Here is a 144,179-nt window from a genome sequence, read left to right as displayed (position 1 = left end):
GGAGGAAGGAAGTGCCCCACAGTCTCCAACTTCCTGTTCCTGTCCAGCAGGCTCCTCCCAGTGCTTTGTCCATCTCCTGGTCACTTTCATTTGGATCTGGAGCTGGAAGGATTACTTTTTGTGGGTGCTGCTGGATATTTGGATTTGAGGCCTTTTTGACTGTCTTTGGATCACTTTTGGATTAGAAATCAACTTTCACAAGTAAGTTTGTTTGGGGCATTACAGTTGCTGCAAGTACAATTTTGGAACTTTTTCAGAAAATTAAATAAATTATATTGTGGGTAGCCACAGTATCCAGTAGGACCAGGGTTGGTTATGGGTGCATGATACAACTGTTTTGTTGAATTTAAACACCATTGAGGCCATGGATGGGCTGGGATTGTGCAGATTTTATTGTTTTTTGTCGTTTTTTTGGGCCTGCTGGTGTGGCCCTTTGCCCAGGGGTGGTGAGTGTTGCATGGGCCTAGTCTTTCTGTGGGGTGTCTTCTTGAATTTAAACATAATTGAGGCCATGGATGGGCTGGGATTGTGCTTATTTTATTGTTTTTTGTCGTTTTTGGGGGGCTGCTGGTGTGGCCTTTTGCTTGCCCAGGGGTGGTGGTGGTGCATGGACTGAGTGTGCCTGTGGTGTTGTCTCACTCTCTTTGATGTAAACATCATGGATGGCATTGGATTGTGGTGATTTCTGGCTGTTTTTCTGTTTTTTGGGGGTGTACTGTTGATGTGGTCTGGCCATGTGGGTGGTGGTGGTGGCCATCTTGAGTGCTGGCTGGTACAGGCAACATGTGCTTGGGGTGTAAGGGGGCCATTTTGAGGAGAGGCAGTGTCTGAGGCCTGCACTTATTTTGCCTACTTTTCATCCCTTATGCCCAGGGGTAGTGAGTGTTGCATGGGCCTAGTGTTTCTGAGGGGTGTCTTCTTGAATTTAAACACCATTGAGGCCATGGATGGGCTGGGATTGTGCAGATTTTATTGTTTTTTGTCGTTTTTTTGGGCCTGCTGGTGTGGCCCTTTGCCCAGGGGTGGTGAGTGTTGCATGGGCCTAGTCTTTCTGTGGGGTGTCTTCTTGAATTTAAACACCATTGAGGCCATGGATGGGCTGGGATTGTGCAGATTTTATTGTTTTTTGTCGTTTTTTTGGGCCTGCTGGTGTGGCCCTTTGCCCAGGGGTGGTGAGTGTTGCATGGGCCTAGTCTTTCTGTGGGGTGTCTTCTTGAATTTAAACATAATTGAGGCCATGGATGGGCTGGGATTGTGCTTATTTTATTGTTTTTTGTCGTTTTTGGGGGGCTGCTGGTGTGGCCTTTTGCTTGTCCAGGGGTGGTGGTGGTGCATGGACTGAGTGTGCCTGTGGTGTTGTCTCACTCTCTTTGATGTAAACATCATGGATGGCATTGGATTGTGGTGATTTCTGGCTGTTTTTCTGTTTTTTGGGGGTGTACTGTTGATGTGGACTGGCCATGTGGGTGGTGGTGGTGGCCATCTTGAGTGCTGGCTGGTACAGGCAACATGTGCTTGGGGTGTAAGGGGGCCATTTTGAGGAGAGGCAGTGTCTGAGGCCTGCACTTATTTTGCCTACTTTTCATCCCTTATGCCCAGGGGTAGTGAGTGTTGCATGGGCCTAGTGTTTCTGAGGGGTGTCTTCTTGAATTTAAACACCATTGAGGCCATGGATGGGCTGGGATTGTGCAGATTTTATTGTTTTTTGTCGTTTTTTTGGGCCTGCTGGTGTGGCCCTTTGCCCAGGGGTGGTGAGTGTTGCATGGGCCTAGTCTTTCTGTGGGGTGTCTTCTTGAATTTAAACATAATTGAGGCCATGGATGGGCTGGGATTGTGCTTATTTTATTGTTTTTTGTCGTTTTTGGGGGGCTGCTGGTGTGGCCTTTTGCTTGCCCAGGGGTGGTGGTGGTGCATGGACTGAGTGTGCCTGTGGTGTTGTCTCACTCTTTTTGATGTAAACATCATGGATGGCATTGGATTGTGGTGATTTCTGGCTGTTTTTCTGTTTTTTGGGGGTGTACTGTTGATGTGGACTGGCCATGTGGGTGGTGGTGGTGGCCATCTTGAGTGCTGGCTGGTACAGGCAACATGTGCTTGGGGTGTAAGGGGGCCATTTTGAGGAGAGGCAGTGTCTGAGGCCTGCACTTATTTTGCCTACTTTTCATCCCTTATGCCCAGGGGTAGTGAGTGTTGCATGGGCCTAGTGTTTCTGAGGGGTGTCTTCTTGAATTTAAACACCATTGAGGTCATGGATGGACTGGGAATGTGCAGATTTTATTGTTTTTTGTCGTTTTTTTGGGCCTGCTGGTGTGGCCCTTTGCCCAGGGGTGGTGAGTGTTGCATGGGCCTAGTCTTTCTGTGGGGTGTCTTCTTGAATTTAAACACCATTGAGGCCATGGATGGGCTGGGATTGTGCAGATTTTATTGTTTTTTGTCGTTTTTTTGGGCCTGCTGGTGTGGCCCTTTGCCCAGGGGTGGTGAGTGTTGCATGGGCCTAGTCTTTCTGTGGGGTGTCTTCTTGAATTTAAACACCATTGAGGCCATGGATGGGCTGGGATTGTGCAGATTTTATTGTTTTTTGTCGTTTTTTTGGGCCTGCTGGTGTGGCCCTTTGCCCAGGGGTGGTGAGTGTTGCATGGGCCTAGTCTTTCTGTGGGGTGTCTTCTTGAATTTAAACACCATTGAGGCCATGGATGGGCTGGGATTGTGCAGATTTTATTGTTTTTTGTCGTTTTTTTGGGCCTGCTGGTGTGGCCCTTTGCCCAGGGGTGGTGAGTGTTGCATGGGCCTAGTCTTTCTGTGGGGTGTCTTCTTGAATTTAAACATAATTGAGGCCATGGATGGGCTGGGATTGTGCTTATTTTATTGTTTTTTGTCGTTTTTGGGGGGCTGCTGGTGTGGCCTTTTGCTTGCCCAGGGGTGGTGGTGGTGCATGGACTGAGTGTGCCTGTGGTGTTGTCTCACTCTCTTTGATGTAAACATCATGGATGGCATTGGATTGTGGTGATTTCTGGCTGTTTTTCTGTTTTTTGGGGGTGTACTGTTGATGTGGACTGGCCATGTGGGTGGTGGTGGTGGCCATCTTGAGTGCTGGCTGGTACAGGCAGCAACATGTGCTTGGGGTGTAAGGGGGCCATTTTGAGGAGAGGCAGTGTCTGAGGCCTGTACTTATTTTGCCTACTTTTCATCCCTTATGCCCAGGGGTAGTGAGTGTTGCATACTTGCATGTCCCTAGTCTTTCTGTGGGGTGTCTTCAATGTAAACATCATGGATGGCATGGGATTGTGCTCATTTTTCTGTGTTTTGTCGATTTTTGGGGGTGTATAACTGAACTGATGTTCCTCTGTCTTCCATTGCTTTTAGGTGCACAAGAAGACTCAATAGAACCACCAGTGCCAGGAAGAAGTCCTGCAGCGGTGTGTGCAGCATAACGTCACGCGACGTCACGTCTGGACACAGAACCCTCTGCAACTCGTGCAACTGCTGCCTGCTGACCTGCTCTGAAGAAGATGGCCCCAAAAAAAGTAACCCGTAGCTCCTCTAGCAAGAAAGGTGCCAGTAAGGAGCAGAAGAAGCAAGTTACCAAGGACACTGGTGTGCCGCCCGCCCCTTTTTTTGTGAGTAAAAAAAAAAGTATGCCTGCAGCAGCTGCAGCGGGATCTGCTGGGGACCAAGCTGGCAGCAGCACCCCCGCTCCATTGGGCTCAGTGCCACCACCACCACCACGCCAACTTAAGTCCAAGCCCTTGAGTGCTGCAGAGGCAGCCAGTATACTTCTTCAATCACCATCGACCAGTGATGTTGGCTCATCGCAAGAAAGCAGCAGCAATGTCCCTCAATCAACACAGGTTGTTGTAGCTCATCTGACGAGTGTTGAACAACCACAGCGGCAACAACAATCACATGTGCAAGTACAAGCCCAAGTACATGTGGAAGGAGAGGCAGCGCAAGGAGATGCGCATGCAGAGGTGCATGGAGGGTCACAACAAGTGCCCACAATAGTTGTTCCTCCCGAAGTAGGGGCACATCAGGAAATCGACAATCAAGGCGAGGTATCATTTGAGGAAGCCACTCCTCCTGATGATCCTTCATTGTCTTCCACAACCCTAGCAAGGAAGAGATCAAGGGTGGTGTCTACATCCTCTTCAAGCACACCTCCTTCTGATGATACGGATCAAACTTGGGAACCAGCACCACAGCCGTCTGAGAGTGAGGCACACCATGATCCAACAAAGGTACTTAAGCGTAAAAGGAAGCTCGTCCAAAGTCTCAGACTTATGGAGTGTGATGAGGCTCAACAAGAAGTGGCGGATACTGCTGCTGATGAAGACTCTGCCAACGACGACCCAGTCATCATAAAGGTCACTGCAGCCCCAGCGGGCATGCAGCAAACAGACATTTTGACCCTAGCCCGAAGAGCTGCTGCGCGTGATGATGATGATGATGATGTTGTCGATGAGGAGGCAGTGGAAACACCACAATCATTGGAGTTAAGTAGTACACCAACTCGTCCCGCTTCCATATTTCTTTCTGGCAAGAAGAGACCTGCGTCAACCTCAACCTTAATTAGTGGCGGTGAAAGTGGAAAACGTACAAAAGTTGGCCAATCCAGATCCTCCACTTCATCTGGCATTAGCTTCATGACCACCACCACCACCAGTATCGCCGCCTCCTCCAGGTCCCACAGACACTTCAAGTCCCCAGTTTGGGACTTCTTTACTGTTTGTCCCAAAAATCCAAGGTTTGCCATTTGTACCCTTTGTAAGCTTGCAGTTAGTCGTGGTAAGCCAGGTAGCAACTATGGTACCGGCGGCCAGAGTGGTCATCTTGACAGAAAGCACGGTGTCCAATGGTTTGCGCACCTAGCTGCGATCAAGAAAGGCCAAAATCAAGGAAACGTTGATGTTTCATCTGATGTTGACGAGCAGGAAGAAGACGTGTCAAACACTTCCCTTACACCCAGTACCCCTCTCAGCAGCACACCCAATGTGAGGCACACTAAGAGTGTTGGAGCGAGTGAGACACCAACGCACAAAAGTTCACCAGCGAGCAAAATTGGGTCAACGAAGTCATTATCAGCCCGTAAATGCTTGGTCCAGGCCAACATTAGAACAATGCTTACTTCAGACGTGCCATATGAACGCAACCACCCACTGACGCGTCTGTATAACACTAAGCTGGCTAAAATGCTAGCTGTGGACCTTCTACCTTTTTCTTTTGTAGAAGCGGTAGGTTTTCTTGAATTAGTTGCAACGCTCTGCCCTAAATGGAAGGTTCCGAGCCGGTTCTATTTTGCCAGAGTTGCGGTTCCAGCACTACATGAAGATGTGCTGCAGGCGATTGGGGCAGCTTTGCAGAAGAGTGCTGTTCACACAATACATCTGACAACAGACATGTGGACCAGTGGCCCAGGCGATGATTACATGTGCATCACTGCACACTGGGTCTCTTTTTCAGGTGTTATAGCAAAGCTAAACGCAGGTGTTGACCCGGACCAAGTTTTCAAAGCTGCTCGGAAACATGCAACACTAGCCATGTTTGCCTTGGAGAAAAGTCACACAGCAGAAAACCTTTTGGAAGAGTTTGACAAAAAGGTGTTGTCAATGCTATCCCCCCTAAAACGCAAGATTGGTTATGTTTCCACGGATAATGGCGCCAATGTAGTTAAGGCCATGTCACAGGGTCACCATGTTAGAGTGCCGTGTTTGGCGCACTGTATCAACCTGGTAGTTCAAAAATTCTTGAGTGATAAAGAGAGTCCAGCGTTCGAGGTAATGGCCACCTGCCGCAAAATGTGCAACCATTTCAGCCATTCTTTTAAGGCCCGGAAGCATCTGCGGAGACTGCTACTTCAACGTGGAATGCCAGTGAAAGCACTCATCCAGGAGGTGGCAACACGTTGGAACTCAACCTTCTACATGCTTGAGCGTCTGCATGAGCAGTATACGGTACTCGATCACTATTTCTTGACAGAGGCTACATCTCAGAAGGAGGACCTGCGGATGAGTAAGGCGCAATGGGCCATAGTTAAAAGCCTGACAGACATGCTTCGTCCTTTTGAGTTCTTCACGCGTGCAGTCAGCCAGGAGGACTGTAATTTGGGAAAAGCTATCCCATTGTTGTGCATACTGGAGCACCAACTGATGGCGGTTTCTTCTGAGTTTGAAAAAGATGAAAAAAAAAAAAACCATTTCATTTTGTCTGAGAAATTATTACATCGCCTACGTGGTGATGAACGTCTTAAAAACATCAACTCAGATCAGCATTACATTTGTGCTACTATTCTGGATCCACGCTACAAAAAGGCGCTGGCAGACAACGCATTCTTTCCTTTCGCTGATGCAGATGTTCAAAAGTACAAACATTGGTTAGCCTGGTCAGCCAAGAGGTTTGAAAAAGAACGGCAGGTTATTGAAGGAGAAGCCAGTACATCAGCATCAGCATCAGCAGGCCATCCGCAGTCACAAGAATCCACTTCTGCACCTGTGGCTGGGGCACAAGTGACCTCTCAGCCGTTAAAGACACCGGCAACTGGATCATCTGCACCACACACAATGACAACACTAACAGTGGCTGGGGAGGAGGATTGGCTAAGTTTGATGGGGTATGGTTCTCTAAAAAATGTCACAGGCACAGCAAAAAGTAAGCAAAGTGGAGGAACAGTTGATGACCTTGAGTCGATGGTGCAGGACTATCTGAATGACTCAACAGTGGTCTTTCTTAATGAGGAGCCATTGCAGTATTGGCATGGCAAAAAACAATTGTGGCCACAGCTCTACAACCTGGCTATAAACTATTTGTCTTGCCCACTCGCAAGTGTGTCTTCTGAACGTGTTTTCAGTGCTGCTGGTGGCATTGTAACTGCCAAACGGAGCCGCCTATCGCCCAAAAATGTGGAGCGGCTGACAATGATCAAGATGAATCAGCACCTCATACCACCAGATTACAAAGTGCGAGAAAGCACGCCACATGAAGACGATGAGGACAGCAACGTAGATGAGGGGATTTTTTCTCTGTTCGGTGCCACTGACCTCATCCAGCCTGAATTCGCAGAGTATGATGACGAAATCTTGTTCTTATTCCCTGACACCGAGCCCTGAAAATGAGACAATCAATCAAGAACTTTCTTTTTCGTCCTTATTCACTTTTATTCCTGTGTGCTTTGTGTCTCTCTTTCTTTGTTTTGCACAGTTAATTTAATTCAAACTTTAATCACCTAATCCCAAAAAGAAGACCATCATCAGAACTGTCTTCACTTGTTTGCTTATTGATTTGAAGGTGCCGCAGTCTACATTCCTCAGGTTCACAAGTTCTGAAGAACATGCTCCTCTATCCTCCTCCTCCAGACTGCGATTTCCCTCCAAGCAGAGTGCTGGATTACGCACAATGAAGAAAGACTCAGCACTTGTGGGGGTGTTGTACTTCTTTGCGGGTGAGTTGACGGTTTTGGGCCCATTGCTGTGAAGCTCTAATAATGGACAAAAGTGTTTTGGACCAAATATGAGGTGGAAATTTCTTGCCGTTTTTGCTGACTTGCTTGCCTTTGAGGTGCTCTTTGGCGGGGTTCCGGGGGTTTGTGTGTAATTTTTGGTGTCTGTCGAAGCACTGCTGCGACAGTCTAATCTTGATTGCATTTGCTTTTCAGGAAATCCGTGGTGGAAAACAGGAGTTATGATGATTGATGATGACCTAGCTGCACAGCGTGTTACTTTGGACCGAAGGCCGAGAGATATTGTAAGTATGAGATTTAGCTTTTTCGCTGTTTGGGGGTGTTGTCGGGTGTTTTTTTGCGGGTGGGTTGGCGCCGGCGGGTCTTGCCTGGGGCATTCCTGGGAAGGTCTAATACCGGATACAAGTGTTTTGGACAAAATCCATAAGGAACAGCCTTTTTTTTGCCATTTCTTCAGACATCTTGCTCAATGTAGCGTTTTGGGGGGCTTCCTGCTGTTCGTGGGTGGGTTGCGGCCGGGGTCTCTGTCGAAGCACTGCTGCGACAGTCTAATCTTGATTGCATTTGCTTTTCAGGAAATCCGTGGTGGAAAACAGGAGTTATGATGATTGATGATGATGACGACCTAGCTGCACAGCGCCGCGTTTGGACCGAAGGCCGAGAGACATTGTAAGTATGAGATTTAGCTTTTTCGCTGTTTGGTGGTGTTGTGTCGCGTGTTTTTTTGCGGGTGGGTTGGCGCCGGCGGGTCTTGCCTGGGGCATTCCTGGGAAGGTCTAATACCGGATACAAGTGTTTTGGACAAAATCCATAAGGAACAGCCTTTTTTTTGCCATTTCTTCAGACATCTTGCTCAATGTAGCGTTTTGGGGGGCTTCCTGCTGTTCGTGGGTGGGTTGCGGCCGGGGTCTCTGTCGAAGCACTGCTGCGACAGTCTAATCTTGATTGCATTTGCTTTTCAGGAAATCCGTGGTGGAAAACAGGAGTTATGATGATTGATGATGATGATGACGACCTAGCTGCACAGCGCCGCGTTTGGACCGAAGGCCGAGAGACATTGTAAGTATGAGATTTAGCTTTTTCGCTGTTTGGTGGTGTTGTGTCGGGTGTTTTTTTGCGGGTGGGTTGGCGGGTCTTGCCTGGGGCATTCCTGGGAAGGTCTAATACCGGCTAGAAGTTAGTTGGACAAAATCCATAAGGAAACACCAGTTTTGGCACTTTGTAAGTTAGGGTTCGTTAGGGTTAGCCCTAGCAGCAGGATTGCATGTGTTTAGGGGGGTTCTATTGCAACGCGGTTCTGTTGTTGTAGAGCACTGTTGGAGCGATGCTGGCTATGGATACTTTTGCTTGCAGGCAAGTGGTTTGAATACAATCCACGGTCTGTATTTGGGTCTACTGTTACTTTCAAAGTACGTTTTGTAACCATTTTTCTGCTAGGCATCATCAAAGTGTGACTTTTTGAACCACACAGCGTACATACCTTTTATTTATTTATCAGTGGTATTGTAATAGCACTTCCTGTTTTCCGTTCAATAATTACAGGCCGGGTTTCAGTCAACATCCGCCAGGCAGGCAGTGGACAGGGTGTCTCTTCTGTCAGTGGTCACCACCACATTGATGGACGAAGCGTCAGCTGGAATGGAGGAGTGCCGCCAATAAGAGGAATTGTTTGCTGCATGCAACTTACTTACCAATTTCAACAGGACAACTACAACAACATACGCAATACAGATACAGTATCCATTGTTGTCTTTTATTCTATGAGTGTGACTGCATGTGCTTACCTTTACTTTGTAACCAAAGATTGTCTGTAAACTCTGTATCTTCAATTATTGTTTGTCCATGCTCTGCTTTTTTTTTCTTCTCTCAACAAAACCTACCCAAAAAGAAACCCCCATTCCCATCCATTTTACAAACCCTAACCCTCTTCCCCCGGGCTGTGTTGTTTTGCTTGATGTCTGACTAAAATGACATCAATAATTCCACACACTTGCTGGGGAGGATAAGGTGATAGCAGCAACAGGCTGGTGAAGGAATACGAGGATATCTTCTAGACTTACTCAGCTTCAGTACTATATCTTCTAGTAGTAGTAGCCAATGTCAAATAAATTCAACGCAAGTACTAGTTATACTTGCAATACTTTACCATTTGTTAGGCTACATTATGGCACTGTTCTAGTGTACTGTCACCTGCTATTTTCTCGATCGTACCGTAACCGTTGTAATGCTACAGTAAGGAGTACAAACAAGGTTTCGTTTTCTTTTTTTCCATAGGCATGCAACTGCCACTGTGTCACACCACTAGTAACACCGCAATGAGGAAATGTCACCCGCCCAGGAATGACAACGTTAATCCCCATTTCACCTGGAGCCAGCCCTGGGCCTAGCCCTAATTTCTAACACAAATTACAGGTAAGATAAGCGTTTGGTGGGAGGTAGTATAATGGAGTATTATTTCGGAGTAGACAAGAGTTTGACGGTTGTACTACTAAAGTCCTACGACTGTTCAGGAAAACAAAGTTACTGTTACACCCCCGCCCCCCACCCACCAGACTGAAAAGCAGTAAAAAACAGGTATGGTCAGATAAAGTAGTTGAAAAATATATTTATTTATCCCTAACAAAATAATCTCACTCACCCACCCTAACCCCAACGATTGTCTCTGAAACGTCCCAAAACGATCCCAACTCCCAAATCCCACCCCCCAAAAGTCTATAAAAAAAGGGCAAGGGACACTCCACTACTGGAGGGTGCTGGTGCTGGTGCATGATGCGGCATGGGCATCATACTCCTTGCGGAGGGTGGCAAGCTCGGAGCGGAGGCCCTTAACCAAGGTCTTATACCTCAGGACCTCCTGCTCCAGGTTGGACATGCGGACTCGTAGGCGGTGTTGGCGTTCCTTGCAGCTCCTGTGGGGGGCAGCTGGTGTTTCGGGTGCTTGGCGGTGGCGGTCGGCTTTCTTAGCCCGGCTCGGTCCCGCTGGTTTAGTCACGGAGGAGGATGCAGTCGAAGATGTTGCCCCGCTCGACTGCGTGTCCTCCTCCTCCTCCAGGGCCACCAGCCGCCGATACTCGGCGACTGTGGCCTCCAGCCTCCGTTGCCGGGCCAATCTAGCCTGCTCCCTCCTTGTTGTTGATTTGGAAGAAGGAGCAACTATATGAAGAAAGAAAGACATAGTCTGTAACCAATGCTCCTTATTAATAACACAAAGTGATTGAGCCGAAAGTTGGGTCACAGAGTACAAGTAGCAAATTGAAAGCACAGTACATAACTATTGAGGACAGTATCTATGTAACCCTCCCACTTCTGCATCCTTGCTCTAACAGTAGTGGTAGTTTAATGAACTAATTCTACGACCACTATGGACTTCCATTACAGTCGACTATGACAGTACACCAGTCTTATTCTTCTTCTTCTCTCTTGTTTAGGGAAATGGGTACGTTATCTTATGCAAGCCGGCAGAATGACATGGACACAGCACAGTGAAGTTGCACCCGAGAAAAAAAGTTGCACACCATGATGATGGAGACAGACTTGCGTTACTGTACCGGTCCAGTACATGCAGGTGGTGAAGCTATTACTTTTCTATTACGGGTGGCACTGAGAATACTCTGTTACAAGGGCTACTGCTTAATTAATTTACCTTTCACCCTACAGTGCAAATGAGTACTAGAAAAGGAAACTGAAGAAGCTAACTAATTTGATTATCTATCACTTCACATGGGACGTATTTAATGACAGATGAGATGACTTTAGGTGCTTTGCTTAATATTGAGTGAACACAGTGATACACCCACACATGAATGACGTACTACAAGTAAACTAAAGTTATTAAGAGAGGTACGGAGTGTCCACCGTAATAACCAGATATATGCTGTGAATGCAAACGCAATACAAAGTACTGCTACTATTCATGGTAGTATTGGACACATTTACAATTTCTTTTCCTTGCCTTCCCTGCACTGGGACGGACGTGCGGGTGCGGTGGTACATGCTCTTCAAGGTAACACTTACTTCACCTGGCGACCATCTACTCTCTCTAGATACACATTTGCTATGTAAGAGTCAGAGAATACCATGCTCCAGGCATCCATTCATTCAAAGTATACGCACACATACAGTTTCTGTTTCACCCACCCAGGCTGCTGTCCTTCCACCCATCCTTGCTTCATCATTGACCCAGCCATGCACCATACCATTCTTTCCTTCCCAGCCACCTCTGGGTCCAAGCAAACACATATCGTTCTTCTTTGCCAGCCATCATACAAGTTCGCGTCCCACTTACTTACACCCTTCTTTCGCTTTTCGTTCATCCCATCCATCACGTTCGTCTAAGAACTTATTGGGATTCTTCTCACCAAAAACTTCACAGCTAAGTCGAAGTACATTTCGAGGAGGCTACTACCTGGTTGATTTGTAATTGTAATACACCCGTGCAGAAAGCACACTATGCAGTCTTCAATCTCAATAAGTAAGGAATATATAGCTTACCTGTTTCCGCCACCACCGTTTGATCCCCCACAGGAACGGCCACCAGCTCTTCTACCGCCGCATCCTCCCCAGAGGCCTCCGAGTCCAAGTCCAACACATCAGCCACCTCCGCGCTGGCCCCGTCACCAGATGTTACACCTACAAAGTACATTTAAGAAAGTTAGAATACACCACTCACTACTATATAATATTTGGTCTAGGAGAAATGTTAAAAACACAGAATACAATGTAATAATTTGTGACTGTCTACTCCATAGTAAAAATGTCCCATTTTCCAGGGAAGGCTGTTGTCTTGCTGCACTTTTATGCACAACTGATGAATGCTTGCTTTTGATTTTTAACACGCACCACTTTTTCTCCTAACAGACAGAAGCTTGACTCCTGAGTCCTAAGAACACGACCAGGATCAAGTTCAAAGTAGGTGAGAGTTCGGCTCGACCACAAGAAATGTGTCCAATTAATCGTCAGCACTAACCACTTTTCCGTTTACAGTTAAATAGTTTTATGACAAAGTAGATTTCAATAAATGTGTTTACTTTTAATAAAGCTTTTACACTTAAATAGACTCTGTGGTTTTTGTTCCTCTAGACTAGAGTGGATGAGCTAAAGGTTTTGGAATTTTTGCAAGCATGAGTGCCTCTGACACTTCTTGACTGTGCTGTGACTCCGTACTACTCTCTTGTCCTGCGTACGATAATCTAGAGATCATTGGGGATCTATAATCGGTGACTTCGGGAGCTGAATGACTCTGCCACACTATCTAGTCAGTAAGGAGACAGTGCATAGAGGTATTGCTGAATATAATGGGAGTCCAATGGAATTGCCAAATGTCCAATCTTAGTTAGCTACACAGACAGACTAATAAGAATAGTCTAGTAATACCACAGGGAGTCATCATATTCGAGGCAGGATAAGAATTTATATCCAGTCTACAAGAAGATCAAAGACGATTTAGAAAAAATCGAATGAGGAACGCTAGGAAAAAATAGGTACTGTTTAGTAAAATGTAAACTTACTGGGGCCAGCAAAGGAGCCCTCGCCTGCCCGATCCTGGCCTGCATCCTCAGCACCCTCCTCCTGTGTCCTCTTGCCCTTGGGGGGAGCTGATGTACAACATGAAAGAAAGAAAAACCATAAAACATGGATGAGATTTTTCAACCAAATCAAACATTTCAAAAGAACAATAACAACATATTTTGGAAAAATAGCAAATAGATAGACAACTATTCCACGGGATCTATCTCATGTGGTATACTACGTTATTCGTATTGCCTGATTTGCGGAACGTTGACTTAGAAAGTTCCTATGTAACTCAATAAACAGACTACTAAAGAGGTTTGCCTAGGCCTGGCACTGCAGGCAGTAGTGCACAACACGTGACAGACAAAGTCCATCCTGCTTGCAGATCAGTGAATACTCAAACTATCAATCCACCCGCCACCACCGCCACTATTTCTTCTGATAGCCATGTGACTGTCTAAAGGAAGGACACTGGACTTCAGTCTGTTGGGGCTGATTTATAAGTCCCTTGCGGAAGTTGCGGCTGATTTTCCTCCATTGTTGCGTGCCTTTTCTGACGCAGCGGCAGAACAAAAGACTCGCCATGGTGTTGGTGCGGCGTATATATTAAAAAAAAAACCACATATGGGCATATGGGCGATGCATCACGTTGTAAAGCCCTGCGCCATCAGGGGGCGTTCCGGCGCAAGGGAGGGCGTACCTGCGCAGGAACGAATCCTAAAAGTGGCTGAGGGAAATCTACAAGATGTCAATCAGTCATTTTTATGACAATGATGCATGACTCAAACCCTGCGCGCTTGAAGCCGACGTACGGCTTGATGCAGCATTGGGGAGATAGGGTACCCCAGAGCATTGCTGGAGCTGCGCCATCGTTGGCACGCAACTCCAGCAATGCGCTGCCTTTACGGCACAGATGCGTAAGGCTTCTGTGACGTTTTGGGCCAATGGGTGGTGGTGGCATGGCACACAATTACTGCCGCATCCCTGCTACTTTGCAGGGATGCGCCGGTAATTGAAAATATGACCCTTACTGTCTAGCATTACGCAGTTCTTTTCTTTACAGTACACTGATACATAATTTCTCAGGCCAATGAAATGCTTCTGAACACAACATACAAAACAAAGAAGCATAGTAGCAAGCAAGGCTACTGAGAAGGAGAGCAGTGCACCTGAAAATGAAATGCATAGAAGATTTTGAAATATAATTTACCTCAATGTAATCGGCAGCATTATTGCTCTTGGTAAAGAACAAAGATTTGCAAATAACAGAGCAGGATAAAACAGAGTAGTAAATGTACTACTACTACTACTCACCAAGCCCGGGGACCTCTACGCCGAGCGCGTCCAGCAAGTCCCGCTCCCGGTCCATGACATCGGTCCAGCGGTGGGTGGCCTGGTTATATGTGCGCCGGACCCCAGAGATCTTGTACATGGCCCGGCACACCTTCTCCCACCGCTGGCGGCGCTCCCGGATGCCATAGCCGGTCGCGATCTTGCCGCCTCCCAGGATCGTCTTGGGGAGGCGGCGCTGGACATGGAAGATCAGTGCCGCCACTTCCTCCGCGCTAAAGATCTCCCTCGGGACCACTTGCTCCCCCCTTAAACGCCCGCACGGGAGCCGGGCACGGGGTGCGGGACCCTTCCCCTTCTCAGGGTGCTTCCCGGCTCCCTTTACCATGGTCTGGGCAGAAATAAACTTAAATGATAAAGAAGAAATAGAATAGTGAAGAAGAAAATAAAAGAGTTTAAAAAAGTAGTTTAAAAGTAACTAAAAGCTGCAGAAAACACAAAAATATAGAGCTAGAAAAATAGAGGGTTAGATAATAAGTAAAATTAGATCAAAAAAACTTCAAACAAGCAAAGGATGGCAGAGATTGAGAGAGGATAGAGAAAGCATGCCCAGAACCATAGCAATGAATGAGAAACAAGATGGCCGCGCCCGTTCACGACCGCGTGGGTAAGTTCGCGCGAGATTTTCCTTGCGAGTACGCGCGAACTTGTACTCGCGAGCAGCACACTTTGCGAGATTACACATAGCGGGCGGAAACGGAATTACGTCACGCCAACAAGATGGCCGCGCCCGTGTACGACCGATAGGGTAACTTGGCAAACGAATAGCTAGAAGCGCCTCGCGAACACGCGCAAGATCACGCGAACATACACGTCGCAACAAAAACAATTTTGTATTCGCACGTATTCGCGGCTTCCGAAATCGATCTCGCACGGATTCGCGCCCCAAATAACGCGCGAAATTGCAAAAAAAACGATTTTAGCTAAAATGAAAGCAATGAGCAGGTGCAAAAGTTCAAACTTAACATTAGTAACATTCAAGGTAGTGCTTCCTGATGGGCCCCTCCAGAGTTTGCAACAATTCTATGACCCTGCTATGACCCAAACAGCAGGCTCATAGAATAGCACCATAAAGGTCCTGTAAAAAAAAAATTTCACTGCAACAAAAAGCAAATTACAGATAAGGAAGGAAGCAGGTGCCAGCCAGACTGGAACTTTCAAAATTACTGACACATTAATGAAACACAAATTAATTGATGGCAGTTGAAGAAGGGCAGGTGTGCTAGCTTTTTTCAACCACCATAATCTACAGTAATAAATAAACCTAATAGGTGCCTGTGAGGATGTACTAGAGGGTGGCATGGGTGTCCCAGAGGGTGGCAGTGGTGAAACAGAGGGTGCTGTGAACCTGTGATGATAAACCAGACGTAGAAACAACATAGTCGCGGCCGTTGCAAGCCGAAAAGTAAGTTCGCAATTGCGAACTTGTCCCAAAATCGGCGCGAACACGCGCCAACACAAAAAACGGAAAAATCCGCAAGTCCGCTAGAGTTCGCGGATCTTCGCGGATTGCGAATCCGTAAATACGCAAGTTCGCGGATTGCCAATCCGCAAAATCCGCCCATGCTTATTCATGATGTTGGCATGCACCATGTAATAACAACCAGTATTGCTTGTAACAAGAATACAAAAGTTTTCTCAATTGTGTCGTGTACAGACAGCAGATGGCATGCAGCCAACACAATCCCTGCACATCACCCAACACTGACCATTTTCCAGAGAATCCACAGGTGATGAAGATCTAGCTGCTGCGGACTACATCAACCGGCAGAGCCAGTCTCCACCCCCGGTACATGGACTCTCGGATGTAGACTCCCAGAACAGTTTGGACGATGAGCTCCAGGCTGGCCCATCTGGTGTGCCAAGGCCCAACCGGGCCCAGGACCCCATCTTCCCCACCACCACGTCTGCAGCAATAACATCTGCACAGCAGACCCCTGCAGTCACAGCCTGTGCCTCCACCGCTGCCACCTCGGGTACCACCACCACAACCACCACCAGCACACTCCCTATCCCAGGGGATGACCAGGACACACCACTAACTGTGGAGGGCAGTGAGAGTGTGCGAGGACTAAGCATGGGCGTAAAATCCGTTCCGCTCGCGGATTTTGCGGATTTTCGGCAAATACGCAATCCGCGAACTCTCGCGAACTTGCCGAAAATTCGTAAAATCCGTGCGAAGCGGATTTTTTGCTTGGTCGCACTTGCCAACTAGAATACTATACAATTTCGTGGGAGTAAACACTTGGGAACACGTAGATGCGGCGGGCAGCGACAATCTCGCAATTGCGAGATTGCAAATTTTGCAATTTCGCACAAGAAATCCACCAGCAGGCAGCATAAACCTTGAAAATTATGATTTTTATCAGAATAACTCCTCAGGTTGACATTTGCCTGCACTTTTTCTTTGCAAGGAGTCCATTTTGGGGGGGGGTGGGAGGAAGGAAGTGCCCCACAGTCTCCAACTTCCTGTTCCTGTCCAGCAGGCTCCTCCCAGTGCTTTCTTCATGTGCTGGTCACTTTGATTTGGATCTTGACCTGGAAGGATTACTTTTTGTGGATGCTGCTGGATATTTGGATTTTTGCAAAACTGAAAGCACTCAGCAGGTGCAAAAGTTAAATCTTATCATTAGTAACCATTCCCTGTAGTGCTTCCTGAGGGGCCCCTTCAGAGTTCAGTTGCCTACTTGCAACAATTCTATGACCCTGCTCTGACCCTCACAGCAGGCTCAGAGAATAGCTACAAGTATACAACAAAGGTCCTGTTAAAAAAATTACACTGCAACAGAAAGCAATTACAGATAAGGAAGCAGGTGCCAGCCTGGAAGTTCAAATTCAGTGACACATTAATCAGCCCCTAATTCATTCATGTCAGTTGAGGCAGGGCAGGTGTGCTTTTCCCCCCATAATCTACAGTGATGAACTAGAGGGCGGCATGGGTGAGCCAGAGGGTGGCAGGGGTGAGCCAGAGGGTGGCAGTGGTGAAACAGAGGGTGGCAGTGGTGAAACAGAGGGTGCTGTGATGAACCAGACGTAGAAACAACATGGTCGCGACCGTTGCCACCCGACAAGTAAGTTCGCGTTTGCGAACTGGTAAAAAACCCTTGCGAAAAAAAGGAATCCGCAAAATTCGCGAGAGTTCGCGGATTTTGCGGATTGCGAATCCGTAAATACGCAATTTCGCGGATTGCCAATTCGCAGAATCCGCCCATGCTTAGCGAGGATCCACCGTGGCGAGGCAACAGGTCCGTGGCAGCAGGGCAGGTGGGAGGGCCAGCGTTCCCCCAGACATCAGGAGGTTGGCACACCGTCCCTGGACCACTTCACCCGGGTCATCGGTGCATAAGAACAGGTCCAGTGACAAAGTGGCCGGTCGGACGAACTATTAAGTGAGCTCATCCTGCTGATGAGGTCCATCGACTGATGTATGGGTCAAATGGTGGACCTCATGGCCCAGCAAGTGGCATTGCAGAGGGACAGGCCTGTGTCCCAACCAACACCTCTGCCCCCTCCTGTTGTGCCGCAGGATGACAGTGCACCATCCTCCCCTGCGCCAACAGAGAGGGGCAAGTCCCCTGACGCCGCTGGCCAGTCAGCAGACCCCCCACTGCCAAAAAGATCAAGGGGGTGTCCAAAGAAGAGCCTGGGAGTCTCCGGAGGCAAAGCACTAGCCACACGCCAGTCATGGAGACAGCCCTGATGGCAACCCTCTTCCCCACTGCATTGACTGTTTGGACTGTCTTTCCCCACATTTCCTTGGCAATGGCACTTGTCTGTTGGACTGGGTCACCACAACCATGTGGTGTCTACTCTTGCATCCCATCGACCATGACTGTCAACTCACTGCTCATTCCCCACCTTCATGTAAATATTCACACACAAATCACATGTCCACTTTCCAAATAAAATACCTGATGCACCAGATTTTGTGCAGTATTGTCTTTAGTGCAATATTTACAGTATTGACAATGTCCATGATGTGTCCAAAATATGTACAGTATGTAGGGCTGGATTATTTTGAATCACCTAGGGAGACACAACAGAACAACAGTCACTGATGTCACTGTGGCAGCACAGACAGAACACTACACAAAACATACACAAGAGACTGGCATACAAGACAATGGGCTTCAGGTGTGAGCAAATAGAGTCCAGCATATGTCCCCATATGGAACCTCAATGTCACATGTACCACACACAGGTGACTGAACGTGTGCCTGTCTCTACATCCACAGATGGCCCTGCACAACAACTACCAACACAACAGATAATGTACAAGTTGAACATCTGTACACACCTTCAAGTGAAGTAGCGGTTGATGAGCTGTTGACGAATGTCAACTCCTTCCTCCTCTCCATTGTCCTCATCACTGGACTCAGGTCCTTGGGCAGGTGCGGGCCTTGGTTCCTCTCCATCATCCAGGAGCAGGGGAATCCTCTTGTGAATGGCCAAATTGTGCAGCATACAGCATGCCACAACGATCTTGCAGACCTTCCCAGGCGAGTATGCCAGTGCTCCTCCAGTCTGGTCAAGGCAGCGGAATCTTGACTTGAGTAGCCCAAAAGTCCGCTCAATGACACGTCGGGTCCGGCCATGTGCTTCATTGTACCCGACGTCGGCCGGGGTCCTGGGATTTCGCACTGGACTCAGCAGCCAGGGTCGACTGGGATATGCTGAGTCACCTAGGAAATAAGAACACACATTGCAATGTCGCACAGGTTGAGTGCAGCAGGTCACAAACACACCTCACGCCATATAACAGGTCATACTTACCCACAATGCAAGCACGATCGGGATGCAGGTTAGCCATCATACGGGGCACCATGCTGTTCCTCATGACGTAGGAATCATGGGCAGAACCGGGGAATTTTGCACACACCTGCGAAATTGTCATGTCCGCAAGGCACATCACCTGCACATTTATAGAATGATAATGTTTCCGATTCCTAAAAGTATTTTCATTGGCCTGTGACGCCACCAGACCTACATGGGTGCAATCGATGGCACCTACTACATGTGGTATGTGCACAAGGGCATAGAAGTCACCCTTCACCCCTGGCAATTCAGCTCCCCTGGGGAAATGTATGTATTGATTTTTAAATAACATCATCACTGCAAGAACATCCCTCAGACCATGCTGAACATGCTCCCTGTTTTTAGTAAGGTAGTTAACCACATCATTAAATTCTCTTGTGGATTACCTAACCTTTTTAATTAGCACCACTTCCCTTCACGCCTACACTTTAGCTAGAGCCCTCACACCCACATGCACCAACTGGCAGGAACAAAAGATCTCCGATAAAGAGCCCCTTGGCGGGTGCCCGTCAGACATTGCAGCGCCAGTCTGACGAGGAGCAAAACTCAGATGATGAAGTATGACACCTAGCTTGCTGGGTGTGTGAGGGTTTTAGTTCCGAAAGGAGGCTTCCCCCTCCTTTCCCACTTGTGCTTGGTTCTTCCATTCCTACTCCTTCTACCTGTTGAGGAACAGTGTATCCTTGTTGTTTGACATGTCTTGATAAGGTCAGCACAGACACACAGCACAGTGCTTGGTTACACATAATTGAGACAAGCTTAACACTGTCAGCCATCAACAACCATCAAATGCATCAGTGAGAACGCAGGAACACAGAGCAATGTGCGTCACACATACCATGCAACCACCTTTGCCTGATACCTAGAGATGCAATTGTGTGTACAATGATGGGCCATTGAACCTGTAGCTGCTGGGTACTGATGCTGAGTTCACGGTTCAAATTCACATTGCATGTGACCTAATTTGCGGAAACTACCGCCTGTCCACGGCAGTGTGAGGCCAGCACCACCCAGTCCACAAGTGCGGTAGCTATTGGCATGGCTTGCTGGTGGTGGGCAGGCTGCGCCACACATATGGCGGTTGCTACCGTCTGTCCACGGCAGAGTGAGGCCAGCACCACCCCCGTCCACAAGTGCGGTAGCTATTGGCATGGCTTGCTGGTGGTGGGCAGGCTGTGCCACACATATGGCGGTTGCTACCGCCTGTCCACGGCATTGCATCACCGCCATGGGGCATAGCCCACAGCCAATGGGAGCGACGATTGCGGTGGCATGATGCAGGTTTGAAAATAGCGGAAGGCGTGCTCCGCCACCGCGGAGCCAGGCATTGGATGGGTTTGAAAGATGCACCATCGCGGTAGCGCACCCCGGGCCCCTGCGGTGCATCACCACCATGGGACATAGCCTACAGCCAATGGGAGTGACGATTGCGGTGGCATGATGCAGGTTTGAAAATCGCGGAAGGCGTGCTCCTCCACCGCGGAGCCGGTCATTGGATGTGTTTGAATGAGGCAGACCTGGACAACCAATAATTGTAGCTTTGCACCTCACCAACATTTCTACTGCTCACAGAGCCTGCTGCCTGGGACCCTCTCCTGCTGCTGCCTGGGATTCTCTCCTGCTGCTGCCTGGGACCATCTCCTGCTGCTGCCTCAAGTGCTTGCTGCCCGGGACCCTCTCCTGCTGCTGCCTGGGACCCTCTCCTGCTGCTGCCTGGGACCCTCACCTGCTGCTGCCTGAAGTGCCTGCTGGCAGGGACCCTCTCCTGCTGCTGCCTGGGACCCTCGTCTGCTGCTGCCTGAAGTGCCTGCTGCCTGGGACTCTCTCCTGCTGCTTCCTGGGACCCTCTCCTGCTGCTGCCTGGGACCCTCTCCTGCTGCTGCCTGAAGTGCCTGCTGCCTGGGACTCTCTCCTGCTGCTGCCTGGGACTCTCTCCTGCTGCTGCCTGGGACCCTCTCCTGCTGCTGCCTGAAGTGCCTGCTGCCTGGGACCCTCTCCTGCTGCTGCCTGGGACCCTCTCCTGCTGCAGCCTGAAGTGCCTGCTGCCTGGGACTCTCTCCTGCTGCTGCCTGGGACCCTCTCCTGCTGCTGCCTGGGACCCTCTCCTGCTGCTGTCTGAAGTGCCTGCCGCCTGGGACTCATCAACACTAACTTCAAACACAGGTTTCACTTGTCCACAGGGACGGCAAGAACAGAGAAGATCCGTGCCAGCCCATTCACAAGGGAGGAGCTGGAGGTGCTAGTGGACGAGGTGCTGGCACAGCACCAAAGGCTGTATGGTGGCCCCAATGTCGTGGTAAGTATCATTGAGTGTGCTGTTGGGCAGTGGGGGGGTCATACATGCATGGTCCTGGTGATGTGTGCGACACACAGAGGGCTTTCATTGCAGTCATCCTGCATGTGTGTGTGTTTGGCATGTAGCCTGTATGCCCTCATGTTTGCATGTTGTGATGACAGAGATGTGCGAGTGTGTCTCAGAACAGGACGCTATGATGGAGCTCCACGCCTCCGCGTAGCACCTGAGATCCCTGCTCCATGCCCCTCCCCCCACGATGCTGATGGCGGCAGGTAGCTGGCTGGCGTTCTGGTGTTTTTGCAGCTCCCAGTTCCTGTGTTAAGTCCAGCGTGACTCGGGCTTTTTTGAGCCCTTTGCAGCAATAGTCTCTGGCAGAGAGGTTCGAGACAACGAGTGAGAGGTGAAGTGCGGCGTCACATCTTTTCCGGAGCCGAGCCCTCTACCTGCTCTGGGTCCCGTCCTGAGCCCCGCCTGACCCCCGCAGACCGGCTCCCTGCTGGCAGACTGCTGTTTCGGTCTTCGTTTCCGTTCAGTTCTTCACAGCAGCGGCAGCGGGTGAGTCTTTTCCAGCGGCAGCGGCAAGCTCAGGGGTTGAGCAAGGTGTTTTGAGCTGATAGTGGGAAGTGGAGTACGGTGATAAAAATTCGAGTCAGTGAAGTGAAGTGCAAGCTAAGCTAAGCCTCCCCCCGCCTAAGCCCCGTGGACCTGTTTACTGTTTCAGTACGAGCACCCTGAGGCTCTGCAGTCTCTGAATCTGCAAGCTTGAAGTGTGAAATACTTCTTAAATCGCTTGGGGAGCACACCTCGTATGTCTAAGAAGAAAGACATTTTTTCAAAAAATAAGCCTTTAGACGTTTTCAGTGGCGCTCATTTAAAGCAATAATCAGCGATATCATTGAGAAGAAGTGTGGAGCCTAGCATTGAGCACGCTGTACTTGGCACCTTTAGTGGCAAATTCTGGAAGAACGCTTTTCAGTGCTGCAGCAAATTTAAATGTCTCTTAGAGGCTGAGTTCGAAAAAACTTATACTTTTCAGAGTGGATTAGCAAGTATCTAAGAACCAGTTGAAAGGTTTGGAATGAAGATTGATTAAGACTGTGTTTACCCGCCTATAGTACGGAACACTGAACACTTCAAATCCCAGCATTCCTAGCGACCTCAGAGGTTATTGGAACTTTTTGGACCTTTTTGAATATTTTTTGACTACTTACCCTCCTACCTCTATTAGCACTGTGCTGAAATCGCTGTTTGTGCAAGGCTTCAAATAATAATTGGGACCCTGCCAGTATTAAGAAATATCGCGATATTGTGAATCACAAGTATTAACATCTCTGACACTCTGGCTTTCTCTGGTATCTAATACGCCGACTTTGTCCTGCCAAAGATTGAAGATCAGTGACTCTGAGGTGAGAGTACTTCGCCTGGTGATCTGATTATGGGCAAACAATTGACGGCTAGGACCAGAGCGATAAAAAAGCGTCAACAACTGAAATCAGAAAACGCTAAACTGGCAGGATCTGCTACAGAAAAGGAGAACTCTTCTGCTGAAAATTCGGAGAGTTCAGGAGAGGGCGAAAACAATCTTCTAAGTGACAATATAATACAGGCTCAGCAACAAGATTCCTGTAACTCTATCACTAGTAAGGGGAAGGAGCTGACGGAGGTATTAGAGCTGCCTATGGCTGGGATGGATATGGCCCTATTAAGCATAGCAGCTAATTCACCAGGTATGGTTCAAGGGGCGAACTCTATACTAGCACTAGCACATGATCCACAGGTTCCTAAAGATGCCCTGGTAATTTCTACTCCTAAGGTTTCTAAACAATTCCCGTTATTTGAGCGAAAGGGCACAGGGCACGCAACCAATGTTAACACGAATGCAGCTGGGACCAGGGCAACTTCACCAGAGGCCCCAACCCCCTTAAATCCGACAGATTCTACAACGTCAACGTCAACAACGTCAACTAGTAATGTGGTTAATTTAATAGACTCTCCATCTGTTGATATAAAAACTGCATCTTCGAGTAAGAATGAAGCCTCAACAACGTCTGTTCCCTCTGCTGTATTCTCTATTTTGCCGCAATCTAAATTAGATTTGAATGATGCTACAGCACATGCAATGACACAGAACCCGATTTTGGAAATGGACACTAAGACTACTGGGGACTTTCAGATCTCAGTAAAAGATATGCTAAATCTGATATTAGGAGAAATAAGAGAAATGAAGCAATTTCAAAAGGCCGAATTGGCAGTAATCAGTAACCGTCTGGACAAAATTGAAGACTCAATGGCTTCTTTTACAAATCGATTTCAAGAATCTGAAACTAGAATTTCAGGGCTGGAGGATAATATGACCATTATGCAGAAGGAGGTGTCTACTATTTGTAAGTCTTCAAAAGCCTTTGAAATTAAATTGAATGAGTTAGAAAACTACAATAGAAGGTCAAACCTTCGAGTGGTAGGTGTGCCAGAGAATATTGAAGGATCAGACATGATGCAATGGATTACTTCCTTCTTCTCTCGAGAGGTAATCCCTGAATTTAAGGGAGACCTAACAATTACACGCGCGCACCGAGTTCCAGCTCGTCCATTTCCTAACTCTCCTTTTCCTCGGACAATTATTGTTAACTTTGCTGATGGACGGGTCAAAGAGACAATCCTTTCACAAGCTTTCAAGCAAATTTCATGCCAATCCTACTACTAAATGCCGGATTTTCTCCGATATGTCGGCGGCTGCTGCGAGACGGAGAAAAGACTTTGTAAAGATTTTGCAATTATTTAAAGAAAAGGGTGTCCAAGCGTCCATGGCACAGCAGGCAAAGTTAAAAGTTCTGATAAAAGTCACATTTTATTTGTTTACTGATGTTGATGAGGCACGTGAGATGCTTAATCAACTGCAGAGCTAATCTGAATATGACTTTGGGGGGAAGGGTAGGGGAGGAACAGGGGGATCACAGGGTAAGAGGCGCAACAACAAGGCGCCTCCATGAGAGGGGTGAGTGTCAGGTGGCCAGCGTGGGGAGGAGGTGAAGGTGAAGGGCAGGGCCACAGGACTAGGTGCTGGAAGGGAGCACCTGAGGCGGGGTGCGGGGTGGGGGGTGGGGAAAAAAGGAAAAAATTGAAGTTCTTGTTGGATTTTGATGGAAAAATAAGTTGGCAAGATGTATGTTTTAATGCACTATCATTGAGTTATATATATGTCTATTGGGGGGCTTAGAGTGATTTCCTTCAACGTTAATGGGCTGAATAATAAACAAACAAATGCGAGCAATTGAGCTCTGGGTTAAGTCAGAACGACCAGCTGTCGTAATCCTTCAAGAAACTCATATTTCTACTGCTAAAATTAACTCTTTCTCTATGTTTAAAACCTGGTCGTTATATAGAGGGTTTTCATGTGCTCAAGAGTCTAAAAGTGGGGTTGCTATTTTTCTAAACTAGAATCTAGATGCAGAAATTGTTCAGTATGAAGATGGGGGGATCGGTAGTGTTGGGTCACGTGCTTAATTAAAGGTAGGAAAATACCAATTACATTTGTCTGCTTTTATGCCCCAGTGGAAGATCGTGCCCCAATCTATGACGAGTTATTTCAATCTTTATTGTTAGTTAAGGGGGACATAGTGGTAGGTGGTGATTTTAATATCCTTATGGATATAAAATTAGATTCCACTAGTAGGCCAAGAAAACAATCTAAACCAAAATCAAGAAGATCCATTATGCAGAATACCTCTTTATTGGATCTCTGTGACCCGTGGCGGGCTAAATTTCCGCAGAAAAAAGAATTCACGTGTTGGTCTGGGAGACATAGGTCCTCATCTCGATTAGATTTTTTTTGGCTTCAAGGCTATTAAAATTTTCCTACCAAAAATGTTTCCATAATGGTTTTTCAGACCACGCAATGTTGCTAATTGAATTTGAAGTAGGCGAAGAGATTAAGTCATCTAAAAGATGCATATTTAACAAAATGTCTTTGCAGGACAATAATTGGGTCTCTTTCTTAAAAATTGAAATTTCTGAGTTTATAGCACGTAATCTAGATACAGCCCCACTTCATATTATTTGGGACTCATTAAAAGCTTTTATTCGTGGGATCATAATCAGTAAAGATGCAGAAGAATGGCGCATTATTAAACAAACTAAGACCTCACTCTATCAAAAAGTCCATTTACTTACTTTGTTGCGCCAAGTTAATTCTCCAGGGATGTACAAAAAGAATTAAATGAGGCTAAACGTGAACTTAATACGTTTCTTTTTTCACAGAGTGAACAGCAATTCTCGATAAAATCCCAGAGGATTTACGAGGAAAGTAATTTTTCCGGGAAATTCCTCGCATGGCAGGCAAAAGAGCAAGCTGCCGCAAAGTTAATCCATTCTTTAAAGTGCCCTGTTACTGAAGTTGAAGTATCACAGACGGATGCTATTGGCGCTATTATGTTGACCCACTACAAACAGATTTACAGTCAGCAGCAAATAATAGATCACTCCAAGCTCTTAAATTTTTTATCCAGATACAATATGCCCTCCCTAGCGCAGGTAGAAAGTGATTCAATGCAGCGGTTATTCTCTAAATCAGAATTAGAATCAGTGGTCCAAAACTTACCAATGGGTAAAGCATGCGGCCCGGATGGCTTTACGGCGGAATTTTTTAAGAGTTTCTTTACCGCATTTTCTGATCTATTATTACAATTACTTAATTATATGTTAATGGGTGGTCAAGTTTCGGATTCCTTTGGGGAGGGGACTGTTGTTAGTTTTCCTAAGAAAGGTAAAGACTCAAAAGACCCTAACTCGTACAGGCCTATCACATTACTTAATACCGATTATAAGATCGGATATATGACGTTACTCCGCATACCGTTACAACTACCTACCATTACAACGCGACCATTACAACGCATACCATTACAACGCATAGCGCTTTGGGGCGCTGGATAGTGGTAAGTATAATTTACTATTCTAACTCCAGTCCCCGTGGACCCTAGGGAAGGTGTTGGATAGTAAATTATACTTATTCCCTATCCTAGAGCGCCCCCCAGCGCAATGCGTTGTAATGGTATGCGGAGTAAAAGTCGCGTTGTAATGGTAGTGCGGAGTAAAAGATCCGTTGTAACAGGTGTATACCTATAAGATCCTTACTAAATTACTTGCAATACGTTTTAATTCAATCGCAACAGATCTTATTAACTTAGATCAGAATGGTTTTGTGGCAGGCCGGCAGTTAGTAACCAATACCCATTTTCTCACGGAAGCGTTAGATTATTTTCAAATTTAAAAAATCCCGGCTTTAATTTTATTATTAGATGCAGAGAAAGATTTTGATTTAGTTGTTTGGTCAACTTTATTTGTTATTTTAAAACATTTTGGTATCCCCTCACAACTTATTAGTTTAATTCAAAATGTATACACGGGTGCCAGAGCAAATATAATTATTAACTCTGTTATGGTAGGCACAGTTTCGGTTCAACGGGGCACCAGGCAGGGTTGCCCCTTATCCCCTATCCTTTTTGCTTTTTTTATTGAACCGTTAGCCACAATCTGTAAATATCCCTCCACCGATTACTTCTATAGCAAAAATAAAACTTTATGCCGATGATATCATGTTGATAACCAAGACGGATATCCAATCTCAAACTGCTGTTCTGCAGCTTTTTGAAGAATTCGAGGCTTTAGGAGGTTACCGAATTAATAAAAAAAACCTGAAATAATAGTATGTGGTGGGGAGGAGGTGGATCTACATGCGGATTTAGCTGGTTGCATTAATTTAAGACCAAAACGGTATTTAGGGATTATGTTCTCCACCTTGGTATCCGATTTAGTTAAGTTGAATTTTGACCCACTTGTACGAAAAGTACAATCTTTATTTACTAGATGGGATTCACTACCACTCACTATTATGGGACGGGTGGCACTTATAAAGATGTCTGTACTTCCATTATTTAATTTTTTATTTTCAGCTATTCCGTGCTTCCTACCCAGTAGTTTTTTTTCAAAAGTTGAATCATTATTTTCAAGTTTTATATGAGCTAAAAAACGTCCTAGGATATCAATGAAGACACTCTACGTAAATATTGAACTGGGAGGCTTATCTCTTCCTAATCTTAGAGATTACTATAGTGGATATTTTGCCCAATATTTAGAACGATTTAAATCGGGAATGCAGAGTCCAAACTTATTTATCAATTTTTTCTTTGACCAAATTAGTCAAGAGGTTCAAACCCCAGTTCCTTTGCACATCCCTAAATCGCCAAAACTCACTCGATATAAAATAATGTATTGGTTTTTTAAACGTCGTGACGTTCTTCTAAAAAGATATTCTCTTCCGCAGTTCAATTCTAGAACTCCTCTAAGGAATGCTCTCATTTTTATAGGAATCAAAATTGGAGCAGATATTGTTTGTCAATGGGAGCGGGCTGGGTTTTGTACTCTATCTGATTTTATAAAAGAAGGGGCCTGGCTGTTACCAGTAGAAATGCAGCAATTAATCCCAGGGAAGTTTATGTTATCCAATTCATATGTTTCGATTTTTAAAGTATTGGGACAATTTGAGTTAAGAATGATCGACTCTCCTTGTCAGTTGTGGGATGATTAGTTTTTGATTTCTCAGAATAAGAAGCCAGAAGCATGGAAACGTTATTTAGCTCACTATACTGAATTAGATCTTAGTACAAGAGTCATTAAAAAATGGCAGGAACAAGAGAATCATGTTCTCACTATGAATACCTGGAAATGTATAAACAAATTGAATTTTAGTGTTCTTCGTGGCTCTAATTGGAGGAGAATGTTCTTTTTTTCTAAATGGCTCCTATATCGAACACCTGCCGTCATCTCAAAAATGTATACAAATGTCAGTGCCATCTGTTTTAGATGTAAGCAGTTCAGTCCCGCTAACTGGTCCCATACTACAGCTTACTGTGTTAAAATTGTCCCTTTTTGGAATGGGATATTCGAATACTTACAAAGGTTTTGTGGGATTCAGATTGCTTATAACGTCAGATTAATACTTTATGGATATGATACTGATCTCGGTTTGCTAGAACAGCTGGTTAAACTATTATTTGTTGCGATGACAGTAGCAAGGTCCCTGGTGCTTCAGAATTGGAAACTAACAAAAGCACCTGCCTTTAATGCCTGGCTTCAGAAAATGAGAAATGTTAGAATAAGCGAATTCCGTTATGCACAGCGAATTGGGGGGATAAGGAAATTTGATAAAATTTGGAAATCATATTTTGAGTAATGTTAGAAATTGTACTCTGTAAACTATGATTTTGTATTCTTTGGTTGTCAATATACGTATTTTCTTTTTGCCAGTTGAAACCGGATACAAGAATTTCAATAATAAAAAGTTTTTAAAAAAAAGAATGTTTGCATGTTGTGATGACTATTTGGCTCATGCAGAGTGCCCTTGTGCGGTGTCCCCCAGTTTGGGTATTTGTGGGAATCCAATAGGTCCAGACTCTGCATAATGCTACTGTAGTAATAGATGTGTGAACATAACACAGTGCAACTGGTAACTTATCCCTACTTTTCTCCCATACCTGCAGCTCAAGGTACACCAGCGTAAGGGCCTTGTGGAGGGCCATTGCTGCCAAGGTATGGGCCCTGGGGGTATCGAACCGACTTCGCAACCACTGCCACAAGAGGTGGGACGACATCAGCTGGCTGGCAAAAAACGTGGCTGAAATTACCTTGGGGCTGCTACCACACACTGGGCGTCTGGCACGGCGAAACTTAACACCACTGATGTACCGCATATTAGCAGTGACTAATCCGGATTTGGATGGACATCTGAAGGAGCATAGGCAGCAAGGCATGGGTGAGTTTTGGATGAGGGTGACTTTGCCTGGGAGCCAATGCATGTGTACAGAGCTAGTTGCAGCGGTGAGCCATTTAATGTTAGCGGTCTGGTGCAGTGATGTGTCATGTGAGTGGCTGCAGGGATGTGTGCTAGTGTCAGGCATTGTGCCTAACAGCTCATGAAAAGGTTGACCATCCATTCTGTGCTTAATCGTAGCCAGGTGTGTTGGGATACACATGGTCATTCTGCATTGTGATGGTGTTGGAAATGTATTAGGGGGTGAACAGAAGGGTCCAGTATCTGAGTGTGAACTAATGTATTCCTACTTTACATGCACCATGATTGATGAGGGTCACACGTGTGACTACAAGTTACCCCTGAGTAGCACATGTTGATTAGTATGGCCTACTTGGCATTGTGGGCTGTCATGTCCTAACAGGTGTGTGTCTCCTCCCATCCTGTTCCATGGAGGCATTTCAATGTCACGGAGTTTTGGTGCATGATACTTGTGGTCATGTGAAGTTGTATGTGGTACACTTCATCCACCGGCAAGGTATTGTGCTGTGTGGCCTGAACATGGCTCAGTCATGGTAGGTAGTCAGTGTTGCAGGCACTATTGTAGTGTATGTAGTGTGTTGCTGAAATGTTTATGCAGGTTGTGGTGGTCAGCATGTTGATTTGTGCATCCCCTGTGTGCATGGTTTAATTAGCTTGGTCCTGATGATGTCATTTATACAACCCTGCATCTGTCTCACATGCAGATTTGCCAGTGTGCACGGAGGAACCGGAGCCGGAATTCAGTGGAGGGGAGAGTAGCACTACAGCTGCACCAGAGGCCAGTGACACAGAGCTCACCAGCTCATCTGAAGGGGACAGCAGTATGCAGGAGGAATCAGTGGCAGAGTCACAGAGTACTACATCATCTGATGCGAGTGGTGATGCATCCATGTTGTCAGGCACAGGGGATGGGGAGTCTGCTACATTATCTGCCACTCAACGGCCAGTGCCCAGCCTCCCATCCACTTCCTCTGGTGCTGCCCATGTCCGTAAGAGGGGACGTGTTACATTCACACCTGGCACCGCTGAGCCTGCACCTGTCCCCCCTGCTGCCCTCAATGCTGAGTGTGTAGAGCTCCTGCGCCAGCTTTGTGTGGGCCAGACCGCCCTGCTCACTGCCTTCAGTGACCATGACAAAAAATTGGGTCAGGTGGTTGCCTACATGAAGGGCATACACTCTAATGTGGGTGGGCTCCACCGTACAGTCCAGGGTTTGTCAGCCGCAGTGACGTCTGCCCTTCAACAGGTACATCCTCACATTCCTGTTCAGGTGCCTTTGTCCACCCCCAGTCAGTGGCCACATCAGAGGACAGTGACCACTGTTCACATACATCACAGAGGCAATACAGCACAAGGAGCACAAAGCAGACGCAAGCCAAGCGGCCCGCCCACAGACACCACCCCCCCAGAAGAGCAGAGCCAGCCCAGAATGCATAGACAAGCGCCCTTCAGGGAAGAGCAAGGCAGAAAAAGCAATGAGGCAGACAACAGCCTCACAAACCTCAGAGGCATCTCCAGCAAAGGACTCTCCTGTCCATAAAATTTCACGTAGAGCTAGGCATGCAGTGTATGTGTCCACTGTGGAGGTGTTGCATAGCAAGGGTACACCTAGGAAGGGCACAGGCCCAGTTACCCCCACCACATCGACTCCAATTCAAAGCACAGTGAAACAGGTGGAGGAGGGCACTGTAGTAGCCACCCCAGGAAAAGAGGCAAAGGGGGGCACTTTAGGTGCCACCACAGGCAAAGAGGCAAAGGGGGGCACTGTAGGCAAAGGGGGGCACTGTAGGTGTCACACCAGGCAAAGCGGCAAAGGAGGGCACTGCAAGTGGGACACCAGGCAGACAAGCAAAGGAGGGCACTGTAAGTGGGACACCAGGCAGACAAGCAAAGGAGGGCGCTGCAAGTGGGACACCAGACAGACAAGCAAAGGAGGGCACTGTAAGTGGGACACCTGGCAAGCAGGGTAAGGTGGTCCAAAGGCGTAGCCAGACAAAACGTCCTGCAGGATCCAGCACATCACCAGAGGGAGTGCCAGTGTCTGAAACAGATGCGGGCCAGTCGGTGTGTGTACCTGTTGTGTCATCACCTGTTCACATTAACCCCAAGACAGGGAAGCCATTCCGTATTCCCAGAAAGTGGAAGGGCACCCCTCCAACCTCTCCCACCCTCGCTGTGTCCCAGGTCTGCATGACTCCACCTCCACGTGCTACTATACCACCTGGTCCAAACAGCCCTCCAGCTTGTCAGACGACTGATAGCCCTACATCACATGTTCCCCAGTCAGGTTTTCCTGCTGAGCCCGAAAACCGCCCACTCCAAGTCAACCTGACAGCCAGATGTGAGTGTTAGTCCCCCTCCTACACCTGTCTCTCATTGAGGTGTGCTAGTCCTGACCATCGTTTGCCACATGGTTGTGTTGCTGGCCATGAAAGGGTACCAGTCATACACACTCACTGTGCAGCTTCTCATGTCCTGACTCTGCACTTGTCCCTGGCCACTGACTCTGTTGCTCTGCTGTGTTGTACTATCACCTGTGCCATGGACACTGACCCTGTTGCTCTGCTGTGTTGTACTCTCACATGTGCCATGGATACTGACCCTGTTGCTCTGCTGTGTTGTACTCTCACATGTGCCATGGACGCTGACCCTGTTGCTCTGCTGTGTTGTACTCTCACCTGTGCCATGGACACTGACTGTTGCTCTGCTGTGTTGTACTCTCACCTGTGCCATGGACACTGACCCTGTTGCTCTGCTGTGTTGTGCTCTCACCCGTGCCATGGACACTGACCCTGTTGCTCTGCTGTGTTGGAGTCTCACCTGTGCCATGGACACTGACCCTGTTGCTTTGCTGTGTTGTACTCTCACCTGTGCCATGGACACTGACCCTGTTGCTCTGCAGTGTTGGAGTCTCACCTGTGCCATGCCCACTGACCCTGTTGCTCTGCTGTTTTGGAGTCTCACCTGTGCCATGCCCACTGACCCTTTTGCTCTGCTGTGTTGTACTCTCACCTGTTCCATGCACACTGACCCTGTTGCTCTGCTGTATTATACTCTCACCTGTGCCATGCACACTGACCCTGTTGCTCTGCTGTATTGGAGTCTCACTTGTGCCATGGACACTGACCCTGTTGCTCTACTGTGTTGGAGTCTCACCTGTGCCATAGTCACTGGCCCTGTTGCTCTGCTGTGTTGAAGTCTCACCTGTGCCATGCCCACTGGCCTTGTTGCTCTGCTGTGTTGTACTCTCACCTGTGCCATGGACACTGACCCTGTTGCTCTGCTGTGTTGGAGTCTCACCTGTGCCATGGACACTGACCCTGTTGCTCTGCTGTGTTGGAGTCTCACCTGTGCCATGGACACTGACCCTGTTGCTCTGCTGTGTTGGAGTCTCACCTGTGCCATGTCCACTGGCACTGTTGCTCTGCTGTGTTGTACTCTAACCTGTGCCATGCCCACTGACCCTGTTGCTCTGCTGTGTTGTACTCTCACCTGTGCCATACACACTGACCCTGTTGCTTTGCTGTGTTGGAGTCTCACCTGTGCCATGGACACTGACCCTGTTGCTCTGCTGTGTTGGAGTCTCACCTGTGCCATGGACACTGACCCTGTTTCTCTGCTGTGTTGGAGTCTCACCTGTGCCATGCCCACTGGCCCTGTTGCTCTGCTGTGTTGTACTCTCACCTGTGCCATGCCTGTGATGTTTGCCACTAATAAATTAAGAAACTTTTCAGATGGATTCAAGCAGATGGGTTTATAAAACCTCAGCCACAAACTGCTACTGGTCAACTGACCAGAACTTCACATGAACATTCTCACAGTGAGCATTCCACAATGGAATCAACATGGACGTACATTCCATATTCCACTAAGAACGACAGAATTACATTGATAATATAAATCATATCATTACATATCTCCCTTCTTAACAAAAAACAAAAAGATAGAGAGCTAAAATAAATGACAACAAGAAAATAAAGAATAATTCCTAGAGATAGGTGAAACAAAAGAAACTTTTAAATAAATGAAAATAAATCACACATAATCCTTCATGTAACGGGAGCCTTACGTATCCTTTGACTCCTTACACGAACATCAAGAGATGGCGTAGAACAATCTGTAGAAGCATTGACTGAATTAAATAAATGGTTATCAACATCAAAATCATTTTCTCTACACATTTTAGATTTCACAATTACTACCCGGCTCTTATTCCAAATCCTCCCATCTTGGGTTTTAACAGCACTCTTAAAAACTTTTACTACAGGTCTAACATCAGTATAATTTGACCAAGATTTGCGCCCAACAGGTGTTTTTATTTTAACTAAGTCACCTATCTTGACCTCTTGAAATTGAACACATTTCCTGTCATCAAAATACCTTTTCCTACAAACTTGCTTTCTCAACTCCCTTTCTCTCCATTCACCAATACGGTTATCTACAAGCCCTTTATTCAATTTCATCCACCCAGGACACCACATGGTATTGGGAATTCTGCCTTTAAATAACTCAAATGGAGATTTCCCAGTAGTGGAATGGGGAGAACACCGATAAGCAACTACTCTCTCCTTAAGGGCCACCTTCCAATCCAAACCATTAGCCCTTGCTAGCTGAATGCATTCTTTTAGTGTTTTATTAACTTTCTCCACAGCAACATTAGTTTCAGGATGATAGAAAGAAGATCTTTTATGAATCACCCCACATTTATTTAAGAAAATTTCAAAAACACTAGAACAAAATTGTGGTCCATTGTCAGATAAGATACTATTGGGAAAGCTTTCTCTCTTGAACACCTCCTCCAAGAACTTGATCACAGAGTCAGAAGTGATATCTCTGACTGCACACACCTCTATCCATCTGGAGTATAAATCAATGACAACTATCAAATATGGAGTATCAGACACTCCACTAAGTGGACCTAAAATATCTATAGCAATCTCATCCCAAGGATGATTAGGTAAATTCCTACAAATCATGGGCATCTGTTTAGTCTTAAGAATTTTGTCGCTGGCACAACATTCAACACACTCTCTAACCATCCTTTCTTTCTCCAAAGCCATCCCTGGCCACCAGCATTGTGTATGCATCATCTCTTTAGTTTTAACAATTCCTAAGTGACCACAGTGTGTATGCGTCAACAATCTTTTTCTAATCCCTGCAGGAGGCACTAGTTTCACGCCACGTGTTAACATACCATCAGTAATTGATAGTTCCTCACAAACAAGAGACCATGGTTTTTCCAAACGTTTGTTTTCTCTCAACAACCTCATCACCTTGATTAATTCCTCATCCTTCTCCAGTACTTTTTTCCATTCATTCTCCTCAACAGCACCTTCTGTGACCTCACACACATTGATAACATCCTCAACCTCAAACAAATCCTCATCACTTACACCTTCCCTATTTACCAATCTAGACAAACAATCAGCGGATTTATTAGTAACACCAGGAATGTATTGTACATCAAAGTCAAATTCCTGCAAAGAAATAATCCATCTCCTAATCCTAGATGATATGGCATCTAAACCTTTCTTCCAAAAAACTTCCTTTAATGGCTTGTGATCAGACATGACAGAAACCTTAGTTCCCCAAATCAAATTTTTAAACTTCCTCAGTGCCCAAAAAATCGCCAACGATTCTTTCTCTATTACAGAGTAATTTAACTCGGGCCTCTAAGGCATATTGACGCACAAGCAATCAGAGATTCCTTACCATGTTCACTTTGAACTAAAACAGCTCCAAGACCTTTGTTACTCGCATCAGTAAAAATGTACGTTGGGAAACCAGGAACAAATGCTTGAAGACACGGAGCTTTCTTCAACTCCTCCTTTATATCTACAAACTCTCTCTTACATTCACTCAACCACTCAAAAACCACACACTTCGCAGTAAGTCTCCTCAAATTTTTAGTCTTGTCAGCAAAATGCATTATAAATTTTCCATAAAATTCAACCATACCAAGGAATTAAAGAAGTTCTTCCTTATTAACTGGCTCTGCCATTTTGTCAATTGAATCAACTAATTCACCCTAAGGAAAAACACCTTCACTCTTAATACAATGCCCAAGATAATTCACTTCTTCCATTCCAAATTTACACTTTTCTTTCTTGAGTGACAAACCTGCTTTACTCAACCGTTCTAACACCGCACACACACGTCCATTGTGTTCAAGAATATCACTACCATAAATCAACAAATCATCTTGATAACATTTAACACCCAGAAGACCTTTCAGAATTCTTGACATGATGCGTTGGAACACTGAAGCTGCCGAAATAAGCCCAAAAGGCATCCTTTTAAATTTAAATGTGCCCATTGGTGTAATAAATGCAGTTAACTCCTGAGAAGCTACTTCTAATTCTACTTGATGGTAAGCAGAAGCTAAATCTAGGGTGGTAAAATACTTCGCTCCTTCCAATGTTCCCACAATTTCATCAATGTTAGGTAAGGGAAATCTGTCCACAACAACCTCCTTATTCAAAGCGCGTAAATCTATGCATAGACGAATTTCACCAGATGGCTTCTTAGCTATCACGACAGGTGCCAACCATTCTGTGGCTTCTACAGGCTCAATAATCTGATTTTCAATAAGCTTATCAATTTCCTTCTGTACATTTTCCTGTTCACCCAAAGGAATTCTCCTTACTTTTGCTACAACCGGAACTGCATTCTCTTTTAATTTAATACGGTGTTTGTAACCTTGTAAACATCCTAAACTTTCATTAAAACATTAGGAAATGTATTCGCAAACAAGGAAGACATATCATCCACTTTCTGTATTTGTACTTGAGGTGAAGCATTAGGATTAAGTTTAAACCTTAGATCACATTGATGTAAATGTAAATGTAGTATACTTGTAAAGCGCACAGCTGCCCCAGCAACGGGGCGTCCCGGCGCTGTATAACTCTGGGGAACCCGTCCTGGCTTTCCCTGTGGGTTGGTCCCTGCCGGGAGTCCCCAAGGTGGAGCCAGGCATCCCCGGAATTGGTGGGGCCGTTGTGGAGATGAGGCAAGCTAATGCCCAGAGTTGCCGAGTGGAACCCCTGATTAGAGTAAGCACCGAAGCGAGAATTATCGAGTCCGCTGACCCTGGTCCACGACCCTGCCGCGTCGGGAATCGAACCCTGGTCCCGGGCCGACTTCTGCTCTCGGGTCTACCGCCTCTAACCAGTGAGCCACACTACTCCACTGCCAACCTAGTAGTGCATCACCCTGTTTTGCCACATAAACTTTACCTGGAATAATGCGACTTCCTAACTCAATGGTTGCCACAAAGTATCCCAACATTTTGATAGGTTTTCTGCCATAACCCAAAGGAGAAATGTCACTTCTTAAAAGTTTAACTTTGTTTTGAAAATTTTGAAGATACAACTTTTCATCAATCATAGTAATTTGTGAGCAAGAGTCAAATTTGAAATCAATTAATGTATTATCAACTCTTACTAAATGTGAAGGATGTTCCAATAGATTTCCATTCACTTGAAAAGTCACAGTTTTTACCTGGGGTTGTGACCATCTTCTACCAGAACTCTCCCTTTTGTTCGTTTTGGTTCTACAACACTTCGAAAAATGTCCCCTCCTTCCACAAGTATTGCACATAGATTTTAATGCAGGACAATTAGGAGAATTAGCCAAATGACCAAAATTCCCATATCTAAAACAAGAAAACGTATTGTTTAAATTAGTAACGTTTGAACTTGAGCTATTCAACACAGTATCACTTTTATCTATTGTAACTTTGTCTTCTTTTTTTACTTGACATATAACTTCCTCAACTTTAGATACACTCTTTGTTTCTGAGTCTGTGGTCTTCTCTTTTTCTCCTTTCAGTTCATCTACACATTTAGTCATGTGCTCAACTTGTTTTGCACTAACTAATACTTCTTCCAATGGAGGCTCATCTTTTAACCAAAGTTCTTTTCTTATGCTGTCATGTGCGCATTTTAAAACAAACTGGTCTCTTATCCTTTCTTCCAAAGTTTGACCAAATTTGCATGAAGAGGCTAACTTTCTTAATGCCGAGACATAGTCCTCCACCGATTCATCTTTCTTTTGACCTCGCAATCCAAAATGATATCTTTCCATTATTGTGCTTAATCTGGGTAGATAATGTCGATCTAATTGTTCAATTGCTATTTCATATTCATTTAAGTTCCTTTGTTCTGACGCACTTAGTTCCGGCAAGTGTTCCAAAACATCCTGACCTTCTCCTCCCAGACAATGCAGCAATAAAGAATGTTTCCTCTCTGCATTTAAGTTCGTACCACACACCCTTGCATAGTTTGCAAATATTTTCTTCCATTTCTGCCACTTAACAGTAGGCTCACCTGGGCTCGTTAGAAAAAATGCAGGTTGAGTCACATTTTGCATTTTTTTTAATTTTATGTAGTTTTTATCTAAAGTAACTAAATTTGATTCTGTTATGTACTACAAGTAAATACATTTTCCTTGCTTAACTCTTTTTTTCTTATATTATTTATACACGTTTTATAGTAACAGTTTCAATATAAATGCTTATTTCACTTGTCAATTCATCATCCTGTTAAAATAAAATCGTAACCTTTTTTTTGAGCAAGAGACTTTATTTCTTGAAATGCTTGTGTGTTCTTTGTTTATTTTCCTTGTCTACTAGTTTGCCAGGCAATTACGATGCGTCACACTGCATCCCTTTAAAAAAAAAACTAAGAATGCACTTATGTTGCTGTCACAAAGACGATGATGTAGGAGTGCTCCAAGAAATCACAACGCGTGCCTTCGTATTCCTTTAAAAGCTAAGAATGCTCCTTTTATTGCGATGACAATGCTGTTTACGTTGTGAGCGTCCTACGTCAGTGAAACGCATACTAAACGTGCGTGAACATCCTCAGCATCAAGACGCACGGCAAAAAGATGGAACGCAGACGTGAGCTACTGTAACGTCACTGGCACACACTACAGTTTTTTAAACGTGCGTGAACATCCTCAGCATCAAGACGCACTGCAAACAAGCTGGAACGTAGACATGAGCTACTGTAACGTCACTACGCACTACGGTTCACGAAGATCAACCCCGATCTTAACTTCACAAACTCCCGTAATGCTCCTCATAAGCCTCCCACCATACTCCTCACCATATTTCTTTTGTTGAACTTTAAACGCCACGTCCGTTCTGCCGCTGGGAAGACAACGCTTCGCTTTCGATACATCTGCCGCTGGAGGAGTGGTAAATGAAACAAGCTAGTCCTTGTGTTGAGGTAATTCTTCTCCCGATCGTCGCCAAATAAATGTGGTGTTTGCCACTAATAAATTAAGAAAATTTTCAGATGGATTCAAGCAGATGGGTTTATTAAACCTCAGCCACAAACTGCTACTGGTCAACTGACCAGAACTTCACATGAACATTCTCACAGTGAGCATGCCACAATGGAATCAACATGGACGTACATTCCATATTCCATTAAGAATGACAGAAGTACATTGATAATATAAATCATATCATTACAATGCCCACTGGCCTTCCTGTTTGTACTTTGCCTGTGCAGGATATCTTGCTTTTGCTCTGCTTTTTGTACCTTGATGTTGTCTACAGTTGTTATAGTTTCACATCTGTGCAGTATGTGAATATAGACAGGTACTCCTGTTGTGTCTTTTGTCGGTGTCCTTGTTGATTAAAGTTCTTTTTGTGTGTGCATTTAGTTGACTGGGCTACATGTTCTATGTATCACTTAGACATTGCTAAGCTCTTTGTCCGCATCACATTTATATACAGGGGTGACAGGGGCTTCAGTCCATTCTGACACTGATACTTGTGTTACCTGTGTTGGCTCGTTTAGCTGTCATGCTGTTATGTTTTGAGTGGTTTTCTGTTGTTGGCTACGTGGTTGCCATGTCAGTTTGGGGTACACTGCCAGCACAGGGTGTGATGCTGTGCCCAGGTTAGCATGCTGGCTGCGCACTGTCATGATGTATATGTGTTATTCCTGTATATATGCCCAGCTGGATTGTGATAGACACACATGTGTCAGCCAGGAGTTGTGTGCCTGTGTTTTTGATTGTCCTGAAACGCGGATGCTGGTCTCCGGTTTACAGACGTGGATGGACCATGGACTAACGTTGGCCTCCCATTTTGGAGCGAGTATTTCAGCCTCGACCGTTGCTTTGGATTTGTATCTTAGCTTTATTGACGCCCCCAAACAATAAGTGGGAATGGCGGCTTGTCCCGTAAAGTGTTCCCCGGGCGCTGTGGCCCAGCGGACCGATATAACCCCCTTTTCCCTGGGTGACCACTACATTGATATTTCCAGTTTTCAGTACCCTTTTCCTGATGAAGCCATAAAGATTCAACTGGCGGAAACGCGATCACGACTGTGTCGACATCATTGTGATTAGGAGTCCCTTTTCAGTTTATCTGTGTTTGTATATTCAAGCGCCTTATATAAAAGAATGTTTTGAGAGAAGTTGCATCTCAGGCGCATTTGGGATCTCCATTATAGATTTATACCACTCGAAATTAGAAGTGTATAGTGTGTGATAGGTCGTTTGTTGAGATCTGTCTATGGGTACACTTTGTATATGTATTGTATATATTGTATTTGTGATTTGTATATATTGCATTGTATTGTGTATATAGTCTAATTTGCTTTCTTTATATATAGTTGTTATGCACCATCTCTTTTTTATACATGTTTATATGTCCTCAGAATTTTGCAAATGATTTGTTACATATTTAGTTGTATAGAACAGGATAATTAATCTTTTCATGTTCTTAATTAAAAGTTGAATTAATCCCTCAATACCATTTTGTTCTACTTTTTCATCTTTTTGATGCTCCTTGTCCAGGTATGGGAGGGTAATTTGGGCAGAACCCCTGTTATTGTTTCAGCATTTAGTTGACTGGGCTACAGGTTCTATGTATCACTTAGACATTGCTAAGCTCTTTGTCCGCATCACATTTATATACAGGGGTGACAGGGGCTTCAGTCCATTCTGACACTGATACTTGTGTTACCTGTGTTGGCTCGTTTAGCTGTCATGCTGTTATGTTTTGAGTGGTTTTCTGTTGTTGGCTACGTGGTTGCCATGTCAGTTTGGGGTACACTGCCAGCACAGGGTGTGATGCTGTGCCCAGGTTAGCATGCTGGCTGTGCACTGTCATGATGTATATGTGTTATTCCTTTATATATGCCCAGCTGGATTGTGATAGACACACATGTGTCAGCCAGGAGTTGTGTGCCTGTGTTTTTGATTGTCCTGCCCTGTGTAAATGATTTGATGCTTTTGTGTGAGTTGTCTGTTGTGCACTGTGCAGTGTGTTGGTGTGTCGATGCAGTTCTGTTTGACTCCTTCTTGTTGTATTTGTCACTTATGTGTGTGCAAAGTGTGTTACTTGCACATCAGTGTTGTGGTTGTTTGCTCATCATTGTGTGTTTTGTATGTTTATGTGGACTGTGTGACCCTGCTGGTCATTACTGGCATTGTCTGACTTTATCTAGCATTGCAGGCACATGGTGCCTTTTTTCTTCCTGTAAGGCATGGTGCATGGTGTGATGCCATCCCCTATGTGTGCCACTTGTGCGTCGACATTGTGGGTCTGCATTCACTCTATTTGTATATTGAACACACCTCTCATGTCTGATACTGACATGCAAATCAGTTGATTTTGATGTTAGCTGCCCCCTTTGTTTCCATGTGTATGTGCCTTCCCATCTCTTTATTTGTGAGACTGTGCCTTGTGGTGGATTTTTTGGGCCAAGTGTGCTGTTCCACTCTGGACATGGCTCCATTGTTTTATGTGTGATGTGCTTGTGGTATTCATCAGTGTTGCTTGCCCTTGTGCATTTGGGCTGTGTGTGCTACCCAGTGCTCTGGTATTGCTGGGTGTGCTGTTGTATCCCAGAGCGGTGCATCCTGTTGTCGTTGTGTTGGGTGTCTGTGTGTTGGCTGTGGTGTAGCTTCACTTCCTGGGTGTGCTGTTGTTTTTTTGCTGTCCTGCTTTGTGTGTGTGTGTTGTGGTTGTGCCAGTCATGTCTGTGTGTATCTGTTGTGCTTGTTGTGCACACACTGCCTGTTGTGCATATAGTGTTGTGTGTCTGTGTGCTTGGCATTGGCTGATGTGCATCCCCTGATGTCCTGTGGTGTTTGTGTATAGTTTTGTGCAGGCATCTGTTCAGGGTACCCTGTGTGTGTGTGTTCTGTTTGTGGTTACACCCAGGCTGTGTGAATGTGCTGGAAAGTATTGTCAGCCTTGAGTGTGTGTGGCACTGGTGTAGTGTGTTCCTTGTCAGCTACTCTTGCAGTGGCAGTCTCCCTGGTTGTCTGTTGTGCTTGCTTGTACCTGTGCTTGTTGTTGTGCATGGGGTGTACAGGATGTGCACCTGGCCTGTGACTTGATGGTGTGTGTTGATGTGTGGTTGGGGGTGGTGTGTCCCTGTGGTTTTAGTTCCCTGCCCATGCCTTGGACTGGCCCTGCCTTCTGTATTGTGCGCATGTGTCGACCGCGGCGGTGACGTGACTGGGAGCAGGACGTTGCTGCTAGTTCGCGGTCGATGTTTATCCCGGATGCAGAGGGGTGACTTGTTGGCAGGTGGGTAATATAGGGGTGCCCTTGTAGATGTGTTGTGACCCCCAGCAGGGTGGATTTGGACCCGGTGTCGGACCGTGTGTTATGTGTTGTATTGGTGTATTTGCGTACCTGCGGCGTCGTCTGCGGCGGCGATACCCTCTATAAAGACAGTGTTTCCAATGTTCACCAAAGCACTTTCTACACTTAAACCTTGAGAGTTATGAATAGTCACTGCATATGCCAGAGAAACTGGAAACTGTTTTCTACGGACATATAAATCTTTAACAAGCAAAAAGCGAACTGAAGAACGACCAATGTGTTTTACTTCTTCAATGTGATCAAATTTAATTTTTAAAAATTCAATACAATCTTTATTCGGATAATTAACAAAATCCTCAACTTTGCCCATTGCTCCATTAACTAAACCTTTTTCCACATCCAAATTACGCCTTAAAATTACCCAACAGTTTCTACATACATATAAATTCTTTTCTAAACCAGCAGTTTTAGTTATCGATTTTTCTAAAGAATCCAATTTTGTTTTCAACTTTTCTGTCAAAATAATAGTGATTCCTTCATGCTCAATTTTATCAATGGCTTCCATTTTTATTATTTCCTCATTTTCCAGCTTTAGAAGTTGTTCGTTGAATATAGAACACTCATGCAGAGTTGGCATTAAGCAGAATACAGATTTGTTTTCTGCAATTTTCATATATATTTTCTCAGGGACTACATTTTCATTTGGAAACAAATTGGAAAGTAATTGACTCTGCAAAGCTTCTCTGCCATGTTCTGTCAGTACACCAATTCTTATATCTTGAAGAATAGTTCCATAATCAATATCATTTGCCTGTCGTATATTTGTAATGAGTTCCTTGTATTCAAAATATGACCAAATGTTTACATTTCCAACACTACCCAGATACTTTCTGGTGTCTTCATGTGCAAGTGTTTTAAATACTGGTTGCCATTTTACGGGAGTAAGTTGCAGTAGATCTCCAAAAACTATGACATGTTGTCCTCCAAACAACATGTCATACTCTGTTTTAAGAATTTGCTGCATTCTTAAATGCACAAAAGCAAACATTAAGTTTGAGACAATGCTTACCTCATCAATAATCAGAAGTTTCATTTTCTTCAGCACTCTTGAAACTTCACAACAAGCTTTTCCAGATAGCTTGTGATATTCCAATTTGTTTTCATGCTCCACAGGTAGCATCAGTAAACGATGAAATGTAATTCCTTTAACGGTGTGTGCTGCTAACCCAGTTGGAGAAGTTACAATACAAGCCAAATGTGATTCTGATGTTTTCTGCAGATAACTGGTGATTACTGTAATTAAGAAACTTTTTCCTGTTCCAGCTTGTCCACTCACATACATTCGGATAGGTTGAAAAGATGAGCATGTACATTCTTTCTTTTCATGAAGAAATCCATGATCAATCTGTTGTCTCACTTGCTGATATATTTCTTTCTGTTCAACATTTAGTTATTCTTCCAAGTTTGGTAAGTTGGTTATATCTTCTTGAGCTTGATGCATTACTGTTTCCGCCTCATTCATGGCAATTGCTGCTTCATTTCCAACAATTGGTTGTCCTAGTGGATCTTGACTCAGCGCAGCAGAACTTTGACTGTCTTGAAAACTGTCTCTAGCATTCTCAGCTGCAATAGTAGCTTCTTGATCAAGTTCATTGTTCAACATTTTCACATAATTGGCAAAAGCAGTACATTGTATGTTATCTTTACAAGCATTGAAGGGATCTTCATAGCTCTGAAAATCTCCAAGTAATTCCAATTCTGAAGGCCACGGTTTGAACAGTTGCAAAAGAGCTAAATAGTAAAATTCCCTTTTATCAACAGTGTCGCAACTCCTGTGATTAATCAAATTTCCTTTTGTTTGTTTTACCAAACATCCTTCGGATCCAATCACTCCACATTTTCCATCATTGATGCTCTCAGTAGTACTCCATTTAAACGTGTAGTTTTGCAGCATTTCATAGAGACACATGTTCTCAAGATGATGACTTCTGTTTGGGTAATAGGTGTCGTTTTTAAAATATCTGTACTTTCTGGATCTTTTTCTGCTAAATATTCAATTTCTTGCGCAGATTTCAGAACCCGATTTCGAATTGCAGCAAGACCTGGACTCACCCAAATCATTCTTCTAGATTTGGAGTATAGACCTGCAGATGATAACCGATCTGAGCATTCATATGCTCCAATTTCTCGATGGTATTACATCTTCAAACTGAAACTGTATCAATTCTTACTTAGACTCTTTTCAGGAGAAATCTCTTCCCACATTTCTTTCAATTCCGTCTTTTCTGGTTTTGTAATGTAGGACGTTACATATCAAGCAACAGCAATGGAATTGTCCGCCACATATTGAATATCCATGTTAGCATTCCACATGGACAGAATAACCGGATTGTAGTCATGTATGTATTTTGACTCTGCCCTTCTTCTTAAATTGTAGGTATTTTTGGGAGACTTTCTTGTGATGACATGTCGCATAGCTGACATAAAACTGTTCACTCTTCCTTTGGATATTTCAGGACGTGGAAATCCAAACCAACATTTGGTATAAAACTTGTCCTTAGATTTGTACTTTCGCCGACAGTATTTTCCACATTGATGGCTTTGAAATCGTAAAACTTGTTGTCTTAAGTTTTTTTCTTCTGTGCTTTTGGGTACAGCACATGTGGCATATTCTTTAATAAAAGACAAAACAGTATCATCTGAATCTGTTCCAAATTTTGGGGCATCCTTGATCCATAACAGCATATGTATATGAGGAGCACCTCTTGCTTGATACTCCTTTCTTCAAAAGAAATCCACAACTTCTCCAAGAGGAGGATTTTTTTATTACAGATAAAAGACATCATAGCTTCAAATCTATGATTAAAATACCTGCATACATTAAGAGGATCCAAAGAGCACAATTCTCCGGGTGTCTTGTACTCAATATCTTTTATATTGGAATTTGCCTCTCGAAGAAATTCAAGTAAATCATCCCAAGCGTACTCAGCACAGCTTAGGGTAAGGAACCATGTAGGAGTTCCTAAGTTCTGTAGCATACATTTCAGTTCTGCATGACAACGGTACCAATATCCATTAGTACCACGCTGACATGTCATTAGATTAATCAGCTGAGATTTTAAATGATCATCCCTCTGGTGCACTTTATCCATAAAATCATTAGCAGAAACATTTTGCAGATGTACCCCTGTTTTCAATATGTGATTGACTGCATATGAAAGTCCAGACAAGTCACTTTCAAACAAAAGATGAAATATATAAGGGATACATTGTCTAAATCTTGGATCTTCTGCATACAATCTTGTTGTCCGATATTCAGATGCAGGAATTTGCACAGGTCGTTCATCATATCGTCCTCCTTTTCCTGTTGGAAACAACTGCGGAAAAGAACAAGCTTCCAAGCTCTCTTCCCATACACTCATGGGACTTCCCTTTGCTTTTTTAATTTGAAACAACTCAAAAGTGTAGGAGGCAATTTACCTGTTTTAGGCTCCATATGAACAATAGCCTGAAACGGGTGCACACATTGAATAAGAATAGACTCATAGCTATTTAAATCTATCAATTCTGGAGGAATAACAACCAACTCTAGATTATTATGGACACCTCTAGTGGGCATTTTATTCTCATCTAATTTGTTATAACAATATTTACAAATACGCTGATCAGAACCCAAATCAAAACAATTCTCTACCAACAAATAAGTTGCAAATTCCTTCCACTTATCATTATTTTCTCTTTCACTTTTTAAATACAGATCAACACAGATTTTTATAGTGAGTTCGCTGGCAACAAATACAAAAGTAATTTGGCCTTTCCACCTGAAATCACCTTAAACTTTGTAATTTCACCTTCAAACTTTTTTGTACAACTATGTTCAACATTCTCTTCAACATTTTCTTTTATTAATGTCTGAGTTTATTCACTGTCTTGTTCAGGACCAAAGTAACAAAACTCAATATCATTACAAATCTTCTTCACATCTGAAACTGACCCACGCAAAAGAGCACTGTTCAACTCATTTAACTTTAGTGCTGGACTTTTTGCATAATACAATCTTCTGACTAACTTCCGCATTTGAGTATGATGTACTGCCAACTTCCTGAAATGATGAAAAACACTTTGACATACTTTTCTAGAAAGACAAGACAGAGAAGGGCCTTGCAAACCAGTATTTTTCTCACTCTGCAAGGGTCTAGTCCTTTCAACATCTTAATCTTTTGTTTAACACTTTTTTTTTTTTTACTATATTCTTGTAAGAAATTATGTAAAAGATCAATAGATTCTTGTTGTACACTACAAATACTACGGCAATCCCACGTGTACACTGGGGTTTTAGCACGTCTACCTAGAACTTCTAGAATCTTTTATCACTTCTTCTGCATTTGTGGGAACCATTTTCTCTTTGTCAAATGGACAACCATTTCTAACCTCATAAGCTCGACCACTGGTGTCAACTGCATGCAACAAATCATTGGTCTGAAAATAACTCTCTTCATTAAAGAAAGTTTCTGAACTTGAACTGTGTTTCCATTTACCCCAAAAAAATCACAAAAATGAGTTCTGTTAATTACTCTTTTCCTCTTACGTTTGGCCTTCATTGAATGGATTAGTTTATCTAGTGATTGAATTCTGTTTAAAACTAAAATAAATAGTTTCCTTTTTACTTCAAAAGCCTTTTCAACAATGGATTCAATATGCTTCTTCTTTTTATAAAATAGTGATCTCTTTTTATATTTCTTCAAATTTTTCAGCAACGTATGTACTACTCTATTATAAAATATTTTCTTTTGAATCTCTTTATACTGATTTCCTCTTCTATTACCAAAAGTCGATTTTTTTTATTCTACATTTGATTTTTTTCCTTTACTATTATTCCTTTTTTTTTCTCGTTCAAGCGTCATCACTGCTTTCAACATTTTCAACATTATTTTTCCGTCTACAAACATTTTTAATAAAGTTCTTAGTAATCTTACCAGAAGTTTTTCTCTTTTTGGCCACATTACGTTGCTCATCGAATACTTGTTGTTGAGTTTTCTTTAAGTAAATATCCTTTAGCTCTCTTTTTCGTATTCGACCTCATTCAGGCATGAGAACGTTATTTTAATGATGATAAACAATATCTGTAAAAAATAAACATAAATAAAAGCATATTCCTAATCTTTTAAATTATACTTTTCTATTACTATGAAAACTTATTATATATAGATACTGATAAAGAAATTGTATACTTTAAATACAAATGTGAAAGTAGTTACACAACACCACATGCATAGTGCATAGAGGATTGATGCACTCTGTGCCCTAAAGCCTTGCTCACTATATGAGTACATGCATACTAACTGAATAATTAGAATAGTGCAAGAAAAGATATTAAGTGAATTTATAACTGGTTGAATTTTACTTTACTGAATGGATTAAAACATAGTACTGAAAGATTCACTATGGCATAGCAAGAGCAGTGACAAGGTGTTTGCTGTAGTGTAGATATACTGACTATAGAATTATAGGCCTGAAACACAACTGTAAAGGTGATTAGACCAGTACATGCATTGGGGCTTATTTACAAGCGTCTTGCGCTACGTTTGCGTCATTTTTAACAGGAGAAAAGTGACGCAAAAGTGGCGCAAGGGGCTTGTAAATCTGCCCCATAGTGTATAGGAGTTTAAAACAGTCCATGTCCTAAAACATGTTTTTTGTTTTTGTTTTTTTAAACGGAGAAATGTGAGCAGGGTGTATGGATCTGCTGTAAAAAATATAAAAACGAAGGGGCATATTATCCAGCACAGCGATAAAATTATCGCCGCTTTAGCGGCAGAAAACTGCTGCTAAAGCGGCGATAATGGGCTTGATAATATGCCCTTCAGAATTCCAATAGAAGTCCATGTTCTTGTGTGAACATAAGCTTCTATTAGAATTCCCCAGGGCATATTATCACGCCCATTATCGCCACTTTAGAGGTAGTTTTCTGCCGCTAAAGCGGCGATAATTTTAACGCCCGCCCGTGATAATATGCTCCGAAGTACGGGCTCCTGTGCTTGTTTAAAAATTAGCTACCTGGGGAGGGCCAAATCCCGGGGTCTAAAATATTACATTTCATTGGGGTTTAGAGGGGCCCTGTAGCCTGGGGAACGCCATTCCCCGGTGCTACAAAATAAATGGGGAAGAGGTGTGCCGCCGCAGCCAGGGCGACTGATGCTGGACGCTGGGGATCACGGTTCGATCCCCAGCTCCGGCAGCAGAAGTCTGCCCAGCACCATGCGACTTTGGGCAATAGCTCGCTTAATCTTCCCAACAGCCCCCAGTGCCGAGATACCCCTTCGGGGATAATTTGTGCGCTATACAAGTACTGAATTTACATTTACATTTACAAATGTGTGGAAGACTCAAAGGTACGCCCCTGAAAAATACTTCGGTAGGACGGCCTTAAAGACCCCGTCCAGCTCTGGGAACCACTACTCTTCGAGGCTTTGAAAAACAATAGGTCGGAGGGCTCAGAGGTCCCTCTAAGCCCCGCTGATCACCACCCTCCGTGGTGTTTTATATTGTAGGAGACAGGCCACGTGTTCCCCATTCTTCAGCAGTCAATAGCCTTGGGGAACACCACACCCCAGGAGCGGCTCCTGCTGTGTCTCGGGGTGTCTACCCCCGGGATACTGCTGTTTGGTATGGCAGGGCGGGATTCAAAGTTCCCGCTGTGTCATTGCAAACTTGAGGGCATATTAACCCCTTGTATGCTCATGATGAGCTGAGCTCGTCATGGCATACAGTCGTGCTGTGCTCATGACGAGCTCATCATGAGACCCACCCACGGGGGAAGCGCTGGCGCTCCCCCTGTGGGTGCGCGATCTTAAAGTTTTTTATGGGGAAGGCAGGGGAAGACCTTCCCCTGCCTCTCCTCGCACCCCCCCCCTTCGCATAATAAATGATGTCAGCGCGCGAGGCGCACTGACGTCATTGTAGGATTCCCTTTTATTTTCCGAGGCGCAGAAAGCCATTTGCTTTTTACGCGTCGGAGAACAAAGGTGAGTGTTGGGGCTGGGGAGGGGGGATTACACCGAAAGAGGCATCAGGGGGGAGGAAAGAGTTTTCCTTTCACTTGATGCCTCTTTTGTGCATTACTGCTGCACGATCATGCAGCAGGAATGCCCACTAGCGCCAGGGATTTTGTTTTTGTTGTTGAAATTGGCAGTGTTTGTTGGTTGTGGGGAGCGTCCCCTTGGGCAAGAGTCGCTCCCCCCTTTTGGGGGCAATACCTATGTCTTTGTCTGCCCCCCTGGGGGGGAGCAGACTCTATTTATTTATGAAAAAATTGCCGCATATTTACAGTGCAGGGCGTGTTTGCACACATGTTACCTCAGGCCCCCCCTCCCATCACCACTGTGCAAATGCGCCCAGTAGTGCATTTTAAGAGGTAGTTTTAATTCCCCTGCCCTATTATGCACTAATAATTTTTTGACTTCCAAGGAAGTTTGTTGATTTTTGACAAGACTGACTTTTCGACAAACTTCTTACTTTCTAAAACTATGACTGAAAATGATACATTCGCATATAGTGAAGATCATATAAAAAAACTATTGAGCAACCCTCCTTTGTTCAGCTCTGCTGCACTCAGCAGTTCAGCAAAAGTCAACAACGAATCAGAAAAACTAATTCGTTTGAAAAAGAAACAGATACGCACTGATCTCCATGGCCATTTTATCATTCAACACCTGAGAGCTGGCACGATCCCAGGAGGCCTGATTATAAGAAATATACCGGTTATTTTCACAGATGACCCGACTCTAAAAATGGATATAGTTTCATAGAAACTAAATGTAGCAGGGACCTCATGGTCCTAACGGTAGAAACAGCACAACGGCTATCCAAGTTCCAATTAGAGGAGATTGAAATTTTGGAATCAGAAATTAAGTCAAACCAACTTATTACGGATTCTAAAACACTCTCGGATAAAGTCGAAAAGGATATCATCGAATTCAAGGATTTTACGATCAATCAAAAAGAAACTAATTTTGAAAGAGACAAACGCAACATCTCACTGGATAAAGCATACCCCTATCTTCAACAAGACTTCTACTCTAGACCCGAGTCACGTCGATTCCTCCTGGATAACCAGGGACGGTCTCGTAATAACTTTATCACATTTTCAGATACATCTTCATCGGGTAGTAGTGATACTGAGAACACAAACTATAGAGCAGGTTTTTCATGAAGAGGATCTTTTCAACCAAATTACCAACAACAGAATTATCAACAAGGCGCCCAACAACCACAACAGCAACCTTTTTTGGGACGGGGCCAATCAAAAGCACGGGGCAAAACCGGATTTGCAGAGCAACCATGGGAAATGTCCACAAGGAGACACAATTACAAGAACTAAAATCCCCAGTTTACAATCTATCGGACAAAATATTGACCATAATGGAGATCAGTCTCCTAGAAAAGGGAATATCATTTGTACCGACTAGGCAAACAGACTTTGTGCGATTAAAATCAGAATTCATTGAGTTCTGTAGAAAATTACGCCTTATTATCTTCTTTGCAGATCAACTTCAATTAAACATTCCGGAAACGACGGGTTTTAGAAAAAAAACAAAGTTCTGTCCCCCTGCAAGTAAAGTACCAAAGGAGGTGCTCACTTTTGAGAAAACAGTTCTCTCAGCAATTGCTGCACAAGAAAAGAAGAAAACAGGGTTCATAAAACCTAACCTGTCAAAAGCACAAAAAGATGCCCTGCAGACTCTTAAGAATGACAACAATGTGGTGATTAAACAAGCTGACAAAGGCGGGTCTATAGTAGTATGGGGAATTGCACAGTACACTGCAAAAGTCAATAAACAACTTTTGGATAATGAGTGCTATAGAAAAATAGACAAAGACCCAACCCTGGAATTACAAAAAGAACTATTTGCAACTCTCAACCAAGGGTTTGAACAAGGGTTTGTAGGCAAAAATGAACTGGATTTCCTACAAAATAAACATCCACGAATACCCCTGTTCTATGTACTCCCGAAAGTACACAAGGATGATAAACAACCACCTGGAAGACCAATTAGCTCCGGTTGTGAATCTCTTTTTGAGCCAGTCTCAAAATTTGTTGACTTTTTCTTGAAACCATTTATGACAGAGGTGAAATCATTCCTACAGGATACTATGGACTTTATAAATAAATTGGATGATCTACCATTTATTGAAAATAAAGATTTCCTTGTCAGTATGGATGTGGCATCATTGTACACGCAGATACCTCAAGATGAGGGTCTGGAAGTTCTACGACTATTCCTAAACACCAGGGAAAGACCAATGAAGGTAACCAACCGAGTTCATTTTAGACTTGGCAAAAATGGCTCTAAAAAGGAATTATTTTAAATTTAAGGATGATTTCTTTTTTCAAATTAGGGGAGTCGCTATGGGCTGTCCTTTCGCCCCAGAATAAGCAATTCTCTTTATGAGCCAATTTGAAGATAAATAGGTCTATGAGAATAACCCGTTTAAACAATGGATTGGCGAATGGGTACGTTACATTGATGATATCTTCTTCACCTGGACAGGTGATGAAGAACAGTTAATAGCTTTCCATCAATGGCTCAACAACCGTACGAATGATATCAAATGCAGCCTACAACATTCAAATAATAAATTACCGTTCTTGGATGTAGAAGTGTACTGCTTTGACGGAAAGCTGTTTACTACGCTATTCAAGAAAGAAACAGATCGAAATAAAGCATTGCATTTCACTAGCAATCATCCGAGGAGCCTAAAAGAAAACCTACCGTTAGGGCAATTCCTACGGATTCGTAGGAATTGTTCCTTTAAAGACGAATATGTGGCTCATGCAAACGCTTTAAGAGAAAGGCTATTACTAAGAGGTTGTCCATCAAAATTGTTGAAATGCGCTATGAAAAGGGCGTGGTGGACACCACGAGAAACACTACTAACCAAAAAAGAGAAAAACAACCAAAATCGCATAGTATGTGTTTGAACATTCTGCCCAACAGCAAATTGGCTTAAAAAACAAATCTGTCAAAATTGGCACCTAATCAAAGAATTAGATACCAAACTAGAAGAAGCTCCCCTCTCTGCCTTTAAAAAGGACAAGAGCATAGCAAACCATATAGTGAGAGCTGCACTTCCAAAAAGGAAGAGTCCTTCATTGAGAGAATATATGAATTTACCACCTATTGTGGGTCACCACAAATGTGGGACATGTGTATGTTTCCCACTCACCATGGAGGGAGATTTGTTCCAACATAACGGCATCTCTTGGAAACACGAAAAATTTACAAATTTTAAAACCAAATAAGTAATTTACGGCATTGTTTGTCCATGCCAAAGTTGTATATAGGTAAGACCAGCCAAGAGGCTAGGCAACGGATCACTCAACATAGATCGAGGATCCGTAAAAATAATTTGACAGCTCCATTGGTTCAACATTGGAACGACTATGCCCATACTGAAAATGATGTCAAATGGACGGTCATCTCAAAGATCGAGCCAGACCCAAGAGGAGGTGACCTTGAGTCAAAATTGGCAAAAAGAGAGGCGACCCTGATCTTGAAATTTAATTCAGCCGTAAATGGACTGGATGAATCGTCTGAACTATATAATCTCTAATCCAATAGTAAGGTGAAGTAGAAGCACGCAGACAACAACACAAACTCATCATAAACTCTATTACCCAATGGGAGTACTACCATCTACTACATAGCTATCAGAGAATGCATGCAGATGTAGCCATCACAGCAATTGCCCTTATATGTTATCGCCTGACACTTTTTTAAGCCAGCTTAAAAACGTTTTTTTTTTGTTTTTTTTTTCAAAGAAAAGGTGTCAATACAACATTACCCGTAGTCACAGACAATATAAATGGTGCACATATGGATGAAGACACAGTTGACAAAAACAACCATCTAAAATGCGAGAAAAAAAAAAAAACTTTGCCAAATGGCACTTATATGGAATTTTGACAATTATTCGAGGAAGATCCCACCTGTGGTAACAGTAATATAGGCTAGGAGGGGGAAGATGGCGGCTGGGTAGGACGCTCAGTCGGAGAGCTCCCGGACAACCCAAGATTCTGACGAAAACGCAATGATTGAAAGCACCCGCAGAAGAAAGCTTATGGATTGAACGGTTTATGAGCACATGAGAGCGAAAACTAGAGAAAGTGGGTCCTCTTACCACAAATACGGAGCTTTCTGAGATGGTGTGTTCCCTTGGCTTGGTTTTTTCCCCGTCTGCTCATGGAGCACTGAAGGAAGTCCTGTGCCTGCCGCATGGTGGGTCGCTGGAAGCTGTAACAAATCCCTTGGGTGGAGAGCGCTGTCTGAGGCCCAGAGAAGCGCCCGCAGGCGTCGGTGAGAGCGGCGGATTCGGACTCGGACGTGGCTTGGAGAGTCGCATCGGGGCGGGGGAGCAGTCGGACCTTTGGAGTGCCGCCGCGGAGGCAAAGACGCGCTGCTGCCGTGCCTCCGGAAGACTAAGTTTTCAGTTCCGGGGCAACAGCGGTAGTGTCAGAGTTGACCTACACCAGTACTCTGAGGCTCACAGCAGAGCAGTGCCAGCTCCGAACAAAGCGAGTCTGGGGAGGAATATTCAGAACAGGGAGACGAATAATAAGGTACGAGTGTGCTGGGTCGATAAAAGACTTAAAACTGGAATACTCCGCAATCACAATGGCATGGACACTGGAAAAAATAGACTAATAGAGAGTATTTGGACACCTGGCGAGGCAAACAGCACAACGTTAGAGAGCAACATAAGCAGCCAGAATATTGCTCAAACCTGCCACACTGAGAACTCGAAATTTAAGACGCTTACAAACTACCAGCCTATGAGTAAGTTTACAAATTCAAGAAAGGAGGGCAAAGAGGAGGCAAATCGTAAGTCAGGGGAGAGCCTCGCCAAAATAAATCCAGTGGGAACTAAGGCACTTTCAGAGTCCCAGGGAGCACAAGATCAGGACAAACGAATAGTATCTTCCTACAGCTTGCAAAACAGAAACTTCTTAAGGCAAGAGCAATACCCTAAAGGTATATCACCAAGGGAGAGCAAAAAAAAGCAGAAAACTCTAGCAAAAGAATGCACTAAGATCACCTCAGAGAGTGGTAAACTGGCCTCCTCACTGAGATCTAAAATAAAAGTGACTCCCTCATTAAGAACCTACTTCTAAGTACAACAGCAGGGGCTGCAAACAGAGGTTCAGACTCTCGTGCGGGCACAGTCCTCTCCGGATACCCTGAGGGAAGAAAGAGAGGATATCATCAAGTTTACGGACATTTCGGACATTACGGACATTTCGCCCCCGCAAAAAGCGAATCCTCAAACGCCCCCTCCAATCGAAAAAATCTCAGGCAGCGCAAAGAAAGGGAGGAAAAACAAAAATAAGAACAAGAGTAAGACCAAACTAGAGACAAAGCGTCTAGAAGACATCTGGAAAACCAATAAGGGAAGCGGAGCAGAAGAAGGAGCTGAGGTTCAGAAAGTACATATGGCGGAGGAGGGCAGAACCGAACCTTCTGTCGAAGCAGCGCACAAGCCAACAGAGGATGAGGAGGTGGAAGAGGACGATGCAAGATTGCTAGGGAGTCATAAAGAAACCCCGAAGAACCACACAGACGAGCTCCTTGAGAAGATATGGGCGGAAATGAAAGAGAAATTCTCCATCTCAGAAGCGAAACAAGACAAAATCCAGGAAGCATGTGAAAAACTGGACAATAAGTTGAACGCTCTGGGAGACAGAGTTACGGCAGTGGAGAGTGAAGTAGTCGTCCTGGACAAAAGGGTAGAAAAGAACAGGAAGGAAATAAACTCCCTGAGGTTAGAAAATAAAGTCATGAATGAAAAGATGGAATCTTTAGAAAATCAGGCGAGAAAAAATAATATCAGGATCTTGAATGTTCCAGAGAACCAAGAGGGCCAAGACATTAAGATGTTTGTAGTAGCATTATTGGCAGAACATTTCCCATGGGCGGACAAGACAATACTGGAAGAAGACATACAGAGAGCACATAGGGATCCCTTTGGAAAGAACAAGGAGAGGAAAACCCCAAGGAAGATTTTAGTCAACTTCAAAACGTATACGCTGAAAGACAGGATCCTGGGAGAAGCATTGAAAAAGGGAACTTACAACAAAGATAGTTGGACTTTTAGAATAAGGTCCGACATGTCAAAGGCCTCCCAGACCAGGCAATGGGAACTGGGTAATCTAATGCCAGAATTGCAACAACTAGGCGCCACGGTGCAGATGAAATTTCCACCATCGCTTCGCATAATGTGGCGGAATAAAATGCGAAACATGAAAGAGCCAGAAGAGGTGAAAGCCCTCATAGATCAAATGAGAGGTCAAATGCGTTCGGAGGATACTCAAAATTAAGGGAACCCACGCAAGGATATAGATCACGAAACAAACCACAATGGGGGAAAAAATGTATAAGCTAAATACAATCAAGTGCAAAGTACAAAACATGAAGGTGCATGGCAATCAAAAATCTCTTTTTAATCATATGAAGGTAAGAATCACGGGGACGGGAAGCTAAAAGGGTTACGAAGATAACCGAAGGAAAAGAAGATGGAGGCTTCCCCGGGGAGGGCAACGTTAAAACACATTCAAGAAAACATAAAAATTACACGACAAAGGGTGGGGAGCAAAATAGGGAGAAAAACGAAAAATTCCTCATTTGCGAGAGTACAGGCAAGGACAAAATGGAGTTACATTTCGTAAATAAAAAGGCAATGAACGTGCAGAAGTGCGAAAGTGACATGAACAGAATTAATGGGAAGCGCAAGTAGAGACGTTAAAATATTATCGTGGAACGTAAATGGCCTGAGGACAAAGAGTAGGAGGAATAAAATCCTGGAATACATTAGAATTGCAGAAAGTGAAATTATAATACTGCAAGAGACTCATCTCTTAAAAGAAGAATGGGACCAAATAATCAAGAACTTATGGTGGGTAGATTCCCATGTATGCACCACACAACAATGCAATATCAAGGGAATAGCGATAATCTTTAAAAAGTCACTAAAAGCAGTTGTAATTTCTGCAGAAGTAGATAGTAAAGGCAGATGGGCTACAGCCAGCGTAAAAATTGGTAACACTCCCCTTACTATCGCAGGTTATTATGGGCCCAACCTTGACGACGCTGACCCCCTGCAAAAACTGTACTCGCAGTTACTATTAGCCACCTCTCCCATAATACTGGGAGGTGACTTTAACCTAGTGATGGATTTAAGACTAGATAGATCACCACCTGGAAGAAAGGCTAACTTGAAAAAAATGAGAGAGTGGATTGGGATCTACAAAAGAGACCTTGATCTAGTCGACATCTGGAGAAAAAAAGGAGAAAATAGGCACCCTTTCACCCTGCATAATAAAAAGCTAGGGCATAAGTCAAGGATCGATTACTTTTTGGTCAGCAGTGAATTGACAGGGAATGTGAAAAAAGTATCTCACCTACCAGCTCATTTGTCTGACCACTCGGCTGTGCAACTAATACTGCAGGTTACAACAAAAGAAATGGAAAGAAGATTCACAGTAGAGAGGGCCTTGCTACAAGATGAACAGATAATAAGGGAACTGGAAATTGAAACAAAAAACTTCTTTGAACTAAACGCCATAGGTACCACAAAACAAATAACATGGGATGCTTTTAAAGCTGTTCTAAGGGGTAAACTGCTGAGTCTAGGGGCTCGTAAAAATAAGCTATTAAAGCAAGAGATCTCAGATCTGGAAAATAATATTCATTCCTTAGACATCGCTATTTCTATGGAACGAGAAGAAGTCAGGAAACAAAAACTTCTTCAACAAAAACAGCATCAGAAATACGAGATGGAAAGCGTCTTAGAAGAAAGACTGAGAAAGAAATGGGACTCTAGCAAATTGGCAAAGCATGAATATGGCGAGGGCTGTGGAAAGTGGCTGGCATGGAAACTTAAAACCGATTTAGCCAGAAACAAAGTGAGAAGTATAATTCAGGATGATCAAACAGGGCAAAGTTCTGATGAAAATATCATCGGGCAAGAATTCTGGAAATTCTAAAAAGAACTCTATACGGAAGATACAAACCCGCATGACAAGTTGATTAATTCATACTTGGAAGATGTTCCGCTACTAAAACTTACGGAGGAAGAAAGGGAAGTTCTGAACAAAGAAGTCCTAGAAGGTGAAGTGGCTGACGCCATCAAGAGTTTGAAAAAAGGAAAGGCAGCGGGGCCTGATGCTTTACCGAACGAACTTTACCTGGCATTAAGAGATACTCTACTTCCACACATTACCGAATTAACCAATATAATTCTTAAGCAACATGAAGCCATACCAGAATCTTGGAACGACGCCATAATCACAATCATCCTAAAACCGGGAAAGGACCCTGCCAGATGCGAGTCATACCGCCCGATTTCACTGCTGAACGCAGATAAAAAAATGTTTACCAAAATCATGGCAGCACGGCTAGGGAAAGTACTGCCGAAACTGCTGCATCAGGATCAAAAAGGGTTCATCAAAGGGAGGCAATTGCATGAAGTTACACAAGAGCTTCTAACTGCAATAGACATCGCAACGCACGAGAAAACTCCTCTCACTATACTCACTGTTGATGCCGCAAAGGCTTTCGATAGAGTCAATTGGGCCTTCCTAGAGAAAGTAATGGCCAAAAACAACATTGGACTAACCTTTATACATATGGTAAAGCAAATATACAAGGCTCCAAGATCCAAGGTTCTAATAAATGGAAGCCTTACGGAAAATATAAAGATAAGTAGAGGAACGAGGCAGGGTTGTCCCCTTTCACCTTTACTCTTCAATATGTACATTGAACCGCTAGCGAATAAGTTAAGAAACAGTAAAGAAATTACTCCATTCAAACATCATACATGGAAGAAGAAAATCGCATTATATGCGGATGACTTAATGATTTTTACGGACGACTACCTGAGAGCCAAGGATACAATCGAAGAAACAATAGGAGCATTTGAGAAAGTCTCAGGGTACCTGGTAAATCAAACAAAAACAGAGATCATGATATGGAATACTCGCTTTAAAAGTCACAATATAAAGAACGAAATTAGATACCTAGTGAATCATGATAGAGGAAAGATTCCGCAACGCAACCTGACCAAGGTAGCCGGAGACGTAAGGAAACTACTCAAGGCATGGGCCTCCTTACCATTAAGTCTGATTGGGAGATCAAACATAGTCAAGATGACCATCATACCAAAGTTCACATTCTTATTTAATGCAATACCTTTAGAGTTTGGGAAAAAGGCACTAACTCAGGCACAGAGAGACATCACAAGTTTCATATGGGCTGCGAAAAGCACGAGGATTGCCTGGAAGAAAATAAGGAGGGGGAAGAAAGATGGAGGTCTGGCTAGCCCGGATTTGGTGGAGTACTACAGAGCCTTTCAATTTAAGAACATCAGAGTGCTGCTAAAGAGTCACGAAAACTACCCGAGTTACTTACAAGCGATCACAGAATCAGATGACCATGTCTTGTTTAAGTTCGGACATCCCAAGTACTTCAAAAAAATAAAACTAAAGATCCTAAGGGACGCAGCAAAGATGTGGGCACAAATCAGAGGAATTCTGAAAATTTCGTACCATAGCAAATTGGCTCCTATCTGGAATTCGCCAGGAACCCCTGAATGCTTTAAAGACACACTAGCACTCCCTCTAAAAAGAGCCAACGTAAAGTATTGGGGGCAAATACTAAACGGATCTAACCTGAAAGCATGGTCAGAGCTTCAAGAGTTGACAAACAACACACTATCTAAATTTAAATATTATCAAATCTTAAGTTGGTCTAAGACATTACCCACTAACAACAATGAAAATGAAAAATTGGAAAAAGAAATGGTTAAAACAACACCAGTACCAAAAGAAGTGGCTAAATGGTATTGGGCTCTGATTAAGGCCAATGATATAAACCTCAACATAGAAGTACAAACCTGGGGGAAAGAACTACTAATAGCAGACCTAGACCTAATCTGGGAAAAATCCGTGGGGAAATGCTGGTCCACTCTGAAATCCGCGGCTTTGAAAAGGAACCATCTGTACACCATTCACCGGGCTTACTGGACACCAAGAAAGCTTTCCAAGTTTAAGAACGCAGGAATAAAGAAATGCCCAAAATGTGGAGAAGAAAAAGCAGACGACATCCACATGTTCAAAAACTGTCCCCAATTGAGAGGATTCTGGGACGAAGTTGGTAAGACCCTGAGCATTATCCTGACCAAGCAACTAACTGTAAGTACCACTCTTACCCTTTTTGGGATTTTAGGTACAGCAAATGAAGGGGGGCTTACAAAAGGGCAAGAAAATCTTCTTTTTGTATTGATAGTACTTGCAAGGAGGGAAATTTGCATTAAATGGATTGGGTCTTCCAGCCCAACCCATGCAGACTGGTTGAACTCGGCCATAAGAATTAATAAACTTGATAGGAAGGGAAACACATGTAAGAGATTTAAGTTCTGGGAAAGCTTTGAAAATTTCTTAAACCCCAAGTAAGATCAAAACACAAGTCCTATGATTAACGCGATACATCCTCTGGTGGACAAGTATGGTACTTGTTGATTAGTCAATGCGACTAGCTCCCCTCGCTCCAAAATCAGAGGTAATGGTATGTAACGGGCAAAGGAAACTCCTCTAAAGATCATCAGGAGGATGACAAAACTCCCCAGACAAGAGAGATCGAGGGGCAGTGTCGGAAAGAAACTAGAGGCAGATACCTGATACTCCGCAATCATACAGTTATCGCAATATGAGGATAAAAAAAAAAAAACAAAAAAAAACAGTAATATAGGCTCGCCCATTAAGTCCCCATCACCAAGTCTCCTTTTAAAGAAGAAAAGCTCTGTTGAATTTTATTACCCACAAGCTTACCAGACGCCTTAAAAATATCTAGAATAATATCTGCCAAAATACGCTTAATGAAACGTTTATAACCATCGGACGGGGGAAAAGAATGGTTCACTCACGCCAAATTTGGACATCTCAAGTAAGATTAGGTGTTTGTGCATAGATTCACCACTTGCAGACAAAGCTCCTTTTGTCGATCTGCTTAAAAAAGAAACACGTTGTTAAACTACACTTCCCAGATGGTACGTTAAGTCAAACTACTTTTCCCAGAATTCAATGCGGTTTTGGAATGTCAACACAACCGCGATGTTACCAGAAGTTTGCACTAGAGCGAACGCGTCTGCCAAATGAGATGGTGCAGTGTCGAGAGAAATACTGCTGAAACAATTAAGGTACGGAATCAACCTCATAATTGTAAGCTCCATTTTGTTCGTTCAAATAATGCGCATTGAATAGATGAGTGTCAATGCATCTTCTTAAGATGAGAGAAACCGCATGCCCGGTGAACATCTGACAAGTAAAGAGAAGCTTGTGACCATTTCTCTTTTTTTAATATGAGGCTCGATCTTAATGGGTTCCACAAAAAAAACGCATATGTCCAACCACAGACCAACCGCATGTTTCGTGAATATTTAAAAGAAAAGATGAGCCTGTGTTTATTTCTCATTTTAATGGCATTATCCAAGGAAACCGCATAAGCCCAAGCATTGAACCAAAACCATCACGTGCAAACTTAGCAAGCAAGCATGATGTTGATGCATTTACTTACCACATTGTTTCCCATCTAGGCAGAGTACAAATTGAGAAGAAATTCCAACAGCATGACGATTACTGGGGGCTTCATGTAAATAAGGTAATTTGACAAAATCTTGAGCTATGTGTTATGATGAGACCTCGGGGCTCAGAATAGAGATGAACCTTTCTATTTATAATATTCACAGATATTGGATTGAGAGACTTCATAGGAGAATACCCTACTCATCATCGGAAATTAGGATTCATTTATCCTCCGAAAAAATAAGGTAAAATCACGAGTGCGGCACGCATGCGCAATAGTTGAAGGTTGCTCACTCAGACTAGATAGTAAGAATAGATGTTTTGTGTCTTTCAGGATTCAGTCCCCACGGTCCTGAGGAGAACCCCCACAACTCAGGGGCTTCGAAACGCGTCAACCTTGTTTTGTCCAGGCCAATTTGTTGTATCTTGTGTATTTAGAATTTAAAAAATTATTTTGAAGAAAAACTTTGCCAGATGGTGTAGTGTAGTTCCTGTTATCCCAATAGGCTCTGCGCATTGGAATAATACCTTCAATAGTATAGGCCTAGACCAGACGTTAACTAGGTCTACTATTGTCGATATTAGACTTAAAGTTTTGGGTTTGCCAGCTTAGCTCAGAGTTCACTAGAAACTTTCTCGAATAGGCAAGGAGGAGTTGAACCTCCCTGGATAGACAAGAAGGGATTTAGTTTCTGACAACCATAGAACATGACAACTTTGCTCTCCCCTAATCAAGAGTGTATCTCGAGAGTCGTGTGAACAAAAGGCAATTTATTTTACTCAGTCAGTACGTGCATTCTTAGTCTCATCAGATTGTAGAGAAAAGGAAGAGACGGGCGTGTTCAATAAAAGATGTTATTTATTGATCAGTCTCTTTTCTCATACAAGAGAAATGGATCGATATTATTGCAATACTTATAGTTAAGTAAAGTGCATACATTAAAAGCAGAAGTATAAAATAATACTGTAAAAACATTGATATGGTTTCTAAGCCATATGAAGGTTTAAAATGAATAAAATATATACATACACATATACATTTGACTAATCGTACTCAACTGGTGTTTCTAGCTACGCCTACCCCGTGTACCTGACCTAAGCCTAATACGTGGGCGGGAATAGAAAGTTACAGTTTAAGTTAAGTTTGTTTTGCCAAGTGACTGACTAAAGAATTCTCTGCGAGGGGTTATTCAGTTCTGTACCTGGAATGTAGGATGAATGAGGGATGGTATCTCTCGTCTCTGGTCTCGATATTCCAGGCTGCCTGTGAGGGCTACCCGGAAGCGCCGGAGCTGGATTTCTCGGCAGGAGAAATGGGCAGCTGCTCGTTCTCAGCGCGTCAAGAAGGCGGGGCTGCGCCAGCGGGGTCTGCTCTGCTCTGGGCTTCGGCAAGTCTGGCTGCTCCGTCCTCGTCACCACCGCGTGTGTTTGCATAGGGCAATATCGGTAATATTTATACCTTTAAGGTGCCGCGATTGACGTAAGGATGGACATAGATACGTCAATAAGGATGTCATACGTTCCTGTGCCGTAGTGTGGCTTTATCAGATAACGGTTCCTGCATCATGGGGGTTTTCTGCCTCATGGGCTGGCTGCTAGTTAACTTGTTAACCAGAATAGGGTCAGGAATAGGGGGATCGATACAGAACCTATAGGAATACATCACACCCACTCCACGCTAACTATGGACATATTTACTAATCTATGCATAGTAAAACATACTGTAGAGTATAGTGTATACCTTACCACCCCAAAATACATAAATGCATTTTGAAATTATCAAATATACGGAAAAATGCAGTCATATGTATAGTATGCACTCAAGCTGTAGAATATTGCTAAAGTAAGCACGCATTTGTATACATTATTGCTATTTGGTATATGAAAATTTACACATAAAATGGCTCTTAATACAGAAAAAAGGTTCGAGACCATTTCATCACAGAATAAGAATGATTATGAACATACCAGCGGGCAGCTAATGTCTATAAGCTATCTAAATTTTAGAAATTTTAGTTCTCTAAGAATAGTTCTTACTTTAAGCAGAAGATAGTGTCCCGAAAAATATGCAAAAATATTTTGGGGCTGCTGAAAAAATTGCTGTCCGTGAACTGGAGGGAAAATTGTTCATGGTATTCTGTTATTAATGTTGAAGGCCAAATTCAGGGAACGCCGTGTGCGAGCTTGCTCAAAAGTCTCTATTTCTGCTCTGGTGAGAACATCATATCATTTAGGCTTTCGAAAAAGCTGTCAACAGCTTCCTGGGAGAGTTCCACTAACTCGGAAAAAGGTGTAACCATGCATTCGGTCGCATGATTGTCTCCACTGGCGTTTTGATTTGGAATGATGACAGAAGGTCGTACCCGATCGATGCTGCTTTCATCTTGAACTTCACTACCCCTTAATCGTGATGGTGAAGCTTCCACGAATGCCGTCATCAGGATTGGTAGCCGTTGAGGGCAGCACAAAGCATGAGCCTTTATCGGACTCAACAATGTTTCTGCATCCATTGGCGCATCCGATTGTAGCGTCAGACAGGTGTCCAACACGCATTCTTCTCCGCATAGCAGGCACCTTAATACAGGTAAAACACATCGATGCCACATTGGTCGAAATGATAGAAACCAAGTCATGTTCAGGTCTCTAAGCCGGGTTAGTCCCAGGATTTTTGATATCCGGTCCCGGTATCCAATGGCTCGGATTGTTTCTTCCCTTGTCGCAGGTGTTTTGTCTGTGACATGGTTTGCCATAACGAAATATAAGGACTAGGAATAGGATTCCAGCAATTAGTCCCAAAATGAGGGGAAGTCCGCCAAAAATCGAATGGACGAAATCTGGAAAAATACCCAGTATGGCTTTGAATGGTGTTAATGCCATCGAAAATACTGTCTTAAATACTTTTGAGACTCCACTGGTATCAGAAATATTTAAGATTTCATTCAGGATTTCTGCGAAATGTATGGGGGAATTAGTTGATAACAATGAATGTATCTCTGCAGTCGTCCTTGCGACCTGGAGATTATACGTTTCTTTTGATGACGTGAGCCTGGTCGGCGTCTGGAGAAGCACTGTTTTCATTCTGCTTAAAGTGTCTATTCGAAAAGAAGTCATTTTCAAGTTGGGCCATGCCCTTGCCTCCCTGTCTGGAAAGGAGCTGGGGAACAATGAGTGTCCACAGCACTTGACCTTCGCAGTCGTAGTTACGAGATAAGGAGTCCCGGGCATAAGACTACAACATCTGCGATCTACAATTAGAATGTAACTCCCATTATAGAGTCTTTGAAAGAATGGTTCTATCTCTGTTGCAGGTGCGCCTTGCTGGTGACATGAAAGGTTATTTGAATTCCCTTCACAGGCTCCGTGCAAACTAATTCCATTACACAGAAGTGTACCGCTTAGTGACATTGCACAATTATTGCCACTAAGAAACACTTTCTGTCCTTAATTACTGACACATGCATGTGAATAGGGCAAGTTCCATGTTGTTTTAATGTACCCTTTTCCTAATTTTTCGTACATGCCAGCCTGTATATATTTTTGGCAGTATTGAAACCTGAAGGTTGATATTGGAATATTAATTATCCCATGTATTATCCATTCACTGACAGGTCGTTCTGACATTGTCACTGGTAATCTTTCGAGTTTCTCAATGCTCAGGATTGTATAATCAGCACCCTTTTGTGCCATACTGATTTGTCTATCAGTAAGGTTAAAGATATGGAATAGTGATGTTGTGTTGATTAAACGCCAAGGCACATAGCCTGAACGCAGATTTTGTAACGTCCAGCCAAGCTGTACAATAGAACGCAATTGAGACTGACCGTGTTGTAATAACAGTAAGTCTTGCGATAATATGTCGATTGCTGAAGACACAATGCTGTCCAGAGAATAAATTCTGGAGGACAGAGTCATTAACCCATTGTCCACTACAGAAAGTGATTTTTCCAAATTAATACGGTCAATTTCCCGTATCCTTTCTGCTGTCTCAATTTGAGTCACCTTCCAGGCCTCGTTGTATGCTGCATATACAGAGGCTGCTATGAAACGTTTTTGACGCTGTTTGCGTGGTCCCATAGTGAAATCACGCAAGTCAGCACCATCAGTCAGTAAAGTTAGGTGTTGCTTAATTTCTGCCAGTGTGGAAGTTTGTAGCCATTGAAGGCATAATTTGCCCACACTGTAGGTGGTTATTATCCCTGGGTGTTGTCTTTGAGGATATCTAGGGTCTGGCCTGGTCATTTTGAACCCCTGTGTTTTGTTCAGGAATCTGTCTTGACAGTTATTAGTATCTGTGGGCCAGATCAACCACTTTTCCCAATCTGGATGTGTTCTGTTTTTGTTTAATACATAGTTTACGTCTATCTCCTCATCTGTAGAGCTATTGCTGTTCATTGTTGGTTTTGGAATAGACGGTTTATTTAAGTCTTTGATTTTGGCCAGGCCAAGACAGGTGGTTTGTTGAACAGTGTCATTTAAAAATATAATTTGTTCTGGGATCATGCAGGCTCTAAACAAAGATTCTATACCCTGTACTTGCCATTCTTTTGTACCCCAAACACTTTTCACTTCAACATGTTTGTCCCAGTAATCAAAACCAAAAGTATTCATTTTTTCAAAGAATGAGTCTGAATATATCAATTTTGTGTTTGTTATCATGTTCTTTGTCCCTGTCTTATTTGACAATTTGAAATAAAATGTTTCAGCATTACTTGTGTTAAAACCTGAAAAATATGGATATTTGTCATAAAAGGTTCTTGAGCTTCCTTTTGGAGGGGTTGCACAATGTTCCCATTGATTATAATTTAAAACATTTCTAGGTTGTGCAGATCTATGTAAAAAATGGTTACCATAGTGGTTATAACAGTACATACTATCATAATTTGTTGAACCCTGCAAATAATCATGTTTGGTAAATTTAGCAGACATCACTAGGTCAGACATCATATTATTTATACTTTCGAAGTCCCAATCATCAGCAAATGAGCTTGGTTTTACAAAGTCACTCAATGAGATCTTAATTTGGTGTGGATATTTCAGGATTTCAACCGGACCATAAATTTCGTAGTCAGTGTTGTCCCATGCTACCCCACCCGGTATAGGATTGGCTGTGAAGTTCACTGAAGAAAGTTCTCTTTTCTCGACGTGTGAAGATGTGTGTGGTTTGAGGATCAAGTTGATTTTCTGACTTGCTGTGTCCATTTTGGCATATTTTCCCTCAATGAAGCGTCCCAGAGTTAGTACCATGATGAGCCAAAGTATGAGGATAAATGCACCAAAACCCACCCAGAATTCAATCCATGGAGAAATTAGATATGTTTCTTTCAGTTGTTTCAAAAGTACTTTAACTTTATCTTTAAAGGTTTTTGTTGATGGCTGTGTCTTTGATTCAGTGAAGCCTTCAGAGGAATCATCGAAGTTTATGAAGTAGCCGGATGCAGTTCTGTCAATTGTTCCAATTGCTTCAGGATCACTGTTTCTTGCATATTCGTTTGTTACTTCATTATAGGTTGGTGTGTCTCTGCTAAATGTTTTTATTTGGGTTTTCAGAGGTTTAAGTTCCATTGCATTGTTGCATAGTCCTTGTTGTTCTTGTGTAGGCGTTTCAAATGTGATTAGCCTCTTTGTTAGGACCTCTGTACTGGTAGCAAACCTTGGTGTTCTGCTACTTATTGGGAGTCCACTTGGCCTACTATTTGTTATCGGCCACATGATTGTGGTTTTACCAGGTCGATGGATACAACTCGGTTCTCTTTTTTACCAGCAAGCGGCGGTAGTACAACTGATCTTGTCCCGTTGACAGACAAGACAGGAACTGCTTTTCTGTAAGAAGGCCCAAATTCCTTCTTTACCGCGATCTTTTCTCTGACTAGATCCCCGACTTTTGGAATCCAGACAGGTCTTGCTGGGACAGGTGGTGGTTCTTCAGTGGTTGTTGGCTGTTGTTTCAACTTTATGTTGCTCAGGTCTTGTCTTGTTGCGTTTAAGTCCTGCAAAATAGCCAAACGGTCTTTGATATCAAAGCTTTTTTCCTTCACCACTGAAGTTTGACTGTCAAGGTCAGAGATTAACATCCTAGTTCCAAATAATAATTCGTACGGACTGAATCCCTTCAGAGAATTTCTTGGCAAGTTATTTAGACTATGTTGGACACTTATTAGATGTTTGACCCACCCAGCTCCCGAACCTAATACCTTTGCCGTTATAGATTGCTTTATGTCACGGTTTTTTCTTTCAACAATTCCGTTCCCCTCAGGGTGAAATGGACAAGAGTACCGCAATGTCACGCCCATGCTGACCATGGCCTCCTTATAAGCTCTAGAGCTAAAAGCAGGACCGTGGTCCGAATGCAGCATGCCAATTGCGTATCTGCCGATAAAGACTCGCAAATCTTTTATAACAGTTCTGGCGTCAGCCGTTCGCTGGGGCCACATCCATATGAATCTCGTGCATGAGTCCACTGCAACCAAGATATATTTATAGTTACCATCCCTTTGTAAGGGACCACAGTGGTCTAGGTAAACACAGGCTAATGGTTTATCCGAGATTAGAAGGGGCGTCTGCGCTGGGCGTCTCACCGTTGATACTTTCATTCTTTGACATATTTCACATTCTAAAACATAGTTCCTTGTTTGTCTTCTCATTTGTGGCCACCAGTATCTCTGTTTTAATAATGATACTGTGGCTGAGACGCCAGCATGTATAGAAGCAAGCCCTTCGTGTGCCGCTATTATCAGTCCTAACCTATGTTCCATGTTTGGAATTGCCCTATCCCCCACTCCAGGGATTCGAGCAAAAGGAACATTGTTTGCATCAGTTATGTATGAGTATTTTACCGGAAAGCCTTTCGGGATTGTTTCTATCGAATCCTTTTCTGTAGCGCTGACAGCCTGTAATATTTCGCTGTCTATTTTTGTTTTTGACCGTGTGATGGCAGCTACGGAAGCCATTTGCACAGCTGCCTTCGCGGCCTCATCAGCCAATGAATTCCCTGCAACGTGAACGCCATCACGTTGATGACTCAGTGTATGTATCACGTGAGTCTTTGGTAGTTCTTTTTGTAAAAGAACTACTTGTTCCCAGAGCATTTTATGCTTGATTGTGCCACCTTTTGCATCCTTGAAACCATTCTGAAGCCAGATCTGCAAGTATTCATTATAAGACTGAACGCAATAATACGAATCGCACACTATGAGTGTGGGGAATTCTCGATCGGTATTTTCAAGCACCATCTTGAACGCTAGTAGTTCAGCTCGCTGAGCTGTACAATCCCCTAAAGATTGTGTTTTAGTTACGGCTGGTTTAAATTTCCCCTTGTGCCAGCGACCTTTAACGATCGCGCACGCAGCACTGTATGCTTGTTTACCCCCTACTACGGGTTGTGCTGATCCGTCTGTATATATTATACAGCCGTAATGTTCTAGAGGCAGAATTTCGGTCGGCGGAGGACATTCGAATTCATATTGGAGAAATTCTTGTGTTTTTAAGTTAGGATCAAATTCGTATGCCACGTCTGTTGCAGCAAGAGAATTAGCCCATTGTATCCATCTCGGATGGAGCGCTTTAGCATTCGGAATGCTTGCTTTTGTTACAGCCTCTAGGGCTGGTATCGGTGTCACGATTATTATTCGTTTACCTTGTGCCAGGGCTCGTTCTTTTGCTATAGCTGTCTGTGTTGCAGTTAGAATTTTTTCCGTTGGGCTAAATTTCATTTCAGCCTTAGTGTACAAGTGTGATTTGAATGCAATTGGTACCTTTTCTCCCTCATTAGAGGTCAGGTATGTGAATCCGCATCTTCCTGGGATGACTCGAATCACAAGATTGCGTGTGTTGTCACGTGTTTCTAATTTTGTTTTAATTAACATGTCTGTTTGTAAGGATCTCAGAATTTCTGTGTGTATTTGAGTCCAACTGGTTCTTTTAAAATCTGGTTTTATCAGATCATAAAGGGGTTTGACCCTTTCTGCGTAATTTGCAATGTATGTTCTTCCGAAATTTAGGAAGCCTAGAATTGACTGTAGGTTTTTTAGTGTTCTAGGTGCTTGGAGTACGGCACATTTCTCTAGGAAATTGTCAGCCAGGCTTTTGCCTTCACTTGATAATTCATATCCTAAGAACAGGACTGTCAGATGGGCAATTCTGGATTTTTTAAAGTTGAATTTGTAACCCTCTGCTGCGAACCCAAGTATTATGGTGTTCACTCTCTTCAAGTGAGTATCCAAGTCATCATCTGTTAAATAAATGTCATCGACATAAGATAATGCTTCGTCGTCATATGTTTGTAGTAATTCTGTTACTCTCGCTGAGAATACTACCGGGCTGTTCTTGTACCCCTGGGCTAACCGACAGAATTGTTTTTGAGTGCCATTTATTGAGAACGCAGACAAATATCTGCTCTCTGGTGCTATGTTTTGACAAAAGAATCCATTAGAGATGTCTAATGTTGTTTTGTATTTTTTGCGCACTATGTTATTCATTAGTGCAGCACTATGCGAGTTTTGCACTGCAAAGGTTTTGCAACATGAGTTAAGGTGTCGGTAATCCAAAACTAGACGGTATGAATTGTCTGGTTTGGAGACCGGAAACAAAGGGTTGTTCATTTGTGAGGTGCAAGTTTCAATCACCCCCTGATATTCTAGCTGATCTAGGATTTCTTTTACCTGTTTTTTAGCTTCTTGCTTAATTGGGTACTGCCTTTGTGCAGTAGGTTGTGATTTTAACTGGATTTTGTGAGGAGGAGAGTCCTCATCCCATCCTACGTGATTTTTATATAAAGCAGGAGCTTGAGATACTGCCCACTTTCTAGCAAGTGTGTATTTTTTATGAATTGGGATATGATTTGAGAAGGCAGGCATAATTACTTCTTCGCCAGGAGGGCACTCCCTGACAAACTCTGGTGGCCAGTCTTTTTCAGCTAGAAGGATGTCATAGCCCTTGGAGAGATTATCCCAAAATAGTCCCCTGATTTTTCTAGTCTTATCCCCTTCTATACGTAATGTTATTTCATATATTTTGTGAGGTTTGCTAACTCTGGTGTCTGCAGTTTCCACTTGAAGATATTCACTCATGTCCACTGTCTCCAGATGATTCATCAGGACTTTGCGAGCTATGCTCACTTCTGCTGCGCTGTCTAGCATTGTCTGAGCCCATTCTCCGTTTTTCAGTTGTGTCCTCAGAATTCTCGGCATTGTTAACTATTTTAATGCTGGCTACCTTCTTTTTGGGAAATTGTAATTTCTTTTTTAGCTGAGCAGGTTCCTTGTCTTTGGACTTGGCGTGCTCTTCTCTTTGTTCTGATCGTCCTCTTCTTTCCGATTTCTGCGAGGAAGTCTGAAAAGATTGAGAGGGACGTGTATCAATGTCTTGATATCTATCAGGCTTTTTCATATTATCCCTATTTCTAAGGTTATATCTTTTCCCAGAGGGGTCACTTTGGGGTGACCTGTGTCTTTGGTTCGGAGATTTTTCTCTTCGCCTAGGAGACCTTCCTCTGGACTGGAATTTCTTTTCTTTAGGATTGGATTGTTTGTTTCCATCCCAGCTCTTTTTCTGTGATGTTGAATTATTATTAAAAAATATTTTTTCAGGACTTTCAATCAGTTGTGGTTTTACTGGTATTCCACCTAAACTATCTCTACCTAGTTCCTCATAGGACTTTTCTATGATTCTGGCAATTTCAGCTGGTTGGTCTGCTATATCTGTCTCTTTTAACCTCTGGCGGATCGCCACGTTTGCTGCTTCTCCCTTTATGTTGGCTAATAATATAGCCGAGACCTGCTTGAAGTCTTTTAGTAATTTCATACCGAGAGTTAAAGCGGGTTCTGGACCATATTCGTCTTGAATTTGTTTTAGCACATCTGGTATTACCAAAATGGATGGAACACCGTGCGTTTTTGTGTAAATGGAAGCAAAGACTGTACCCCAAGTGTCACAGTCCTCAATGTGTGGTGCGATTCCCATTGGAAGACAGATAGTCAGAATCCTGTGTTTTTCTAACGGGGTGGTGTCTGGAAACACCGCCTCTATTTGTGTGATTTTCTGTGCTAACCAGAATGGTATTTGTTCCCGTTTAGCCGGTACTTTACCTAGGCAGGATTGTATGTTCTGTGGTGTAATTTTATTTGTGTTCCCCTGGTGAGGGGTCAGCTGTGGAATTTTAATTGCTGGTTGTATTGTTGAAGTCCGCATCACATATTGGACTAATTGTCTATGTACTTTTATTAATTGTTTTAGTTGTATTAAAAGATCTGCTGCAGACATTCTTTCGATGTCTGGATGTGGTGTGTATCCGGCTAGGACCGGCCACGTTGCTCCTGGTCTACCTAAAGGACCGAGCCTGGTGATGTGATTATTATGTTTTAGGGCGCCATCAAATAAGAGCAGGTGCTCTTGAAATTTGAGTGGTACTTCCACCTCCTCGAAAGGAGTGTACATTTCAGGAGGTTCCTCTATTTTGTAATAGTGGAAGTACTTTGTTACAGCATTTGCTGCTGGAAAATTTATCCATGAATAGTATACCTCTGTCTGCCGATATTCGTGTGCCTCAATTACGAATATGACTGTACCACCTCTAGGTGTCAGTCCGTTTTCTATAAGCTTTAAGGTTATAGATTTCCTTTTGATGACCGGGATGAGTATTATATCCTGGTCTGCTTCTTGTAGCGCAGTATCAGCTGCTGCTATTTCAGCTGCTAATCTAACTGCCTCTCTTTCATCATCACTGTCTACCATTTTACCGACAGGATGGTTACTTTGTTTGTTTGCAGATCAGGTTTCTTATGGAAACAAAGATTAGATGCACAATATTTTGGAACAGTGTATCCTTCAACGTTGACTAAACCAAGAACCATACATAGGAGTTCCCTCCTGCGAGGTCTGGCGGATATGACCTTTCACCCACTCCAGACGTCTTTGGAGTATTATGGGAAAAAGGGGTCTGAGTGAGAAAGCACGACTGAGTTACTCTAAATGTCTTACGTTAGTTTTATCGCCCTTACAAACACGTTGGGCGCCATGTAGTGTAGTTCCTATTATCCCAATAGGCTCTGCGCATTGGAATAATACCTTCAATAGTATAGGCCTAGACCAGACGTTAACTAGGTCTACTATTGTCGATATTAGACTTAAAGTTTTGGGTTTGCCAGCTTAGCTCAGAGTTCACTAGAAACTTTCTCGAATAGGCAAGGAGGAGTTGAACCTCCCTGGATAGACAAGAAGGGATTTAGTTTCTGACAACCATAGAAAATGACAACTTTGCTCTCCCCTAATCAAGAGTGTATCTCGAGAGTCGTGTGAACAAAAGGCAATTTATTTTACTCAGTCAGTACGTGCATTCTTAGTCTCATCAGATTGTAGAGAAAAGGAAGAGACGGGCGTGTTCAATAAAAGATGTTATTTATTGATCAGTCTCTTTTCTCATACAAGAGAAATGGATCGATATTATTGCAATACTTATAGTTAAGTAAAGTGCATACATTAAAAGCAGAAGTATAAAATAATACTGTAAAAACATTGATATGGTTTCTAAGCCATATGAAGGTTTAAAATGAATAAAATATATACATACACATATATATTTGACTAATCGTACTCAACTGGTGTTTCTAGCTACGCCTACCCCGTGTACCTGACCTAAGCCTAATACGTGGGCGGGAATAGAAAGTTACAGTTTAAGTTAAGTTAGTTTTGCCAAGTGACTGACTAAAGAATTCTCTGCGAGGGGTTATTCAGTTCTGTACCTGGAATGTAGGATGAATGAGGGATGGTATCTCTCGTCTCTGGTCTCGATATTCCAGGCTGCCTGCGAGGGCTACCCGGAAGCGCCGGAGCTGGATTTCTCGGCAGGAGAAATGGGCAGCTGCTCGTTCTCAGCGCGTCAAGAAGGCGGGGCTGCACCAGCGGGGTCTGCTCTGCTCTGGGCTTCGGCAAGTCTGGCTGCTCCGTCCTCGTCACCACCGCGTGTGTTTGCATAGGGCAATATCGGTAATATTTATACCTTTAAGGTGCCGAGATTGACGTAAGGATGGACATAGATACGTCAATAAGGATGTCATACGACTTGGTCGTTAGCACATTCTTTTGCTGAAGTTCTCGAAGAAATCAAAACAATGGCCGCAGGGTTTTTCCCAGGTTGACATAGGTTTGATTTGTTTTGAGAACTCCGTATGCCTTATCAGGGGCTGGAGGAATATCGCTTGTCTAATTAGATGGCAAGCGTTATGACCTAATCAGATAACACGTTCCTGTGCCGTAGTGTGGCTTTATCAGATAACGGTTCCTGCATCATGGGGGTTTTCTGCCTCATGGGCTGGCTGCTAGTTAACTTGTTAACCAGAATAGGGTCAGGAATAGGGGGATCGATACAGAACCTATAGGAATACATCACAATGGCCTTTGTTTGATGATTCACACAATTGTCTGTAAAATAGGTATTCCATAGTACCCCACCACAAAAAAATATAGATTTTTGCTAAATCTAGGTGAGGTACTTTTCCCACTCACATTCATCTTTTCCCACTTTTGTCTTTTTCTTGAATGTTTTCTGAGTGAATGATTGAGGTACGTATATGAAAGTATCACAGAATGAATGTGGTAATGTGACTGTATGTTTTGAATAAGAAACTTTAACTTTGTTTCTCATTTTTTCTAAACCCTTTGGTGAAGATTCCCCACCCCTCTGTTTGAAAATAGAAAATAAAAACCTATGGTGTAAATAAATTGTATATCGAATTTTGCTCTATTGTAAATAAGAATGTTTCCAACAAAAAATCTTTCTTAAAAAAACAATTTAATTAAAAGATTTATACAGACTGATTTGGAGGTCTTTCGTGGAACATTTGTTTGATTCATTGTCCACTGATATTTGTGAAAGTTCTACGCAGTACTGGCATCTTGTTTTGTTTAAACTATTGCACTAGGGCATTACAGAGGAGGTCATGCTAATCATAGGGGTACCCCAAAGTATAGTGTTCCCTAGTGTATGTAGGTGTTTTCACTGTATTCTAAGTGTCTTTTACCATAGTACTGGCTCTAGGCCTGTTTAGTCTGAATCAGTTACCACCAGTACCTGTCTGAAAAAGTTGTGGGCACAGGATGATTTTGTAACAAGGCCTCTATCTGCTCCTCTGTTGGTTCTTTCTGCACATGTTTTGCTTCTTGCTGCACTTTTCTTCATCTTATTGGACTTCTGTTGCTTCTTTCTGCATTTCTTTTGCTTCCTTCTTTTGCGAACATAAGGATTTGCTGGGAAGTGGCCCCTTGGGCAAGGGTTACTCCCCTTGGGGGCCATTTTAGGAAGCCCACAGTTTTTTTTTTTTTTGGGAAGCGACCCCTTAGGTAAGGGTCGCTCCCCTTTTGGGGGCCATTAATTTTGCTTAGTTTGACCCCCTGGGGTCAGATTAAAGTGTTTAGAAATGTATTTGGCACACTGGGCCAATTGAGTAAATGTAGTGTGGAGTGGCCCTTGTGCAAGGGTCACTCCCCATTTCTCACTGCGAAATTGAGGTGTGACAATGTTGGTTTTTGCGCCGTTTTCTGTCGCAGGCACTGGGCCGACCCACACAAGTGGGGTACCATTTTTCTCAGAAGACTTTGGGAAACACGGGTGGGTGGAAAATTGTGGATACACGCAGATTCCAGAGCTTTCCACCACAGAAATGTGGAGAAAATGTGTTTTTTGGGACAATTGTTTAGGTTTGCAAGGGTTTCTGGGTAACAGAACCTGGTGGGAGGCAGTCAAGTCACCCCATCCAGGATTCCCCTGGGTGTCTAGTTTTCGAAAATGTATAAGTTTGCTAGGTTTCGCTAGGTGCCGGCAGAGCTAGGGTTCAAAAACTACAGCTAGGCACTTTGCCAAAAAAGGGTCATTTTTCACTGCGAAATTGAGGTGTGACCATGTTGTGTTTTGCGCTGTTTCCTGTTGCAGGCACTAGGCCCACCCACACAAGTGAGGTACCATTTTTCTCAGACGACTTTGGGGAACGCCGGGAGGATGGAAATTTGTGGATCCATGCAGGTTCCATAACTTTTCACCACAGAAATATGGGGAAAATGTGTTTTTTTTGTCAATTGTTTAGGTTTGCAAGGGATTCTGGGTGACACAACTTGGTGGGAGGCAGTCAAGTCACCCCATCCTGGATTCCCCTGGGTGTCTAATTTTCAAATATTTATAAGTTTGCTAGGTTTCCCTAGGTGCCGGCAGAGCTAGGGTTAAAAAACTACAGCTATGCACTTTGCAAAAAAGGGTCATTTTTCACTGCGAAATTGAGGTGTGACCATGTTGCGTTTTGTGCCGTTTCCTGTCGCAGGCACTAGGCCGACCCATACAAGTGGAGTACCATTTTTCTCTGAAGCCTTTGGGGAACGCAGGGTGGAAGGAAATTTGTGGATACACGCAGATTCCAGAACTTTCCACCACAGAAATGTGGAGAAAATGTTTTTTGACAATATCTTAGGTTTGCAAGGGTTTCTGGGTAACAGAACCTGGTGGGTGGCAGTCAAGTCACCCCATCCTGGATTCCCCTGGGTGTCTAGTGTTCAAAAATGTATAGGTTTGCTATGTTTCCCTAGGTGCCGGCAGAGCTAAGGTTAAAAAACTACAGCTAGGCACTTTGCCAAAAAAGGGTCATTTTTCACAGCAAAATTGAGGTGTGACCATGTTGCGTTTTGCGCCGTTTTCTGTCGCAGGCACTAGGCCGACCCACACAAGTGAGGTGCCATTTTTCTCAAAAGACTTTGGGAAACACGGGGTGGGTAGAAATTTGTGGATCCACGCAGATTCCAGAACTTTCCACCACTGAAATGTGGAGAAAATGTGTTTTTTTGACAGTTTTTTAGGTTAGCAAGGGTTTCTGGGTAACAAAACCTGGTGGGAGGCAGTCAAGTCACCCCATCCTGGATTCCCCTGGGTATCTAGTTTTTAAAATTATTTAGGTTTGCTATGTTTCCCTAGGTGCCGGCAGAGCTAGGGTTACAAAACTACAGCTAGGCACTTTGCAGAAAAAGGGTCATTTTTCACTGCGAAATTGAGGTGTGACCACGCTGCGTTTTGCACTGTTTCCTGTCGCAGGCACTAGGCCGACCCACACAAGTTAGGTACCATTTTTCTTGGAAGACTTGGGGGAACGTGGGGTGGGTAGAAATGTATGGATCTACGCATATTCCAGTACTTTCCATCACAAAAATGTAGGGAATATGTGTTTTCTTGACAATTGTTTAGGTTTGCAAGGGATTCTGGGTAACAGAACCTGGTGGGAGGCAGTCAAGTCATCCCATCCTGGATTTTCCTGGGTGTTTAGTTTTCAAAAATTAATGGGTTTGCTAGGTTTACTTAGGTACCGGCAGAGCTAGGGTTAAAAAACGACAGCTACACACTTCGCAAAAAAAGGGTACATTTTCATTGTGAAAATGTGGTATGTTCACGTTGGGTTTTGAGCCCCTTCCGGTCGTGGACACTATGCCTAACCACACAAGTGAGGTACCATTTTTATTGGGAGACTTAGGGTAATTCAGATTTGGAAAGCAACTTGTTGTAACTTGTGCATGGTTTTCTTATTCAATATGGTACGTCCCATCCCCCCTCCCTGCCCCAGCCACTTGGTATATTCCCCCCAGTCATCCCTGGAATGTTCACCTATTCCTGTCAGTGAGGAGAGCAGGGTGACAGCAATAAAGAAGAGTTTACTCACATCTGGATTGTGTCTTCATTATAACACTGGCGACGAAGGGAAGAACCTGGGATCCAGCTATGATTTCGGCGCAGGGGGCTGTACTGTCACCCCCCCTTTCAGTACTCTCTCCATTTGCAAGTGACGAGTAAAGAAAAGTTCATTGTGACCAGTACTTCGGCATGCCGAATCCAGCGTATGAGGCCAGCGTGAATCATCACGGCGACTCCTGAGGCAGTGAGGGGGACAGCGATCAATATCTCTTCAGGAACAGGTCCTGCCTCTAGCCTTTTTTGTTTTATTCTCATTGTGTCCTGGCCCTCGTTCGTTAGTGCCTTTGCGCGCAGTTCAACTTTCCCACCGAGGATTCTCCTCGGTTTGATCTGCCAGAGGTTCTGTTTCCACTGCGGCTCATGACTGAGAGTACCTCATCAATCAGGTCAACAGCGCGGGAAACCACCTTGTTGCTTGGGAGCAACCGTGTCAAAGGTGCCTCCGACTGAACACAGGTCTACGATCAGTTCACTCAGTACTTTGGTCAAATTGGTGCCTCTGCGAGCCGATCGCCATTCCTCTCAGGGTGCTCTTGCCGCACGCCGGAGGTTCCTGTCATCGGAGCGCCTCCTGTCAGTTTCCCCTCAGAGCGCCCTCGTCAGTGCACCAGTTCGCGCAAGGGAAGCCCGGCACCTCAGTGTTTCCTCGTCAGTTTCTCTTTCCCCAGCTCCACTTTTCTGTGGCGATTTCCTGTCAGCATTGAGCAGGCGCCGATCTAAGACGCTGCTTCTTTCAGTCTTGTGAGGTGCGGGGCCTGCGCAGCCTCGTTGAAGAGAAATTCTGTCAGGAAGCCCAGCTAGAGACAAAGCCCGGCGCTCCAGCCCCTTCAGGGCCGCCGTACAGGCGTCCTCAACATTTCCCGGTTTGGGCAGTAAATCCACTGCTGAGGCTATCGAGTGGTAACCGGGGATTGTAAAAGGTCAATTTGGGAGCTGGAACATCATTCCTGTGGAAGAAAGTGGTACTGGGACTGCGTGTTCAAGTAAGAGTGTGCTTGGTGATTTTGAGGAACTGCCTAATTTCGTAGCAAGACTGCCACTAGACTGTGTCCCTCATACGGATTTGGACTGCGTTTGGTGATTTTGAGGTCTGCCTACGCACCGTAAGACAGCTACGTACCTCAGTTCAAATTGGTCCTCGTGCATACAGTGTGTGGTGATTTTTGGGACAGCCTATTTCGTAGCAAGACTTCCATTAAGACTGCCTTTCCTTATCCACATTAGGTCCTCGTATTTTTTAGCCCTTGGGTATTGCCACCTCCCTGGTGCAGCCTGTGCTCTCCTGCAGCTCGATCCGGTTTCTTCTCTTTCCAGCGGCAGCAGGGCTGCTGTATTTTACCTCATTTATCATATACACCATTGTACCCATAACTCAGTGTGCCTGTGTTAGCTAGCAGGTAGTGTTACATTTGGGGTGGGGGGGTTTGTGCATCCAGTGGCATTTTACAAACCGGGTGTTAGTGATACAGTGGGTGGTGCCAAGTACAAGTACGTGGGGGCAATATATCCACTTTCCTTCACAGTTCACTCTGTACTGTGTTAATTTCTGATTTACAGGTGGGACAATATCCATGATTTGCTGTGCTTACATGTACACATTTGTTTCGTATGGTTAACTCTGTACTTTGTGATATGTTCAGATGGGCAGGGGAGGGGCAAGGAGTATGGATCTATATTGAGTACTAGGAGCATCCCTGTGGGATTCCCATCCCTTAAAGTCGTAGTTTCAGGGATGTGGGCAGTGGTTCTAATTGCACCTTTTATGAGTTGTGATAGTCAGGTAGTCCAGGTACATATCTTAGTGTATTGTGCTGAGCGTGACATTGTGTGCGTTTCTAGAGACGCTTGTGACTTTCAACAATATAGCGCAGGTGTTGGGGAATCCTCCCCTATCAGTGTCAGGTGTAAGAGGTACTCTGCTCCACGTCCTAGGTCATATAGCTGGGCTCCTCTACCATTTGTAGTGTTGTTTCACCTTGTCTGAGGAAGTTGATCGACCCCCCCCCCCTCTACATATTCTTAGTCCACTGTTTCTGGGAGCCAGAATTCAAATACCTCAACACCTGTAAGGACCTCCAAGGTTCCCTTTCCACCTCCTTCTGGTGCAAGGGTGCTTATAGCTGCTAACTTTCCACATGGCGGCTTCTTCTATGAACCACCCCCCCACCTTCCTAAATGACATCGGCGATCCAGTCATACACTGGAAGGATTGGATCAACTTATTTGACTCATATCTAATAGCCATAGGGGGGGAAAATTCTCAGCAGTGCGGAAGCAGCATGTTTTGCTTCACAATCTAGGAGTGCAAGGGAGGAAAATATATGACACCCTCCCTAACCCAGTATTAGAAGACGACGAGCTAGACTCAGATGTCTTCAAAATTACAATGATTAAACTAGAGACTCACTTTGGGGACAAGGTCAACGTGGTGCTTGAGCGTCACAAGTTCTTTTCACGAGTGCAGGCGAAGGGGGAATCCATAGCTAATTACATTGCCGCTCTCCGAGGTCTCACACAGCTGTGTGAGTTTGGGGAGTTGAATGATTCCCTCATTAGGGATCAAATGGTGAGATGCACCCACAACCCAAAGATAAAAGAAAAGCTTTTGGCTAAGAATCCCTCGTTGAGGGAAGCGGTGGCCATCGCCCACTCCATTGAGCACACAGCAAAATGCATCCAGGAGATGGACCAACCAAAAGAATCCATGGGATGTGTGAATAAAATAAAAGGGTTGGTGTTGGAAGACAAAAGAGAAGGAGAAGATAACAAGATCAAATCTAAAGAGGTAAAGAGTGATAAGCCCTTCAATGTCACAGAAGGGTTGAAATGCTTCAGGTGCGGAAGCAATAATCATCTTGCTAATAGCATGCATTGTACTGCAAGAAATTCCATGTGTATGAAGTGTAACAGAAGGGGCCACTTCGCAAGGGTGTGTAAAGAAGGGGAGAGGGGTCAAGTAAGAATGGTACAAAGCGAAGAGGGGCCGGATCCAAGTTTTGTGTTCTAACAACCTGTTCTACCGGTTCGAGGATGAGGTATCTGGCGTACAGTTCGGAATTGAGGGTGGGAAGGTCTTTGGTCCTCTACCTGGGTCATGCCCCCCTCAGCCTTTCCTCTGCCCCGTGAGGTGTGGGGCTGCCGTGTCCTCATCCCTGTGCGTTAATGTTTTTGTGTGCCAGTTATCCCCCTCCTCCTTTCCCTCTTCCCCCACCTTGTCTTTTCTTTCCCTTTCTTCCCCCATCACATCCCTCTTTCTCTTCGGTCCAGGGGAGATGTGTTGCATCTTAAGCTGATATGGTAATGCTTTGTTTGGTTCAAAGGGAGATGTGTTGTAACTTGTGCATGGTTTTCTTATTCAATATGGTACGTCCCATCCCCCCTCCCTGCCCCAGCCACTTGGTATATTCCCCCCAGTCATCCCTGGAATGTTCACCTATTCCTGTCAGTGAGGAGAGCAGGGTGACAGCAATAAAGAAGAGTTTACTCACATCTGGATTGTGTCTTCATTATAACACAACTGTTATTACCTATTAAGTTTCGATGCATTTCTGCCTTCCAAATGAAAGACATTGTGTAAAAAATAAGTCATTTTGAAAAATGACCAATAATTCTCATGCTAGTATGAGTATTCCCAATTTTGAAAATGTGAAAATATGAACAGTTTCTAAACTCCATGATTTGTACCTATTTCAGAAATACATAGGTGTCCTTCATACCAATTTTTCCATGTATACATTTTCACACAATAGTTGCTATATACCCAGTACATAATAAAAAGCCATTGATTCTGGTTTCATCGGATTCTTGGTGAGCCTACAAGTGCTATATATCCCCACAACCAGGAAGGTCCAGTGGATGTAACGGCTTTCAAAGAGCTGACATAATTACAAGAAGTTACAGGTGAAAACGTTGACACAAAAGGCTGTTTTTTTCTACTAATTTTCAATTTTTCCAATATTTAACTGTTAGTTTCTATAAAGAAACCTTGAAGGATCTACACCGGCGGTACTCAAAATACGGCCCGCGGGCCATTTGCGGCCCGCCAGACCTCTCCTTGCGGCCCCCCAGGGAAAACAACAACAGTCACGGACTTGGCCATTACTGCTGTTGTGATTCCTCGGGGGGCCGCATTTACCGAGAAACGGGCATGCGCAGACAATTAGTGTCTTGCATGCTGACCTGCGCCCCCGCCCTCACCTACTTGCATGCTGACCTGCGGCCCCCGCCCTCACCTGCCACTGTGACGTCATAGGATTGAGTCACGGCAGGTGAGGGTTTAAAAAGAAGCCACTGCAAGTTGCTCCCTTTACCTGTCCTTGTCCTCGCCCACCAACGTCACGGCGCCAACGGAAGCAGTGTGTGCCTAACTGAAGAAGATGAGACTCAGTGCCCAGTTGAAATAAATGCTGCCTCTCCGAAACAAGTAAGTGTATGCAATTGGCATCACTGTTATTGCTGGTCACCTGTTTTTTTGGTTCTATTTTTAGACCTAATTAATAATCCATAATGTAAAGATATCCTTCGGGGTTTGACATAAATTGGAAGTTATTCTTCGGGATCTTCGAGGGGCTAAAATGTTATATACATGTTTACTGCAAGGTTTTGCATATTTATGTATGTGCATGCGACAGTAGATGGTGCTGTTTTTTTAAAGTACATTTGAGAATTGTGTGTTTTTAAACTTACACGACCAGCATCAATAAACAGTGCGTAGCTGTGGTGCCACTCATGTTGCATTTTAGCGATCATGGGACGCATTTCTAAACACTATGCACAGGGTTGGTTTCCAATCTTTGGGGAGTACGCGAAGATTGAAGGGGTACATGTTACTCAAAGAGGTTTGGAAGCAGTGGAGCGTGAGGGAAGCCGTCACTGCTGCATGTGGAAGTGGCCGAGCAGGTCACTGGTTTAGAATCTACTTTCAGTGCACACTTGGGGCAAAGACGGAGCCATCCCTCTGTAAGGGAGGGCCCTTTATCATGATCTCCTCCGTGAAGCTTTTGTTTTTGTGCGTGTTTTCACAGTTCTATGCTTGACTGTGACATGGTGAGTAGGTGATGCACCCTGTGTACATACATGGGACATCGACACTGCCTGTAATGGAGCGTGGTTTCAGCTGCTAAGCACCTCAGACTGCACCAGCCCACGAAAAAAAACGTTAAAACAAATCTCTTCCTAAAATCAGTCTTTCACCTGTCCAGAGTGCCAATAACACCAAATCTAAGATATTTACGGCCTACCAGAGGCTGCAGTTGTGGCCACTGGCTATCCTCTTGCAACTCCTAACATTGCCTTAGAGATCCCTGACCCCACAAGTGGCAAATCAGTGCCAAGAACACAGCAGTGGTAAGCCTTTATGGGCATAAGGATCCATTTGTTATCACACTAATAGTGAATAATATCTTATTATTCACTGATAGCGTAATGCAAATTGAAATCAGGAGCTGGAATGGGACATTTACTGGCCTCAGGGATAAGTTAAAAAAAAAGCTCTAAAGTATGTGTTGTGTCTGTATGTGTGAATGCGTGTGTGAATGCATGTGTGTGTGTGAGTGAGAGGGAGACTTGGTGACAGGTAGTGAGCAAGAATTAATGAAACTGACTGTCAGTAAGTGAGTATGAGTATGTCGGAGCAAGTGAGGATAAAACAGTTTTTTTTTACTCTAGCTCCGCCCCCCACTGATTCCGCCCCCACTAACCCCACCCCTAACAGTGCGGCCCTCGGCCACAAAGCACACTGTAAATTTGGCCCCCGACAGAAAGTTTGTGAGTACCCATGATCTACACAAACGACTCCTTTCTGAATTTAGAATTTTGTCTATTTTTCTAAAATGTATAGCTGTCCAGGATCCACTATTGCTTTCATACTCATTTTTACCATTAACTGGAAGGAGGTTGAATGCAATAAAAATAGCAAAAATAGGCTATGTCCCAGACAAATGCCGAAACTGTGTACAAAATGTTGGTTTTCTGACAAAAGACTCTCATTCCCTAAAAGCAGGGAAAATGGTGATTTCAGCCCCACAAACCCTTTTTTGATAACATTTGCAGGGAAAAACCCAAGTGCTTTCATTTGTAGCCCGTGTTCCCATTTTTCTGAAAAAAAACAAATTTTGCTGTATTTTGGCTAATTTCTGGGACCCCTCCAAGGGAATCCACAAACCCTGGGAACCTATAGAATCTCCATGATGTTGGAAGAAAAGGACCTAAATTTGGCGTGGATACCTTATGTGATCAAAACGTTACAGGGGCCTAAGCGCGCACTACCCAAAATAACCAAAAAAAAGGCTTAGCACAGGAGGTGAAAAGGCCTAGCAGCGAAGGGGTTAACAAATGCCATTTCGCTGCAATTATTTTTTTTTAAAAACAAAAATGTGGTGAAAATTATATCACCCTATTAACTAGGCAACGCTAAGATGCATTAAAGCATGTTAGCAGCCGGTTTGGTAACGGCTCGCCTTGTATCTCTAATGAGTTGTAATGTAGGCGTTCTCAGAGACAAGGTTCATTTTCCTATGACAATAGAACATGGAAGAGGGGAGTCCGACAATAGCGTTGTATTTGCAAGGTAACCCTGCACTTGAGGAGCGATACCAAAACTCTCGCTAATTGCGGTTTATGCAGGATCCTAACAGCAGGCACACTTGTAATTCTAAACAAGCAATACTACTACCTGGATTTTACCAGGAAAAACACATTAATTATATTAAAAACAAAAACCCCACATAAAACTCTTCACAAATTACTAATTTACCTTTGAAATTAATTTGTAGATTAAGAAGAATTTCAGTAACACACCAGATTTTCTTATACAGAATCTCTGTACTGCACTTCTTAGCAAAACCAAAAAATTGCAAACTTTCCCTTTCATTCTGCACACATATACATGTAAATATCAAATCATATTGCTTCCCAAATTAATCCAAAATCTAACACACATTTCTATTGGTTACACATTTCAGCCCTTTCCAATTGACATAAGTTTGAACTCTACCCCCAATCTGCTAACTGCCTGTTACCATGGTAACAGTACATGCAACACTGAACTAAGCACACAGGTCACAAGTTCAGCACACAATGTTGCTAATGCAAACAGCAAGTGTGCTTGACTTTCCAAAAATATCACCTAATCTAATCTAACGTTCCATTCAAACAGTTTCTCATAACCAGTAAGAAATATGCTTTTAAAAAACAGAAACATGCACCCTACTTTTCAGACTACAATGTTTTTAAACAGCCAATCGTTTCTATTGTTTTTCCAAAACTGCAGCTTTTCCACCATGTAGAAAAATCTTACTTTTCAAGCTGCCATTTCTTTTACAGAGTCCATCTCAGTTCATCCAGACCTCCTTGCAAGATGGTTACAGTATGGATTTTGGGACAAAGCTATATTTTCTGGAGCCAAAGGTACGCAGAAAATGAAGCCATTGACAAAGACCTAGGTTTACCAGCTGTCTCCAACACCCTGACCTCATAATTGTGCACTGTGGTGGCAATGACCTAGGCACTTTGACTGGGGTAGGTCTGGAAATGCTTATGAAGGACACCTTTAGAGAATTAATGTCCCTTTTCCCCCAAACTGCCTTTGTCTACTCTAACATATGCCAAAGGCAGAAAGGGAACTGGTCCAATCAATGTTGTCCACAGATTGAGAAAGCTAGGAAACATATCAATAAATCTGTTTCTGCTTTCTCTGAGATTATAGAATGGGGTCCATTTACCACAACAATCTGCGTTTCAATATGGATGGCACCTATAGGACAGATAGTGTACATTTTACAGATGAGGGTAACAGAGTCTTCCTCTTGAACTTTAGACTCTGCATAGGTACTTACTTGTAAGTACCAATATATCTCAATAAACACAAGGGCTCTTTTTAGAGCCACCCAAAATCTAAACACATAAGTTTCATGTATATCTGAAAAATATTCCTTTTTTTCCCTTGGAGTCGCGCACCCGACGGGTTAGAGTCGTGCACCCAACGCGTGTATACCAGAGAGCCATAGCAAACAGAAATGGCTGTCCCTAGGACTGGAGGAGCCTTTGAGCCCCCCTCAACCATTTTTGAAAAAGCCCCAGTGGGTAGCGAGCCTTTAAGCCCCCCCACCCATCTATTTTACTGGTGGGGTGGTAGTTGAGCCACCCCCGCCACCCATTAATGTTTTAACCCCAGAGGGGGGCGATCCCCGGTGCTAGGAAGCCCCCCTGGGATCCCATAAAATGTAAAACTTTTGCCCCCGGAATTTGCCCCCCCGATAGCTAATTATTAAAACCCGTGCTTCCTTTTATTTGTCTGTTTATGCCATGATCCATGCACCCTAAGCGCACTTTGCAGTTTTTAGGCCCTGGGAGTCATTGTGGGACCCTCTAAGCAGCTATGGAGGGTCAAGATATTTCTACCCTACCCCCTTTATACGTTTTAAACACTTGTTCCACTAATTTCTAGATCCTTGCTTCTACCGAGGCACAAAATGGCTACCAACACTTCCTGGTTTCGAATGTTGATAACCACTTGACAGCCAATCAGCATTCTGTGCGTGATCGGGAAGGTGCGCTTATAATCTGTGCATCCACCGAGGCCATAGATATATATATGTCCTTTTTCTCAGGAACTACTAAACAGATTTACACCATATAAGAAAAAGGCATGAGTCTGAACCAAGGACTACAACTTTGCCAAATTTGGTGTAATTCCGTTCAGCCGTTCGGGCTGTAGACGCGATGAACGGTACATATGGAAAAAAAATTGCATGGGGAAAACACGTTTTGGGACCCCCCTTTTTTCTCAGCCCCCGCTTCACGAATCACCCCAAGACTTTCTGGGTAGGAGCGGACCGGAGCACCCCACCAGTTTTAATAATTTCGTGAAGATTCATCAACCGGCGCCAAAGTTATCCAAATAGAATTTTGCGGATTTCCTATGGAAAATAGGTCCTAACTATAACCGCCAGTAGGTAATATATATATATGTGTGTGTCCTTAACATCAGCAAAAGATTATGCTGCACTCAGGAGTTTCATATTCAAAGCTTTTTTAATCACAACACAAGCACCAACGCATTTCAACTAAAATGTCTTGATCAGGGTAGGTGAGTCCTTCTAACATTTTGCTATTTATACAGACAAGCCATGTGGGATATATCACTTTTACTGTCTCCATTAAAAACAATTTCCAAACAAATAATACCTCAAAATCTCTTGACTGCTTCATGTGCATATTGTGACATTTGATTGAGGGTAAATGTTAACACATTCTAATGCATCTGCACCAAGTTTTTCTTATTCATTATTTTTATATTTGTGTGAGTTATTATCTATTAATTCCATAATGACAAATATGTTCAAGACTTAATATTTAGTACATGTTCCTGTGCATTTAGCTGTTCATTACAAACAATTAGTTGGATGTTGGTCCAGAAAGTGTCCTCTTAAGTGATTTGGCATAAATCCGTTCAGTAGTTTCAGAGAAACTAAAGGTTAAGAAATAGAGATATCTGTGGATGCGAGTCCTTGCAGTGGACTCTCGGAATCTACTAACATTTGATTTGTTGCCAACACTTTAACCAGGAAGTGGTGGCATCAATCTTGGGACTCGGCTTGACGTCGAGTCCCAGAATTTTTTTTTTTATACATTTAAGAAAACAGGGCAAGGTAGAAATACCCTGACCACTCCACTGGGGTTTAAAAGCTTTTTTTATTTTATTTTGCAGCAGATTCGAGGCTAGATCCATGAATTGGTGGCCCTTTTTTATGTGAGTGCTCCCGCACGTCTTTTTTATATAGCCCCCAGGTGGGCCAGAACCCAGAGGCGTGCAGGTAATCAAGGAGGTAGGCTCATGGGGCCCTTCTCCTACACTTTTCTAAAGCCCTGGAGACCACCACCTCCCCGGGGCACTGAACAGGATAAATGCAGGAGGCAGCTTGCCCCCCCTTCTGCCCCGGAGACTCCCACCTCCATGGGGCATATACATTATTTAATCAAAAACAATGCAGGGGAGGCCCTGCGGCCCTCCCAGCAGCCCCAGGGACCAACACCTCCCTGGGGCAGTAATAATATTCAGGGAGCTGTACAGCCCCCAAGCTGCCCATGGGGCCACCATCTCATGGGGGCACTGTAGTACACAAATATGAGGGGCTCACTCAGCCCCGCCCACTGCCCTGGGGACTGCCACCTCACTGGGACACATAAGCATTTTATTACTTAGAATGCAGGGAGGCCCTATGGCCTCTCCCGCAGACCTTGGGACCGCCACCTCCCCTGAGTTCAAATGATAAATTTCCATGGGGCCGCACCGGCCCCTACGCTGCCCCAGGGACCATCACCTCTCCACAGTTACAATGAACTAATAAAGGGAGTCCATTGTGGATCCCCGGCCCCAGAGACTGCCATCTCCCAGGGGCAAATTCAAAGAAAAGAGGGGGGCCACACAGTCCCCTCCTGGAGCACTGGATGGCCTTGGGGAATGCAATCCCCCAGGGCTGGCTCCAGCAGAGCTCTGATTGCTAAGAGGTCTTCGGAGGCCATGCCCTCTTTCTCCACCATTTTACAAACATGGCTTGTGGTGCACTACAGGTTGGGGGATGAAGTCCACTTTACTCCTGAGGGACCTTGGGGGCCAGGAGTACCTCCTGTAAGTCCTACACAGTGGGATTCCTGAGAGCTGGTCAGAGGCCCAGTGCCCTTTCTCCACCACTCTGCAAATGTGACTACTACTTTAAAAAAATAGAAATTCAATGAAAAAAACAAAGGTTGCAGGGACGTTATAGTTAGGAATTAGCATTTTAAAAAACTTAGAAATTCACTAAAAAAACAAAGGTTACAGTGGCGTTATAGTTAGTAAATACAATTGAAAAAAATGTAGACCTTCACTGAAAAAACCCAAAGGTTATAGGGACGTTACAGTTAGTCTCAGGTTTCACTCATACAAAACCATGAAATTCAGGAGTTATAGTTCGCTGAGCTTCCTATAATTTGCACCCCTGCAATCTACTTCTTATTTGCTCACGTTTTACATCACTCATGACATGGTCAGTGACATCACTGGTGACATCACTGATGACATCTCAGATGACATCACTGATGACATCATACATAGAATCTCTGGCGTGCGCACTTGCACCCCTACAGAGCCTTTCATTCACCCACTCCAACTTCCAAACTACCATTCTCAAACCCATTCACACACCCATAGCAGTGCTTACACAGCTACTCACTGATTCATAGATCAACACACACATTAACTAATTCACCCAGACAGCCCCTCACACACCCACTTGTTCACTAATACAGCCACTGACAAATCCACCCATGCGCCCAAACAGCCACTCACACACTGTCAGTCACCATAGAGTCAGTCTCACACCTACTCACCCACACGGTCAACCACACAGCCATTTACTCACACATACAGTCACACACACACTCACTCACTTACTCATACAGATACTAATACATACTCACTCACCTATACAGTCACTGACACAAGCATGCACTCACCCATACAGCCACTCTCACATTCACTCACATACCCCGTTACTCCCCTATACTGCCTTTTACATACCCAGTTACTCACCCATATACCACTGACACATGCACTCACTCACCGACATAACCATACACAAACACACTCACCGATACAGCCCTTCACACACACACTCACTAATCCATAGAGCCACTGACTCACCTACTCACTCATCCATACAGTCACACACACCCCCACCCTCACACACAGACACTCAGATACCCATGGAGGTACTCAGACAACCAATCACTCACCCATAGAGAAATCCACATACTCACTCACACACCCATACAACCACTTAGACACCACCTGACAGATAGATATAGATTTTCACACAATCAGTCACTCACCCATACATTCACTGAGACACCTAACCACTTACTTGTACAGTCAGTCACGCACCCACTGAATCATCCAATCAGGCACTCATACGCCCACTGATTCACCAATACACCTTCATATATATATATTATACACTCATAAACTTTTTTTTAAATACTCAAAGTCACTGGATTATGTCATCAGTAATGTCATGAGTGATGTCATCAGTAATGTCACTGACCATGTGATGAGTGATGTAATATGTGAGGTCATAAACAGTGCATTGCAGGAGAGTTACAGTTAGCTCAGCTAACTATAACTGCTGAATTTCACTGGTATTTTACAAGTGGAACCTGAGCCTAACTATAACGTCCTGTAACTTTTGGGTTTTTTCAGTGAATAGATAGATAGGTAGATAGATAGAAAGATAGATAGATAGATAGATAGATAGATAGATAGATAGATAGATAGATAGATAGATAGATAGATAGATAGATAGATAGATAGATAGATAGATAGATAGATAGATAGATAGATAGATAATAGATAGATAGATGAAAACCACTCAGACGATGCGCTGTCAACCCATCTATGGCTCCAGCAGAACCAATCCATCTCATCTGCTGCACAGCACAAACCTACAATGATAACTGGTGCAAGTAAGAGCGGCGGGCGGTGGGGCGCGGACATCAACAGATGACGACGAGTGAAAATAACATTGAAAAAAAGAAAAACACTTACCTTGCGCTCGCCGCATCATTGAGTCAGCAATGTGGCAAGCCAAGGTAAGTGGTTTTCTTTTTTTTCTTTTATTTTCCCTCGTAATTGTCTGTCGAATCCCCCGCCCCACCACTCTTAGCTGCACCAGCCATCACTGCAAACCCAAGCAGAACTGATGCTTCAACTCTGCTGTGAAGATTCTCTCAGCACTAGAACTATGCCTCGTCCTCACAGCCCACATCGGAACCGCCGCTTTGCAAAGCTTCCCCAACGCAGACTCACACACTGAAAACTCTTGTCAACGGCAACCTCAACAATGACACCATTTCTTGCATCTCTGCCTCGCAGCTTTTTGGAACCAATGCATCATCTCGACTGTGCAATGCATCCTCGATGCCAGGCTTTGTAATGCAAGTTCTCCTTGATGGGATTCTCAACAACGACACAGGACCTCACATTGCTGCTTTGCTTTGCAGCTCCTCGGAGCCAACACATCGCCTTGGCTGCAAGACACATCCTCGACACAGCACCTTGCAATGTTCAGCAACCAGGATTTAAGGTACTCTTGCTCGGCGGGCATAACTGTGTCCTTGTAGCCAGCCTTCACTCCTTTGCAGTCGCACTGAACTTGTGACTTTGGCCCAGTCCGGCGCAAACAGATATCCACAGTTGCCGCTTGTGTTTTTGGCTGTTATTTTTACTTTAATCTTTTAAAATTCCACATCTCCTGTTCGACTGATTGGATTATTTTGGTCTCGTTTATTTATTAAAGGTTGATGTGGGATTTCTGTTGAAGTGTGTTTTCACCTTATTATTGTCTGAAGCGCTGCATAAATACTTGTCACATTTCCCCTAAGTTAAGCCTGACTGCTCCATGCCAAGCTATCAGAGGGTTGAGCACAGGTTATTTTGGATTTTGTTTGTGCCACACCCTGACAACAATTGTGGTGCTGCTTGATGTTTCACCCCCTCAACCAGTAACCAAATTTCTTACACAGTCCCAAGCGACTCCCGAGGCAGCTGCACAATTGTCTACAGTGCCAATGTTGGTGTACTGTTAAAATATAGTTGCATCTTAACTCCTGTTAATCTCTTAATGTCCCAATCAAAATAGTTGAAAAAGCATAGGGGTGCCTCGTATTGCTCACTTCCCCTTTAAAGGTTTTATTGTTCATTGTAGCCCAACATTGCCCTGTATTGGAGCTACAGTCAGGATAAATGGGTCAACATTAAGTAGTTTATGACATTCTTTTCACAAGGATACCATTTTTTCTGATCTGTATGTATTCTGTTGTCTTCTATGGACAGTGTCTGTGAACTTTTAACATTGGTTCTAGGCAGTAGATGAAATGTCTCTCAATAGTAAAACATGCATGTCTTTGCTATATTTTGGGCGAAAAGCAGTTCAATCTGATAATACAATGTGCATAATAGTACAATTTTATATGAGGAAGTTGCAAGCTCCCTAAGGTGGTATGAGCCCACAGTACTCTTGGTTCCAGTCTGGATTTGGTTCTACCCCATATGAACTATTTTATGTCTGAATCAGTCCATTTCAATGTGTCGCTTTTATTTGGATGGTAGCTTACTAAAACCATAATTATAGCGGGGTGCTACTGTCATTTTCACAATTTGTATTTAGCCCCACATTGACAAGTTGAGGAGGTTCCTTGCAAGAAATCATTGTTCATATGGAATATCAAGGTATTCAGGTTATCTTCTGTCATATTTTTGCAGCTATCCGGCTTACCATGGCAATATAATCTTGGCCAAGTCCAGCCCTCTCAAAATGCGTAAAAGGTAACCCCACTCCATTCTGTCAAAGGCCTCTTGGCATCCAACAAGAGGGCCAGTGCCTACGCCTGCTGGTCTCAGGCATTCTATAATAGATGTAACAGTGTTTGCATGTGATTCCTGTACATCCTTCGATGCACAAAGCCTACTTGTGATTAGTGCAAAAGGGAAGGGCGTTTCTTTCTCGGTGTGGTAGTCAGGAGTTTTGCAAGGACCTTCAGAGCTACATTAATAAGAAACATAGGTTGATAACTAGAATTTTAAAGATCGTTCTTATCTGCCTTAAGGATTAGAGAGGGTATTGCTTTATTAGGTACTGATCCCAAAGGTCCAGTTGTTTCACCCTCTTTCAATGCCTTATGCAGCAATGCAACCAGCATTGGTTTATTTATTCTTGATACAAATATATCATGCTTCTCCACCACCAAATTTTCCGAAAGTATTGATGATGGAGGAGACATACTATTTCAAGGTGGGGTCTATCATTTCAATTGACATATTTAAATCTCGGGTGCGCTCTGAATTTCCAATAGTTCAGGAAAATTGATTCCAGCTAGGCATAGTATGCCATGTAAGAAGATATTGACTTGCATCGTCTATCTCTCAGTTCAACAACTTTCTTTGTTAAGTGCCATACACCCCATATCAAATCTTTCATTAGTTTAATTTGGCCTTTAATATTGCTTCATCTATTTTCTAGAACACCCAGACATGAATTAAAATAAGAGAGATCTGGACCTGTGTATGTCTCTGTGGAGAGGTCAGTGTCTAAGATGTTACATTTAGTGATGGATTGGTGAATGGTCGCAAGTGCATTCATTTTTTTTTTTGAAGATTTTTATTTAAAGGCAAGAGATATTGAACACGGTACAGATAGCGGCTCGCGCAGGCCAGCCGGACAGCAAACAGTCAGTTTAACCAATGACTAGTTGACACAGCCATTCAGCCGACAACCCGGGGGTCCGGCGGCGAGTCTCAAGTGGATATATATGCAACCATGTGAAGTGCAGGTATTCGTGTGCGGTCTAGTTTGTTTTATCTTACGTTGTAGAGGTTTGCTTCGCAGCGACCACTTAGTATTAGAGTCATGCTCGCTATCCCCCAATTTCTTGTCCGATGTGTAATAGTGAGTCGCAGGTAATCACTAGTGGGGGGGGGGATCCACAGCTGATGTTGTACCAAATCTGTGGCCGCAGTGCTTTCTATAAAACGACAAGGTGTATAACAGTATAGCTCACTGAGGCATAGTGGTATGTCATTATGTGTGGCAGAATCTGTCTGCAGCCGTTGCAGTCACGTCTCAAGTGCCTGGTAGGGTGGTGTCTACATGACCTTCCAGTATCGGTGACGGGAGGCCGTAAGAGACGCAGTGGTAACTGATAGGCAGCGCAGCGGGTCTGTTGCCAACATGGGCGAGGGTGTGCGCTAGGTCTCATCCCTCTCAAGGTGGTAGTGTCGCTGTGGCTCAACAGGGTATGTGTAACTCGAGAGCAAGAAAGCGTCGTGTCTCGCGAGTGACATGGTGCGTCTAACGTCTTCCGTTACGTGAGAGAGGAAAAGTAAGAAAAAGGAAACGGGTCTGGCCAGAGAACACGACCAGCTAACAAACAATTCCCTACGTCAATGTCCTGGCAGGGAAAAACTGGGAGGTAGGATCTGTAAGGGAGGGGCGGGAGGGGGGTGGGGGGGGTTCGTCACTGGACCTCATGTGTGGCGTTGGTCGCGGGGCAGGGCCTAGCATGGTGGCTCGTCATGCGAAATGTGCAGGTCAGGCGTGACGGAGAGAGCGGCAGGCGCGTGGGATTGTATGGGTGTCCGGTGCAGTGTTTGGCACAGTGAGTGTCTATGTTCGGCAATGTGGATCTGTTAGTCCAGTAAGGCGGGCGAGCAGTGGAGAGGGAAGCAGGGCTCTGTCAGCTTCCGATGCCAAACGGTGACGTAATGCTACAGTGCTAGCGTGTCTCAGGTTATTCCCTGTTCTAGGCAGGCGCGACGGAACGCCCTGAGGAAGTCGTCCCAGCGCTGAGCAATAGGGAACTTACGTAGTCCCGCCGTTTCCTCGCGAAGAAGCACCGTGCCTTCCGCCCGCGTCCAGTTGGTGAATGAGGCATGCCAGTGTCGCTCGTGAGGTGGAGTCACCGCCTTCCAATGCTTGGTGAGCAGACGATTGGCTGTGATAAGCCCCATGTCCCAGAACCGCGTCCGCGCTTTGTCAAGTTTAGTGCGCTTATATAGCCCTAAGATGCACGCCTCCCACGTGTGCAGCACTCGTTCACCAGTGCTGCGTGTGAGTAGCGTCACCACCTCAGTCCAGTATGCTTGAACATCGGGACAGTGCCACATCATATGCAGGAGGTCTGCTCCGTTCTGGGAGCAGCGCGGACAAGCGGCATCAGTGGTTGCAAAGTACCTGTTTATCTTGTCGGGCGTCAGATAAGCACGGTGCAAGATGTAGAATTGTATTATTCTAAAACGGGGATTGCGCGGGATGTACGTTGGCCCGGCTAAAATCATCGCCCATTCTTTATCAGTCCATGCTCGCCCCCTATCCGCCGCCCACTTGTCTCGTAGTGGCAAGGTGGACGGTTGCGAGTGTGTTAGTAGGGCCTGCGCCAACCAATGTATAATATGCGAGCCATTTCCCATGACGTGGAGATATTGCATAAAGGTGTGCATCGGTGGTTCGTCAGTCATATCGCCCCAAGACTGTGTGAATGTGCGGAGGAGGGACGCATGTAGTAGGAACTGGCCAGCTGGGATCTCCGTGCTTGTGGCCAGGTCCGCGAAGGTGAGTAGCATTCCATCAGCGTAAAGATCTCCCAAAGTGTCTAACCCCGCTTGTGTCCAGCTAGTTAAGCGAGTCGTTGTGAGCATATCCACCGGCCCCGGAGTGCCCAGGATAGGTAGTGCCGGAGCGTATGGTGTCGTTGCTCGGGTGAGCCGTAGGCAGCGTAGGAAGCATCTGCGCGCTACCGCTAAGTGTAGTTGCAAGGGGCAGGGAGCCCGGGTTAACGGGTGGAACAGCGTGCAAATTTGTGCTTGCGACCAGGCAGCAGTGTCCGAGGCAGTATCCTCAAGGCGTTTGCCACCGAGCCATCCCGTCACCCATTGCATCTGTGCCGCAAGGTAATATAGCTCCATGTTAGGGACTGCCAGGCCTCCCTGCTCAGTTGGTATGTAGAGCTTGGTCAGCGCTACTCGGGGCCGGCCCGTATTCCAGATGAGACTGCGTAGCATAGTTTCCAGATCGCGGAATATCTTATTTGGGACGTATGTGGGCAGGTTAGCAAAATAGTACAGCAATCGGGGCAGCACTATCATCTTAGTAAGTGCTATGCAGCTCGGGACGTTTAGGGGTAAGGTGTTCCAAAACTTGATTTGTGCCCGTATCGAAGCGATGGCCCTCAGGAGGTTTCCCTCCAGAATATCCAGCGGATTCCGATATATCTGGATCCCCAGGTAGCGGAATGTGGTGGGATACCACCGCAATCTACCTCCACCCAAGTGCACGTCGCATTCAGGCGTGTCTGGGCTAAAGGAAAAAGCCCCCGATTTGGACCAGTTGACTCGCAGCCCAGACATTTCTTCAAAGGTGCTGAAGATGTCGGTCAGGGTGTCAGGGATGTTCGTTATGTCTTTGACGTACAGCAGCAGGTCATCAGCGTATAGCGACACTGCATGGAGGCCATCTATCAACGGGATCCCCCAGTCCGGTCCCTGAGTCCTGAGGATTGTGGCCAGGGGTTCCATGGCCAAGGAGAACAACAGTGGCGACAGGGGGCAGCCCTGTCTGGTTCCCCTGCGTACCCGAATAGTATCCGATAGCAGCGCGCCCGTGCGAACTCGGACTGTCGGTTTGTCGTACAGCAGGCCCACTAAGGCTTCGTAGCCTCCTCCCAGTTGGTACTTTTCCATAACCGCTCCCAGGTAGGGCCACTCGACCGAGTCAAATGCCTTTTCCAGATCTAGAACCAGGCATCCCGCTCTGGGCCACTGATGGGTAGCGTATTCTTGCACACGGAAAAGGCGGCGGATATTGTGGGAGGTGTGGCGTGTCGGAACAAAACCGTTTTGATCTTGGTGTACCAGCTGGGGTACATAGGGGGCCAATCTTCGGGCTAATGCGGAGGCCAGTAATTTATAGTCAGTGTTTAGCAGCGCCAGGGGGCGGTAAGAGCCCAGTTGCGTGCTGTCCCTGTCTGGCTTCGGGATGGAGATCAGTGTTGCTTCATTCAACGACGCAGGTAACAGCGCATCTTCCGCCGCTGCGGCGTACACAGTCAAAAGTCGCGGAATTAGTAAATCCGCGCCTGCCTTATAAAATTCAGCCGGGACACCATCCGGGCCAGGGGATTTGCCGCTAGATAGGTGAAAGATGGCTTCGCGGATCTCGTCAGGATCAAGCGAGGCTCCTAGTTCGTCCTGCTGCATGGTAGTCAAGTGTGGCATAAGCAGAGGGGTGAGGTAATCCGCTATGTCCGCGCGTGAGCGCATCAGTCGGGAGCGATACAACGCATCGTAGTGATGAGTAAATGCATCATGTATCTGTTGTTGCGTGTGTAATAGGCCCCTCCCTTCCGCCTGTATCGCCACTACCGGGGATGAGCGGGATTCCTGTGAGATCAGCCAGGCCAGCAACTTGCCAGGCCTGTCGCTTAAGTGATGTGTCCTCGCTGAATGTGCTGCGTAGTTAATGTCCCGGAGTCGCTCAAGCAAGTTTGCGTGTTCAGCGCGTGCTTCCTGCAATGAGTCTGCGCTACCGTCAACTGCCTCCCCTTCCCTGTCCAGCAGATCGGATTCTATCCGGGTCAGTTCACTCTCTAGTTGTCGTCCTATGTGTCCCTGCGTCCTCAAGCAGTGACCACGAACCACCACCTTGAAGGCGTCCCATTCCACCTGGGGGGAGGAGGCCGTGCCCGCGTTGTCCTCAAAGTACTGGGAGGTGCGTGTAAGGAGGGATTCTCGGAAAACCGCATCAAGGAGGAGCGCTGGTTGTAGTCGCCAGGTGGGAATGGGGGGGTGCGGGTGGTCCCAAGCCATGGATAAGAAGTGTGGGTTATGGTCCGAGTGTGTGCGACCCATGTATAATGTGTCAGTCACCAGTGGTAGGAGGGCAGTAGACGCCATAAACCTGTCCAGGCAGACATGTAAGTCGTGGGCGCCTGAGTGGTATGAGTAGACCCGTGTCCCCGGATTGCGCGACCTCCAAACGTCATGTAGATCCCATCTGCCAGCCCATTCCAGCAGCGCCTTCGTGGCGCTACGTGTTGGAGCTCCCATGGGGGGCGGGAATGAGCGGTCTGTCGTAATGTCTAATGTACAGTTGTAATCGCCCCCCAGTAGCCACGGGATCGTGTGCCAGGCCGCCAGCGTTGTGGAGAGGCGCACCAGGAAATCTCCCTGATCAGTATTCGGGGCATACAGTGACGCCAGCACTATCTGTTGGCCATCCAATCTTCCCTGTACCACAACAAATCTACCCTCCTGGTCCAGTGTAGTGTCTGTGACTGTCCATGGAATCCCAGGGCGAACCCATATCAATGCGCCGCGTGCATATGAGGAGTAAGCGGTAGCATAAAGCTGTCCGCGCCACTTGCGGTGTAGTGCCAGTGCCTCTGTCTTATTCAAGTGTGCTTCCTGAAGAAGCGCAATGCCTATCTTGTGTCTTTTTAGGTAGGAGTAGATCTGGTAACGCCTAGCTGGTGTGTGCATTCCCCTGATGTTCCAGGTGCATATCCGTATCTCAGCCATAGCGCTACAGTGTGCAAGCTCCTCCAGCGCCCCCTCCCGTGTGACTCCCAGGCATTACCTCCCGCCAGATCCAGTGCCCCATCTCCAGTGTTAGTCCGCTCCAGAGTCTCAGTATGGAGTGTGAAGATCTCCAGTGGTGTAGTAGGGTAGGGAAAGGGGGGGAAACATAAAGCCTCAACATGGCAACATAACCCGAAATGCCAAAAGGTCGGCTGCACAACATGTCGCCGTCCAAACTCTCAAGTGAGCTCGTAAACTATACAGTTCAAGGGGTTATCTTGTGGCGTACTATATAGTAAATGCAAATGTAATTCAGTGCAATGGGAGCGTGTCCACCCTCCCGGATAGAGTTAGGAGGTCAGCGCTGCCTGACTGGTGCCCAATCTCTGTCTCTCAGTGTGAAGCTGGCAGCGTTCTCAAATGGTAGTCAGTGGGGGCCATGCCTCCAGGAGGAGAGCTCCATCCCCAGAAGGTTCGGGGAGTGCCAGCAGCTGCGCATAGCGTCACAGAAAAGGCGACCCCTTCGCAGTAGCATGCAGTGTGATCGCTCATGTGCGGTGGTCACAGTGCCTGGGTGAAGTTCGGGGTCCCAAGGAGAGTGGGGTCCAGCTGTTTGCAGTCGTGCAGGCCCGTGTTCTCGGAGGGGGTCCGCGGTGTACTCGTGCAGCCTTGGCCGTTCCAGCGCGCATATGCGAGGGATCGCTCAGGCCAGTTCAACCAAACAGGTCGGCAGTTTGCGGGGTGACATCCGGTAGGTCGTCCGTGCGTTGGGAGTCTGGTAATCCATAAATCGCCTCATCATCGCTCTGAAGGGGCGTCGGGCTAGCGGCCTGGGCAGGGGACGGAGCCGGGGAGCTGCTGATTTCTGCCACGCTGCGGAGAGCATCCTGTTGGCCCTGCATCTTCTCTTGTGCAGTTGGGGAGCGAGCTGGTGCCTCTCGGGCTCTGGGTGGAGTGGGAGCCCTGCGTCTGCGGCGTCTCCGAGCCCCTCGTGCGCGGTCCATGGTGGCAGTCCCGTGCGCCCGTCTGGGCACCTCAGGCATGTTCTCATCCAGCCAGGTCTCAACTTCATCAGAGTTCATAAAGAAGTGCGTTTTGTCTTTCGCCACTACTCGTAGTTTGGCAGGGAAGAGCAGCGAGTATTGAAGTCCAGCCTGCCGTAGCCTCCTTTTCACCTCCAAGAAAGAGTGCCTCTGCCTTTGTACCTGCACAGTATAGTCCGGGAAGAACATAACCGTTGCATTTTCAATTCGGACCTCTCCCAGCTTCCTGGCTTCTTGTAATATCGCATCGCGGTCTCTGTAGTTCAGGACTCGGAGGATGATAGGTCTGGGGTTTGAGCCAGTTGAGAGGGGCTTTGTGGGCACTCGATGAGCACGTTCAACCACGAAGTGAGGCGATAGCATGTCCTCTGGCAGCAGGTCTCGTAGCCAGTCCTCCACTCGCTGTGTGGGGTCTCTTCCCTCGCATTTCTCCGGGATGCCCACCAGACGTATGTTGTTTCGTCTCGCCCGCCCTTCCGCATCTTCCGCGCGTTCCTCCAAGAAGTCCACTCGGTTAAGGAGATCCTGTATGTGTCTGTCCGACTGGGCCACTGTCGGCTCCAACGTTGCCACTGCACCCTCCAGCGTCGTGGTGCGTTCCTGCAGTTTCTTGTGGTCAGCTCTGAGGTGTGTCAGATCTATCGCCACACTATCTATTCTCGTTTTTAAGGAGGCGCGCGTCTGTTGGAGGGACTCCTCCATTCGTTCCATGGCAGCCAGCACCGAATCCAGTTTCGATGCCACTTGGTCGGCGTCCATTTTGGATGAGGCCTTCGGCGTTTTCCCCTTCACCGATGCGTTCCCCGTCCCGGTACGCGTCATAACCCCTCCAGACATGTGGTTGGTGGCACGGCCAGGTAGTGTCAGGGGTGTAGGTCGCGTCCTTCCGGCGGAGCACCAGGGGGCAGGTGAGCCGTTAGTCCGCGGCTGTGTTGAGGCCGGTAGTTCAGGCGTGCGTGCCCCCGTCAATAGCGTCGGGCCTGTAGCGCAGTAGATGAGGCTAGGGTGTGCATCCAGGGGCCCCAGGGGCGGGGCAAGGGGAGATGTAGTTACCCCTCCGATCGCTCAGCAGACACCCGCGTGGTCAGCAGTCAGCAGGTGCCCTCGTCGCCTCAAGCGTGGCAAGGAATGAGTGTGGGCTCCGTTCTTGCTCCAGCGCCCCCAGTGTCCGCTCAATAGTTCAGTGCGGTAGGCCCGGTAGCTCCGCTCCCGAGGGTATGTCTTGGCGCAGCTCGCGCTGCGTCTGGGCCGCCTCTGCAGGTATGGTGTCTCGCAGGGCAGAGGTGTCTGAGGCGTGAAGGGGTGCTGTTGACAGTTCCTGATATCCGCTCCCCGTTAGTGCCCCTCGCAGCCCTCAGTGCATGCGCGACCCCAGTGCAGCAGCTTACCGCGTCTCGTGGTTCCCGGGGCCTCCGGCCGATAATGGCGGCGGGAGGCAGCTGGATAGTCAGGAAGCGGGTGAGGTAAAGGAGGCTTCGCTTGTTTGCGGGCAGCTCCGCCAGCAGTCTCAGGCCAGATAGGATGATTTGGGCCGGAGAAATGTCCCGGGGTAGGGGAGCTCAGGCGAGAGCTCTACCCGGGCACGTCTGTCGCCATTGCGTGCTTAGCCACGCCCCCCGTCGCAAGTGCATTCATGATGATGTCCATATTTATCTCTGATATTTCAGCAGTCTCAAGTCTATGGGCAGTTTTTGTCCCTGAAAGTGAACAGTAGTTGTCAGACAAGCCATGAGGACATCATTCCAGGTATGAATTGTGCACCTGAGATGACAATTACTGTCCTTGCAGCAGAGGATGAGCCATCTTATGAAGTTTGGTTTAGAACCCCCAAATATTCCATTCCAGTTTCAATACCCTATGGCCATATCAGGATGCTTGGATCACTGCTCATTGAGCTCAATGCATCTCACCAGTGACCAGAAAAACATAGTTATCATGCGAAGCCAATTGCAAGAACTATATGTGTTTGAACTTCATTAAACGTGTAAAAAGGATACTCTTGCTTATCTCTTGATGCCCAGGGGGGTCGTTGCAGGGATCTCTATACCCGATCCCCAGATAACAAGCAATCCCACTCTTAGTGCCAAGGTCAGAAATTCAATATATACCAATGTGTTCATCTGAAACGTGGTAAATGCTCACAGTGGAATTCTATGTGTGCAGCTCGGTTGGCCTCCCATGGTGGGTGGAGCAAAGGGGTTGGTCTAAGTTTAATTCTTGGTGCCAATCAGCAGTGCACATGGCCAAAGGCCGCACACAGTGTCATTAGAAACCCATGTGAGGTTAGGTCCATGCCTGGCCAACAGCCAAGCCCTGCAGCCAGCCCTGCAACTCTCCACTAAAGGACACATACAGTGAGGGATCGGCCTCAATATGGATATGGTGCAGGGCTTGGCCAAAAGCCAGTCCCTGCAGCTAACACCTATAGCGCATAGCCACATGCTTTGTGCTTTGGGGTTGGCTACCCACAAGAGGTTGGGCGAAGAGCCTGGCAAACATTTTGTGCTCTGATTGCCTTTGCTAGGTTTTGTTATATTGGGCATGTGAGTAAGGGATCTCCCATGATCAACCACTATGCTAACCTAATGGTTAGATGGGCATAATACTTCTTTCTATAATTTGTATCTCAGAGTTTAACAAACTGCTATTTTTATTTTGGCTTACTACATTAAGACTATATTTCACAGCCACTGTATACACCATTATCGTACCAAGTCGAATTTGCACTTGCACTTTGCTTTCCTGAACTTCATCAATGCAGATTGTATATTGTGTTATTTTATATTTCAGTACTGCACACATTGAGTAATTCATTCTCAACACTTAACAACGCTTTACCGTGTAAATTGAAGTGTACATCAAGTCAAACGTTGCAAAGATGTTGTCTGTCAATTCTTAGCATTTGCAGCAGAAGAGTGGTTTGTTGGTTTGGTACATAGTCTTGAAGATGACATGTTCCATAAAGAAATATATCAGTAGGCACATTTCTCATAGCCCGCCTTCCTGCAATTAAAGCAATAACCTCCTTATAGATACAATTTCAAGATGGCGGTGCTTTTCTGCAGACCAGTTGCAATCAGGAAAAAAAACGACAGATCACTCCAATACGGCTCTTGGGCCCTGATTCACAAAGGTAAACTTGCACTTTTGTGTAAGTTTACGATTGTTTGAGATTCACAAGGGGATTTACGAGTAGAATCTTTACAAGTGCAGAATCTCTGCGCATATAAAGATCTATCTTATGGGCGGAGACTGCACTCGTAAATATACTACTCGTAAATACCTTTGTGAATAACAAACGATCGTAAACTTACACAAAAGTGTAAGTTTACTTTTGTGAATCAGGCCCTAGATGTGTAAAATACCGTAGGGGACTAGGGTGGTTTCACCCCCTCCTCTCCCTACACCCGCCTAAAAGTCAGGTCTTTCGCTGTCAGTCACTTGGTAGTTGTTATTTTTTTTTCTTTTGCTTCTGTCTCCTGGGCTTGTTGTTTGGGTTTTCGATGTTTACTTGTTTGCTTATGGTCTCTGGTCTGTCAGAGAAAAGCTCTGTTGGCAAAACAAAACAAGCAGTAGCGCCTCTGATCTGAGTCAGTGGGTGGGGTGGCCACTAGAGACCCCCAGTCAGATCAAAGCTGAAGCTTGGCTAAAAACATTATGTGTCTGTCGCCTGACGCACTCTTTCCACCCGTCACATCGCTGTTCCTTAATGTCATTCGTTCACATCATCCTTCCAGCGTTTCCAAATTCACCTTTTAACTCGCTTCCTCACGGGTTTAATTCTTCCTAATTTTTTTCATTTTTATTTCCTTACTTCTTTGTTTCTGTATGTTTTTCTTGTGTTGTTATTCTTTCGTTTCTCCAGTTGGGTTTCATTTTCTTTTAGATGTACAACTTTTCTCTTTGCTTTATTTTTATATCATTAACTAAACTAATGTAACTAAACAAAAACAATTCCACGGTTAATATTAAATGCGCATCTAAATCCACTAGACCACATATGTAGGTATAAACACACATATGCTGATGTCCACGTTAACAATTCAATAATAGAAGGTACCAAATATTTACACTTTTTTGCAAACGAAATATATGTATTTGACTACGATCACATATTTATTTAGGGATAATTACGGGTTGCAATAGCTGCATGTAGATTGTTGCTCGCGGTCGCTCGCTTGGTTAGTTTGGAACCTATGTGAATTGACATTTTTTTGACCAGTCTTTCGTTTTTCTGCTTTTGTTGCTTTTGGGGAAGTTGGGGACTTGATTGTTTTAACATAGAGTTTGACAAAAAGGACAGTGATCATTGCGATAATGGGACCAAAATCGCATCATATCATTTTTAATTATGTCAGTGAGGGACAGAGGTAATTTCTTAACGGCTATCACTGTGATCCTGGTCAAATCCACATTCGTTTATAGAATTAAATTAACTTTATTTCTGCATAGATTGGTGAGTTTAACAGATCTCTTGAGACTATCAGAAACATTTGTGTAAACCGTGCACTCACCCCTTATACGATGTGCACGTGTTAGTGTGTTAAAATATTATCTATGGCAGGAAGACGGTGTAGTGTTGGGAAATTATATCAATTTCGATTTAGAATTTACCCCCAAACGTCTGAGACCCGTGGCCATGTGGTTTTTGTCAATGTTGTTAAATCAGTCACATTCTTCTATTTTAAAACGTTGGGGATATATAAAACTACAACGATCGAATAAAAGGGAATGTTAGAAAAGGCACTTTTCTCAAGAGTACTCTAAAATCTGCACTGCTACAGCCGGCTTTGATTTTACATTGCCGACCACCTCGGCACCACTTTCACCACCTCGGGCCGGGTGGAGGGGTCGATATTTGGCACCAGCGGTGCTTTCTAGCTAGTCCCGTGCGTGTAGACTTCTCCTGCGAGCTAGCAGAGTGAAGAATCCTTCCTTTCTCGTACACCTCCTTTCTGTGAAGCACAGCTCCGAGGTGTACCTGGGACACCTGGGTGTACATGGCTGTAATGGCGTCACTCTTGCAAAGCTGACTGCCAGAGTCTATGCGTGCGTGCCCGCGCGTGAGAAGCTTCCCGCGCGCGTAAGGCCCTGAGGCAGCCTTCGCGGGAAGCTGCAGGGCTGCTTTTAAGGCATTAGGAGGGCACTTGACTGAGGCGCTCCTTGGGGAACACGAACCCCGCGCTCTCCAGACTGGGTGGCATTTGGGGACTTATGAGAAGACATCCTTCTTCCAGCTGTCCCCGGGAGCAAGAAGCAGTCAATTAGGCAGATTATCAATCCGCCCGTGCTGCTCGGAGCCAGAGGATGTCTGCGGCCAGTTTAACCGCTTCTTCTGTCTCGCGCTCATCGAATGCATCTCGATGCTCGGATCAGTGGCAACTGGCAAGAAAGGAAGTTACCCCGGACTTGTGGCGTCCAATAGCGAGAAACGTGCAGCGCATTCAATGACTTTTTCAAACGTTTCTCTTCACCTAAAGTTAGGAATGAGGCGCGCGCGCAGGAGCGTATGAAATGCCCAGACCTGTTCATTTGCTTACACAAGAGATATACGTTATATCGTGCGTGGGTGTTGTACGAATGTCGTATGTATCTTCTGTGTATGTATGGGGTGTGCAAGTGCACGCGAGCCTGTGTGCTGGTTGTATTTATTACTTGTTGTAGCTATGGAACAGGGTCAGCCATCGTGTCACTCACTGGTTGAACTTTGAACTGAATAAATGACTAGAATGATTTTATGTTCGATGTGCACGTTTATTGCAGCACTTTGTCAAAGTGACACAATGTATTACGGATCGTGAATCCGAAGTAATTCGGTGCTCGCGCGCGCTCTGAATGTACTGACTGTATTTAGCATCAAAGGTGCGCTTGTAACTTTTGTTTTTTCCGAGTTGTGTTTCGCATGCACACCACTGACGTTCAATGGCTCCTTTGTATTACGGCACCGTTACACGCAGCAATACAGGATGTTCTCAAAACCCGTTAGTAAGTCAATTAATCATATCACTGATGACGGTACAAGTTTATGTTTTCCACGATACAAAAGTACCTTGTGACTCTCCTATTAGCTTGCGTATACCCAGTACTAATTATAAGTAATATAGTTATGGTTTGTGTAGTTTAAGAGCTCATAGCCCCTTCCCGTACCAGTAACGTTTTCTGGTGTCACTTTCCTGTCGTGTGCGACGTCAGGCCATAAAACCACTCTTTAGCCGAATTTACGTACGTTTACTCAGAGTCGTAGAAATCCTAAAAGACCGCTCCCAACAGACGTCCCGTCACTGCTCTGCTCGAGCAGACTGAGACCTGCGTCTGATTTCTATAGCGGCGCTTGGAAAAGTCTGTGGTGTCCATTTGGAACCCGAGTCCTCTGGTTCGAATCCCGGCTCCGACACTTGACCAAAGACCAAGTGAGTTTAGACCACCTACTTTATCCCCCAAGCCGCATTTCTAAACGTGTACACGCACCCTAATTATATTCCGTTACATTTACCAATAAAGGATTTGTGTTGATATGCTGCTGTCCAGATTGGACTACTCTGGTCATTTTTAGGTCCAGGTTAGCCAAGACTTTTTCGTTTTACTAAAATTATATGTATTCCATACTTACCTAAAGAGGCTTTCTTAGAAAAAATGTCAACCACTGGCCTGTTATTGTGTTATGCACACCTGCAGCGTACTACATAGGAAAGTGGGTCAGCCCACTTCAGCCATTGGCTAACTTGACTGTGAGTGACCACACCCTTCGCTTTCACAAGGGGCACATCCACAAACAAAGTCCTTCCCTTAAGTGCGAAGGATGAGTAGGCAATGTATGCTTTTTGAGTCACAAAACATATTTTTGGTTTTAGCATTTTTTTTAATATAGAGGAAGCCCGGCAGCTTCCCCACTAATAACATTTTGTGACAACTTTTTTTTTTATGGGGGGGGGGGGGGAACAACCATTGGCAAATCTAAAAAAGGCTGCCTTCTAGCGCTAGACATAATTACTTATCATACTTGTTCAGATCTGGTATAAGCCCATATCTTTTGAATTTACCAAAGTGAAATATATGTAATATACTTACTGAGACTTTCAGCATTCTTTATCCATTGGTCTGTATTAACATTTTTCTTCCACCCACTACAGCATACAGTATGGGACAGTGGGTCAGTCCACTTCAATCAGTGGATAATTTTAGTGGGAGTCTTTCACAATGAGCACACCCACACTTAAATTAGTTGCTTTGAGTGCCAGAGCTAAAAATAGCAATGTGTGCTAATTGAGACCAAAAACAATTTTTGCAGCCTGTATTGATTTGTAAAAGAACTAGATCAGAACTGCACCACTTCAAAAAGCACAAGTCCATACAAAAAGTTATAGCTCAATCATGCGCAACTTGAAACAGTTTCTTCTTTGTTATTTCTTTCTAATGCAAAACAGCCAACGCGTTTCGTCCTGTAACGCAGGACTTCTTCAGGGCATTCCTCAATAACCACAAATATATACTGGAGGCACTGGTGCATTAGAACCAGCGTCTCTTTTTCTGAATGCCCGTGGTTCAAACTTTTGAACCACAGGTGTGAGGACCATGCTGGATAACATGCTGGGCGTAATCGCTGCTTTCAAGTGCAGCTTCTTACACTAGGAGCGGTTCCGAAAAGGGGACGCTGGTTCTAATGCACCAGTGTCTCCATTATATATTTGTGGTTATTATATCACATTAATCCACTGACTTTGGCATGATCTTAGGTATTTGGAGTGTCATTGGAATTTATTTTGACACCCATTTCGGTTCGACTCCTTGAAATACAAATTGAGATTACTGTCTCTGTTTGTTACGAGATTGGCTGATTAGCCTAAAACCTTTGGATTGTATTCAAATTCACATCATGCGTATAATAAGAACGTCGGTATGAGTTACTCGCGGAAATAACGGGGAAGAGTTTAAAAGAACGAGGCAGTTCAAGGGCAGAATTGTTTATCTTATCCGATAAGTTATCGATTGCAATGTCTAAACGCAAGATTATTTTCCAGACATGAAGAAAGGAGGGGATGCCTGAATTCGATGCCCCGGCCTCTTTTTGTGTATTTGTGTACTTTACGCATAAATAAAATAACTGCCAAACGTTCCCTCACGAACTGGCAACAAGCCGCCGACAACAGTGGCGCATAATATTGTCGAGAAAGACACAAGCCTAGAGCGCACCCCTCACAAAGAAACGTCAAAACTTGCCAAAAAGCTGCACAGGAGTAATTTAGGCTGAAATTTAATAACACGAGAGCCCGGTCATCAATCTCCCTTTCTGCGAAAAAGCGTGAAAGTGCGACAAAAACAGAGAAGGGCCCGGCACCTGACATGTCCGAGCAGCTGAAATGGCCTTTTTTCGGTCTTGTGTCTTCGGAGGGGGAGTTTCTCAGGGTGTCAGTTGTGGCGCTGCTCGCATTAATCACTGCGTCAGAGCCGAGGACAGCGCGGACGGCTCCGGGAGCTGAAGAGACAGATTTCATTTGTTGTAGGAGGGGCAGGACAGGCAGACTGCCCCGGGCAGGACCGCTGTAGCAGCACTGGGGGCCAGACTGTGCCAGTGAATGGCTGGTGGGTGCAGGGTGGGCAGCGCTCAATGGCTGGATAATTCAATCACAGTCAGCGGCGCTTCCTTTCAGGCAGGGAAAGGGCGCTGGCAGGAGACAAAGCTCGGCAGGGCAGGTGCTCGCTGAACGAGCAGGCCTTCAATATTTATTAGCATGTTTCTGGAACGCGTTTAAACTGCCCCCCCCCCCCCCCCCGCGCCCATGTGGCGCAGTCTGTCCTATCTGTAGAATCTGTTTTTCCGTCGCTTCATCCCTGGTCTCGTGCATTCCTTCCACTCTGTGCAGAATGGGCGATCAGATGTATCTGTTATTGTTCTTGCTATTCTTATTCTTATTATTAGTTGCAGTAACTGTACAATACGTAATTATAAGTAGCACAATTACTACAACAATACCATTTGCTAGTGTACTAGTGAGAGAAAGAAGAAACATTATAAACGCAAACACCAAACTGCCGTTGATGAAGATGATAATAATAAAAGCAATAATAGTACTAGTAATAATAATATGATTAATAACGTGGCATGTTTTCCCCAAATTAAAAAAAAAACATGTATACCAATTTGTGTAGAATTATTATATTCCACACATGCTTGTATGTTTGTTGCTTTAAAAATGAATTTTCCTTAAATAAAGCACTTTCTTTTCTGAAAACATTCTCAACAATAACGGGCCTCTTCAGTGGGGGACAGTCTCGGTCGTGCTCTATGATCTGGGCAGATGGTAATAACAGCATCGTCACCGCGCAGCTAGTGTTCCGACCATGTGTAGTGATAGAGAAAGGGACATGTCGAGGGCCCCAGGGCTAGGGCCATGCATAGGAAAAACAGAGACTATCTTTAGTGGTTTGAAAATACACCCGGGGCGTATTTATTACAATAATACAATATTAGCATCCCAATTCCTCATCACAAGGAATAAATAAGAAAAACACATTATGTGCAAATGACATTTACAGTGCACACTAGATATTCAACAGTCATAAATCTGTACTTTAATTTTGACATATTTACTAGACATGTTGGGTTAACAGACACGTTTACTTCGATGCGAGTAATCCAGGCACCTTGTTGAAGGTGGGACCCTGTTAACACTGAGCTCCCCCACTGAGGAGCAAGACCTGGTCAGATGCAGCTCTGAATAACTATGTCAGAAGCATCCCTGTTCGAAATCGCCTCCACCTAAAAAATGGTTGTATTCCTTACAAAACACACCCCTGCAATCTTAAATTATAACAATACATGTATGGGAAGAGGATGGTCAATGTTCAAAAACAAAATACTGTTAAATGCTAAAGCCTTTAATCCAGTTAACTGGCATTTCTTCAACCTGTGATTTGCACCGTTTATGTGAATTTTCATTAATATCTTTATTGTCCTCAACTATTGGCTCCTCTGACACCAAGTTAAATACCGCAGTCAAGTCATGCAAGTAATCCACCAACATAGGGTACTCAATGTCACTGTACTTTTTAGGCCTTGGCACACCCCAAACATTGGCCGGACGACCAAAAACAATTTCATATGGGCTAAGTCCCACACGAGAATGTACTGTCGTCCTTGTTGACAAAAGGGCTAATGGCAAGGCATCTGGCCATGTAAGACCAGTGCTCGCTTGTATCTTAGCTAACTTCAGCTTCAACATGCCGTTATAGCACTCGACCAGACCTGCTGACTGAGGGTGATTCGCAGCATGGAATTTCTGATTGATACCCAAACCCACACACACTTTCTTCATGATCTGGCCCACAAATTCACTCCCATTGTCGCTCCATACAATTCTCGGCAAACCATACCTAGGAAATACTCTTTGAGCAAAACCTTGGCTATGGACAAGGCAGTATTATCCTTTAGGGGGTAGGCCTCTATCCATCTGGAAAAGGCACAAACAACCACAAGGACATACTTTAAGTAATTGCATCTCTCCATGTGAATGTAATCTAGCTGTATCACTTCAAACGGATAAGTTGGAGGAGCAAAATGACAAGCTGGAGTTGGGGTTCCCTTGCCAGGATTATGCATCAAGCAAATCATACAATGCTTCACCAAATTCTCAGCACATTTAGGAATTCCAGCATTCTGCCATACCAGAGCCAACAACTTGCATATCCCTTTCAAACTAATGTGAGCCATTCCATGAGCCATAGTAACCACTGGGAGCACATACGCATTAGGCAACAAACCATCTCTGGTGCTCCGACAACTCCACCCAACAACCTGTCGAATCCAACATACCTGTACTTTCTCTCCACATGCTCACTTCTTTCTCAGTAGCTTCAGCCTGAATCATCTCCACACTTTCTATTGTGTCTTCACACATTCCACCAGCCATAACCCAATTAGCAGGGCCTGCAACATACATACGGCTCATCATGTCTTTCGCTGTTTCCTTTGCAACTTCATCTGCAAACGCATTTCCTTGACCTACATCATCCACAACTTTCTTATGCGCACTACACTTCACAATTGCATTCTGCTTTGGGAGAGTAAGTGATTCCAGAAGTTCATTCACTAACTGCCCATGCTGAATTTTCGTACCATGTTTAGTAAGAAATCCTCTCTCTCTCCACAAATGTCCGAAACTATGGGCAACACCAAACGCAAACTGGCTATCAGTATAAACATTCACTCGCTTTCCCTCTGATAACACACACGCTCTAGTCAATGCAATCAATTCTGCTGCTTGCGCAGAATTCTGTGCTATACGTGCTGTCTCAACAACTGTATGTAAAGTTGTGACGGCATATGCCGCAGTCGTCTCTCCATTCGAAAGCTTAAAACATGAACCATCTACCCATAGGGTACCATCAACATTCGAAAGAGGAGTATCTTTTAAATTAACTCTAGCCTTCGTTTCTTCCTCTGTCCGAAGAAAGCAATCATGCTGTTCTTGAGCATCTGTCTCTACAGAAATCGGCAACAACGTAGCTGGATTCAACACATTACATCTCTTAATGTGAACATGGCTAGCCAAAAGAGTCAGCTCATAACCTGACAGACGTGCACTAGTAAGGTGCTGAGTCTTAGTCCTATTCAATAAGGTATCCACTGCATGTGGGACCATCACAATCAACGTATTATCCATTACCAAACCAGCAGACTGTCGGATAGAAACAGCCGCTGCCGCTGTAGCTCTCAAACAGCTCGGCAACGCTTTAGCTACCGGATCTAACGTTGCTGAAAAATACGCACATGGGCGCTGCTTGTCTCCAAATTGTTGCGTCAACACTGACAATGCACAACCTTCTCTCTCGTGTACATACAGTGTGAAAGGTTTACTGTAGTCAGGAGTACCCAATACCGGAGCAGAACACAATGCATCACGTAATTCAGAAAAACTTTTCTGACAATCATCAGACCAAGGGAGAGGATACGGAGTATCTTTAAGAGTCAGTGCCAACAAAGGTTTTGCTAGCAAGGAAAAATTGGGGATCCACTGTCTACAATACGAGGTGATACCTAAAAAGGCACGCACTTCTCTCTGTGTGGATGGCACACTCATTTGGGCAATCACTTGAATTCGTTCTGGGGTTAACCTTCTTCCCTCCTTCGACAAGAGATGACCTAAGTAGGTTACTTCTTGTCGGCAATACTGTAACTTTGAAGGTGACACTTTATGATGAAGATCAGACAAATGTCGTAACATACAAAGAGTAGCTTCTTTACAAATCTCTTCGTCATCAGCAGTAATCAGCAAATCATCAACGTACTGAATAAGAGTAGCACCAGTAGGCAACACAAAACCATCAAGCTGAGTTTTCAACGCCAGACTATAGATGGAGGGACTTTCACAATAACCTTGAGGAGCTCTCTTAAACCGGAGGCTGCGGCCTCCTAAAGAGAAGCTGAAAATATCTCTACTCTCCTCGGCAATCGGAATACTGAAGAAAGCATTCTTCAAGTCGATAACAGAAAACCAGGCTGCCGAAGCAGGAATCAGAGTCAACAAAGCAGTGATATCAGGGACAACAGGAAACTGTGGCACCACAATCTTATTCACTTCTCAAAGATCGATCACAAACCGATACACAGGTGGCTGAGAAGCATCAGTACGCTTAAGGACAGGCAGAACAGGACTGTTACACACATTACCTCTCGTTTCTTCAATTACACCCTTCTCAACCAAATCATTAATGATCGCCAAAAGAGCTCTCTCGCCATCACTAGATATTTTATATTGCGGAATACGAGGTAGCCTAGCATTTGACTTAAGGGTAACAACATAGGGTGGAATCTGCAAAAGACCAACATCATTGGGACCTGTAGCCCAAAGTATAACAGGAAGAGAACGCAATTCCAGTGGAAGACAATCTTTAGACAAATACATCGGGGAAATCACTTTCTTACCCATCGTAAGATGTACTCCCGAAGGAGAGCAATGTAATGTTGCATGCAGTCTTTTCAGCAAGTCCAAACCCAACAGATTCTCACCACAACCAGTCTTTAGAATAAGGGGAGCTTCCAATTCACAAGGACCAATAAATAGACAGGGGCAAAGGATTAGAAACCGGGTTACAAACTGGGGCGCCAGAAAATCCTACTGAAACCTTGGTCAAGCCAGACAAAGGTGCGCCAGGAAGTTTAAAGTGCATAATAGAACTCTTTGTCGCACCAGTATCCAAAAGAAAAGGTTTTGCCACACCTAATGTAATCACTTCAACATAAGGTTCACTCTGGTCTACTGGAACTGACACTACTCCCTCTCTTTGCCCATGGCTGTCCTAACTATCATTATAACCAGCACTCTCACTCTCGACATAATAATCATCAACATAGTACTGTGCAGACTGACCACTCGGAACATTCTGTCTGTCAAAATAATTCGCAGAATTCTGAAGGGAAGAGGAACACTCATTCTGGGGTAACACACCACGTCCCCTACCCCAAGGAGATTGTTGGAAACCACCACGACCTCTCTGACCAGATACACCATTTGCACGCTGTAGCAAAATCGGACAACTGCTCTTGAAGTGACCTTCTTCTCTGCAATAAGCACACTGATTAGGTCCTAGCGGCAATCACGGAGCGAAATACTCAGGTTTTTGTAATAATCTCTGAAACTGTGGAGGTTGCTGAAACTGAGGTTGATTCGGACGAGGCGGATAAGCTTGCTGCAAAAGAACTTTCGTCTTTAATTCTTTAGTCTTCTTCTCTACTTTATCCTTCTCATCTTTATCCCTATTCTCATAATATTGTGCAGCAGCAGTAGCCAATATCTGGGCCGACGAAGAAACAGCCCATGAACTCTCAGTATCCTTTAACTTATTAGAAAGTTCGGGAAGTAAATTAAAGACAAATTTATCCACGAACAACCTTTGACCACCTTCCGTACTCATGTCCTGACCACTATAATCGATAAACGTCTCTTCAAACCTAGTGAAGAAATCAGACATACTCTCGTCTTTCTTTTGTTTGCATGCTGCTAACTTGTCCCAATTCACTCGCAAAGGAGGCATCATAGTTTTCATCAAATTAATAATCCTACCTGGTAATTCTGCAACTAAAGGTTCAGGTTTGGCACCTCCTACCTGCCGACCATCTGCAGCAACAATATTAGCCCACGTATCTCCTAATTTCTGCGCATGATTCTCATGACGGATCTTCGCCAACAAAGGTTGAGGGACTACATTACCCATCAACATATCTATGTCAGCTAAATTCATAATACACGCATCAACTGTCTGGGACAACTCCTTGTAATAACCGGCAGGATTCTTACGGGGGTCAGGTAAGGTCTGCTTAAGAGCCAAGGCCTCTGCTCTTTTCCAAGGAACATGTACCCATAATCGCTGAAAATGAGCCGGTGTACCCTGAATACCCTGATTAACATTAGCAACAACTTCCTCTCTCCATACAGGGGGAACCTCTCTCATAGGATACTGCTTCACTTTCCTCCTAACAGAAGAATCATGTTCGTACAATGTCTGAGGCGGTAATCTAGACCTAAAAACAAGTATCGTCTCCACGACATCTGTAACATCAGATTCCACTATCGTCCCTTTAGCAAATTCGGACTGAACATCAAGCACTTCCTGCGGAATTGGACACAACTCATTATCTTCCCATTCCTGATGGAGAAAAGTACACATTACATCAAAAACATACCTTTGCTTAGGCGGCTCCCACTGAAAGAAAACATCCATAACCGCTGGCATATTATACCTGGAAGCATTTAAAATCCATCTACGAGCCAACAAATCCAACACTGTCCGTTTCTCGGAACTAGGAAGCTGACTACGACTCTGATAACGTTCCGAAACAGGGGTCATATTCAGCGACCCAAACAATGGAGACAACAGATTAACAACAGTCTCCGTCATTTGTTTTCGAGCAGAAGGAAGGAGAAGAAGCATACATAAGAACAGGAGAATAAGTATTTGGAGGCAAAAGAGGTGTAGGGACAAGAGCAGTAGGAGTCGAAGATACAGGAATGGAAGGCAAAGGAGTTTGAGGCAAAGCTGGTAGCAAAGCTTGCGACCCTAGAGTGGGTTGCGTAGTAGGAGGCAAAACCATCTGTGGAGCACCGGGTGGCTGAACATCAGCAGGAGGTTGAACAACAAATGGTGGAACAACCAGGGGTAATGGAGGCGCAGTAGCACCCTGCACATAAGGGGGTGGCAATCTCAGTAGATGAGAGATCAAAGGATCTTTTTCAAGATCTTCAAATACTTTCGGAGGAGAAGACGGCAAGGCGGATAACATTTATCTATGGCCTTGCAACGTTGTCTATCTAAGACTTCACTCGCACGCTCTTCTCCATCTTCCCTACACTGCCTAGCAGCTTGTAGTACTGACATATTCGTATCTTTCCTATCTCTTTTTGCTTGCTTGATTTCTCGCTGTTTGGCTTCCTTACGCCAAAGGCGGAAAAAGTCAAACATTGCCGGCCGGGCTTTCTTCCTAAATAGCTCAACTTCCAGATTATCTAAAATATATAATTCGAAACTACCATGTTGGGGCCATCGTAAAACACCATCTTTCTTCGTATAGCGAACCCATACTTCATTATAAGTAATAGGACCCACTCCGTGTTTTGAATTGAGCTCATAAGTCGGAGTTCCAACCGGAGGTATCGGACACAAATCCTCAAATCGGGAATCCCTGTTGCAACCACAACTAAACCATTTCCTAATTTTGCTAAGACCAGGCATCTTATAGCTCACTAATCTAGCTTCAAACTTCAAGGGGTTATCAACTATCGATACACTCGTAAATATACGAGCACCTCAGCTTCGACTATTGCAATAACCGAATCAAAACCAAGAATCAAAACAAAGATCGTGGGAGCGACCCACTTATACTTAACCAAAGTATCTGTCACGCCACCAGAAGACCGTCTATCATCTCGCTCTACAAAGCATCAATCGAGGGTCCAAGACAGGGCGACAGTCAGGGCAGCAGTCCTTCGTAGCCGTCGGAAAGCGGGAAGCCTCGCAGAAAAAACCTTCGGTCCACGTCGACATGCAGGGGTCAATGAAGTGGCGGCCTTCCTCCAGAATTTCCTCACGTGGCTCCTCACGATCCTCGGGCTTGGACCGGTACCGCTGAAGTCGCCCCACCGTTGGGCGCCAACTGAAGTACCAGGTTTTCTTAGAACCCAGCGGTGCCAGGGACACACCCGAAGTCTTCGGATTATCCTGTCTTGGAATACAGACACGGGATACTTCTGGATGGCGTCAAAGATCAAATTTATTAGCTGCAGCTAGCAACAGTAAACCAAGCAATACAACACGGTGTACAACTCAGGAAACTGCTCAATTTTCGTAGAGCAAGACATCTCTTTTTATACATATTTTGCTCATTACAAATGCACACCCACTGCGACAAATACTGACAAATGAAATACATTTTCCCACACATTATCACATCATAAAAAGCTCACTTTACATTGTACCAACCCACAAGTTAATTATTAGGACTGTCCCAAATTCAATTTCCACAAGCCGGACAAACCCATAATTGATAGCACTACCCATGTAATGAAAAGTCGTAAGGAAAGAAACAATTCAGATGTTGAGTAGGATAAGATATGTGCAAGAAACTAAAAGTTAACGATATCCTGAACATTGATTGGCAATTTTAGACAACGATCAGCCAGAGAAATTGGCTTCGTGAAAGGGTCAGTTTCAGGTGACGGGGTCAGCATCCTACAGTTCATTCGTAAGTCGAAAAGGGCCTGTTAATGCATACATGAACAATGAGGCCCATGCAACTTTGTTCGTTCGTTCACCTCTACGGCCTACATGAGGGCAACACAAAAATGGCATCACGAACAACTCAAACAAAATGGAGTCCGATCCCGAAAACCACGGAACCTCACATGGATTGACTTGATGCCATGGTCGCAGGAGTTGGGTCGCAGCAAGCAGAAGCCACAGTTGTAGGGGTCAATGCAGGCATTGGATCAATCTTGTCTACTTCTTGCAGCACTGATACAGATGATTATAGGGGGGCTAACTCAGTCACATGCTATAGATTGGGTTTTTGGCTGGGGCTCCCTTGCTAGGTATTTTGTGAAAGGGAGGGAACCCCTGACCTCCTTTGCTTCTCACATTCCATGCTGATGGGCACTGAACCTGTAGGCCCTGTGGCACTAGGGTCCTCCCCTCTTGCAACAATGCTAACAGCTCCTGAATTGAGTCCAACCTGCCCATCACCTGGACAATATTAGCATCCCTTCCTCTTCAACTGTTTCAGGACCATTGCAGGAAACACTTGCAGGAAAAGGGAGCTTCAGTAGCACAGTTGGTAACCACCTGTTAATTGAGAAGGCCCGAGGGTGGTGGGAATCATCAGATAAAATACCACTGCCTGGTCCCTGGAGACCACGTCCAGGTGTCTGTTGAAAACAGCTCCAAACACACTAAAATATTCTCATAATGATGTAAAACAATAGGTGGATCATACATGGTTACTCATGGTTTTACTTTAAGAGGCCATTGAAAATGTCCACCACTGTGTTAGGAAAATGGAAATGGTCATTGAGAATGCCAAGAATTATTTTTTTTAAAAGCAGAGAACTCCACGTCAATGCTAGCTACAAGGTACCCTTGATGCAAGTGTGACTGTAGGGGCATGTACCCCAGGTTTTCCTATGGAGTAGCATGGTAGGCAGACAAAATATCGATTTTTTAATATCGACCTACCATAATATCGATGTTTTAATATCGAAGGGACAGAATTTCGGAGGTAAGTAATATCGATTTTGTTAATATCGATGTGAGTAATATCGATATTACTAATATCGATTTTTATATGATTTTTATGTATATTATTATGTATTTAATATGTATTATTTTTTTTAATGTAATTTAAGTAAATGTTGTATTTTAGTACCGTAGCAGGTTTTGGGTTTATAGGGGAATAGGGTGGGAAGTAATTTAATTATACTAAATTAATTATTAATTTTTTAGGAATGATAAATACATTTTAATAATTGATAATACATTTTTATTAATTGGTAATTTATTTAAATTCATTGATTAATTGATAATTATGTTCTGTAGCGAATTGTGGGTTTATAGGGAAATAGGGTGGGAAGTAATTTAATTATAATAAATTAAATATTACTTTTTTAGTAATTATAAATACATTTTAATTAATTGGTAATTCATTTTTATTTATTGGTAATTTATTTTAATTAATTGATTAATTGATAATTATGTTCTGTAGCGGGTTGAGGGTTTATAGGGGAATAGGGTGGAAAGTAATTTAAATGTAATTTAGTAATAATTTATTTTAATTAATCGTTTTTGCTAATTATATAATTGTAATTAATTATTAATTAGTAATTCATTGTTATTAATTGGTAATTCATTTTAATTAATTGATTAATTGATAATTATGTTAAGTGTATTATTTTATTATTGGCGTTTGTTGTGCGTTAATAGTGTGTAAAGTAATTGATATGTAATTAAGTAGATATTAAATTTATAGTTGGGTATTGATAATTAATTTATTGGATATTAATTATTAATTGGTAAAAAAATTGTAATCATTATTTATTGGTATTTGTAAATAGTTTAGATTAATTTAATAACACTTTTTATTTATAAGTATGTTATTTTTAACTTCTACACTATCCAACACTTTCCCTACTGTTGCACTCTCTGGAGTGGGAATAGTAATTTTTACCCCTACGCTATCCAACACTTTCCCTACTGTTGCACTCTCTGGAGTGGGAATAGTAATTTTTACCCCTACGCTATCCAACACTTTCCCTACTGTTGCACTCTCTGGAGTTGGAATAGTAATTTTTACCCCTACACTATCCAACACGTTCCCTACTGTTGCACTCTCTGGAGTTGGAATAGTAATTTTTACCCCTACGCTATCCAACACTTTCCCTACTGTTGCACTCTCTGGAGTTGGAATATTAATTGTTCCCCCTACGCTATCCAACACGTTCCCTACTGTTGCAATCTCTGGAGTGAGAATAGTAATTTTTACCCCTACGCTATCCAACATTTTCCTTACTGTTGTTTTTTTGGGAGTTGGAATAGTATTTTATTCCCTCTGTTACTTAATATTTTTTGTATTGTTTTAGTTAATGTAGTATATAATTAATTAAAAAAATATTAAAACTAATTTTTTGTTGTTTTTGTTTTGCATAATTATTTAATTTTTATTTATGTTAATATTTTATGTGTATAGATGAATTTGTAATATATAATATTTTTAAGTATGTATAAGTTATTAAAATAAATATTACAACTGATTATTAAGTATATGTATTATATATTCACAGATATTCCAGTGGGGAGTGTGCATAGACGGGAACGAGACTATTCAAAACGTTTGAGAACAGCGTTATTCCGTCTAACATCAGTGCAGTGCTTTCAAATTTATCAGCTACAGCAAAAAAATGTCCGTGGATGTGTTGCGGAGCAGGGAGGAGGCAGCCGACTTGGTATTTGTAGATTCTCCGGCTGGGGTATCGGACACAGCAAGGCAGGCTATTAGCGCATCAACGAATCCAACTGCAAGGGATTTATTCAGAAAGCTAGAGAAGTTAATGATGAAAGAACAATCCAAATGTTGGGAAAATAAATCGCTCACTAGATATCTGCAAGTGGGCCATGTTCCCAGAGGTCTATGGATAAGCTTGGCCCCAAGTTACGAGACGCCCGATCCAGAAAGGTTCACCATATGGGCGGAGACGAACCTAGAGTCATCAGCTAAGCTAATGGTGATCCTTGTAAAATTTGCAGAAAGCGACCGCTGCAAACTTCAGGCGGAAATTGAAGAGCTTGAAGTGGAAATAGCCGGCATGGGTACAAGCGAATCCATGGACAAAATGAGGGTGGATATGATGATCAGGTTGGGTAAAGAGGAAGAGATTATAAAAAAAGTAAAGCCTTTAAATTTGAGCGGGATCGCTTAGATTACTTAAATGGACAGATCTTTACCTATGCCAAAAGATATGAAAATGTAAAAGCGCGAGCCAGGAAGACCCGCGTCATAACAGCCGACAATACCTCAACTAATATATCATCCACTGACGCGAGCTCAGCAGCAGAGAGTGATTCAGAGAATGAGATAGCGAAAACAACAGCGGTGGGGTTTACAAAGCTGTCCCTGGCACAGGAAGTAAGTTGCATGTGCCAGGACCGCCGAGACACTTTGAGACCAAGAATAAAAGCAGGCGGACAGACAAACATCAAAGGGCAAAAAGGAAGCACAGTGAAAGGCGCAAATGTAACGCAAGGAAAAACAAACAGCGAGAAAAGAACACAAAAAGGCCGTTGGAACAAGAAACAAGCACAGGGGCCGACTCTAGCTCCATAATAAACCTCACATCGCTAAAACTCACACCAAAAGATGAAAAGATTCTCAACTTAGGACTGTCATACTGTCCACCATGTGACTTCAACTATGCGGACATAAGAATGGACGCATTTAGATTCGCAAGGAAGCTAAAACTAAGAAAATTTTTCAAGCTGCAACCCGTAAAAAAGAAAGCTTGGGAAATATCTAGCAGCCCAACTTTATTGGAAGCAGGAGACCGCACAGGATTTGATGAAATTTGGGCTTTACAAGAGGAATCGGGTCCTTCAAGGTTGGTTCCACTAGCAACATCGAGTGTAGACCGAGCAATTTGCAGTACCCCCTTCAAACCCAAATCCATCTTTCTACCTACCATGACACACGACAACTTAGATGTATACCAAGAACTCATCACAAAAGATCTGAAAAAGTTGTACATAACTACAAATAAGAAACATGCTGCAATCAACAAAATGAATCAATGTTATAATAACTTGGTGAAGAAACTTGATTCCAATAAAAATATCATTGTCCGCCAAGCCGATAAAGGCGGGAATATTGTATTGTGGCCACGCCAAATGTACATTGATGAGGCGGAATTACAACTACAGGACTCGTCATGCTACAGGAAAAGCAACCTGGCCGCAATTAGCACAGCATGGCAAGACCAGAACTCAAAACTGGTGGCATGGAGAAGCGGCAATCTAATCTCAAAGGAGGAGTTTGGCTTTCTTAAAAAGGAACACCCGGTGATACCATCATTTTATCTGTAACCAAAAGTACATAAATGTATGGACAAACCACCGGTACGTCCAATCATTTCAGCTATAAATTGCTCTACTGAAAACATGTCAATATACATCGATTATTTTTTACAGGACATTGTTAAAAGTTTGAATTCATATGTACAGGACTCATGGGATTTTATCCGTAAATTACAAAATGTGATGTGGAATTCTGAGTGTTTGCTCATTACATTAGATGTATCTTCACTGTACACTTCTATAAGGCACAATGATGGAATTAAGGCAGTCAATCATTATTTAAACAAACGTGCCATCAATTTCTCTGCTCATAACAAAATGTTGTTATCTATGATCAGGGTCTGTTTAGAGCAAAACTATTTTCTATTCAACAACCAAGTGTATCAACAGACCAGGGGGTAGCTATGGGGGCCTGTTTTCCCCCCAGCCTAGCGTGCTTGCACATGGGCTGGTGGGAGGAACAGGTCCTCATGGGACGACATCTAACAACCATGCAGAATCATGTCCCCCTATACCTAAGATACAAAAATGATCTTTTTCTGATCTGGCACGGATCTATGCAGGAGGCACATTCTTTTGTGGAACAACTAAATATCAATAATCTGAATTTAGAGTTCACATCCACAATTAGTAAAACATCAGTCTGCTTTCTTGATATAGAGGTGTATGTGGAGAATAGTGGGTTGGCTACAAGACTACATATTAAGCCGACAGCGGGCAACACTGTCCTACATGCGGCGAGCCAGCACCCCCACCATTTGATATGCAGCATCCCCTTTGGGGAGATGCTGCGCATCAAAAGGATCTGTAGTACTGAATCAGAATGCTCCAAAGCCCAGGAGGCCAGTAAGCGGCGGTTCCTGGCTAGAGGCTACTCAGAGGGGACTTTACAGAAAGCAATAAATCGTTCGAGAGCCATTACTAGAACAAAGGCCCTTACACCTAGAACATCGGATGATGCCGCCAGTGAGGAGAACATTTCAGGGCAACCAAGGGTTATTGTCACGTATAATAGACAATACAAAGAGATCAGAAAGATTTTCACCTGTAACTGGAATCTGGTGACAGGGGATCCTGTCATTGGAGGTCTAGTGGGGAAGAAACCCAACTTAACCTACAGAAAATCCACATCCATGTCTGACAAGTTAGTTAAGAACTACCTGGAGCAGCCAATTTTGGCAACTTGGATGGCACTAAACAAAGGATTTAAAAAGTGCCCCAACTGCAAAGCGTGCAGATATGGTTGCAACAAAACTCAATACCAGGTCCCTTTCAAGGATGTTCCTGTACAAATAACAAAACAACTGTCCTGCAAAACTGAATTTGCAGTTTATGTGTTGCAATGCCCTTGTGAGCTACGGTATGTAGGGAGTACCCGACTGCCGGCTCACAAGCAGATTTTGCAACACATAAGGGTCATCACTACAAAAGACCAAGCATATCCGGTGGCCCGGCATTTTGAGAGTACCCATGACAGTGACCCAAAGCATCTGCAGTACTATATCATCGATTGTGTGATGCCACTAAAACGGGGTGGTAATAGAGATGCGCTACTACGGGTCCTTGAGACCAGATACATATTGGAGCTTAACAGTAGAACCCCGGGGGGCCTCAATGCCAGTGAGGATCTTTATACATGTTTATAGATCCTCGGGAAATATTTTCTTGCAGAATCAGTTGTATCAGGTCTTATCAAGGTATTACCCAGATGACTCCACCAAATAACATCGTGTGAGGGGGGGTCAACATAAATAGAATAGCCTGCCTATAAAAGAACCAACAGGAACAAATACACTTTTTACGGGTCCTCCTTTCCAAAAACGAATTTTATCCTTTGCATTAGCACTAAGCACTTTATGATTATATTTGCACTAGATCAGCACAATTGTTCTGCACTGCAGGAAGAGGTTTGAGTGGTTTACATGCTGTAATAAAATTGCATAGGCACTTTATACTATCCCACTTGGGATATATTTTGCACTTGTGTTTTTAACCTGGAAACTAAAATCGCGGATAATAATTTTTATATATGTTTTTAACGATTGTTATACATGTATTTATTGCAATTTGCGTATTTTGCACATATTTATAATATTATATAAATTGTGTATAAGGTTGGATGTAATATATTGTATTTTGCACCATATCTGATTCGATTAACATCGAGTTATAGTCTGTTTAGAGTTTCCATGTTTCAATATCCCTAGAAGTAATAGCGGTAGAAACAGTCCGTCTTTTGTGCCAACTATAAATACCTCCTCTTGTTTAGACAAACACATCATGTGTTCAAGCCTGTGGATACAGGCGAAATGCGTCATGCCGGGAATGCTGAGCGTTGAAAGGCACCAATAAAGCACTTTTGTTTGGCACAAGAATTGGGTTTCCACTTTTCCTCATTTTGTACCGACAAGGATGTGTTGGCGGCGCCGTTGGCGTCTGGCGAGATCTTTTCATATTATATATTATATGTATGTTTAATTATTTTTTAAATTAAATTATGTATATTACTTATTAATTTAAATAATAAAATATACTATGTTTATTATATTTTTAAGTCTTTTTTAATTAATTTTACATATTTTTTTAATTTAAAAAACCTATATTTAAAAAAAAACAATATTTTTGACATCGATATTTTTTTCCCGATATTTTTGTACTTACCTTTTTGTAGATAGGATGTCGATATTGTTGACGTCGATATTATTGCTCCGATACTTTTGTAGGTCGATATTTTGTCTTTCTATATTTTGTCATACATTCGAGTAGCATCCATCAAGAAACTAGGGAACTAATAGGTGCTTCCTAGCTGGGCAAAGTAAGCCTGCATGTCTTTGTTCTGTGCTGAGCTTTGAGTTCTTCCAGAATATTATGGACAGGAGTTGACACTGTACCATAATGTCAGGATATATAATAATTTCTGAAGAAAGCATAGGACTTGTGTGGCCATTTATGAGGCTGAAACAAGTCGACTTAAAAAGGGTGTAAGGACAATAATATTAGAGGTGGGCTTAAGTTACATAATTCCTTGTAGAGTAATCATTTGGAAGTACCTAAAAAATCTTCTAGATTACATAAGGAGAGTAATTGTGCATGCCACATTGCATCCAAAATAAATTTAGAAATAGTGGCAAATGCAACAGAACATGAATGCAGCACGAGCAGCCACTCGCTCTCTCTAAATGTGGAAATGGGAGAGGATTTTCCCCGACTTATTCCCGACATTTAGCGCTAATTTATTAGCACATAATGCACCCTTGCATACAAAATGGATGAGAGGATTCATTATATTCAAGAAAATAGCTCTAAATGCACCAGAGCTTGTGCTCACTAAATATGCTCTTGCAGTAGAATTTCTTCCTCCAAGTTACTCCTAATTACGTGAGCAGGTGTAATCACATTGTTATCAGTAATTCCACGAGAAAGAGTTACACATAATTACTGAAATTTCTTAGATTTTTCTGGCATAATTAAAATTACTCCCAGGTCTATATATTATCAATTAACACCCATATCTGATTTTAACATCTTTTGATGGGTCATATTTGTAGATGGGTGGGTCACTCAGATATTGACTTGATAACTTTGGGTTTCTTTTTACAAACCCCACTACTCCCTCAGGACTTCAGCTTCCCAACAATTTCAGCATGGTCAGTTGGTAAATGCTTCGGTGCAAGCACCTACCGTTTCAGTTAGTGCCCAAAGTATGTTTGGTTTCACCATTTCTAACCATTTTGATGTTCTCTGTGATGTTGCTTGACAAATTCTCATGGCAGGATCCCATAGACATGCCTTGACTGAAATAGTGCATGCCGGGAGTCGGGGAGCCGAAAATGAACAGAGTGGTTCTTTTAGATCAGGCTTGGCTGACATTCCAGCACCTGGAAAAAGGTCCCAGACCACATCACAACTGAACGATTCAGACTGCCCAATCAGTGTCAAAATTGAATAACTAAGCTGCACATACATATCGGGGAAATGACTAATTTCTCTCCCAAAACTAGTAGGCCAACAACTCAGCCCTGGGGCCGTATTACACTAAAGGAGAAATTTCATTGTTTGCGCCAAAAGGTGTACCCAGCGCAAACAATGAAAATGTGCCATATTACCATGAATGCGCTGTTCCAAGGTCAGCCGCGAACTCGCACACGCCTGCAAGAGGATGTCTGGGTGGTCCATAGGACCTATTCCAGAGGGCTGCTCTCAGGGGGGTGCACTGATAGTGCGTCACCTTTTGGGTGCTTCTTTGCCTCTGCGCCTGCATCTGTAATAGTGCCGGGGTGCAGAGGTAATGGGATTCCCTCATTTGCATGGGGCATGCTCCCATGCAAATTAGGGAACGCTCAGTGAAGATAGCACTGGCACTTTATGTGCGCCAGCGCTAACAATATTGCAGATGGGACCGCACAATGGTCTGCAGCCCCTTCTGCAATACTAAAGTACCCCAGGGGTGTGCAAAGTGGGAGCAAATGCCCGTTGGGGCACTGGGGCTCTTTGTGTAATACGGCCCCTTAGTCTAATTATGATAACAAGTTGGTTCCCCTTCCCAGCTTATCCACAGAACGTAATTCTGGTAGGGATGAGGGTGGGAGGATAGGGTTTGATCCTACAGATGTACAAACCGCCCCAATTTCAGTTCCCCCTTGAAATGACTTTACTGGAATATTGCTAGGCTTGCTTCCAAGCTAGACTGTTCTGACGCAGCCCAGTTTATTGATTCACATGAACTCTGTCTATTTCAGGAGACCTGGTGTACAAAGGTGACTTTTCGGTTGGGATTTGTAATTTTTAGCAAGCTTGCTCTATTTAAAGGCAAAGGGAGACCATTGGGGGCCTCACTATCTGCGTGCGTATGCCCCTTTTCTGCAAGATGGAGGAACTCATAATTCCTTCCTTGGACAGTCTGGGAATTTCCCTGACTTTTCCACAATTTACTATTCACATTTATAATGTGTATTTAAGACTAGGGGCATTGAATGGAGTTTCCACAACTCTAGAGTTGCTAAGCACACATTTAGCATCAGTCCCGGCTGGAGTTTGGGAATTGGTGGTAGGCGACTTCATCTGTCAATATGAACCCCTAGAGGGTAACTTAGGGTCGATGGCACAGGAGGAAGACAATCTATGGTCCATTCCTGGGCTGGCAATTCCACAAATTAAAAAATGGTCACCTCTAACTATACAGTTAGTTGCTAAGACATTAAATCATGGCCCCCGAGCCTGCATTGGTAGAACTGAATCCAACAGTGAGGGAAAACATACCTTTAATTGTCCTTTTAGTACTAGTCGTATAGATTACATGTATGTGATGTGCGGGTCTGGCCTTACTTACTTTGACATGGAGGTCTGTCGGAGACAAGATAGTGATCATAATGCACTCTCTAGTGCTATCTCTCTTCCTCTTTGTGGTATGTCAGCCAGCCCCTCTTATCCTTTTGATCATTTATTTATTTATTTATTTATTTATGCATTTTTATATAGCGCGGACTTTACCCGAAGGTGTCAGAGCGCTTCACAAAAAGAACAGAAATGAAACATAATGAGAAACATTACAAAAGAACAGATTACAAAAGCATACATTACGTTACATAAGGTAATAGTGACATTTGTGAGCAAACAAAATACATGAGGTAGTAAAAATTGTGAGCAACCAAAAATACATGAGGTAGTAAAGGTAATAGTGACAATTGTGAGCAAACAAAATACATGAGGTAGTAAAAATTGTGAGCAGCCAAAAATACACGAGGTAGTAAATAGTGCACAGGAGGAAAAAGTGACAAGTGTGCAGTTACAAGAGAAAACAAAGTATCATTTGAGGTATAATACTGCAAAAGGTGATAGACACTCAAGCACAAGAACAAGCGTTATGTAGGCAAAGGAGGCACTTGTGCCAGTATCAAAGGTAAAAACATGTGAGAGGTAGCAAACCGTGTGTAACAAGGGCAAAGTGGTGTGTGCATGTTACACAAGGGCACCAAACACATGGAAAATACTCCAAAGAGGCAGACACTCCAACCCCAGGAATACCCTGGGAAGGCACTTCCATGGTCGTGGAAATTATCAGTAGTGGGAAGTCTTCCTCCAAATAACAAGAGGACGTGAATTACTTTTGGAGGTGTCTCTGGAGGAGGAGAACTTTGAGGTCCCTTTTGAAGGCCTGGGAGGAGGCGGTGGTCCGGAGCAGAGGCGGAAGGGAGTTCCAGATTCTCACTGCGTTGCCTGAAAAGGATGTGTATTCTGCATCTCTCTGTAGGGTCATCGTCCCAAATGCACAACAAAGAAGTCCTGATGATGGTCTTATGAAATCACATCTAAAAGACCGAAACGTCGACTATAAAGTCTAATTCTGCTTGATTTTGATTCATTATATTGATTTTCACTTATTGTGTTGGTTTGAAATCAGTATACCAATATTGTTTAGCAGTTTTGACTTATGTTTGGAGATTGATAGTAGGAGTATTTAGTCCGCTCCTCATTTATCCCAAATGCATTTTTTAGTACCCTTTTATTCACTATAAAGAAAATAATAATTCTTTGATTACAACCCTGGTTTGTGTACTTATTTGTGTTATTAGTGTGGTAACAACATTGTTTCAATAATAATCCAAACCTAGCCACTTATTGACACTAGTGTGGGTAACTGATTCATTTATGTCCCATGGTGGCTTAAATTCATAACTCTGAAACAAAACCCCTTGCTGGCCTATTTTTTACAAATATGAAAAGGATTGGGCCATTGTTCTCTCCTTCTTGAAAGTGGGAGGTTCAAGTAGAAGATTCTCCGCATTGCGTGAGGGTCTAGAGCCTCCAGAGAGTTTCAGTTTGTTCGCCAGGTAGCGAGGAGAGGAGGAGTGCAAGGCTTTGTGGGTGATACAAGCGGTCTTGTAGATAGCTCTAGCCTCGAAGGGAAGCCAGCGGAGGGTGGATAACATCGGTGTGATGTGATCGCTTCTTTTGGCCCCATAAATGAAGCGAGCTGCTGAATGGAAAACAGACTTAAGTGGGGACAGGTGAGATTTGGGGAGGCCAGTAAGAAGAGAATTGCAGTAGTCTAGTCTGGAGAGGACCAGCAATTGCACCAGGGTTATAAGGTCCTGCTCCGGGAAGAAGCGTCGGATTCCCCAAAGAAGGCGCAGTTGGTAACGAGCAGATTTTGCAATAGAATTGATGTGGGGAGTTAGATTGAGTTTTTTGTCTAGAATGACTCCAAGGGATTTTGCGCTGTCGACAATTATGGGTTTATTGTTTAGTAGATTCATCTGATCCATCCATGATTGAACCGGGGGGGGGAGAGAGTGAGGAGGAGAAGAGGAGGAATTCAGTTTTGGAGGGATTCAGAATCAGTTGATGAGTTGACATCCAGTTTTGGATGGAGTCCAGAGTAGAGCTTAGGAAGGAGAGATCATGAGTGGAGGCAACCTTGAGGTAGAGTTGAGTGTCGTCTGCATAGAGATGATAGTGAATCCCAGATTTGCTTAGGAGGTTTCCCAGTGGTTCTAAGTAGAGATTGAACAATGTGGGTGCAAGTATAGAGCCTTGAGGAACACCCTGACCTACCGCCACAGGAGAAGAAAGACTGTTCGCTATGTTGATCATTTGGGATCTGTCAGAGAGGAAGGATGCAAACCATTTAAGCACAGTGCCCTCCATGCCCATTCTCTGTTGAAGGATATTGAGGAGGGTGTTGTGATTGACAGTGTCAAAGGCTGCAGAAAGGTCAAGGAGAATTAGAAGACAGGACCCCCCCGAATCGAGTATCCTCAGCGCGTCATCAACCACTTGCAGTAGGGCTGTTTCAGTGCTGCAGTTTTGCATGAAGCCAGACTGACAATTGTCAAGAAGATCATTGTCCTTGATATGACGAGAGAGTTGTTTTGCTACACATCTTTCTGTGATCTTCGCAAGGAAGGGAAGGTTAGTGATAGGGCGGAAGTTGTTGAGGTCCTTCGCATCAGCAGTGGGCTTTTTAAGCAGAGGGGTGACCTGCCCAGTTTTGAAGGAGACAGGAAGGGAGCCTTGCCAGAGGGAGAGGTTGATCAGAGTGGTCCAATAGGAAAGGGAATGGGTATAGAAGTCCAAGGCAATGGCACTGGGGATAGGGTCAAGAGAATGGTTGGAGGGCTTTGTTTCGCGTATTCACTTGAGAAGGGCATCTTCAGATATGGGGTCAAAGCTCTGCCAAATGGCTAAGGATTTGCGCTCCTCTGGAGGTGTAGGATGAGCGACCTGATCCACAAGTGATTTCACTTTTTCATCGAAGAAAATAGCGAAATCCGCTGCTCTCTTAGTAGAATCCTCCACCTCGGAGGATGGGGGAGAGCAGCTCGGAGTCTTGATGAGATCGAATAGTTTTTTGGGTCTATTTTTGGCGGAGTCAAGGAGGGTTTTGAAGTGTGCCGCTTTCTCAAGGAAGATATGCTTGTGGTACTTGGATCTTGCTGTGCGAAGCATGGCTAAATTGTCTGTGGAGGGCACTTGCCTCCATTGCTTCTCCATGAATCTTAGCTGCTTCCTTTCCTCATAAAGGGATTTGTTGAACCAAGGTGCTGAGGGAGTGGGCCTTATCCTTTTGCTTTTGAGTGGAGCGACGTCATTAATTTCAGCTGCAAGAACTGTGAGGCATTGGGAGGTGAGATCGTCAACAGCTATGTTTGGGTCTAGCCTTGGAAGTGATAGCAAAGCTGATTCACAGAGGGGACCGACATCAATATTTTTGGCATCACCGAACCAGGAGATGGCCCTCTTGGGTTGGCCAAGAGTTATAGAGTGTGAAAGTTGAAGAGAGAATGGGATGAGGTGGTGGTCAGACCAATCTACATGGATTGGGGTAGAGGTAGAAAGCATGCCTGCTTTAGAAATAACAAGGTCCAGGATTTACGCCCTTAGAGTGGGTTGGTTCAATGCAGTGTTGGATAAGATTGTTTGTAGAGAGGAAGGTGGCCAGAGAGTTCGCAGAGGAGTCTTGTGGTACGCCCCAGTGGAGATTGAAGTCACCCACAAAGGTCTGATTGTCACTTTGTGTGTATTGGTCGCTGATGAAGTCAGTGAGATCTTCTATAAACGAAGGGCCACTACGAGGCGGGCGGTAAATGATATGGAATCTGAGCGGTGGACGGTGTTTCAATTGAAGCTCAAGAGAAAGGCATTCAAAGGTGAGGGAGGAACTGATTGGAGAAGCCTTAAGTTGGAGGGCGTTTCTAAAGATGACTGCAACACCTCCCCCCGTGTTGTCAGTTCTGTCATTCCTTAATATGGAGTAACCTGTGGGTAATAGGAGATCAAACATAGAGTGAGAGGTATCTTTGAACCAGGTCTCTGTGAGGAAGAGCATGTCAAGTTTGTGAAGGGTGATGGTATCGGAGATTTCAAGTTTGTGTTTTATTGCAGATCTGCAGTTGTGAAGCATACAGCGCAGCTCTGTCAAGACTGTTTTGGTGACGGGGGCACTTGGGCTCTGAAGGGTGATCGGGATATTGTACTTATGTGGGGGTGCTCGGGAAGGTTTCGGTGGATGCTTTGTTCTGACAGAGGTGATGGTCGGAATAGTGTAGATAGTGGGGTTGCTAGGGTATGTCTGTTGAAGGAGGGTGGCGTTCAAGGGCTTGTGTGAGTTAAAGACGTTTGTAGACGAGAGGTTGGGCTTGGCTGTATTGGGGTGAAGGGGCGAAGTGCATCTCATGGGAAGTTGGGAGGGAGTAGAGGTGCATGGATGGGTGGAGATCTTAGAGCATAAAAGTGAAATGGCAGCTGTAAGTTGGGAGATGGAGGTGATCAGAGAGCCTAGCGTATTTTCCAGTGAGAATGAGGCAGAGCACGGAAGGTTGGGTGGCTCGATTGAGACAAGGGGTGGTGGTATTGGTGGTGGAAGGCAGGGAGAGGTGGGGGGACAGGAGGTAAGTTGGGGAGAGGTGGGGGGACAGGAGGTAAGTTGGGGTGTGGGGTTCACAGGTGAAGTAAGTGAATTGGGCGTTAAGGGAGAGTTGTCTTTGTTGGTGTTGCAAGAGGGAGAGGAGTTAAGGACAAGTTTAGAGGGAGAAAGGTGTGGAACACGGCGGTAGGGAAGTAGGAGGGGGGAGGCCTGAGTGGCGTTATGGGAATGTAGGAGGCTTGGGAGGAAGCGAGGTGCAGTAGTTGTGGAGGTCCTGTCAGTTAGGAGAGGTGGCAGTGAGGGAACGGTCATCTGGCAGAGTGAGGGGGGTTGAGAGAGAGGGAAGTTCGAGGCCAACCAATAACGTGCGCAGAGTGAAATGGTGCCAAATGGCCCAGTCTGAGGAACAATTGGGCGTGGTCCACAGAATAGTAACAAATATTTTTGTCTTTTATCTCAGTCTGGGCATTCAGACACTGCTGATAAACTCGAGAATATAAGTGTAGGTCATACTCAAATGTATGGAGAGCTTTCTTGTGGAATCCAGAAAGTCTGTACGGAAGATTCGTCCCCCAACATGGTATAACTATCCTGTAGGCAGGCTGGGGCTGTCATGATGCAAGCAGTCAAGCAGCAAGACAGGCTGGAGATCCAAACAAAAGGTTTCTTATAGAAAGATTACATGCCAAACCAAAAGGGAGTGGGAAGCAGCGCAGTGGGCAGGGCGTTTAGAAGTGACACAAAAGGGGGTTTCTGGAACTTGGTCTCTTCAGGTTTAGCTGATGTTTACCGCATTGTGGCATCTAACATCATGGCAGCTGACTGGGTTACTCACTGTTCTAGTTTATATTCTGGCACTGAAGAGGCCAGTCCCACTGTGGCAGTTTTAGTTGTGATACCAGTGGACATGTGATACATGCATGAAGGAGAAAAGCCACCCAGTATCACGCTGCAAGAAGTTAGATCTGCAATCTCTAATATTATTCCCAATAATGCACCAGGCCCTGACAACATTCTGGGAGATCTTTATCGCAGTAAAAGGACTGTTGGGGTCCATACCTCACATCTGTTTTCAATGGCATATTGAATGGGACGCCAATCCCACCCAAATGGCTGGGGGCTGAAATTATTCCCCTGCATAAAAAGGCTGTCCATCGCTCCCAGTTAATTATAGGCCTATAAGCCTTATTGATTGTTCGCGGAAAGTATTTAGCAGAATTCTACTGGGAAGGCTTCAAGAATGGTTAGCCACTAAGGAAAGATTTACTCCCCTTACAGGCCGGCTTCAGGGACATTCCACGTACACGTGACCAGGTCTTCCACCTACAAATGCTTTTTTGGAAGACAGTGGTTCTGGGAGGAGGCAAGTTGTCCATAGTATTTGTAGACCTCTGGTAAGCCTTCTACCTGGTCCCAAGCAATTAAGCTTTGGCTAGTAATGTTCGATAGGGGTGTCCCCAAATACTTATTAGCCAATGTGGTAAGACTGCATGAGTATAACTGCTCAGGTTAGGTGTGCCCAACAAGATGAGCTGACGGATCGCTTCACTGTCACAAAAGCGGTAAGACAGGGCTGCGTTCTAGCCCCCACCCTTTTCACAATTTATGTTAATGATTTGATTGATCATCTGAATGGGTGTGAGAGCGAATTTCCAAAACTTGATGGATAAATGGTCCCGCACTAATGTTTGCGGACGACACTTTTCTAATATTCAAATCGCCCCAGGGCTAGATAGTTTTGATATTTTTTGTTCCAAGAGTGGTTTCGAAATTAACGTCTCTAAGACAAAATATATGGCCTTTAATCCCTGCTTCACAACCAGACCCAGTCCTTAGCTCAAAAGCTCCATATTGGAGAATGTGAACACCTTTGAGTATTTAGGATTGATTCCTAATAGGCAGTGATACTGCCGACGCCATAGCGACAAGTGTAGACTAAAACTTGAACATACTGGAAGGTTGATAAAAGTGCAGAGCAGTTCAAAATTTTACCCAATATTACTGGCACTGCAAATTTACAAACACCAGTCTATGGGAGCTGCTCTCTATGGGGTGGAGCTCTGGGGTCACAATGATGAAATGGACCTCACTTGAGTCGAAAATATATTTCTGCTCCAGCTCACAGGCCTTTCTGCTAGTGCCCCTTTACTTCCTCTTAGGTTAGATATGGGCTTCAGGCCAGTATCAGAAGGGATATCAGAAGGGATATAATTGAGGCCAATTCTCTATTGGAGGAGACATTGGGCTAACCCTCAGCTCATAATATACCGTGAGGGGCTAGTGGAGATTCTGAGGCTTCCCCGGTCTGTAAAAATCCCATGGATTAGGTACATTGGAGATACACTGGAAAAGTAGGGTATAGGGTCCCTGTGGGAAGACCCGTTGACAAGTGGGTCCATGAACAGGAGCACCATTAAATCATATAATGCTCAGTATAAATTGGAATTAATGCAGTCTCAAGCCTCTTTGACCCCTTGTTGGTGCATATTTTGCTGTGAATTATGAGTTTAAGATGGAAGGGTTCCTCAATGAGATTGAACCTGCATGAGGCAGGAAACTTGATCTTCAGTTTAGTTATGGCACTCTTCCTTCGTTTTCCTTCACATCAGGCTGGTGCCCCCCGCATGAGCTGGGTAGGTGGGATTGTACCGCCTGGGGTGCCAGTAAAGAATATGGGGGAGCATGTTTTCTTTTTTTGTCCTGCTTATGCCAAGGGGAGATAAAAATGGATCTTTCCAGAATGTCGAATATGAGGGGTGAGAAAGCATGTAGAGGCTCGTCATATTTTACGATATAACACAAAACAACCCATTGTCTCTGCTGTTTCTCGCTATTTTCTGGCAATGAAGAGGATCAGGTGTCCAATCCTTAAATCTAACACAGGGCTTGATATATTAATAGCATCAGGGCTTCTAATGTTTCTGTTACCTCACTCCCATCAGTAACCTGTGACGTTGTGGCCTAAGATTATTCATGTCCAAAAAACAGCTGTGAGCAGTCACGATTCGTGCTGTATGTGCAGGTCTTCAACTGTTTCTACATGCACTGGCACTTTGTGTATATATGGACCAAAACTGCATTTGCACATCCTGGTGATTTTAATAATCGAGCTTACAAAATGTTTTGATAGTATAGATTGCATGATGTTGTTTTATGTTGGTTTTATGTATTTATGGTGTGCATTAGCATGGTTTTAATGTTTCATATTTATGAAAATGTCTTGTACTTTTATGGCTTGAGAAGGAAATAAAATAGTTGAACAAACGATTTTAACCATACCAAGGGCACACGATAACAGATCGAAACGGGGGTGTCCCTCAGGTACTTTTAACCTAAGTAAACCTCGCCAGATAATATCTAAAGTATTTACTTGAATATAGTTAAGCCAATGCTGGTTTACAGGAATGAGCATGAAGCTCGACGATGAAGCATGCAACCTAATCGAGTTGGTGAGGGTATTCAAAAAACCTAGACCAGTTCTTTTTTATTTCCCCACCACTGGGATACTGAAACTTGGCTGATAGGAGGCCTTTTTGGGTTCATGTTATGCTAGAGAGACAGTTTCCTCTTCCCTAAAAAATCTTCCACCCCTTCACAAATAAATTATAATGTATCCTGGTTATAGTAGATGTGTGACTCCTCAATGCCCGTCTGAAATAACACAGTGAAAAAGTTTCCTTTGAGCCATGCTTTCCTGCTGCAGGAGGCAGTGTAGAAATAATTTCTGAGTCTTGCTTAAAATGCTTCCCCTGGAACCCAGCACCTGACCTAATGTCTTAATGGCAACTGATGAGCATAATGGAAGAAAAGGGGACAACAGAAGGCCCACAACATTTAGCAGCTGTAAAGGCCATACCCTCCCTGTGGCATAAGGGAAAATTCTAGCTGCTCCCAAAATGCTCACTGCCTATATTAATTGATGTCCGGTGCTGTGCCGAAGAAGAGGAGCAAATACCCTTAGGGAGTGGGAGGGGCGAATCCCCTGAGGATGGTGTGATGGGCATGAGGTGACTGGTGGACAATGAGGAACAAGCATTGGCATAGCCAATAGGACTCGCTTTTGGGACCTTATAAGTATTTAGTTATGCAGCACAATATCCTTGGTGCAACAACATCAACCGTTGCATGTCTAAACAAGGCGAGACCCAAGGCGAGACCTATTGGCTATGCCAATGCTTGTTTTTAAATGCTTGCATGTGGGCAGGTAAAGTTTATTTGTATACTAGTACCCGAACAAATGTTTTGTCTTACTTCAAAAGCATACTTTTTTATTATGTGAATTATGTGTGTATATGAACTGTTTGTATGGCTTTTTCTAGGCATGACACCTAACTGTTAATAAACGGAAACTGACATTCCTATTGCATTCAGGTTTAATTCCGATTATGGTTGATTTATTATATTCAGGCAAGCTACTGCCTTGGGTATTCTGTCTGTGACTGAATTTAGAATGTAGTATGAGCTGTTTTACTAGCAGTGAATTATTTGAACAGGTTGCACCGGGGCCACATAGAATACGTGTATGTGTGTAAGGGGTGGGGTGTGTGTGTCTGTCTGTCTCTTTATTGGGGCTCGGAGGGGTTCCTTTTGTGATTATTCATGATAACTTAGACGGCCTAGTACTATATTTGGGTGAGTAGTTTGTGTATATCCTGAAAGCTCATACCTTGAGAAATGGGTTGAAAACAGTTTCCCCTTAAGTATCAACAGATTTACTTCAATAAACTAGTTTTAACAGGCTGGGTAGCACAATAATTGTTCTTGTAGTCATAGGACTTCCCGTCTGTGCCAAGTTTTGCTGTTTACATGCTGAAGTCGGAGAGCTGGGACACTGTGCACGAGGGGCATGCATGATTCGTAAATGTTACAGCAGTGAGAGTGAATACAACCAATGAGAGACCACTAGGTCAGTGCACGGTGAGACCATGTAAGTATTGCATCGAATCAGAGCTGGGCGCAGCCAATGAGAAGCAAGCGTGAACTGCTGTGCGAGTGGTGCGCACCGTGCAGCAGCAAAAGTGAATGCGCTCCAGATGGCGCCTCGGGTGCTGAAAGCTGCCGGCTGCACGCGTGCACACGCACGTAACCGCAAGCTCTAGGCCACAGTGGTAGCATTTTCTGAAGCCCTTACTAAAAGTATCGCCAGAGCAGCACATTCGCTGGCTCAGGCGAGACCTAAAAAGCGGTGGCTTGACCCTTGGCCCAGGAATTTAAAGTAACCACTGGGCTGCCCAAGCTACTTCCGGTCCCAAACACCCACAACTCAACTTCTGACAAAAAACACTTTTTGCATGCTCCAGCGTTCCTCACCCTTACCCTCAGTACCCATTGCTGAGATACCTCCACAGTAGCCAGCTCCTATTTACAGCAACTCGTATGTTGGGGTGTGCATTGTAGCATTCATTACTAGTACGTTTTGTGAGTTATGTGGATTGTTTTGCTGATCAATGCCAGGAGTTGTATTTTATGACGTTAATATGAAGCAATACTCTCTGCTATTAGGGCTATGCCGCCATTTAAATTCTAACTGTTTAGGGTTTTGTGAGACAGCAATCTGCACTTTATTGTGTAGAATTGAAGATCTTTCTACATTTGTGTTTTTGTGCATTAACAACACACAAAATGTGGTTTCTGATACTGTACAGATTTCCTTAATACAAGTTTTCTACTATGACATTCAGAAGGGTGTTTTCCCACCCTTGTTAACGGAGCCTCATTTAGGTTCTAGCAATCATATATTTCAAAATGGATTCGCCAGTCTCTCCTCTACCCATTTCTCCCCTCGATCCTTCTGCAGCACACAGTAAAACAAGATTTTATTTGTTTATTTCCATTGTTTACACTATACTTGATGAATCTTCCCTGGCACAGTCGCAAAACTGTAACCTTTCCAAGCTCATTTTGCTAGCTCACTGTCCCCTGTGAATTCGCAAAGATTTGCTGCTGTTCATGTAACTCGTTTGATCCACAATATCCGGATGGTATTAGCATAGAGTAGGCAGAATAATTATTTATGTATTGGGATAGTGCTTAGGTGCTAAGGCAATATGATGTTTATTGGAAGTGAATTCTAATTTGCTGAAAAAGTAATTTTTTCCATCACACCACATTCCGCAGTTTTGATGAAATCATATGCACAAATAATGTATAAAATCCCCAATGTGGGACTGAGCCAGATAGTCTTCATTCTCATTCTTTGTGGCAGAAGCAGAGAAATACAATCCAGAGTGCCATGGCACAATGGCAAATTATTGCTATCCCTTAAGAAAAATAAGTGTTGCTTGAAAGTGTTGCTAACTGTGGTGGTGACGGAATGTCCAGGAGAAAGTGTTCTAGTGGTGGGAAGCTAAAATAGCGAATTATCACATTTTATAATAAACACACAGACACAAAGATGAAACCTTTATGTAGCGGATGAAAGGAATAGAGGAGGCCCTGTGGCTAACTTGGACATGTTTTGTATGAGTTTTTTATGTTCAATGGTGACCTGTACAATATAACGCTGCGATGTTATGAGGGTGGGTGACATGTAGAGGACATATGTGATAAAGCTGGAGACATGATAGAGGATGGTTGCAAAGAGGGGTCTTTCTGGTGACCAGATTTAGTTATGGTTTACAAATGCTACATATTTATATACATGCTTATCAGCATGTAGTATTTGCATAGCATGAAACTAGCAGAAAAGACATCAATGCACTGTACAGGGTCAAAGGCAAGCATACTGTAAAGTACAGATAGGAGAGTTAGCTGGCTATTGGATTATTACTACATTGTGATATAGTTTTCTCTAAAGAGGTGGGTCTTTAATTCTTTCCTAAACTGAAGGAGCGGTCCTTTTGGATATGATGATGTTATTTCACAACTTAGGTGCAGAGATGGAAAAGGTGTGCTGCCTTTTTGTTTCCTTATTTTTGTTTCCTAATCTGAACTCTGATGCTCCTAGCTAACGTTGTGCAGAGAGCCACCAGAAATGGAGAACTTGTTCACAAAATAAACAGAGATGCAGGTCATAATGATGTTGTAAATGATGCAGCTAGGTTTGAGCATGTTGTGGGCTGTCAATGTCAACCAGCAGTGTTAGTCTACGGCTGATATGATCATATTTCTTGCAGCCCTGATGAAATATGCTGCTGCATGTAGGATGCTCTTTAGGGGTACCATTGTGGATAATGGGAGGCCATGGAGGAGGGCATTATTATCACCCAAATGCAAGAGTACAAGGGCTTGAACAGCACTTCTGAAGTCATATTCTGGGAGAAACAGTTTCGCTTTCTTTAGAAGAGATTGCTGGTACCAGGAAGTCTGTGTTTTTTGGCAATGGGGAGGATGAGTTTGGTATCCAATGTGAATCCAAGTGAAATAGCATTTCAGGAAAGTGTGAGTTCAAAGACATCAAGGTTCATGACACTCAGCCAGGTTTGTACTAATTCTTGCTTGTTGTGCTTGGCAAATAATAGGTATTCTTTCTTGGATGGACTGAACTTCATGTAGGCCAGACACATCCAAGTCTGGATGAGATGCAGGCAGCGTTTGAGGTATTGGATTTCTGCAGCAGAAAAGACTTTCAGGCAGAGTTGAGTACCATTGATATGTTGGTGAATCTTGATGCTGTTGACTGTGAGTAGAAACCCAGGGGTCTCCATGTGGAGGCTGAAGATGGCAGGAGAGAGTATGAAAACCCGAGTGACAGTGATCTTTTGGGACCAGGAGTTTCCCATGTGAACAAGCTCATGTTGGTTGGAAAGGTAGCAGTAGAACCAGTGAAGAATCAGGGATTCCCAATCAAGACTTGGTTGAGTGTTGTGTTGTAGAGTGTATCAAAGGCAGCTGACAACTTGTGACACTGTGACTACAGTGTAGCTATGTATACACCCTGGACCTGGTAGTTTCTTTTCAAAGTGTCTTTATTGTTCCTTTCTTGCCCCCTTTTTTGTATTATGACAGGGTGATTGAGGTTACTTTTTCTCTTCTTTCTTTCTTAGGGTCTTCAGGATATCCTTCGTCGTTCTGGTCCCCCGATGATGTCCCTCGAAAAAGAAAGCGGGACTCTGGTAATTTAATTATTCCTTTCTTTCAGTTTCAGTTATCGATTATTCGGATCTGGCAGTGAAGGGGATAAGAATTGAGTGGTTCTACACACCCGACCATCACCACTGCCCAATTGATTAATTGATATCATATGTCTTTCCTTTCCCACAACTCTCCAGCCCTCCCAGACCTCTCCTTGCTCATTATCCTGAGTCTTTTTCAATAACCTTTGCAACCGGCCACGCACCTGTGATAGCCCGTCCCTCCTGGAACGTGACGGGATACTGCTTGTCCTTGCTCGCTCCTCCTTTCGGCTTCTCCCTCCGAGGGCTGCTATAGCAGGTAGACTGTCATCGGTTTAGCTTCCGCCACGGGTTCTCTTTCACTCTCCTCCTCCTCTCAGCGTCCAGAATCTGAATCTCCTTCTGTATTCGGGTTAAATGCTGCCGTTTCCGCTTCTGGGTCTCTTCTTAAAGGCCCCACATTCTCCCCGAGAGGTTCCCTTGAAAGCTTCACATGATCCAGTTTGATCCGTCAAGAAACAGTCTCATCAAGGGGGCTGTGATCCTCGCTGACGTCAGCACCTTGCGAGTAAGGAGGAAAAGGGAGAAATGACAGGAGGTATTGTTTCAGTTTCCTCTCCTCCTTCTTCTGTTTTACCAAAACGTAGTGGCACTTCGTGACACAGCTCCAGCAATATCACGAGGCAGGGACAATGTTTTTGATATGACAGTGGACTTAGATGGACTCTAATAGACATTACACAATCAATTGGTAGCTCATGCATACACATCAGTTGTCCTCAGATGACTTGCCGAATGGTTTCCTTATCTGAAATTTCTCATTTATCAAGGTGAAGAAACATCCCACTGTCTCAGTGACCCAGATGAAGAGGCACTGCTTGGCATGGATGTGATACTTGCTTTGGTATTGTAGAATGTGTTTATCACACAGCTGAATGTTGATTCTAGATGTAAGAGAAATGCTCCAGTCAGTTGATCCTGGCCAGCTGAATGAAGAGGTCATCCCTGTGTGCTTCGAATAAATATTAAAGTTCATCACTGCTCTGTCAAGACACTTAATTGAGTTATGCTAAAGAAAAGCGACTTTAAATTTCATCAAGGAATTAAAAGGACAGTAGACTCACATGATTGTGGAAGCACTAAAGAAAAAGAACACAATGTCAAGTCAATTCTATATAATAGTGGTGTTGATTATTTCGTTAGAGTGCTATTACGCTTATGCTTTTTATGGATGTATAATGTGACTTGACTTGAGTAACACAGTGCCAGTGGTGAAAGGGGCTCAGTTGTGTCCAGCTACTCTAGAGCTTCATCTATGTTGGTAGGGTCTAATTTCAGAGTGAAGTAAACATACATTTGTAGTGAAGTAAACAGATTGTGAACCAAAGATCATTGTTCTGATACATGCTACACTTTTCGTGAAATAATTTAAAAATACTGCAAGGAGTTGTGCAATTACACATGGCAAGGGCAAGTCCATATATCTATAGATTCCCAAAAAATTACAACTATCTGACTCATTCAGTGTACCACACTATATTGGAAACAAAGCACAAATGATGTTTGCAGATAATGTCAGATTCCAAGGTTCAGTCAGACTAAGGGCATTTCACCCGTGTAAATTCACCCAGGTATTACCTGTCGGTATGTGGAGGATGCACTGTGGGAAATTGGTCTGCAAAGGGGAATATGTGTTTTTAACATGCAGTAAAACCACAACCACATATACAAAACTCGGAGTGGTGTGAAAAAGCAACTAAGTAGTAAAACCAAACCATGCGTTACTGATATTTGCCACAGGAGGTTTTTGCTCCCGGAGAAATAGTAGAACTCGAAATGAGCACACATATGCAAATTGACCAACAAGGAAAAAAGCCTCTGTCTTGACCACATTCCCATCAACCAGATTTCAAGTGGCACTGTGTGCCTGACTCGCAAAGGTACACTTACAATGTTGTGCAAGTTTACAATTGTTTGCTACTCACAAAGGTATTTTACCTTTACAAATGCGGAGTTTCCACACATGAAAAGTTAGGCCAGTCCTATCCTTTTATATGCAGAGAATCCGGAGTCCTAAAATTCTCTTAATTTTGTTCATAGCAAGCAAATGTAAACTTACCCAAAAGTGTAAGTTTACCTTTGTTAATCAGACCCTATGCATTTAAAAACCCGTTCTCTTCCTCTGATCTCTAAATGTATTGCGGTCGTTGTGGTTACATGTTTAACATTTCCGCTCTATAATCTCCATAGACTAACTATCCAAATTCTCGGGTCTTAATATCATATGGTCTTTGTACTGAACATAAGTGCATTACATGCACAAGGCTATTGCACTGTCCCTCCGTTGGGTAATCATTCTTTAGGACATACATTCTTTAGGTCCATAGCCACATAGATTACATTTCTACTTGTTTCAAATCATACGCACTTTGTGGATGAATACGCTACAAATTTTTCCAGAAGAAAAACTGCCTGGCTCAGACAAAAAAAACTTTGTAACTCTACTATTGTATTTTTTTTGTAACCTATTGTGTTATTTCTTAGAGGTTTTTCATAGAATTTAATTAAATACTTACAATTTAAATACTAGATGGCAAAATGAATTGCCTTTTTTTTTAGGCCTGGGCCTAGTAACTGCAAGTTCCGGATATTTTCATAAAGCAAGTAGTGTCCAAGGAAGTATTCCAAAAAATACAATCTCACAGTGAAGCACAAATATTTGTGGGAATTTTCTGGTCATGAAGAGCATTCTTCACACAATTATTATTATTATTATTATTATTATTTATTCACACCGCAGTATTAACATTTCTATCAGAAATATAATCCAAAAGCATGAAGATGACAAATAAAGTGTCGAGGTAATTCACAAAAAACCTGAATAAAACAATGAAAGTTATTATTTATGAGCGCCGATTGTGTGTATCTCAGGTGTAATAACTCAATGTCTTGAAATATACACATTTATATCAATGGTGGGGGTATGGGTCAGTGTTTGCTCCCCTCTTTCATTTTGAAATAAATTACCTTTTAATTTAGGTTTTAACTCGTGGCGAGAGGGGATTGACAACATTTGGTGGTAGCAGTGGCGTAGCTAGACTTGAGACAGCCCGGGGCGGTACCTGCGTTTGCCACCCCACGGCGGGACTCCTTGAAGGGGGGTGGGTGCTGGCGAATCCACAGATTGCCACCCCATGATGGTGCCACACTGAAGACGGCAGGTGAGAGCTTGGGGAACAGAATTCTGCCATTTTGTCACCCCCTCTCAGTGACATTTTGTCAACCCCCTCAGGGATGACACCATTGGGCGGCCCGCACCCGCTGCACCCCACTTCCTATGCCATTGGGTGGTAGGACATTTCAGTGGAGTGGTCTGTTGAAGTAGAAGGACCGGAAGTCGGGGCACCGTGTGGTGGTTTGGGTGCCACAAGGAGATCATGCTTTGGGACCTAAGACTCAGAGTTGGTGTGTAGTAAGAGAGGACATCTGAGGAGTAGTAGGCGCCGTGCCGTTTACAGCCTTGAATACAAGTGTCATTGTTCAATAGTTGATTTCTGGTTTGGTTAGTAAATATTTTTGATAAAGACATGTTCCTGTGTTGGATTTTGTTGGGCCACTGTAGGTTTGAATACATCTGAGTGGCTACGTAGTGGTGAAGGGGTGAGGCCATAATTTTACATTGTTTAAGATTTAGAGAGCATAATCTTACTCCTCCAATAAATCATTATCGCTAAAACTTTGTGTAATATTTATTCTTGCTTGACTAATTAGGTACCAATTACAAGTGATGCAGGGTTCCATGAGGAAAGTACAGGCAGGCAGAATTATCGATGGCAACTGGAATTTTATCATGGAATTCCTGCAATTACTAGTTAAACCCCATTGGAATGGGGAATAACTGTGCTGAGCCGGCTTTTCCAGGTGGAATTTTGCACTGTATTCCATGTTCAGTAGGGATTAACATGTGCATCTACCATCTTTTCTAAGCAGGTGTAAAATGTAGCTGGTGGGCCAGTGGGGTTTATGGGGAGGAGGCTGGCAAAGGTAGGGTAGAGTGATTTAAACCTATCAGGTAGGAGCATTACATGTTCCTCAATGTCATTTCTAAGGGTCTAGAAGGGGTTTGAAAATGGGCGGGTTGTAATGCTTCCCTTTCCCTCTAGTGATTTTACTGGCAACTAAAATCAAGTCTGCACAGACGTAGTTACCATTGGTGAACCTGGTGCAGCAGCTGCACAGGGGTCAAAAGCCAGGAAGGGCCCATTGAACCCTGGTAGTTGCTGTCTTTTACTACCCCAACAGCAGTCAAAAGGGCCATTTACTTGCTTCCACTACAGCCCATGGCATCCTTGTTACACTATTGTAGGTCTGATATTCCCATTTCCAACACCTGGTAAATCTGGGTGTTGGAACTGTGAACACTGGTGCACATGTGAATGGGTGGAGAGAACGTCTATAGAGGAATTCCGTTCCGACAGTCTCTTAATTGGGTTCTATGAATTAATGTATTTTAAAATGAATCCTGTTATGTGACTTGAAGAATTTATATGCTTTTTTTAAAGGGTGCACTGAGCTGAAGTTGGATATTTAGACGGTTTAGACACATTCAAATGTAAAGTATAAAAAGTACTGCTTTTTTAGGTTTTGTTTTGACAAAAAAAGCTTAAATCAGGCTTAGAGCTTGCCCATTTCTTACCATTACTTACAATTGATTGGCATACATGTCATTCTTGTTTCCTTGCCTCTGATTGGTAGGTGCCTCCTGCTCCTTCTTGCTTCCTCCAGGTGCTTCCACTGTGTGTCCCTGCCCTGCAGCATGGACCTAGTACGGCTCTCTGTCTGCAGCAAGTGCCCTTCCACTGGCCACAAATTCATACAGGCCCTTTTAAAAACATTTTACATGCGCTCTAGAAGAGTGCATGTGTCTTCAACCCCTCATTAATATCACCATCCACGCTCTTGGCCCCAACCCTCTCCAGCTCTGCGTTGTTGGTGATCCCTCCTTCCTCCCACGCACCGCCCTTGTTTTGCTTCCCCATGACCCCTCCTCCCATTGCCCATTATTGTTGCTCTCTCTAATTCCCCTCATGTTGTTTCCCCTCTCCCATTGGTGCTGGTTCTATCCTCCTCCCCTGAACCAACCTCGTGTGGCTTGCCCCTCACGTTATTTTTTGGTGTGCGACACAGCTTAAAAAAATCGATATGATGATACCTGTGATACACCGGGTGGGGGGAGGGCACACTTAGCCTAGAGGGGGGAACCAAGGGCAATCCCTGGGATGTGCGGTCGGGGCTGCAGCCGTCTTCTAAGGGCTCAGGGCAAGGTAGGCCTCTCTACTGACAGCGGAGCTGCAATAAGGGACGTCTACTCAGTTGCTCCATTCGTGCCATCAGCCACGTGCGCTGGCATCACCCTTTATTATATACTCCCCAGTCTGCGCCTGGCCCAGGGAGATGAGTGCGTTACAAAGTATTGCAGTGGCAGGGTGGCTCACTACAATACCAACACTGGCCGCGTCATAGCTAATTTTTCTTAACATTAAGCAAGGTTGCACAGCCGCTTGCAGTGCTGTGCAACATGTCTAAAACATAATACATCTGATTGCATTTGTGAGAACAGTCGAAGCCAAAAACATAAATATAAAAAATGTGTAACCTACATACAGAAATATACAATATGGAGCAGCGTTTACTGACCAGTGTCATCAAGCAATATCCGAGCAATGATTTTGGAGGGTGTTTTTTTGCACAGTGCCCATAAGATCACCCTTGGGGGTCATGAGCATAAGTAGGCCTTCCGCAGGGTGCTGCAGTCGGAAACCAAAGCTCTAAGAAGTAGTGTTTACTCTCGACACGCTGTTTGCTGGTATCAAACTCACTCATGTGTGTGACTTCATTTAGTTAACTTCAGCTTGAGCTCAACCATTGTCAGTATGTTATGGCATTAAGATGCAAGTGAGACTTGAGGGAAGTATTAACAACCATTGGCAAGGTTGCACTTTTTTCCTTTACTTTAAGCCATGTTGCACAGCAGCCAATGCTGCTGTTTAAAACGAATTAAGATAAAGAAAAATAATGCTAGGACACAGTCAACGTTGGAAGTATCATTGCACTTTTTCCCTTTAATTTAAGCCATGTTGCATAGCAGCTGCCTAAAAAAGTATTGACAAAGGCAGTAAGATCTTGAATAGGAGACACCTATTGGCTTTGCCAATGCTTGTGTTTACTAGCCTCGGTAGAAGAGTACTGCCACGTGCTTTAATTACATCTCTGCAGTGCACGGCGTGTATTACGGTTGTCAGACACAGATTCCCGAGTAACACTGCATGCTTCAAATGATAACCCTGGTTTGGCTGCACATTTCAATCATCAGGCAGTTGAATAGATTTATTGCACTTACAAATGTCAAATAATTAAGAGAAAATAACCCTGGCATTAAAAAGAAATTAAAATTCACAGTCATCCAACAATCTAACGATTGGTAATTACAAACGAAGACGTATATTAAAGAAGCAATTTAAAACAATGTATTATTAAGTTTGTACTTGCGCGGAAGACAATCTCTAATTTCCCTTTATAAGGGGCACTTTGTCCTCATTAAGGCACAGCAGCAGCGTGCTAAGTAATTACTGTAATAAGAAGGTATTCTGAGTAAAAGCAGAACAAACAAGCACTTCACTAGCCATAAATTACAGCTGTCAGAGGATATTCGGGAGATCAATTGAACTGGGACTAATTATTTACACTGCACTTTATAGAGCAATTAAAAATTCCCCAAATGGTGTTAATTGCCTTTTATGTTCAAGATCTGCTACTCGAGTTTCAAATGCATATTTAACAGAAATGTCTGCTGTTTAAGATTGCTTGGGCTGGCACGTTGAATTTCTGTGCTCGGTTTTCTTGCAGGAGTTGGAAAGGCAAGCTATGAGGCCCACGACGAGGGCCACATGTGATATTTTTGTGAGGAGCTGGAGGTATATCACAAACTTGTTTTGTCTTATTTATTTTATAACACTTTCATTTATGAATTTTTGAGAGAAGCATAAATTAGAAAAAAAGAATTGAAGGATGCTGCCACACATGGGCAGACACTTCAGAGGCCCGGAGCTCCTGGGCCCACTTCCAGCTTTGAAGGCCTTGAGCCTAATTCAGTCGCTACCAAGTGCCAAACACATTAGCACAGGTGTAAATCCGAGGCTGTCGTTCAGCTTGATTCCGGTTCACCTTCCGGGTATCTTGCGGGTGGCTGTGGTTCATCGCCTCCAGAGTTTAACAGATAGTAGATTTTTTGCGAAATCATTATGTTGGTGGCCATATTTTATGAAGGAGGACAGTATCATTATTTAATTCTAGAGTTTTCAAACATGCTTCCACAGATGCTCTGCTGCCACACACATCATCTTTGGACTCCGTGTGACATTTGTCAGCTCTGCCTGAAAACCATGTCTCCCACAATCCGGAATGGAACATGACCACAAAATTCAATCCCAGACCGAAGACAGCCCACTTCCATCTATGACAACAGCACAGAGGTCTACCTCACATCTCCGATGACTCGTCTGAATAGCGACTGTCACCATGTCCAGCATGATAGAATGCTCAAAATCAAACTTGTCTGCCTGCTATAATGTATAAGGTGGCCTAATACATAAAACCATAAGGCCTTACTCTTTCGAGCCCTTATCAGCAGTTAGAATAAGGACAGTGTCAACTGTACATTTCTGTAGCTGATCCAATATTCTCCCATTGAATGCTGAGCTTAAGGCTTGATTTACAAAACACATCCAAATGTGTGCTACGGAATT

General features: G+C 44.1%; 1 long non-coding RNA gene across 1 annotated transcript; it reads left to right on the top strand.

The window, feature by feature from the left end:
• Positions 1–7,572: 7,572 nt before the first annotated feature.
• Positions 7,573–9,112, top strand: LOC144753497 (uncharacterized). Its single transcript, XR_013594388.1, has 4 exons — positions 7,573–7,734; positions 8,026–8,119; positions 8,413–8,509; positions 8,993–9,112. It is a non-coding gene; the product is annotated as an uncharacterized LOC144753497 (long non-coding RNA).
• The last annotated feature ends 135,067 nt before the right edge of the window (positions 9,113–144,179 follow it).

The sequence above is a fragment of the Lissotriton helveticus genome, chromosome 5_1 (genome assembly GCF_964261635.1).
Source record: "Lissotriton helveticus chromosome 5_1, aLisHel1.1, whole genome shotgun sequence".
NCBI classification, from domain to species: domain Eukaryota; kingdom Metazoa; phylum Chordata; class Amphibia; order Caudata; family Salamandridae; genus Lissotriton; species Lissotriton helveticus.
This window is presented reverse-complemented; position numbering and strand designations above follow the sequence as displayed.